The following is a 121,896-nucleotide window of genomic DNA, read 5'->3' as shown; positions in this document are numbered from 1 at the left end:
CTGGGGCAGGGTGGGAACTGGGTGGAGGGGAGGTATGGGGGGAAAAAAGAGGGGCCTCTGTAATAATCTCAATAATAAAGATTAATTTAAAAAAAATAACACAGACAAGGAAAGAACTTGCAAGGACACAGGGAGAAGGCAGCCACATGAAAACCAATGAGAGCTCTCAGAAGGAACCAAACTTGTTGTCAGTACTGCTTCAAGATTTTAGTTCTCAGATCTTGGACTTCTAGCCTCCAGAACTGTGAGAAGATACATTTCTGCTTTTTAAGATACCTAGTCTGTGGAACTTTGTGATGGTAGCCCTAGAAAATTAACATAATCAGTATCCTCAAGACACTTTACTCCACTGAAGGTGTAGACAAATAAATAGAATTTTCTAATACCTGCAACAGGGGTAGACAGACACAGGACTCCACAGGAGCACATAGAAAGGGCAGGGTACTCCTTTAGCTTATATTTTCCATGACATGTCTCACTGCCTTTTCTGATGGTAAAATGAAACATTCTGTATGAAACACTGAAATGTAGTAGGTGCCCACTATATAATAGTTTTTTTAGATACTTACTTCATGTCTATTGTGTATATATATATAATGATTGTCATCTCCTCCTACCCATGGAAGAAAAAAAAGCAGAAAGCCAGAGGAAAAGTTTGAAAAAGAAAAACTCCATTGGCCCATACCCATTGGCCACACACCAGGCTGTGGGGGAGGCCTGGCACTGGCAGTTTAAGTCATGTTGGAGAAAAGCCTTTCACAACTGAATGGCCACTAGTCCTGAAGCCCTGTGAAGCTGCGTGCATGGCCCAGGATGCTTCTGATGACAACTGGGAAGTGTTCTGATCAGTTCATTGTGCTCAAGTTAAAATAAATTTTCTCAGCATTAGTTTAAGCTATGATTGAGAACAAAGATTAATAAATAGGATTTCTTATTATCCTATATAATAAAAGCCTAATATGCAAATCGACCAAACAGCAGAACTACCAGTAGAACAACCGGTTGCTATGATGCACACTGACCACCAGGGGGCAGATGCTCAATGCAGGAGCTGTCCCTAGCCCACAGGCCCCAGGCCAGCCAAGGCAGGTGACATCAGGGGGCCCCCTGATCACCCTGCTGGTGGCCCCACAGAGGGAGGCAAACAGCAGCAGTGGGGGGTTGGGGGTGGGGCCGGCTAGCGGGTGGTGCCAGGCTGGCCAAGGCAGGTGCCAGAAGGGGTCCCCCAATCACCCCGACAGTTGACCCACAGATCGACCCTGATCACCAACCAGGCCTAGAGACCCTACCCATGCACAAATTTTGTGCATTGGGCCTCTAATCCTATATAAGAAAAGGCTAATATGCAAATTGTCCCCTCGACCAGGAGTTCAAACGGGAGTTTGACCAGGGGGTGTGGCCACTGGCCAACTACCTGTGGCCCCTCCCTCAGCCAGCCCAGCCTGATGGCCCCCTTTAGGGTGGGCCAGCCAGACCCCACCCGTGCACAAATTCGTGCACCAGGCCTCTAGTTTTTATATCATAATCTATGAAAATATAATGTTAAGTAAATACTAATGGCTATTAAAGGATTTTATATATAATCAACATTTCTACATGGTGAAAAGTTTATTGAAAAGAGTTTGTGCTGAGGGAATTTAACTTGGGACACCTTCCTGGAAATGGTATTTCTAAGAGCAACAAGTAAACCTGAGTGCATACCATTCATCAAGGAGTGGTTTCTATTTCTGATTTATTATTTTAATTAAGCACTGTTTCTTAATGTCACTCATGACTCAGGGCAGATAAATAGGGTTTAGGTCAGTGGTCTGCAAACTGTGGCTCGCGAGCCAGGTGTGGCTCTTTGGCCCCTTGAGTGTGGCTCTTCCTAAGCCTTAGGAGTACCCTAATTAAGTTAATAACAATGTTCCTACCTGTATAGTTTAAGTTTAAAAAATTTGGCTCTCAAAAGAAATTTTAGTCATTGTACTGTTGATACTTGGCTCTGTTGACTAATGAGTTTGCCGACCACTGGTTTAGGTTTTAGCAAACAAAATATTACACCATCCTCTGATTCCTTGCAGAAAGACAAGCCCAGGATCATACCCAAAAATACATAAAATAAATGCTAGCCAGTGTTCACAAACATAATGCTAGGAATAAAAATATCCTTGCATATTCTACATATTTTTTGGACTCATTGCACCAATCTCTGTGTGCAAATAAAGAATAGCAAACATAGAAACACTAAACAGCATTTTGGGCCTCTAAAAACAATCTCAAGAGAATCCATAAATGTTCCTCCACTATGCTTGACCCCAGCACAACCTTGCTGTACCTGTACCAGCTTCTCTCACCCTTTTGTTCCATCAATGACCCCTCTAGGGTGGTTCAGAATGGTCGTTTACCTACAAGGCCCGTACTTCCTATTAAATAAGGATGAATTCCCTAGTTTCCACATTTCAAGAGGCAATGACTAGTTAGTGGTGATCTCACCTCAGTGCTTTCAGGCAGTGACTGAGGTCCTGGGGACTTTTCACTCTGAGTGCTCTTCCTCTGGCTGGAGTTCATCACTCCTGCCCCAGCCCTGGCTTCCATCTCTAGGAAATATTTCACATGGTCATCCCCACATGCTGCTTTGATTCCTGCATGGATCGTCCCACAATATACAGCATCAAATACAGCCTCAGGTTTGCTGGTGGGACAGATAAAACCCATGTTCTCAATTCATCCCCCGAGTCTGGAAATTATACTTTAGTTATCAAATCCTCTTTCCCAACTACAGTTTTAAGTGTGTGTGTGTGTGTGTGTGTGTGTGTGTGTGTGTGGTTTTATGTGATAGTACCTCTACAGCCAGAGTTTAGGTGCTTGGTGTTCTGTATGTGAGAGCTACATACAGTACAATGGTTATATCTTACCCAATAGTCTAAAGAGTATACACTTATTTAAATCTTCTATATTATGAAACCTAATTAGCACTCCCAAAATTTGGTGATACAAACTAAGGAAATGGTCATTGGTTTACTAATACCTTGGGAGTTCTTGATTGAAAAAACAAACAAACAAACAAAAACCAGAATTTGACTTTAGTTACTATTAAAAGAAAATAGTATTTATAAAAAAGATATAGGATAGTTCAAAGAATTAACCTTAAAGTAAAAAGACCAAGCTTGGGTAAAAGGCATGATGCAAGAGACCAGAGAACATAGGTCTTAGAGGAGAAGTCTAGGTAGCAGGTATAACCTCGGCTCATATGCATAGCCACTCCCTTTGTCTGAATCTCCTCTTGTTTCCATGAGTATTTCCCAGTGCCCTTTGTTTTATCATTTTCTCTGGACTCCAGGTACTAAACAAGAGGATCGAATTGGCTGATCCTAGTTCACATGCCATAGCTGCCAGGAATCAGAGAGAGAGGGTTTAACTGCCTGTTTTGTTTTGTTGTTGTTGTTTTTCGGGGAGGGGGGTGGGGAAGATAGAGAATACTTTCAATATAAGGAGGTTTAGATGATTGGTAGCCAAATAATAAAACCTCAACAAAGACCCTTCTTTCAAATTCATAAAGTTATGCTAATTTTAGTATTACTTAAAAAAAAAAAACTTTAGCTGGCCTGACATGACCCCATTCACAACTTGCATCACTATGCCAAAACAATTGTTTTTCACTATGTATATCAAAGTCATCTTCCCTTACCAATCATTGTATTCATGATGCAATGGAAAATCAAATATTATTTCTTATAATATCTTCCCAGGGGACCTATTACAGCTGTGGTTATGTTTCCATTTATTGAGTAATCATTACATTCCAGGCACAGGGCTAGGTTATTTATATTCAGCATCTTATTTAGTCCTCATAAGGACCTTGCAAACTCTGTATCATTCACTTCATCTTCTGTGTAAAGAAAATGAGACTCAGAAAGGAACACACTGGTCTCAAAGTCATTAAGCTGTTTACCTGCAGAGCCAGGACTAGAATCTAGAATGTCCTTCCTACCTTTCTTCTTTTCTTTCTTCTACATCAAAGTCCTTGTACACATTTTCACCACTTATGTGGCTAACCAGCAGGGTAAAAGCCCATGAATATTACCTTCATTAAAAAAGTTAGGTATTTTCCCCTCAAATTATGTATTTTGTCACCAGCATCATGGATTCTCTGTGACATAGACTGGTTGGCTTTATACAACAATAATTTTTAAAAACCTATGATTTTATGATTTATAATGAGTATTTGGTCTTAGTTCCCATTTCTGTCACAGCTCTCCTAAAACCCTCGAAATTTCCTAAGTGTTGAGAGCAAAAAAGATGCCTTTTGTTATGTTGAGGTAACCTTTGGAACACACCTAAGGAAGGCAGCTGGCTGTCTGGAAAGCCATGTGATTAGAAGGTTGGAACTTTCAGTCCTACTTCTCCCCACCACCTCCAGGGGGAAGATGGGCTGGAGATTGAGCCAGTTGCCAAATGCCCAGTGACTTAATCAATCATGCCTGTGTAATAAGGCTTCCATACAAACCCAAAGGAGGCAGTTCAGAGGGCTTCCAGGTTGATGAACACATGGGGAGAGCATGAAAGCGCTGAGCTCTTTCCCCATGCTTTGCCCTACACAACTCTTCCATCTGAATATTTATCTGTAGTTTCTATTGTGCCTTTTAAAAATAAACTGGTTAATCCAATAAGTAACTGTTTCTCTGAGTTCTGTGAGCTACTCTAGCAAATTAAGCTAACTCAAAGAGGGGTTGTGGGAACCTCCAACTTATAGCCAGCCTGCCAAGTTCAGAAGTACAGGCAGTAACCTGGGTTGGGAGTGGGTGGACAGTGTGGTAGGACTGCTAACCTGTGGAGTCTGTTGCTATTGCTGGGTAGGTTGTGTCTGAAATGAGTTAATTCTTGCACACCCTGCTGCTGTCCATGAATTGCTTGTTGGTGGTGTGGGATCCCTTCCCTCCATCCACACATGGAAATTAGTTCCCAGAACACCCATTTAAAATCATTTTAGACTTCTACTCAAAAATGAAAACTGATTTCCAAAGCTATAAATCTTTGATTGCATCACTAAGAAACAGAATAGAACCTAAAGTGCTCTAAAAAAGAGAGAGAAGGGGGAACAGGAGATTGTCAGTGTGATTTTACAGTTGGTATTCTTCACAGGGAGCCAGAGCAGAGTTGAAAAGCATCTGTCATCAAATGTTGCAAAGGCCACTGCCCTAGTTAAACTGTTGTGAACTGGGGCACTTGAGTCTGAGTAATTCAGGACTTTTATTTTCAGCACATGTCCCCAATCATTCCTGTAGAAATGAAGGCCACCTCTTGACTCCAAATATGCCATTTACCCTTAGCTCATACCCTGTAACTTTTATCCAACCAGTAAAGATAGAAAACTAGAAAAATGTTACATTCTCAGATAATAGAAGTAGAAAGCATTTGAGCAAAAGGGAAAGTGAAAAAGTTTGCTAGGGTCTACAAAACCAAAAAGAAATATTTCTAGTTGTATGCCCTAAATGTGCTTCCTTTCACTTTATCATTTGCTCTGTAACATACCCTACTGACCATAAATGTTATCATTTATTTAAAAAGAAAAATACTTCCATTTCATACAAACCCAAATAATGCATACACACTGGGAATGGGGGAAGGTGGCCTACATTTGGGGAGATCTTTCTATCCAAATTCTTACTAGATCTGAATACGCATAGCTTATTTCAACAAGAGTTCAGAAAGATAACCAGGAGTGATGCAAGTATCACTTTAGTCCCCTCAGTAATTCTATATTCTTCTATGGCCTTTTACTGTATAATTTTTCTCTGACAGGTAAAGCTCTTTGGCTTTGTCTAGTATTGGCCAACGTCAAGGGGAAAGGATAAATCTGAGTAGAAAAAATAGTAGACATACTGACAGCCATGACGATGTAATGGGATTTTTTTGTTCCCTAATAGTCAGTGTTATGCTGTGGTTATGGACTCAGAAATCAAGCTTCTTAGATTCAAATCCTGGTTATTGGCTGAATAATTCTGCGTCTCATCTATAAAATGAAGGTGCAGATAAGAGCACTTCAAAGAGTTCTTGTGAGGTTTAAGTGAGTTGACAATATAAAGCAACTAGATCAATGCATAGTGAGTCCTCAGTAAATATTAAAAATTAGGAAAATTTAATACACGAAATTTCTCATTATGTCTTCCAAAATATTTTCATATAGTTACCTAGTATTAAGCCATAGATGAACAATAATTGATTTTAACTGCCTATTATAATAGTTTTAGATTGTTTCTAATTTTTCAATTCATATTATCTTATTTTTTTCAGATTAACCTTAAAATTACTTTTCCAATGTCTGAGAAAAAATACTCCTAAATTTTTAATTGGAATTATATTAAACCTATACATTTATTTGGGGGAATATTCTTTTACGAAGTCTATTTTTATCATCCTGGCATATACTATAGCTAGTTACATGTTGTAGTATTAAAAAGTGACCTAATATTTTATAATTCTTTTCATAGAGATCATTTATATTTATTTTTACATTAATTCTTAGATAGTTCATAATTCTGCCATTAGTAGCTTTTAAATAGAATTTATTCTTATTACTCTTAGGAAATATTTGGTATTTTGTTTTTTGTGGGGTTTTTTTGTTTGTTTGTTTTTTAAATATATTTTATTGATTTTTTACAGAGAGGAAGGGAGAGAGATAGAGAGTTAGAAACATCGATGAGAGAGAAACATCGACCAGCTGCCCCCTGCACATCTCCCACTGGGGATGTGCCCACAACCCAGGCACATGCCCCTGACCGGAATCGAACCTGGGACCTTTCAGTCCGCTCTATCCACTGAGCCAAACCAGTTTTGGCTGGTATTTTGTTTAGTGGCTTTTTATACAAATGCTATAATTTTTAAAGTAAAAAAAGTCAAAACTTTTTTGCATAGAAAGTCTCAATATATGTCCTGAATTTAGAGCAAATTTTACCTATAACTTTTTTTTAGTAAAACCACTTTCTAAAAGGTAAAAGTTTTAAGTCCATAACATAAATATATCTCTAAGAAATATGGTGATAACATGAAGAATCACTACAATAAACAAAATTCTTGCTTCATCTTCCTTAAACAATGAGTCAGTAAGACAATCTCAGTCAAATAGAAAGCAAGAACTTAAAAAAAAACCTCACTATTTCATTAACGGATCCATTAATAGATTATAAACTACAGAAGTCTAACATTTACTACTGTTTTGCCTTCTTTTCTACTCATCCCTACTTTAGCATTCTTTTCATAGTTCTGTAATTGCCTTGTTTAACTATTATTTACTTTGTTTACTATCTATTTCCCCTCCCCCACTGATTTACTATCTACCCCCTTATTGGTTTCAGATATGCTATGTTTGAGAATATTATATATATGTTAAGAGCTTAGGAGAGAGTTTTAGATGGGAGATGGGAATTTGGGAGCCATTAGATTTTAAAGCTATGCAATGAAATGAGTGTATCTGGCAAGTGACTATAGATCAAGAAGAGATTTGATGTTGAGAAGAAGAAATGCCAGCCAAAGAGACTGAGAAGAAACCACCAGTAAGGTAGGGAAAAAAACAAAAAATAAAACAAGAATGTGTAATGCTCCAGAAGTCTTTGGAGAAGTAAGTACAGCACAGGGCTGAAGGAAATCAGTAGTAATCAAATACCTGTTAGTTCAAATAAAATGATGACTAAGAATTGACCATTGGGTTTAGACCATTGTGGAGGTTGTTGCTGGTTTGACAAAGGTGGTCTTAGTGAATAGAGTGATGAAATCTGGACTGGAATAGAAGAAAAGGAATGGATAGTAATAAAGTGAAGGTAGAGATAATAGACAACTCTTTCAATATTTTTTGCAACAGAGAAATGGGCTATAACTGGAGAATGATGTTAAATCAAAGGATTTTTATTTTAAGATAGGAGATATTGAACCATGTTTATATGCTGAATTGAGTTTTGATAGGTCAAAAGGAAAGTGAAGGCTATGCAAGTGGCAGGGCTAGCTATGGAGAGAAGAGATGGATGAGAAGGAATGCAAAGTGTGTGTGTGTGAGACAGAGAGAGAGAGAGAGAGAGAGAAAGAGAGAGAGAGAGAGAGAGATGCATGCAGATTGGTAGATCTGGTGATGGGACTATGAAGCATTTTTTTCTGGATTTTTCTAGCTTTCAATGAAATAAAAAGAAGTTTCATCAACTAACAGCAAGAAATGAGAAACTTTAGAGATTCGAGGAGTGAAAAAATTGTGTAACATAATCATCTCAGGAAGTGTGAAAGAAATTTTAGTAGGATGATGTAGTATGAGTCAAAAGGTAGTACCAAAGCCCTGGCTGGGTAGCTCAGCTGGCTAGAGTGTCATCCCAATATGCCAAGGTTGTGGGTTCAATCCCTGGTCAGAGCACATACAAGAAGCAACCAATGAATACATAAGTAAGTGGAACAACAAATCGATCTTTCTCTCTCTCTTTCTTGTCCTCTCTCTCTCTAAAATCAGTTAATAAAAAATTTTAAAAAATAACAAAAGACATACTGAGGAGCCATTTAAGATACAGTGATATAATTAAAGTGAAACAAATGGAATTTCCTCTAGGGAGCAAACTGAGGATATACGCAGGAGGAAAATTAGAGCAATGAATCATGGCATCTACAGCAAGTAAGAAGGAAGTGAGGGTTTGAAAATATGGTGAGTTAATGCATTGTCCAGATGAGACCAAAGAACAGTTGCTAAAGTAACAGAATTGAAAGACGAGATATTTGAATCTCAGGTAAAAGACACCCTACATAACCCAACCTTACAATTCTCCAAAGGGGCTGGACAATGTTACTCTAACCATAGGCACACAACTTGAGCCCTGATGAAATAATCTCAGAAGGCTAACTATCCAATCATCATGTGATTTTATTTACTTAAAATTTCTCAGAAATGCATCTATTGGGAAAAGCAGGGTCCATCAGTACAACAACTTTATCCCTTTTATTTTAAAGTATGTTTAAATGTTTTAATGCATCAAGCTGAGATGCAGAACATCATTCAAACCAAGCATGCTATTAGGGCAGCATCCGTAAGTGCCTTTTTGTTTTTCTGCTTATTAGTCTCTCAATAGCAATAAAACATATTACCAAATTTGAAAGCTAATACATTTCCAGAATAATCTGAACCGCAAATAAACAGAATCTTGTAATGCGATCTCAAATACTCTTCAGAAAACTGTTAAGAGGGCAAAAAGTCCATAAAGTAAGGCACACGGGTAGGCAACGAGAAGCTGTTGTCCTTCCATGTCCAAGGCGGAAATGAAGATTTTGGAAGCTGAGAGACTACACCAGACAATGATGACCAGTGCCAACACAGTACCGATCGTGCCCCTGTAGCAAAGACAAAAGAGACGGTTACCTTACATCAGGAGAAAGAGGTTACTGAATCAGAGCTGCCTTTGAAATGTCTTTGGTGCAGTATTTATAACTACTTTCTCATTTGTAAAATGAGGGTGAGGAACCATATGAACTTAAAGGCCTTGGCCAGCAGGGCGGGACTGGGCGAGACAGGCGGGGCATGCCCTGGAGCCAACCTCCCCTGCCACCACAGCTCGAAGGGCTGGGTGAGCAGCAGGGTCCCTCTGGCAGTGGGGTCACTCGGACTGGCCTGTGGGGATCAGGCTGAAACTGGTTCTCCAACATCCCCCGAGGGGTCCCAGAGTGCGAGAGAGCACTCTGCAAAGTTGCTGTCGAACAGGGTGTGGAATGCAAATGCAAGTGTGTAGTAAACCAGATTCAGGACCGCCAGTGCCCTAAGAACAACATAACCCACAGCCGAAGGTGGAATTGCACAGCCCCACGAGGAATCGGGCTCCCTCCTCTCTGGTTTCAAGGTGCGTTGCCCGAGAACCACCGCTGCCAAATCACCACAACTTGGTGGCTCCTGCATTGAGCATCTGCCCCCTGGTGATCAGTGCACATCATAGGTACCAGCCGGTCAGACAGTCGGGCAGTCACTTAGCTTTTTATATATCTAGATTATCCTATATAATAAAAGGCTAATATGCAAATGACTGAATGGCGGAACGACCGGTCGCTATGACGCGCACTGACCATCATGGGACAGATGCTCAATGCAGGAGCTGCCCCCTGGTGGTCAGTATGCTCCCACGGGGGAGCGCTGCTCAGCCACAAGCCAGGCTCACAGCTGGTGAGCACAGCGGTGGTGGCAGAGCCTCTCCTGCCTCCACAGCAGTGTTAAGGATGCCCAAATGATGGCTTAGGCCCGTCCCCCGAGAGCTCCTGGACTGTGAGAGGGCGCAGGCCGGGCTGAGGGACCCTCCCCCCCCAACCCAGAGTGCATGATTTTCGTGCACTGGGCCTCTAGTATCTAAATAAAAAGATTAAATGCTTTTCTAAAATGTCTATCTTTGGTATTGGTACGTTCTTTATGTAATATCCTATCCAATGTAGGGTTAATAACCTAAAATGTGGATCCTCCAAGAAAAAAATACAAATTATGTCTCATTACAATGTGGAATCATGAGCGCTGATGGCAAATGTTTATTTCTACTTGGGCTTAGAGCATAACAAGTGACAAAGGACGATGTAATTACTTGGTTTCCCCAATCAAAGTGGTTGTGACATGCAGCTGTCCCAGGAGAGTGCCTGACAGAAACTTAGCTACTGCAGTCTTACTAATGGTTTTGAATTGCAAATACTAACTGCTCAGCAAGTAATAAAGAAAAAAAATTCTTGACTGAGCACATATGCCATAAAACTCTCTAGCATTAATATCCTCATCAGGGTTTCTGGGAATTCTGCACCACACGGAGCCCAGCTGAGAGAGAACAGTTGCCTCCCACCTAGAAGACAGAGTGCCTGGGAGCTGAGGTAATTTGTCAGTGGTTCACCAGGCACTTACTCTTCCACAATCAAACAAGTGAATTTTTTAAAGGTCTTCCATTACCCATGACAATAGCTCATATTGAAGAATGTGACAACTCACAAAGTGCCAGTTTTAAAGATTACTTGGTGTAATCTATTTTTTAAATCACTGATGTAGAAACAGCACCTTTGCCAAAACTGACCTACTTCCCTGAATCTGCCTGTAACTTTTTAAAAAATATATTTTTATTGATTTCAGAAAGGAAAGGAGAGGGAAAGATACAAACATCAATAATGAGAGAGAATCATTGGTCAGCTGCCTCCTGCATGCCCCGCACTGGGGATCAAGCCTGCAACTGGAGCACGTGCCCTGACCAGGAATGGAACCATGACCTCCTGGTTCATGGGTCAACACTCAACATCTGAGCCACCATGGCTGGGCGTGCCTGTAGCTTTTAATAGTCATCAAGTCCCCAACTCCACTACCAAAATGAATGGGAAGAGGTCAGTGTTGCACTGCTGTGGCACGCCTTAGCAGTGACTGTGCATGCGGGGTCTATCAGTGAACGAGGACACTTACTGCAGTGAAAAGAAGACAGCGCCGCCGGACAGGATGACCATGGGGAGCAGGCAGTATCCCAGCACACTTGCCACGCAGCCATAGGACACCCCGGAAGAGCTCATCAAGTTTAGTAAGGCATAGATCCCTAGGCAGCCGATGGCACTCATGCCATATATGTAACCAAACTGAACTTTTCCTGCCTGAAACAGGGAGAAGAAAACAGTTTGAAGACACAGAAAGCATCAAGAGAAAAAGCAGGGTGTCAACAAATCAGAGCATTTTAGAATCAATCAGCTCAGCGCTGTCCCATATCTTTGTAGTGCTTACAATTATCAGGAGACTGGGAGTTCTGGGTAAAACACTGACTATATTATGAATTCAGGTCCTGAAAACAAACACCCCTGACTATACTTGGGATGGCGTAAGCATGCTACAGAGAAGGTGAAATATTTTTAGTGGTTTTTTTAATCACAGATTGCCTACTAGAGCATAAGTAAGAATATATTTTCTCCCCATATTTGTTAAATAATTAAATAAATGAATCAATTAATGAAAAAAATTCCAATTTAGTCTTGGTTATTTACAAGGGATATTAGTAATATAAGCAAAAACCCATAGGATTTGCTATGTTAGGGCCTATTCCAAGCATTTCAATAACTTATTTAATCTACACAACCATCCTATGAGATAGGTAGCATTATTTTATCAATTTTACACAGGAAATTGACGGGCGGAAAGTTTAAGTAACTCCCCAAAATAAAATAATGCTAATTGGTTGAAGTTGGCTTTGATCCCAGGTAATCTGGCTCTAAAATTCAGGTCCTTAACTACAGGAGCTTTAATAATGGAATTTATTTAACCTTTTATTACCCAGCATATACCAAACTTACCACAGAAAATTTTGTTTTCATAATGCCTAGTGCCAGTTTAACTGAACATACTTTATGAAAAGTTGATTTGTATAAACTACCTGGTAATGAATCATAAAAGAGGTACTGTTAAGGGAATTCAATGGTGTTCAGGATATACCACTGAGCTTCTGAGGACTTATAAAAATAGCCGCCACTCACAAAGCACTAGGGTCTAGGAGCTGAAATATCTTCATTAAACTCATCTGGGGTAAGTACAATCTACTATTAATTGAACAGAGGATATTTTAATGTTGGCTACCTGAGGATGCCAATGCTCCAGTCGAGAATGATTTTAGTTTTTACATTTACATTAAACTGACTAGAAATTCTAGATAAAGGTTGGATCAATTGACTTTGGTTCTCATGGGAATTATTAAAAAACAACAAAGGTCTGGTAAGTTGATTCAGAAGTTTTTCAGCTTTTTTTTTTTTCTTCTCCATAGCTGTTATTTGTGAAGTCCTTATGGCTTAGAGAACAAAGAAATATTTATTAATGAAGGATATTGGAGAATGTTATAACCATTTTAATGATCAAAATTTTACAGCTATTTTCAACTCTTCTTCTTCTGTAGTTATGGAGGCTGGTAAGTTCTTTCACAAAAATGTCCCTGGGCTACACTGGCAGAATTCTCTCTTGCATTAGCCAGAGTAAGTTCTCATTGAGTATCTTTTGTATTCTTTTGGAATTCTTTTGTATTATTTTGTGAAATAATGTTATGGATGCTAATGGACATGCTAAAAAACACACACATCAGTTATGCACTGCACCACAGGGTGGGTTTGCTCAACTTGGAAAATAGTGACACTTTCAAATCACTTTTAAGTAGTAGAGAAACATTTTATTTAATATTTTAACTGAATGTGATAATTCTGAGGTAATGATAGCTGTAATGGTGGAAAGAAACTTCTCTACACCCAAAGGACACAGTCTGAATTTCCTGGCCCCAAGAAGTTTTGTGATTAGAGTGGGGAAAATAAATGATGAATGAAACTAATTTGGTAGCAAAATTGTCCCTTTCCATATCAGTTATTGACATTTCTTTTCATCTTGCTCTCTCGTTATTTTATTCAATTTAAAGTACAATTCCACTTGGCAGGGGCCACCGCCATTTTTTAATTTGTTTTGAATTGTAACAAGGGCTTGTAGTTGAAATGGAAAATAAATGTTCCTTTTTTTCTTTTTATTTCTTTCTGTTTTTTTAATTACCTGCAGAGAACAGATCCCAGATCCTTTGTTACCAGAGAGCAGAGAAAAAAACAGGGTTAGGAGTGGACTAAAGGGGTAAAAGGTGTTAATTGTATGTTGATCGATAGTAACCAACCTTTAGGGGGAGATCACTTTGTAGTGTATACAGATGCCAAATTATAATGTCATACTCATGAAGTATTTATAATTTAAAAAAAGAAAAGAAAAAGAGTTCCATTTCTTTTTAACCTCAAAATTTTCAGGATCCTTCCTGCACTACCATCTTCATACTAAATCTGTATTTGAAATACTTATTCATGTGATTATCCTATATAATAAAAGGGTAATATGCAAATAGACTGAATGGCAGAACGACTGGTTGCTATGACACACACTGAGCAGGCAGGCAGGCAGGCAGGTGAGCAGTTAGGGGCAATCAGGCAGGCAGGTGAGCAGTTAAGGGCAATCAGTCAGGCAGGCAGAGCGGTTAGGGGTGACCAGGCAGGCAGACAGGCAAGCAGTTAGGGGCAATCAGGCAGGCAGAGTGATTAGGGGCCAGAAGTTAGGAGTGAGCAGGCAGGCGAGCAATTAGGAGCCAGGAGTCCTGGATTGTGAGAGGGATGTCCAACTGCCGGTTTAGGCCCAATTCCAGGTATATCCCCTGAAGGGTCTGGGATTGCAAGAATGCACAGGCCAGGCAAATTTTGTGCACCAGGCCTCTACTACTGTTATATTGACCATGCATATTCTTTTTTCAGATCACACTCTTAGATCTATCCAAAAAAAAAAAAAAGACCCATAGCTTTAAATCACTCATGTTTATTGTGTTGGGGGTGAAAATAGTTTTGAGAGAAATAACAAGTAAAACTAAATTTGTGTTGTTTTTGAAGCTGTTCTTTTTAGTTTGCCTCGTTCAGCATGAAGAAAGTCCACTAAAAGGTATTGTGCCTTATATCAACATAAATCAGAAAAATGATGAGTATGTGACCGTGAATCTTATACCTCCAGGGATAATGAATAGATTTGGATATTGGTTCTGGATTTACTTTTGCTTTTTCTGGTACATATATATATAGCAGCCCATAAAATCATCTTTTACATCTTTATTGATTTTATTTTAAGAGAGAGAGAGGGAGAGAGAGAGAGAGAAATACCAATTTGTTGTTCCACTTATTTATGCACTCATTGGTTGTGTCTTGTATGTGCCCTGACCAGGGATCAAACCCACAACCTTGGCATATCAGGACAATGCCATTCTAACCAACTGAGCTACCAGGCAAAGGCTCATCCTTTACATTTTAATTGGATATATCCAGAGTCAGGTTAACTTAGCTTCAAATGAATTCTGAGTTAAATCTGATTTCACTAATATCCACTTTGTTTGTATTGTCCTTATTGCTCTACATGTGTCAGAATCAATTCCTAAGTAACCACATTCTAATGTTAAAATTGAAATGATAATGTTTTCCTAAAATGTTTCAGAAAATATCCATTTTCAAATATTCCCCAAAATTTCAGAACTGAACGGAACTTAAGTACCACTTTTAATAAATCTTGTTTTGTCCTCAAAATGAAGAAATAAAGTTCAAGAAACAGGAAACAAAAGATTCAAGATCACACCTAGAGGAAAAGTTCGGGTAGATTCAATTTTCTTACTTCCAATTGATTTCTTTGTCTATATAGCTTTGTACTATTTAAGACAAAAGAGAGGATACTCAAATAACTCCAAATAACATTGTACACCCTAAAAAGATCTTAATGGAATTAATAATTTCCTTTAGAGGATGGTCCTGGTAGCATTTCTACAGAAAAACAACAACACACAGCTGTATATTACTTGAAAAAGAAAGATGAGTTAATATATTAAATTGATTGTTTCTGACTACTTGATTAATTGACACGGTCTTACTTAGCAGCATTTAATCTAGGATTATCAAATTACTGTGACAGAGACAGAAGGGAGGTTAGAGACTAAATTAAAACTCCAGTTGATATAGTATTTGATTTATAGAGTATTTGTATTTGCTGTAGTTCAAAGGAAGAAATAGATGCTATCACTAAATACTATTGTACTAGATAAATAAACTATGATTATTAATCACATTATTATGCAGAAACTAGACTTCAATCAGTGTTTTGATACTGGTATTAAGTAGTTAATAAATAAAAAGTAAAAATTTATTTAATTGCAAATAACACTTTACAGCTACTTTTAAAAATTGTAACTACAGTGCAGAAAAACAATTATGGGAAGTAGCTGTAAGAAAGGAAAGTGAACAAGGCCTAGAATTTTTAATTTCCTGTATTATTTCTCCTGCAAAGTTTATCACTTTATGCTTTAATAAAGCCATATTTTTTTCAGGCTAACTTGACCATATTTTTCATCCTGTGTTGTGTTTTTTATTAATACCCATCTGAGCATATGATTATTGATTTGAGAGAAAGAGAGAAAGGGAAACACCGATGTGAGGGAAACATCGATCGGTTATCTCCTGCACATACCCTGACCCGGAGGACTCTCCAACCAACTGAGCCACCCACCTGGGGCCATCCTCTGTTTTTAATGTATTATCATTTTCTTTTTGGTATAAAATAATAAACCTTTTCTAAGTTTTTCTTTCTTTTTAAAAATGAAACATGTTTTCCAAATGATGGGCTAGAATGCTATCTAAACTTAACTTAGGTGGAAATATGTGACTTAAAAATTTTTTTGGCCTATTTTGATATTATTACTCCCAGATATAAAGAATGAAAGAGGCACATACACAAGGGAAATGGTGAAAGTCAGGGGGGAAAATGTCATCATAAAAAGCATAAAGCAGCCCTAGTCGGTTTGGCTCAGTGGATAGAGCATCAGCCTCCAGACTGAAGGGTCCTGGGTGTGATTCCAGTCAAGGGCACATGCCTGGGTTGCAGTCTTGATCCCTAGTAGGAGCCGTGCAGGAGGCAGCCAATCAATGATTCTCTCTCATCATTGATGTTTCTATATCTCTCTCTCCCTCTCCCTTCCTCTCTGAAATAAAAATATTGATTTCAGAGAGGAAGACCCATCTCAGGCTTCATAGGATACTAGAAATACCATAGAGATTCAACCCAACCAAGATAATGATGAACAAAGAGAAAGGACTTGTCCGGTGTCACAGTACAAATTTCACAAAAAAGCAAGAAATAAAATTTAAGCCTTATATTTCCCAAGTTCACGTGCTCCTTCAACTATTCCAGATTGACTTTTTTTTTCTTAATAACAATAAAGACCTAAATGATTAGCTGCTTTATAAAAAAATTTGATTTGGTGATTTTTATCTTTAAAATTTTATTTTAAATTTCTATTTTTTTTTTTTATCGGTTGTAATGCATGATAGCAGTTTCTATTTTGTCACTATATTTCTATGAAACATGTTTCTATCTCACCCCCAAAAAATGTAGCCACAAATTAAACAGACAATTTTCACTGTGTAAAGTGACATATTGCCTTTTGTGTTTCCAAAGCACTCTGCAAAAACCACATTGGAAAGGACACACGTTTCAATCTGATGCTGCTGTCCTTTACCAGAAGCAGGGTGGCTCCCAGCGCCACACAGAACAGGATGGGCCCAGCCAGGTCGGTTTCATTCATAATGCTGCCATCTGCTGGCTTCAGTGGGTTTAACACTGTCAAGGTTTTTTGCCATATGTGATCAAAATTAATTCCAAGTTCTGCAAAAGAAAAAGGGGGGGGGGGGGGGAGATAATATAAATATATAAAAGTATTTATATTAGAAATATAAACCTCAGAATATAGAACATCAAATATTAGAAAAATAAACATCAGTAATATTCTTTTATTAAAGTTACTATATTTGATTCACTTGCTTAGAATTTTAATCTGATTGTTATAACTTCTTAATCTAAAACTCCAAGTAAAAATTTAAACTATAAATAAATAAAATTATATTTTTATTTGCAAACAATGAGCTAAGAGAATTATTTTAGACAATTTTCTTCCATAAGAAAAAGTATCCCTGACTTATGTAGCCAATATGAGCTTAAAATCTAGATGAAAATTGAGAAATGAACATTCTACAGTAAAAACTAAAATGTAATGGTAGACCCAAAGTCCCATCCTATTGCCCATTTAGACATATCCTTTCCTTGCAATTTCCATTGCTAACACTTTGGAAATATCAAACGTAGTATAATTTTTCCCTAGAAGAACTATCTAAACTAGAGATATTTGTCCTAGAGGTCTGGGACTTCCTTTGAGAGGAGAATGCTGCCTGCCTGAAATGCCACAGAGAAGAAAGGGGATGGCCTTTTTGGCAAGTAAACGGAATCATGATGTGCACGCATATTTTCACATGCTAAATGCTCTGTGCAGTTGAGTCTGTGTAGAGATTAAATTCTTTCTTAAAATGTGTTTTTATTGACTTCAGAGCGGAAGGGAGAAGGAGAGAGAGATAGAAACATCAGTGATGAGAGAGAATCATTGATCGGCTACCTCCTGCACACCCCCTACTGGGGATGGAGCCCACAACCTGGGCATGTGCCCTTGACAGGAATCGAACCTGGGACTCTTCAGTCTGCAGGCTGACGTTCTATCCACTGAGCCAAACCAGCTAGGGCGAGATTAAATTCTTGAGACAAGTTAACTGTTCCCTTTTATGAGTGGTGGAATAAAATATCCTGCCATTTGCAAATAACATGGATAGAACTTGAGGGCATTATGTGAGGTGAAACAAGTCAAGAAAGACAAATACTGCATGATATCAATTATATGTTGAATCTAAAATTTATTTTAAAAAATAGTCAAACTTATAGAAACAGAGTAGAAAAGTAGTTGACAGAGGCTGTGGGACAAATAGGAAGTGGTTGGTATAAGGGTACAACCCATCCCACAAAAATAAACAAACAACCACAGAATCCATGCTTTTTATCAAGTCAATGGCATTCAATATGATAATGGTTGTATTTTTTTAATTGAGCCCAATTCTCCCATGTGAAGGATCATCTCCCTAAATCATTTGTATGTGGCATTCAACTTCCCTTCCTAAATTTAGTAACTCTCTTTGACCAAAGAAACAGAGTATACAGAGTATACATAGTTCAACTTTTGCAGTGGCTCATACCACCTGAACACCTTGCAAAGCTGACATTTCTATACAGAGAAGGCCAGATAGACTTTAATAATGGCCATGACCCAAAAGGGCCTTGCTTTAACAGGGACCTCGACATTTTTCATACTGTCAGGCAGCAGTTGGTATGAACTAGGATGGAAAGCATATCTCTCACTCATTTCACATTCAAATTGATGACTACTATCCCGAGCTTGAAAATAAAAAAATCTGGTTGGTTAAATTAATTGTGGGCAAATAATCTACATTATAACATTCATGTTGCATTCTTTTTATTTTCACAGTGTATTTATTATTTCTTAATGAACATACACTTTGGAGAATATAAGCAGTTGTCCAGGCTTAAAATGAGGTTAGAATAGCGATTTTCAGCCAGTGTGCCACAATTATTTTTAAAATATGCAATACCTGATTATTTTGTCAGAGCACTGACCTCTTTTCCCTTAAATTGTCAAATAAAAAATTTCAAAGGCCAACACAACAATAGCTGTCTGGTGTGAATGAATTAAAATCATGCCTATTTTTTTGTCATACCTGCAGAATATTATATTATATTATATTACATTATATTATATTATATTATATTATATATAGTTTTGTTGTGCCACAGAATTTTAGTAATTAGTGTCCCATGAGATAAAAAAAGGGGTTGAAAACTGCTGGGTCAGAATGTCTAATGTAATTTTTAAAAGAGAATATTTTTAAAAATTGAGAAATACAGGTGAATTAATTTCACCTAAAATTTATGTTGCTTTCAAACTTCATTTTCAATTTAGACATTTATGCTAACAATGTTTTCAGTACTTGCCACAATAAAGTGGCCTTTAATTAAAAACATCTTTTTTTCTGAAAATGCGTAATAATTATTCCCAAAGAAAACCAAAGCCTTATGAGACATAATTACTGATTTCAATCATTTATTTAATGGAATAATTAACTTCTATATATATTTCAACATTGAGTCATAAAACAGTAAATGAACCTAAGACAAACTAAATATTTTCATAAGAAAAAAGATTTTATGTATTTTCTACCAAAATACATTGCCATAATACAGGGTGTGACAAAAGTAGATTTACAGTTGTGAGTACATTAAACACAGAGTTTATTGTTATTTATTAATTATTTTATTATTTTCCATACAAACAACTGTAAATCTACTTTTGCCCCACCTTATATTTTGTTTTCAAATGTATTACAAAGTATGAAAATGAGATTATAAGTATTATTAATTGTAGATAATCTAATATTACACCTTATACAAAATAAGGTAGAAAAATTGCTGTGAAATTTTAATACAAAATTATTGTTTTACTGTCATCTAGTGGTAGTAAAGTATAAGATATATAAGTGCTATAAAAATGAACTAATATATTGATTTTTTATGCAAATTGTGTCATTGGCCTTTGAAACACAAACATTAGGCTATTTTACAAATACCAAATGTCACAGTAATTTTTCTTGTCTGATAGACTTAAATTGACTACTAGCCTTCAAGGTGTATTTGTTAACATATTGATTGTATATTACCAAATAGCCAAAGTTGTAATTCTTACACAAAACCAAACAAGCCTTTTAGACAACAAAGCATTTAAGGCATAAACAAGCACAGTTTCAAATAACATGTTTTTGTGCAGGGGATGTTTTATTATAGATTCATAATTTTATAGGTTGTCTTAATGTACACTCTAAAAAAGCTGGCAAATGTCATTCATCACCTTATCACAGAAATTGTGCCTAAGGCCTTTTCATATCTTTTATAGATGAAGCTTGAGACTTTCACAAAGTCACTCAACATGAAGAACATATTAGAGCAATGCTTAGAAATTCCCTAGATTCAAAATGCAAAATTATAATAAGTGCTCTTTCTTATAATATACTATACATTTGATGGGGATAATCACAAAGAGAAAAAATAATCAAGAAATTTTATCCAATCTGTGTGAAGGGGGAAGGGAAGCAGTTTCATTAAGTGGGGAGGGTGGTTACTCTGATATAACCACTTTTCGAAATGATGTCTTCACTGTTGTGCAGACATTGCCAAGGAGTTCAAATTTAAGAAACAGTGAAGGCACCTGTGGTAACTGCAGCAGTAGCACATACCTCCTTCTGATTCCCCGCACACAAACATGCGGCAGGCTTCCACTGGGTTAAGTGTCTTGAAGAGGCAGATTTGTTTACACGCGGACCAGTCACACACAAAACACTGTATGCATCATGCTGACAGCACACGTTACGTGCTCATTATTGCTATTATTCTCGAGCTGTACACACATTAACAGCACGTCCTTAACTTATCTTCTAGCAAAGGAGGCTCTTCATCAAAAGTGTCAACGTAAGGAGACTGTGAATAATAATCTGGGTTGGATGCTGGCTGAAAATATTGTCCAGTGTAACCTGATGACATGAGCATCTCCGGTGGGACAAAGGCAAGCTGAGGCTGCTCACTGGCTTGCTGTCTAGAGAAAGGAAAACACTGATATTTATGCATCTAAGAAAAGGATATCATGACAAATCAAGGAAATGAAGGAAACTACAATTTCTCTTTCATGAATTATCCCAAGTTTTATGAATATTTAAGCATGAAAAAAATAACTTGCTTACAGTTGAACTTTAATCAAAAAAAGTGAAGTCACTGGTCTTGAAAAGACTTCTAGAAGACTGATCCATACCAACTAATATTTATTGATTATGTACAACATGCTGTCACTTTTTCTCACATTTTCCCATGTAATTAGACTTAGTAAGGTAAAATCTGTCACTTTAGTCCCATTTTACAGAAAGAGAAGTAGAGGTTCCTGGACACTGAATGACTTGCCCAGAATCACAGAACGCAGCAGGTGTCCGACTCTGAACTGAAGCTAACTGAGCACTCTGCCTCTTTCACTGATATTCATGGCAATCACCAAACATGGATGTTTTTATAAATGTGTGGAAGCAGCAAGTGTAAATCACAATTTTAACAGTATAGCCAATTCATAGGAAAAAAATAAATGTATAAACTGACTGCTGTCCATAAAGAAATAGACGTTCTAGCTCTGGCCATTCCCAGACAATTATTGCCAATCAAATGACCTGTGAGCACCTAACTAAAAGTATTCAGTAGCGTCCCTCTTTTGAAGTATGCAATTTAGTTTGTCCAAAGATGTTTCTTGTCAAACATGATACTTCCTTGACCATGCTTTTGCTTGTTTTTTTTATTTCATCATTTGTGTCAAGAAGCTGGAAAACAACAATCTTAGTAAATAATTTATTGTGAAAGTTAGAAAAAGGAAGAAAGAGTGAGTGACATTATTTGGTCATTTTTAATTGTGTTTTTCCTGAAGGAAGGGGAAGAAATATAAATTGTCCTTATTAACATGTGTTAAGTTTATCTGATCATAATATCATAGGCTAAACTAAGCTAAAAATACAGCCCAGGATTCTAAACTTTGTAGCTCTCTGGGATCTCTTTATGTTAAAATACTTACAAAATGGCTTTTTATACTTTCCTTCCAACATTCATCTTAATATGAAGTCTAAGAATAACATATTCATTCTCCCTTATATGAGTAAGCCTGAAAGAGAAGAAACCTCTTTGAAAAATAAAGCTATAAAATAGAAAAATATATACATTTAATCATTCACTAACTCACCACAAGCTCATTAAGGGCAGAGACCTGGTATAATACTTCTTGAATCACCCACAGCAGCAATTTTCAACTGGCTGCTGTGCTGCAAGAATTTTTTAAAAATGCAATACCTGACTATGTAGTCAGGGGCACTAACCTTTTTTCCCCTTATATTGTCAAATTTAAAAAATGACAACAGCCAACACAATAGCCATCTGGTGTGAATGAGTCAAAATTATACCTTTTTTTCTCTCAGAATGGCAAAACATATATGTTTGTGTGCTGCAGAATTTTAGCAATTAGTTTATGTGTGACAGAGATAAAAAGGATTGAAAATCGCTGTTCCAAACCATATGCTGATTACTGTTATTGTTCCTGTAATCATGTGGCATATTTCTAATCTTTCTTAAAAAAAAAAAAAAGAAAATATTTGTATTGATTTCAGAGAGGGAGGGAGAGAGAGAGAGAGAGAGAGAGAGAGAGAGAGAATGAGAATCATTGAATTGAATCATTGACTGGCTGCCCCCTGCATGCCTCCTCCATGTGCCCTGACTGGGAACCGAATCATGACCTCCTGGTTCATAGGTCAATGCGCAATCACTGAGCCACGCTGACTAGGCTCTAATCTTTCTTTTTAAACAAAGTAGGCCCACTATCAAAAGTGCTGGTAGAAATGGACTATATATAAGAAACTGAATGGCTTTTGGTTGATAAAGCTTTCCCTAGATATGTATTTTTTTTTTAAATGTAACCAGTTCTAGAAGAATAAAAGGGGCAAATAGAGATGATTGACTGGACTAGTGTCTAAAGTCTATTTCATTGACATATTGTCCTGGCCTCACCAAAACTCATGCCCAGGTGCTAATAACCAGGCTTAAGGAAACATAACTTCCACAATTACTCCGGGCAAAGCAATCTCTATGAATGAGGGGATTCAGTATTGACACACCCCCACCCCTGCCAAGAGCAGAACACAGTTTTATAGGAAAAAAAAAATTGTCCAGCACCAGCCAAGTCCTCTCCTTTTCTTTTTCCTCTCTCTATTCCTCTCTGCTACTTCATCCAACAAAACATGTTCAACAGGAGCTTAGCCTCTATTGGCCTTGTTATAATGGAGGGTTAATATTAAAATCCCTCCATTTAGAGCGTCGGCCTGCGGACTGAAAGGTCCCAGGTTCGATTCCGGTCAAGGGCATGTACCTGGGTTGCGGGCACATCCCCGGTAGGAGATGTGCAGGAGGCAGCTGATCGATGTTTCTCTCTCATCGATGTTTCTGACTCTCTATCTCTCTCCCTTCCTCTCTGTAAAAAAATCAATAAAATATATATATTTTTTAAAATCCCTCCACCGTTATTTAAAAAATAAAATTTTTAAATTTTTCCTATAAAAGGAACCTCAAAATTCTTTATCTTTAAAAATTACCATGATCATTTTCTAAATTAAAGTTTCTCTTTTTATCTTATAACTTTGACTATAGCAATTAATACCATATCTCTATGAAGAAAACCTAAGCAATACCAAAATAATCCCATTATTAATCCACACTCCAACCCAGAAAAACCCTGCAAATACCCAATTCTCCTGTTTTAGGCCTTTCACTGACAAATGACTCTGAACCATAATTTTAACCATACATCTTGAATCAACACTTAATCGCATGTCTTCTAGTGTTATCCTTTTTTACTAGGTGTTTCCAATTTTGAATGACTATGCCAGTGACATTCTCTTATATTTTCAGTGATGTCTTTCAAGCCTACAGTATCCTTCCATAAAAAAAAAATCACAAATGGACTGGACACTACTAATTGCTCTGTGAAGCCTATGAATTAGTAGCCTATTAAAGGCAATTGCATGGGTCAGATTGATATACCCACCACTTCAAGCAACTGTGAAGTGATTGCAAAATTCTCCCTTAGAACTGGCAACATTCTCGGTCAGATTTCCCTTCTTTTGCTTCCTAACTCTGTAGAGTTACTTTTCTGCCTGTACTAGAATCCAAGGGTAGATTTGTCCTGAGCCAAGTAGAGTAGTTAGCCAATTCAGCCACTGAAGTCAGACTGCCTGGGTTCAAATCCCAATTTTATAATCTACTGGAGGTCGGGACGAAAACGGCTCTCCGACATTCCCCCGAGGGGGCCCAGATTGCAAGAGGGCTCAGGCCAGGCCGAGGGACCCCACTGGTGCACAATTGGGGCTGGGGATGGATGCGCGGTTGGCCAGCTGGGAGGGACTGTGAGAGGGCTCCAGGATGTGTCCAGCACATCTCGCTCAGTCCCAGTCGGCCAAACCCCAGTAGCAAGCTAACCTATCGGTTGGAGCGTCTGCCCCCTGGTGGTCAGTGCATGTCATAGTGACTGGTCGACTGGTCGACTGTCTGACCCCTGGTGGTCAGGACATCATAGCATCCTTAACATAGCATTAGCATATTACGCTTTGATTGGTTAAACAGCCGACAAGATGACCGGACACGTACCATGTTAGGCTTTTATTATATAGGATGCAAATTACCTCACATTCTGTGCTCAGTCTCTCATCTGTAAAATGAGGATAAGATAACTCAAAGTTGTGGTGAATTAAATTAGCAAAAATAAGTAAAGCACTTAGAATAGTGTTGGGCACACAAAACGTGATCAATAAGTATTAGCTAAGTATTTGTCTGCTCTTTTTCTCCTGATACTTACACTAAAGAATTCTAAACATCTTTCACACACCCTGGCAGCACATCTGTATCTGTAATAGTTGCCTTTCCAGTTAGGCACTTTCTCAAAGAAAACAATGCGATTAGAAGGCTAAGAGTTTAATCTCTTCTGTGATGATCGCCTTTAGCTTTTTCCCATGTTGGTTTCCCTGTAATATCTAAAGTGACTTGGACAACATCCCAGCCATTCCGTGTTTTCCTTCCAGAAGAACCTCCACTCTACTCATGTCAGGATTTCTGTGTCTGAGCCATAAAGCAATGACCACACACCTGATATACATAAAAACCCTGGGTACACTCACCAATTCGTCAATATTCTCCCTTTCATTCCCCATACCATAATGTTCCCACGAACCTCCAGAGGCTTGTCTTCACTTCCGTAATACTGTGTTAGGATAAGGCACAGTCTCTTGCTGGGGGAAGTTTTTGACCTCTTTCTGAATCAACAAGACTTAACATTCATCTTCTGATGCAGGTATAGAAGGTCATCATTAGAAGACTCAGTTATGTCCTAACTGGTTTGGCTCAGTGGATAGAGCATTGGCCTGTGGACTAAAAGGTCCCAGGTTCGATTCCAGTCAAGGGCATGTACCTTGGTTGCGGGCACATCCCCAGTAGGAGGTGTGCAGGAGGCAGCTGATCGATGTTTCTAACTCTCTATCCCTCTCCCTTCCTCTCTGTAAAAATTCAATAAAATATATATTTTTTTAAAAAAAGATGACTCAGTTATGATTTCTGTGGTTGCAGACTTGTTTATTGCACTCAGTTCCCTGCACCCCATCACGAAATCACTAACTACATATTGGAGAGGCTTCGTTTTCTAAAACTATAGGTTTGGACTTCCATCATGAAGCTTTTCACTGAGCTGCTTTCCTTTGTCAGTCCGTTTCTGGGGAGATACAGGTGGTGCGCTCACTTCCAGTGTCATATGGAGAGTCAGAGTGAAATCAGATGGTAAAAAATGTACCATCAAATAAGTCCCATTCATTGTCAGTCTATCTCCACACTTAGAATCACATTCAGTGTATGTGTATTTCACCTGAGGCGACAAAGTTTTCAGAATTTGCAATACCATCAACAGCGTAAGACAACAATATGACATATTTACACTGTTGGCTAAAAGAATGTAGTCAGAACCTCCAGAAACATTTTATCTATGTAAGACTCCCATTGAGCCAGTCAAATCAGGCATTCTGCATGTCCTTGGTAAAAACATATCATATAGGATCAGTTCAAGGGTAGAGTGGTTTAGGAAAGTATAGCTAGGACAGTTAGCCTATGTAACATCCCCAAATCCTGGCTAGTGCAGCGAGCGCACAGTAACCATGTGCCACTGACATGCCGTTAGCTATGTTTAAACACCAGAGAATGATCAGAACTGGGGGTTCCAATGGAATGATGACTCAGCACTGGTCTGTTAATGTCCTACCAAATATACTGTCCACTTTCAAAGGGAGTTTTCTAATTGTCACCTTTCTGCAGAAATATCTATTTCTTTCTCTTAATAATTTGAACAGTTTTCCCATTTCAAAAACTGGATATAGTGGGAAAATATAGCCTAGCAGTGATTGGAAATGATGCCTACCCAAAGGACTGGACAGAAATTTTAAAATGAGAACGCTCCTTCTTGTTCATTCTAAAATAAGAGAACTTGTTTTGAAATACAAATATCTTCATTGTTTTAGTAAGTACACTCAACCAGCTTTCCAATTAACATGCCATGGAGCTGAACAAGCCTTTTAAAGGAAGCTCCCATTTACTGGGGACAGAGACATAGTGATAGATTAATTGATTATAATATTGTAACTACCCTCTGGATTCCTATATCTTTTGCCGGGATAATCAACATATTATTTTGACTTGGGGAGTATTTTAATTGAACTATTCACTGAATGAATAAAAGGTCAAATCTCTGGAGTTTGTTTGATGTACACTAGTAATTCGCTGGCCCGAGTCCATGTTTTATGTACTCATAAAACTACCACAGCTAGAATGGCCTTTTCTAATTCCTGAGACATGCAGTGTGGGTTAGAATTTAAATGTTACCACCTCCAAATAAGGACTGGATTTAAATGCTAATAAGCAGGCAAGGCCATCAACCTGACATAATATAATCAAGAGTTTTCCTCATTTGGTTATATTAACTTCCATCTTTTGGTCATCTTGACTTCTGGGCAACATTGATATGTAAAATCAAATGGAGAAAGAAACTGGGCTTGGTGAGTGTGGGAGAAAACTGTGATCATGAGTCTCTGCTTAAAGGGGAAAGCTTTATCACCCTCTTATTAGACATTTCAGGATAGTTTAGCCTGAAAATATAGATTGTAGGTGCTCCCCAGGTGCTTAGCCCAAATGGAGCAGAGAAGGGAGAAAAGAAATAGAAATTCAAGGTGACTGGTTCCTTTTAATAAAACAAGAGGACAGAGCTGAAAATTTTTAGATAGCTCTCAGTGTGGATTATATATTTTGAGTTACTATCCTGTAATACCTCAATGCTCAAACTGCTCTGCCTGAAACACCTTTTTATTTTTATTTTTCTTGACCTTCCAAGGTATAAATCCAAGGAATAATATGAAGTTATTTTTCTGTTGTTGGATTCTATGGTGATTGAGCCAATCCTACATAACCTTGTCCTTTTCACTCATTTTTTTTTTTAACCCTCACCTGAGGATATGTTTTCATTGGTTTTTAGAGAGAGGAAGGGAGGGATGAAGGGAGGGAAAGAAAGAGAGAGAGAGCCCTAACCGGTTTGGCTCAGTGGATAGAGCGTCGTCCTGCAGACTGAAAGATCCCAGGTTCGAATCTGGTCAAGGGCGTGTACCTTGGTTGCGGGCACATCCCCAGTGGGAGGTGTGCAGGAGGCAGCTGATCGATGTTTCTGAATCTCTATCCCTCTCCCTTCCTCTCTGTAAAAATTCAATAAAAATATATTTAAAAAAAAAGAAAGAAAGAGAGAGAGAGTAATAGAGAAAGAGAGAGGGAGGGAGAGAGAGAGAAATATTGATGTGAGAGAGAAACATTGATCAGTTGTTTCTGGTGCACACCCTGACCAGGAACAGAACCTGCAACCTTTTAGTGTACAGGAGATGCTCCAACCAACTAAGTAACCTGACCAGGGCTTCACTCATTCTATCTAATAAAAGACAAAAAGGGTAATTAACCGTACCTCCACTACGCTTCCCATTGCCTACTCAGGGTGATATGCAAATTAACTGCCAACCATGATGGTGGCTGGCAGCCATGCAGCTGAAGCGAGCAGGAGGCTTGCTTGCTTCAGTGATGGAGGAAGCCAAGGTACCCCACCTACCGCGGCCCGGCTCTGAGCCCGAAAGCAACAATGTTTCAATTATAGAAGCTAAACAAATCCCAGATACCTGCTTTCAGCCCACCGCGGCCTCAGAGCTGGGAGCGCCAGTGACGGCAACAATGTTTCAATTATAGAAGGTAAATAAATCCCAGAAAAAAAAAGAAAAAAAGGAGAGGCTGGGAGCTTCAGTCCCGGCCAGCCTGAAAACGGCCCTCAGCCCCTAACCCAGACTGGCCAGGCACCCCAGTGGGGGCCCCCACCCTAAAGGGGTGTGGCCAGCCTGAAAACAGCCATCATCCCCTCACCCAGGCTGGCCAGGCACCCAAGCGGGACCCCCACCCTGATCCGGGACACCCTTCAAGGCAAATCAGCCGGCCCCCACCCGTGCACCAGGCCTCTATCCTATATAGTAAAAGGGTAATATGCAAACTGACCCTACGAGTAGAAGGACTGGGAATGACTGCTCACCATGACACACACTGACCACCAGGGGGCAGACGTTCAATGCAGGAGCTGCCCTCTGGTGGTCAGTGCACTCCCACATGGGGGAGCTCTGCTCAGCCACGAGCCAGGCTGATGGCTGCCAGTACAGCAGTGGTGGTGGGAGCCTCTCCTGCCTCCTCAGCAGCGCTAAGGACGTCCGACTGCAGCATAGGTCTGCTCCCCGCTGGCAAGTGGACATCCGCAGAGGGCTGCCGGGCTGCGAGAGGGATGTCTGACTGCCATCTTAGGCACAATCCCCTGGGGAGCAGGCCTAATCCAGCAGGTGGTCATCTTCCGATGGGTCCCAGACTGCGAGAGGGCACAGGCCAGGCTGAGGGACCACCCCGCCGAGTGCACAAATTTTTGTGCACCAGGCCTCTAGTCTCTATATATAAAAGCCTAAGCGACTGAACGACTGGTAGACTGGTCGCTATGACACGCACTGACCACCAGGGGGCAGATGCTTAATGCAGGAGCTGCCCCCTGGTGGTCAGTGCACTCCCACAGCAGGAGTGCTGCTTAGCTGACAGACAGGTGCCAGATGCAAGCCTCTCCTGATCGGGACTGACTGGGCAGGAACCCACAGCAGGTGCAGCGGGGCCAGGCTGAGATGAGCAGGAGCGGCAGGCAGGAGTGGCAGGTGGCGTTGGACTGCCAGTTTCAGCCCAATTCCCACAGGCCATGCCGAGTGCATGAATCCGTGCACCGGGCCTCTAATAATTACGTAAGTAAATAACATTTATATAGTGGTTTTACTTAAACGTCTACTTTCCTACACATTATCACAAATATTCTTCATGATAATTTCATGAAGTGGGTATTATTAATGTCCTCATTTCTCAGTTAAGACACCAGTCAGGGAAGTCAAGTCTTTCCCAAGGTCACAAAGAACAAATGCAAGAGCCAGAACTTGAACCAAATTCTTCTCACTCTAAATCCTCATTTTGGGCACTGGTAAAGGATAAATACTAAGTTTTTAATCATTTTTATTTATTTCAACTCACACTGAGGTAAGAGATTATGAATTTCTCTTTTATCTTTGGGCACTATAAACCCACACAGCAGGCACCCAATAAATATTAATTAAATTGAATAAAATATGTTTTTCAAGCAGTGCCACAGAAAAGACAGTCCCTATATTCAGGCTCCCTATTAAGTTCTATTTTGAAAAGAGAGTCAAGCCATTCAGCTATAAATGGGTGTGAGGTGATCAAGGGGATTCTTGGAGAACTGAATTCATTTCTCTGCCCTTTCCTCACATTTCTTCTTGGGCATTTTACAAAAACATGCTTTTGCTTCCTCTGAGGAAACTTCCCTACCTGCCATAATATTATTACTTCTAAAATGATGACATATTTTTTTCAAAATAAGGTACTTACTCTCCGGATCCATAAAGATTTCCATAGGCACTGGAGTCATTACAACTCTGCTCCTGATTCTCAATGGTATAATTAGATTGGTAAAAATCAGAGTCAAATTGTCCCAAGTTTGACATCCTGAAAAATAAGAATATTTTTTACTGCAAATTTTACAAGTCAATAAAACATCTTTTGGGATATTATAAAGACTGACATGTGATGACAAATGGGTTCTTACCAGAGAACACTATATTCTTTGCATGGGGTAGATTGAGTATTGGGGGAAGGATACGGAAATGTGTTCTAAAAAGTCATTTACAAAACATGTATCTGCAATGAACTTTTCTGAAGTTTTCATTCACCAGGACTATGACTTTGCCTAAATTGACGTTAATTGATCTGAAGAAGCTAACATTTCCCCCCAAATACCTTATTCTCAGCAGTTTAAGAGAAAAAGCCTAAGACTTGGTACACATCTAAAGGTTTTCTTTTAAACAATGTCAGTTCCTTATTTCCATTATTACTTATAAGTAATAATTTACATTTAAAAGTTTTACATTTAGGCATATATATATATAATTGTTGCAAAGTCGAAAAGCAAATGGCTGATAATAATATTTGCTTTTTCAATAATAATAATATTTATTTTTTCCTGTGCTAACAGCCTCTCCGCTCCCTTCTGGCTGAGTCAGAGGGGAAAGGCTCAATTCTGCTAAGAAAACAGTCTGTCTTCCTATAAACTCTCTACATAGTTTCTACTCACTTTGGAGAGAGGAGGGAGTACATGATCTTGATTTAGATCTAACAAATAGGCATATCAGAGGGAAGAAGAAAGATTTGAGAGGAGGGAAAGGTAGGGGAAGAAAGTAAGAGCAAAGTAATGGTGGCTCTTTAGATGAAAATTAGAGAATGGAGTAGAGAATCTTTTCAATTGGACAGATGCAGTTAATCAATTCAACATTTTAATCTTTGCTTTTCTTTGAAAAACTTTTCATTTCAAAATAGTAAATTTTAAAATCACTAGGAGTAATCTATATAGTTATAGTAATTTGTGGAATAATACTTGCAATACATTTCAAATGCATCTCATAAACAGCCTTAGCTCTAAGAGCCTCATTAATCAGAAATACTCAAGCACAATTGTCAAATATATAAAATTTTCTCACTTCAGTACAAGTACAGAAAGCTCTGTAAAATTAGATGCAGTGATTCATATACCTGATTTAATAAATCAAGATTTTTTTCATTAATATTATGCATAAAAGTAGCTATAAATTATGTAAGCTAAAATCAGGACTCCAAGGATGTTAAATATTTTAACAACTTATAATTTAAAGAATTTAAAATTTAATAGCATAACTTTCTCAGTCCATTAAAATGCTATTATAAAGCATAGAGAGTAATTTCACTAGAGAATACACGCAAGTTTTCATAACATGCAAAGCTTTATGTAATATCACTATTGCCAATAAAGTCCTTACATAATCCAGCTTTATATTTTGTTTAAATGCCAAGGTTTTTTAGAAGGATCAGACACATACCTTTATATTATTTTGTCAAAAAATTCTCCAACAAATGTTGCTCTGCTAGAGAAATTTATAACAAACCAGTTTGTGAAAAGATGACCGGCTGGCTATATATATGTTTCTAAATTTGACTCTGACACTGAACAGATGCTTGCCAAAAGCCAAAGCCAAACACAGTATCTTATTACAGTTGTTACAGTTTACAAACACAGTGAAAGGCGAAGAAACACAATTTGATGACGTGAAATGGTAGATTCCGTTTCCTTGTCGGCACATCCCACAAGGAAACGGCACTCTGACTTAGGATCATTTATTTGAGGTAAACAATGGAAGGTAAGAGGAAAACCCTTGAGCTTTACTGCCTATAAGAATAAACCTAGACAAGATTTCCTAATAATATGCAGTACAAATCAATATATGGGTAAAAAAAAAAGTGAAGGAATTGAGTAGTACAAATTATTTGTTACAGAATAGCCATTGGGATGTAGAGTATAGCATAGGGAATATAATTAATAATAAGTAAGGTGTCTGATGGGTGTGAGATTTATCAGGATGATCACTTAGTAAGTTATGTAATATCTAATCACTGGGGTGTACATCTGAAACTAACATAATTATATATGTCAACTGTAATTGAAAATAAAAAAATGATAAAATATATATACACTAGAGGCCTGGAGCATGAAAATTCGTGCACTGGAGGGGGGGTCCCTCAGCCCACCTGCGCCCTCTGGCAACCTGGGAGCCCTCAGGGGATGTCCATCTGCCAGCTTAGGCCTGCTCCCTGGGGGAACGGGCCTAAGCTGGCAGTCAGACGTCCCTCTGGCAGCCCAGGAACCCTCAGGGGATATCTGACTGAGGGCTTAGGCTCGGGGGGAGCGGGCCTAAGCCACAGTCAGACAGCCTTAGTGCTGACATGGAGGCAGGAGAGGCTCCCGCCACTGCTGCTGTGCTCACAGCCATTAGCCAGCTTGTGGCTGAGTGGAACTCCCCCTGTGGGAGCGCACTGACCACCAGGGGGCAGCTCCTGCATTGAGCGCCTGCCCCCTGGTGGTCAGTGCACGTCATAGCGACCAGTTGTTCTGCCCTTGGGGTCAATTTGCATATTACCCTTTTATTATATAGGATAATCTTAACATGATGAACTTAGCAACTACCTAAAAATATATGTTGTCAATTTTATCCAAATCTGAACTATTCAATTTATATAAACAACATTTAGGAAAGCTAAATGCAGTGGGGATAAAGAAAATAATCTCCATTTGTAATTTCTTAGATCTCTTTGGTGACCTGTAAAGTATTGAAGAGATTGTGAGTTGATCAACAGCTACATCTGAAACAATTTGTCCTTTGTCTGACAACAATATATATATGTATTAAAAGGATGAGTGGTTAGATGGATGAATGAATGAATGAACACTATTTTTAATTTTGCATACCCAGGACCCCATATTTCTACTGGCCTGTATCAATCTAAGAATCATATAAGATTATTACTTTCATTATTGCAATCTTTTGAAATGAAACTAGAGGCTCAGAGTGACTAAGTGACTTGTGCAAAGTCACACACCTAGTATGTGACAGAACCCAGTTTGGAATAATAATGATCTCATTCAGCCCAGTTTCCTTTCATTATGCAGACTGTTTCTTTCAAAAGACTACCTATGGCTGTCCAAAACACTGGTGTTAAGAATGAACCTGTTTGGCCCTAGCTGGTTTTGCTCAGTGGATAGAGCATCGGCCTGTAGACTGAAAGGTCCCGGGTTCAATTCTGGGCAAGGGCACATGCTCAGGTTGCGGGCTTGATCCCCAGTGTGGGGCATGCAGGAGGCAGCCGATCAATGATTCTCTTTCTTCATCTTTGATGTTTCCATCTCCCTCTCCCTCTCCCTTCCTCTTTGAAATCAATAAAAAATATACTTTAAAAAAAGAATATACCTGTTTGGAAACACAAATAATTATTCACAAACTCCAATACATATTTTCAGCTGAACAAAGCTGCCAATGAACCAAGAGAAAAATGTCATCATTTTCTACCTCTGCCAACAGAGAAATGGCTTTTTACCACTGTTTAGATAGTAATTCTTTATTCTGGCAATCTGTATTGCAATTTAATGTACATTGATTCTTAAATTTCTACTTATATTAAGACAGAAAAAATGCAATACATTCTGTGTTCTAATAATTTAAAAAAATCCATTTTTGCCTGTATTCTCTACATAATCCTTTGTTAATACTATGTAAGATTTGTTCCCAATCATCTGACCTTTAAAGACTACGCTGCTTCTATTTCACGAACCTGAAACTGCAGCCCTGAATGTTACACAGTTACATGAAAAATGGGCATAAAATTCTGTTTTAAGGCATGAATTTTAAAGAGCTTACTGTGTTCTATGGCAAGAAAAAAATAAAATTACGCAATCATAATTATCTTTGACTTCTAATTTGCTAGCTTTCACGTTTGTCTTCGAAAAAAATGGAATATAACAAATTATGATTTCAAGTTTTTAGCTTCGTCATTACTGAATGTTAGTAAAAACACAATTTTCCTTAAAGTTACGAAAGTCTATATGAGCAGTAGTTGAGTTGTACATTGTTAGTAACCATATTGTTATAATTATTAAATGTAATAAATTCAATTTATATACATTTCGAAGACTCATCTCACTAATTTCTATAGAAAATATTTCCAAGAAGTTATATAAATTCCTCCACAATTTATCTAACCACATGTATCTTTAGTTCCCTCATTTATAAACAAGAATAAACTTTATACCTAACTCCTAGGGACTAGTTATTTTATCTTTATCTCATCAACTGAATTTTACATTTCCATATGTTTCATTATATATCCAGATTATTAATCAATATATATCTTATGCCTGTGTATATATGTGTATAAAATATGAGAATTAGACAGGATTTTGCAACAGGAGCAATTAACCTAGTGGGGGCAAGTAGTAAATGCTCAAAATAGTGTTATCTATTTTGATTGTGCTTCTAGGTGAAAACAAAGTTGTATTAATAACAAGTGTGAGTCCTTATTCACCCATTATTTACACATAAATATTTTTTAGTGAACTCTACTTTGATATTACATAAATCTATATGAAAAATTATCTTACCAAAAGTGGGGGGGGGGAGGACTTTTTCCAAATGCTGTGTCCTGTAAACAGATTGTGATGAGACATAAAATACTTCTTCAGCATTCATCTCTTACTTTTTAATTAAAAAATAATAATAGACAGGCTAAGAATGGACTTTATTGCCAAGATACTACTTATTATTTTGACCAAACTCCCATAGATACCAGTTAATATAGATGAAATTATATATTGGCTTTATTACTTTTAGCAATGAAAGGTGAAATTCTTCCCAATGCTCTGCCATAATTATACCTTTGCAATTATGCCATTATTAAGTTTTTTCCCAAGGCATGCCAAGTTTAACTTGAATATTTTATTATATTCAGTGCATAAAAGTAGTTACAGCAGTTTGGAAAACAATGACCAGCTGTCAATATAGAAATTCTATTTAATAAGACAGTATTCCCATCTTCTTTTGGCACTATAATCTCACTAACTACTTAAAGCTTTGAGTTTTAACTTAATGGGACATTTATTCAAACATTGCCTTGATATAGAGGAGCCCTTTTAAGGGTAACTCTCTACTCTGTAGTATTTACATTTTCATTTACAAACATGAGCTAGGGAAAGTAGTGGACAGAGTAACAAAATAATTTTTTAAAATATATTTTTATTGATGAGAGAGAGAGAGAGAGAGAGACAGACAGACAGACAGACAGACATCAATGATGAGAATCATTGATTAGCTGCCTCCTGAACTGCCCCTTCTGGGGATCAGCTGCCTCCTGAACAACTCCTACTGGGGATCAGGCATGTGCCCTGACCAGGAATTGAACTGTGACCTCCTGGTTCATAGGTAGACAGAAACACTGAGCCACATCAGCTGGGCAATTTCATTTTCTTTTTAAAACAAATTATTGGGTATTTAGTTTAAAATGGCACTAGGCTAGAAATTTGCCTGACAGTTACTAGAAAAACACTTATGGGGGTTTATAAGAAGATAAATCAATCCACAATCTGAAAAACTAATCCTTGGAATTAACCTACTGCCAGAATCTGGGCAAATTTCTATGGTAAAACTAATGAGTCTATAGTGAGAAAATGATTTTTGACCATCATATTCTTTCCTTTATGCAGAATAGCTCGCTTAAATGAAAAGAAGTAGTGAGATTTAAGACCTCTGGAGAGTTAAGTTTTACACTAAATAGAAAACAGCTGTCCCTCTCCTGTAAGGATGCTGCTCTTATAAGTATCAGTGGAATAGCCACCTGCTCCTGTGTTCTCACATATTTAGAGAAAGTCAATCCTAATGGAAAGGATGGTGAAAGAAGATATGGGGAAGGAGCTGGCTGAAGGTTCTTTTCTTGCTAATGATGGCTCTGAGCATCCTGAGAACTGTCGCTCCCCCCCAATGCTGCCCTTCCTAAAGTCAGAGACAAGAGGCACCCAGGGACAATGTATATTGAGGAAATAGAGCTCTTCATGCGCCACACTACTTCACTCACTGACCTGATGGGAAAGATGTGCAGCATGACACAGTGGAGCATGGAAACTAATAGAAGAACTACTATTAGCACTTATTCTTATGTAATAAGAACAAAAACATTACGCCTTGCTAATATAGTTTACACATTTATACTGTACTCTCCCTGTTGGTCAGGCTTTATCTGCAGTGTTTGAGGTCCTCCAGGCAGAGTGGGAGCCCACAACTTGGAGAGGTTGAGTGGTGCCCATCTTCATACCTTCCCTTTTGTGTGTGTCTTTTTAAAAATACATTTTTATTGATTTCAGAGAGGAAGGGAGGAGATAGAAACATCAATGATGAGAGAGAATCATTGATCAGCTGCCTCCTGCACGCCCCCTACCGGAGGTCAAGCCCTCAACCCAGGCATGTGCCCTTCGACGGGAATGGAGCCTGGGACCTTTCAGTTCACAGGCCAGAGCTCTATCCACTGAATCAAACCAACTAGGGCAGGGATGGGCAACCCCTGGCACGCGTGCCAAACATGGCACCCCAGTAACTTTTGCTGGCACGCGAAACCCTCTCTTATAATCTTCCATTTACAATTGTGAATCTTTGTTCTCAGTGATGAATTTTGTTAAGTCTCATAATAGGATTAGCCTGATGGATAAAAGTAGTAGCTCGTGCATATCTCTGAAGGTCACGAAATATAAACCTGATGTAAAACCTCTGTCATCAGTGATGCAGCAGCAAAAGTCCCACTGATAATATCAAACGGAGTCATAAAGTTTTCTGTCGGACTATCAGTGTACATGTATACATTAAACAATAAATGTATTTTTCATCATATACTGTGTTTTTGTCGCTCGAATGAATTTTATTATTTCTTCAAGGTTCTTCACATATGTACACCTTAAGAGATATCAAGTAGGCGTAACATGTTCTCAAAAAATTAGGGTTGGCACGCGGAAGAATTTTGAGTCAGAGATTTTGCTGGTTTTGGCACGCACTCACAAAAAGGTTGCCCACCCCTGAACTAGGACATCCCTTGTCTTTTGCAGGACCACCAGGTAACATGAGTGCCCTTTAAATGGAGTTATTGGATCTCCTTAACTTAAATTCCCCTCACAATATGCACACATACCTTCTAAATCAAATTCAGAGTCAGAAGACAGATGAAACTAGGACAATGGATTAGAAAAGAAACACATGAGCAGGAAGTTGACACTAAAAGCGGGTAGAGTTTGCCCTGGCCGGTGTGGCTCATGGTTGAGCGGGACCCGGGAACCAGGAGGTCACTGGGGTGATTCCGGGTCCAGGCACATGCTTGGGCTGTGGGCTCCATCCCCAGTAGGAGCCATGCAGGAAGCAACACACTGATGTTTCTCTCTCTCCAGTGTTTCTATCAATCCCTCTCCCTCCCGCTCTCTCTAAAACACCAATAATCATTAAAAAGTATTTTTAAAAGTCAGCTTTTGGAAGTTCATTCTCTAACAAAGGTGCCAGTAGCGACTACTAGTGGATCGAGTACTGTACAGTCACGACTTGGAGCAGTTCCAGGAACCGACGAGAAACAACACAGCGGCCCACGGGACGTCCCACAGCTTCCGTCTCCGACCCGGGCACCGAACCCCAGGTCTCGCAGAAAATCCCACGGGCGCTGGTGGGAGACGGACGCTGGAGTCGGCATGCAGGCCTCATTCCCTCTTACACTTCCCCTCCGCCTTCCGTAGCCCAGCTCTGCCCTCTGCCAGGCAAACTTGTGTTGAAGCGGAAACTGAAAGACGATGGAGACATCAGGGCTTGCAGAGGGTAACTTTCCCCACCTTCACTTCCGGCCCAAACTTTCCTAGGAGACATTGCAGTCATTTTACCGCCGGTGTCCTTTCAGAAGCGCTAAGATATTAGCGATGTCACTGATAACATAGACTTCCATATTTTAAAACAATTACAATATTTTGCTACGGGAGTAGAAAGCTAAATCCGAACGCTACACTAAGAGCATAGTGAGAACTGATCTGGAGAGCTTCCCCTCACCGAACGTCCTGGCGCCCCGGCGCCCTCGCGCAGACGCACGCTAGCGTCGTGACGTCGTCCGACGTGCAGACGTCGGCGCGCGGCGCTCCGTCTACGGAGTTCCGGCGGATCCCCCAGTTGGGCGGTGCTGTCCAGGCAACTGGTCCCCTTGGTTTCCGAAAGTCTGGTTGGGTCCTGTTCGCCGCCCCTAACGCGGCGTCTTGGAGGCAACCGAGCGGCTGGCGATGCTCCCATCGCGCCTCGGGACCTTCTCCTGACGCCTGCGTCGCCCGGGGGCATGCGGATCCTGGCGGGTCGGAGCTGGTGGCGCGGACGCGCGCTCGCGGCGTGGGCCACCGGGGCTCCGGGTCCGGCGCTGCCTTGGGCTCCGGGCGCGCGGACCGGCGGGGCCCCTGGCGACTCCTGGGCTCTGGACAGGCTCTGCAGCTCTGCCGCGCGCAAGGTGACCGCCGCCTCGGTTCTGGCAGCTCCGTGTGAGAAACCGGGAGGGAGCTTCCCGAGGGTTTGGAGGCGGGAAGGGCTTCCTAGGACTCACGGCCTGTCCACGCGGGTGGCGACCACGCGAAGGAGGCGGAGCTGGCCGCGCGCGCTGCTGCGGTGGCTCAGCTCCCCGCCTCTCCCTGGTGACCTTGGACCAGCCACTTCCCGTGTTGCCTCCTTGGTGATGCCGGTAGCTCAGTTTATGGGAGGCTGTGAGCTAGACGCCTCGCATCTCTTACTTTCCTCCTAAAATCCTGCGGAGGAAGCTCAGGCAGCGGTTCTCAACCTGTGGGTCGCGCGCGACCCCTTTGGCGGTCGAACGACCCTTTCACAGGGGTCGCCTAAGACCATCCTGCATGTCAGATGTTTACATTACGATTCATAACAGTAGCAACATGACAGTTATGAAGTAGCAACGAAAATAATTTTATGGTTGGGTCACAACACGAGGAACTGTATTTAAAGGGCCAGAAGGTTGAGAACCACTGTGCTACGGTGAGCTCAGTTTCCTTGACATGAATACCAATTTGTTCAGCAGTTTGTAATGAGTCCTGGTAAAAATTTAAGATGTGTGAACTAAAAGTCGGGAGTTGTATTTTAAAATATTTTTGAATTTTAAGATAATAAATAGGAGTTCTTTTTGCTGATGTGACCTTTCTCCCTCTTCAGGGAAGTTGCTGAGTAACAAAATTTTATCAAAATTAAACTTTTGAAGATTCTATTAGGAGCACAGATTTTTAAATAGACCTAACTGGTAATTAAATGTGTGATGCAGGCAAAGGATTTCATTTTTATCCCCCCTCCCCCCCCAGCTTTTCTATAACTTTTTTTTTTTTTTTGGCCTCAAAGAAGTTTGTTAGACTCTGTGTTCTTAGGCAGTTCATAAGTTCTAGATGTCTTGTGTTCCCCACCTATGAAAATAAATTCAGTTTCTCCTCGACCCTCTAAGTCAGTGGTTCTCAACCTTGGCTGCACATTAGAATCACCTGGGAATCTTTTAAAAATCCTGATTTCTGGGCCTCATCCTCCGGAAATTCTGTTTCTTTGTTACTAATGTTGGCCCCACCCCATAACAAAGAAACAGAAATCAGGATTTTAAAAAGATTCCCAGGTGATTCTAATGTGCAGCCAAGGTTCAGAATCACTGCTCTAAGTGGTGGAAATACTATTAAGAACTTTTATTTAGTTGCGTAGTCACCTTTGACAGTAAAACATGTTTAATAAGTCATTATAATTCATTGCTTATGAGTTTAACCATATGTGACTTTATTGTTAGGGGAATAAAAAATATAAATAATATAGATGCAATAAATGAAAATTTTCAAAGAAGAATATTAAAAGAATATTCTTTGAATCACTATACTTGTTTCATATTGTATGAAATTTACACTCATAAATCTAATTTCTCTCCCTCCTTTCCAGGAAAAAGTTGACATGTCTAGATTCCCTGTTGAAAATATTAGAAATTTCAGTATCATTGCACATGTGGATCATGGCAAAAGTACTTTAGCTGACAGGCTGCTGGAATTAACAGGTATTTTCATTTCATATTATATAGTTAATTGATGGCAATGAATAATTGATCGTTGCTTTTACCATGCTTTTTAAATTTTGTTTTAATTTTATATATTGTATTGTTTATTTTTAAGAGTCCATATAAAATTATGAATTTCTATTTATAGGGACAATTGATAAAACAAAGAATAATAAGCAAGTTCTTGATAAATTGCAAGTGGAACGAGAAAGAGGAATCACTGTTAAAGCACAGACAGCATCTCTTTTCTATAATTGTGAAGGAAAACAGTATCTTTTAAATCTCATCGACACACCAGTAAGTTTAATATTAATTTGGTCTCCATTGTTAGTAAGTCTTGTATTGATAATGCAAACAAATCCTTGTTTACTTTTTAAATTGAACATTAAACACCTTTGTTTTTTGTTTTCTCATTGTTCGGAGGTTAGTATAAATTGTTTCACAAGCGTGGGATAAACCCAAGTAACGTTTTGTTTACTGTGGAGTCATTAGATTTGCCATAATGCCCCTCCCCCTAAAAAATTGTAGCTAACATTTAGAGGTATCAATATCTTTTGTTTTTCAGGGCCATGTTGATTTTAGTTATGAAGTATCCAGGTCACTGTCTGCTTGCCAGGGTGTTTTACTGGTGGTTGATGCAAATGAGGTAGGTACCTTTAATTTTATATCATGTGACATACTATTTGGTTGTTTCAAGATATTTTCCTTAAAATGGGTTTTGGAAATACAATTTTTGTGTTTGAAAAAAATAAGATTTATTGTTTTACTTAACCAAAATCATATGTTTTGGTCCTGTAAACTTGAAGTTTATTACATTAAAGTATTTTTTGAAATTCATTTGCTTATCTTTTAAAATTTTTAAGCCGATCAGAGAAATTGTCTAATTGTATTTTTTGTTGAAATAAGTCAGTTACATCCTACAAAAAAAAAACCCTCAATTTTTAACAGCTCTTAATCTGAGTGTTCCATATCAGTTTTTAGCAGACGTTGAAAATAAATCTTTATTTTTGAGGTCATTTTGGGTGATTTTAAGGTAATAATATGAGAAGTGTTAAGTTTAAAGAAACATACTAATAACATTACCAACTTCTTTTGTGTTATAAACATACCATATGAACATAGTAACTAAATGACCGTATAAGAATTACGATATGCTATATAAAATAAGCTTTTGCTATACTCAGTTTTTCACAAACTTTTCATTCAAAATCCAGAGGAAAGTCAATCTCTACCTTATATACAAACTACTGGACTGTATAAACTGTATCATGCAGCTGCCCCATAGAATAAAAGCCTAATATGCTAAGCGTCCGGTCATCCAGTCAACCAATCAAAGCATGATATGCTAATGATATACTAAGGCTGCTCAGCCGCTCACACTGATGTGCACTGACCACCAGGGGGCAGACAGTCAACCTGTCTACCAGTCACTGTGATGTGCACAGACCACCAGGGGGCAGATGCTCTGACCGGTAGGTCAGCTTGCTGCTGGGGTCCGGCCGATCGGGACTGAGCGAGAAGTGCCGGACACGCCCTGGAGCCTTTCCACGGTCCCTACCCGGCTGGCCAACATCCTGCATCCCTCCCTGGCCCCCATTGTGCACCGGTGGGGTCCCTTGGCCTGGCCTGCATGCTCTTGCAATCCAGGACCCCTCGGGGGATGTCGGAGAGCAGGTTTTGGCCCGGACCCCATTGGTGCACGAGGCCTCTAGCACCTATAGTAGGCTTTGATGACTTGAGGGTCTATGTTTCACCTTTGTGTCTCCAAGCCTAACATAGTCCCCTTTAATAAATGCTTCCTGAAGTGAAAGGAATTTCACAGAGAATATCCAGATGCATGGAAGTATAGGTACCATATCTTGTCTTATACCTCTGCTTTTGGTGAAGATGTGGAATGGTCTTGAATTATAAGTTTGTGATAGATGCTAGAAATCCTGTGTCTTGATTTTTCCAGGGTATTCAAGCCCAAACTGTAGCAAACTTCTTTCTTGCCTTTGAAGCACAACTATCGGTAATTCCAGTTATAAACAAGGTAATTACAATGACACAAAAATGTTATTTATTTCTTTACTTTGTAAACCATGCTTATTAAAGTTGTATTGCCTGTGCCTATATTATTTTAATACTTTTGAAAGAAAAATCATAGTGGGGTCAGTTATGCTTTTAAGTATCTCATAATGCTATTTAGTATGAAATACACTTTATTTGTATTAAATTAAGACATAATGAATTCTTTTTTTTTTTTTTTAAGATAGATTTGAAGAATGCTGATCCTGAAAGGGTTGTAAAACAAATTGAAAAGGTGTTTGATATTCCAAGTGATGAATGCATTAAGGTAAAATATCTTTATTTCAAGACTTGGTTATAATTTTGAAAATCTGAGATAATTGGTCTAAATGAAATTTTAGAGTTTTTGATAGCCCATCATTATATCATGTTTTTGTAGTTTTACTAAGTTCTTTTTACTAATATTTCATTTGATCCTTACCAAAAATTCTTATTACATGGTTAGGACAGATGGGAATTCTTGTGATACAGAAGAAAGAACTGGCTCAAAGATTTTAATCACTTTCTTAAGATTATAGATCTAGTTACCTAATATATGCCCATTTTGCCTCTATGGAAATATTTTCTTTGAAGAGCATGTTCAAACTAATTTTAAGGCATTTGTATGTTTTCTTGAAATTGAGAAATAACTTCTTTCTCTATATAAAAGAGCTAGCTATGGTAATAATTGTATGATAGATATTATTTATGTCCAAGTTAATACTATATTTTAAATTTGAATTTTTATTTTTATTTTTTTAATATACTTTTATTGATTTCAGAGAGGAAGGGAGAGGGAGAGAGAGATAGAAACATAGATGATGGCCGAAACCGGTTTGGCTCGGTGGATAGAGCGTCGGCCTGTGGACTGAAAGGTCCCGGGTTCGATTCCGGTCAAGGGCATGTACCTTGGTTGCGGGCATATCCCCAGTGGGAGATGTGCAGGAGGCAGCTGGTCGACGTTTCTCTCTCATCGATGTTTCTAACTCTCTATCTCTCTCCCTTCCTCTCTGTAAAAAATCAATAAAATATATTTTTAAAAAAAAGAAACATAGATGATGAGAGAGATCATTGATCAGCTGCCTCCTGCACGCCCCCTACTGGGGATCAAGCCCTTGACTGGAATCAAACCCAGGACCCTTCAGTCCGCAGGCCAACACTCTGTCCACTGAGCCAAACTGGCTAGGGCTAAATTTGAATATTTAAATGTACTTTTCTAATGCTGTTTTGGGTGTTGAATAGCCACAGCCAAACTTCAGTGTTACATACTTTTGTAGTAAGTATGTCAGTGCAACACTATAACATTTAGCTTCCACTTTTACTGAGTGGTAATGTGAATTTATGAGGGTTTGCATTCTGAGACTTCCAGGCAGTGTTAACTACATAGTGAGATTTGTGGTCATAAATTCACAAGAAACTAGCTAGACCATTTACTTTATTTTTCTCCAGTTATGTTAAGGTAGTCTGTTTATAAGCATAGAAAAAGCATATAGTTGGATGCATTCAAAGTGGGGGTTTTACCATCTACTTGTGATAGAGAATAAAAGGTGGTTGAACAGTGATTGTAAGTAATAGAGCTTGGAGTCTCAGCTGGGAAATGAGGGAGTGGAGGATTAATGGATAATTTTTAAAAGTAGTCCATTCAATGGATTAGAGGTTGTGATTTTGAAGGATTATTTAAACGTACTAGAACCTAGAGAAGTGGTTCTCTTTAGGGTTTAGTTTTGCCCCCAGGAAGCATTTGGCAATGTCTGAAGGCGTTTTTTGTTGGGGGAAGTGGCGTTGCTGCTGACATCATGTTGATAGATGAGATTTCATGGATACTGTTAAACATCCTACGATGCACAGTATATGCTCCCAAACAGATTTAGCCCAAAATGTCTTCATTGCTGAGTTGCTAAACTGATGTACAGGAAATTTGGAAGATAGGAGGTGATAGTCAGGAAATGGGTTTTGAAATCAAGATTTCAGAGACAGTCCAATTACTGATAATGGTAAAGGTCATTCATGCACATGTATTTTGAGTCTTTTGCTTTTTCAGTGTGAGAACAATAGTAATAATATGCTTTATAAGTTACCTGCATGCCATCCACATATAGTGTTTATTCTATCCACACAATAACCTTGAAACTTAGGCAAAATATGAATGATTATTCATCAGATGAAGAACTTGAAGCTCAAAGAAGTATGTATGGGTCAAAGTCCACTGCTCTTTCAACATCATAATCAGAATACTCTTGTAATTTAATCCAAGAGTCATAAAAACACCTAACTGTACTGAGAGGACATTTGTCAGTATCCTATCTAATAATAGACAAACATGGTACAGTGGGGCCTTGACTTACGAGTGTCCCGACTAACGAGTTTTTTGAAATACGAGCCGTCTCGGCCGATTTTTTGCTTTGAGTTTCGAGCTAAAATTCAGGTTACAAGCCAGCTTCAGATACCCCACCGCTAGTTGGCCCAACGAACGTCACAGTGAACACCACAACATCAGCCCAGCATCACGTGTCTCACTCGTTCACTTTTGATTTGACATACGGGTAATTTGAGTTACGAGTTCCATCACAGAACGAATTAAACTCATAAGTCAAGGCCCCACTGTAATTGACTGTACCTTTGCTACACCTCCCATTGGTTAATCAGCGAGATATGTAAATTAACCCAACCAAGATGGCAGCTGGCAGCCATGCAGCTGAAGTGAGCAGGAGGCTTGTTTGCTCCAGTGCTGGAGGAAGCCAAGGTTCCCCGCCTGCCGCGACCTGGCTCTGAGCTCCGAAAGCAACAAAGTTTCAATTATAGAAGCTAAACAAACCCCAGATACCTGCTTTCAGCAGGCCCTGGCCTCAGAGCTGGAGCGAGCAGGACTCTGGCTCTCAGCTCCAGTGACGGCAACAAAGTTTCAATTATAGAAGGTAAATAAATCCCAGAATAAAAAGAAAAAAAGAAGAGGCTGGGAGCTTCAGTCACCGGCCAGCCTGAAAACGGCCCTCAGCCCCTCACCCAGACTGGCCAGGCACCCCAGTGGGGACCCCCACCCTAAAGGGGGTGTGGCCAGCCTGACAACAGCCATCAGCCCCTCATCCCCAGGCTGGCCAGGCACCCCAGTGGGACCCCCCACCCCAAAGGGGGTGTGAGCAGCTGCAGACAGCCGTCAGCCCCTCATCCAGGCTGGCCAGGCACCCCAGCGGGACCCCCACCCTGATCCGGGACACGCTTCAGGGCAAACCAGCCGGCCCCTACCCGTGCACCAGGCCTCTATCCTATATAGTAAAAGGGTAATATGCAAACTGACCCTAACAACAGAAAGACTGGGAATGACTGGTCACAATGACACACACTGACCATAAGGGGGCAGATGCTCAATGCAGGAGCTGCCCTCTGGGGGTCAGTGTGCTCCCACATGGGGCAGCTCTGCTCAGCCACAAGACAGGCTGATGGCTGCCAGTACAGCGGTGGTGGTGGGAGCCTCTCCCGCCTCCTCAGTAGCGCTAAGGATATCCGACTGCAGCTTAGGCCTGCTCCCCACTGGCACGTGGACATCCTCCAAGGGCTGCCCGAGGGATGTCTGATTGCCAGCTTAGGCCCAATCCCCTGGGGAGCAGGCCTAAGCCAGTAGGTGGTCATCCCCGGAGGGGTCCCAGTCTGTGAGAGGGCACAGGCTGGGCTGAGGGACCCCCCCCCCCCCCCCCCCCCGCCAGTGCACAAATTTTTGTGCACCGAGTCTCTAGTACTATATATTTGTGCTTCCTTCTACGATGATCTTCAAACAAATTGATAAGTGTTAGAATTCCTTCTTTATTGTGATCATAAAGTTCTGTCTCCAGGATAGAAAAAAGGTAGAGTATAAATTTTAAATGTTTGTGTTTTTACACATATATTTTTAGATTTCTGCTAAACTGGGAACAAATGTTGAAAGTGTTCTTCAGGCAGTCATCGAAAGAATACCCCCGTAAGTCTTTTGCTATTTCTGTACTGTTTTTCTTTAATAGCACAAAAACCATCTGTTTGATCTGTTATTTTAGCTTAGTATATGTGGTAAATATACTCCTGTGGTGAAAGAAAATAAATATTTAAATTTATTTTTAGTAACATATAGAAGGAAAATACAGTATAAAAAAAAAAGAAAAAAGGATGACAGGGATCTGTTCTTAACAATCATTGTAAGAAGGAGACTTGAATATATTAACAATTGTTCTTTGCTTTAATACTGAACAAATATATGTCATCAGTTTTATAAGTAATTTAAAACAGTCATTTATATAAAACTTGAGGTTAAATTAAAACTACTAGGTGTACCGCTTAATAATGTGGATCTTTTTCAATAGATGGAGTTACACATATGTTGATATATACATATGTGATTTGATATGTATGCTATTTTGTTGTATTGACAACAAGCTTCACAACTTCATATGTCAAATATGCTGAAGGTGTTAACATCATAGATATTTTTACACTTAAAAATGTTGAATTTCGTGCCAAAATAAAGAGCATTTGCAGGAAGTTATAATTCATTACTTTATTTTGAAGAAAAGTGCTGCTGAATACTTCGGGAAGCTTATGGTGAACATGCTCCATTTCAAGATACTGGTTTAAATGCTTTAAAAGTGATGATTTCGGTGTGGAAGACAAAGAACGTCCAGGTCAACTGAAAAAGGTTGAAGACCAACAATTACAAGCATTATTGGATGAAGATGCATGTCAAACTCATAAACAGCTTGCAGAAAGATTAAACGTTTTTCAGCAAACAATTTCCGATCATTTACAAGCAATGGGAAAGATTTTAAAGGAAGGAAAATGGGTATCATATCAACAGAACGAAAGACAAATGGAAAACCAAAAAGTCATCAGTAAAATGTTGCTTCAACGGCACAAAAGAACATCTTTTTTGCATTAAATTGTGACTGGTGATGAGAACCCCAAACGCACAAAATCATGGGTTGATGGTCAACCATCAACATCGATGCAAGGCCAAATTGCTTCGGAAAGAAGACAATGCTCTGCGTTTGGTGGGATCAGGAAGGTGTGGTGTTTTATGAGCTTCTAAAACCAGGTGAAACTTAATACTGATCGATATTGACAACAAATAATCAATTTGAACCACTCTTTGATCATGAAATGACCAGGATGTTCCAGAAGACACAGCAAAGTAATTCTGCTTTATGATGACGCACCATCACACACTTCAAAACCAGTTAAAGACACGTTAAAAGATCTTGCCTAGGAAGTATTAACCCACCTGCTGTATTAACTAGACCTTGCTCCTTCAGATTACCACTTGTTCCGAACGATGGCACACGCACTTTGAGCAGCACTTCAAAACATATGAAGAAGTGAAAAACTGGGTCTCTGAATGGTTTGCCTCAAAACAAGAAAAGTTCTGCCCTCGTTGGTTTGGCTCACTGGATAGAGCGTCGGCCTGGGGACTGAAGAGTCCCGGTTTCGATTCCAGTCAAGGGCATGTACCTTGGTTGCGGGCACATCCCCAGTAGGGGCTGTGCAGGAGGCAGCTGATCGATGTTTCTCTCTCATCGATGTTTCTAACTCTATCCCTCTCCCTTCCTCTCTATAAAAAATCAATAAACTATATTTAAAAAACAAACAACCAACCAAGCAAAGTTCTATTGGGACGGTATCCACAAATTACCTGAAAGATGGGGAAATGTGTAGCTAGCCTTGGACATTATTTTGAATAAAGCACTTTTGATGTTTCTCTTGAAATTATCATGTTTTCTTTGATTACAAAATCTGCATTATTAACCGGTACACCTGGTAATATAAAAATAGACATTACACCTTATTTTATAGAAAGATCTTTTTATGTTGGCTGTCAGTCATCAACCTTTCTTCAGTACTAGAATAAAGTAAGCATAGTATTTGAGTTAAAAATAGGCACTTTATTATTAAGATTTTAATTTACTATGTCTGTATTTACTTTTTACTTATTTTTAATAGTCCTAAAGTGCATCGCAACAGTCCCCTGAGAGCTTTGGTATTTGACTCCACCTTTGACCAGTATAGGGGTGTGATAGCCAATGTAGCATTATTTGATGGAGTGGTTTCAAAAGGAGATAAAATTGTATCTGCACATACTCAAAAGACATATGACGTTAATGAAGTAGGAGTTCTGAATCCTAATGAGCAGCCAACTCATAAACTGTAAGTAATACACATTAGTAAATAAGTACAATACACTTATATGTCTATCTCATTCTTTCTCAACTTGATATACTTAGATTGATCCCAATTTGAAGACTCGGAAAAAAAACCAAAACCTGGTTATCTAAAGCACCTATCTAGTGAATGATCTTTTGAAAGGAATTTCATGTGTGAAGGATAATAATCTGATATATTTTTATTCCTTTTGACTAGTCATAACTAATTTTGTGACTCAGTGCAGATAAGGATTCTATATTGATGCATTCGTTGAGACAGCGAAAGACATAGTTCCTTCACCCATATCTATATTCATATCAGGCATCTTTTTGTTGTTGTTGTTAATTCTTAGCTGAGGATATTTTTCCCATTGCTTTTCAGAAAGAGTAGAAGGGAGGGAGGGAGAGAGAGAGAGAGAGAGAGAGAGAGAGAGAGAAATGAGAGAGGGAGAGAGAGAGAGAAACAAACATTGATGTGAGAGAGACACATTAATTGGTTGCCTGCTGCACACACCCTGACCAGGGGCAGGGAGCAAACCCCAATCCCAGGTATGTACCCTTGACTGAGAATCAAAACCGAGACCCTGGCTGATGCTCTAATCACTGAAACACACCAGCCAGGGCTTTTGACATTTTATTTTTCATAATTAAATTTTTCAACATAAAAGTAATGAAGAAAATGTCATAATTCTTTTCTTGAGTGTGGAATTCATGATAGAACTTTGATTAACTAGAATTCTTGCATGTGGGGTTAGCAAGGTAGTTGCACTGGAAAGACTGAGTTCACTTTTAAATATTTAATTCTATCAGTACTCTAGGTCACCTAGTTGGAGCTTTCTATGGTCTTTGTTTCCTTATTTGTATAAAAATTAAGATATTGAACCAGGTGACTATATGGATCTCACTTGATAGTTTAAAGTTGTTTGTCTAAAACTAGCACATTTTGTTCATTACATTTTTATTTGAGAGTCATAAAGTAGTTTATCTTAATTTTACTCAAGTATTTCTAAAGTCTCTCTATATTCTACCATATATATCATATACTGATCATTAATTCGGGGTTATGTAGATTTGCTTTTTAAAAACAAAACAAAAAAAGCAAAAAAAATTAAGCTAAAACTCTGAAATCTTTGGATTTGCTCTTTTTTTACAAGAGGAACATCAAATAGATGTCAGATTTGTTGCGAGTTCACTTTTTTCTGCTTGTTTTTTCTTTTTCTTCTTTAAAGCGTATTTGTAAAACAATACACTAATAGTGTTTTAATACTACAAGAAGTCTTTTATGTTCTGCAACTATCAGTTTCACGGTGTTTACATTATATTTAGCTAGTTTTTTTGTTTTTTTTTTAATATATTTTATTAATTTTTTACAGAGAGGAAGGGAGAGGGATAGAGAGTTAGAAACATCAATGAGAGAGAAACATCGACCAGCTGCCTCCCGCACACCCCCCACTGGGGATGTGCCCGCAACCAAGGTACATGCCCTTGACCGGAATCGAACCTGGGACCCTTCAGTCCACAGGCTGACGCTCTATCCACTGAGCCAAACCGGTCCCGGCTTTAGCTAGTGTTTAATATGCAAGCAAAGGTAGGCAGAGTCATGAAAAAGGCCCTGAGCTTATTGTTGGTAATGGGGTTTACTGTAAGGCATGGAGTATTCTTCTGCTGATAATCCTTAGAGTTCAGAATTGATATGTAGCACTTAGTTTCCATTTCATGAGGTTTTGTTTGGAAAGTGATCATTTCCTGGGAAGGTAGAGCTTATTTGAGTATGCACTTGAAACATTAAAGGAGTAAATATTTCCATATAATAATTTTATTTAGATATGCAGGACAGGTGGGCTATCTGATTGCTGGGATGAAAGATGTCACTGAAGCACAAATAGGAGATACATTATATTTACATAAGCAACCAGTGGAGCCCTTGCCTGGGTTTAAATCAGCGAAACCAATGGTATTTGCAGGTGAGGAGATCACAAAGTCAAAGGATGAGGGTCAACTTATTCTGTCAATTGAAATAAAATTTACTAGAAATGCTCATTTTAAATAACAGCTAATTCCAGCATATTCTTTTTGGTTTGTGTGTGTGTGCTATTTACATATTAGCTAATTTCATATGTATAGTAAAACTTTATGTAGGAGATAATTTCCTAAATTTTTTTAGGACTTCTTAAGAAACAAGTTCTCTGATATATGAAAGAGCATAGTAATATGAATTTCCTACTTACTTCCTTAGCAAATCAGGTCATTATATTTGAAATCTTTTTCTGATGAGTTTATTACTGGGTACCTTCCCTTTAGCTGGCCTTTCTTTAATATTGTACTAGTGTAGATATGGCAGAGAATAGTGTCACCTCACATATATATAACTTTGCTACCTTTTATGACTGTGTGGAATTACAGATATTTGAAATAGGAAGACCTGATTGAAGATCATCAAGTTGCATCCAGCCCTTTTTTTTCTCCCTTAAGTATCTCTCATTGCGAATGATGAACGTTTTTGATCCCCATGGTCAGGCAAAGTCAATCATTTGGCTTTTGAAGGACTTGAAAGTTGAGGACTTGAGTTGTCAGATGAAAGAGAATCTGATAAATCAGTAACTTTGTAGTTTTTGTTAGTGAATTGAAAAAAGCAAAATTTATCTTTGATTTTAATGGATAATCTGCCATAGAGAATTCAGAATTCAGTGTACTTTTCATTTCTCCTCCTGTTTTTTATCTGTTAATGGAGTCTCATTTGTGGTTGTGGAATGACTTCCACTTTTGTTTCTTGAAATAAGCACAATGTGTTTTCCTAGGTTGGTTCTTTTTTGTTTTCCTGACATTTTTGTAAAATCATAAAAACATCACTTTAAGTATGAATCCAGTTATAAATTCATTAAGGCTATGAAACTTGCAAGATACTTTAAAGTCAGTGTAACTTAACATTTATAGTTTTTTTTAGCAAACAAATATTTTGGTGAGTGAAATATAAGTAAGTTATTTAAAAGCTAAGTGACTAATTGTGATCTTGGAAGCATTGGATATTTATTCCTTTGGCAGCTTTTCACATGTGATAATTAGAAATTCTTATGTCCTCAGGAATGTACCCTGTGGATCAGTCTGAATATAATAACCTGAAGAGTGCTATAGAAAAATTGACCTTAAATGATTCCAGTGTGACAGTTCATCGGGATAGTAGCCTTGCCCTAGGTGCTGGCTGGAGGTAAGATTCAACTACATTGTACCGTTCCATGTTTATTGAAAGGTAAAGTTTAAATGGTTTCTTGCTTTGGAACATTTCTGAAAATAAACTCATATTAGTGTAAAGTGAAATGAAACAATATTTGCCTATTTTACGCTGTGGATTCATCTTCTATAGGTAAGTTTTATAGCAATCTATACTAATAAAAGGGTAACATCTTATTAGACCGGACGTCCTTCCAGACAAAGCCACGGTGGCAGGGGCTGAGGCAGAGGCAGTTAGGGGCGACCTGGTCGGCAGGGGAGGGCGGTTGGGGCAATCAGGCTGGCAGGCAGAGGTGGTTAGGGGTGATCAGACAGGCAGGCAGAGTGGTTAGGGGTGATCAGGCAGGCAGGCAGGTGAGCGGTTAGGAATCAGCAGTCCCAGATTGCGAGAGGGATGTCCGACTGCCGGTTTAGGCCCGATCCCTGCGGGCCTAAACCGGCAGTCAGACATCCTCCAAGGTGTCCCGGATTGGAGAAGGTACAGGTCTGAGGGACCTCCCCCCCCCCCCCATGCACGCATTTCATGCACTGGGCCTCTAGTTTTAAATAGAATACCAATGGAAAGCTGGAATCTTACTTAATGAAATTATACTAACATGTAATTATGATGTGAATCGCTTGAATGAGTCTTATGATACCACCCCTTCCCCACAAAGTAACAATATATTCATCAAAGAAAATAGAGCCTATGAGACATAAACATTTTGGAGTTTGGTTTTTTTCTTCCTAGATTGGGGTTTCTTGGACTTTTGCATATGGAAGTTTTCAACCAGCGACTAGAGCAAGAATATAATGCTTCTGTTATTTTGACAACTCCTACTGTTCCATATAAAGCTGTTCTTTCATCAGCAAAATTGATAAAGGTACTATTGTGAATCGGATAAAAGGGACAACTAAATGTGTGTATATGCATATGCGTGTATGCAGAATGCAAGAGACACTTTGTACACCATTAGCAGACTAGCTATTAAAACTAAATATTTCTTAATTAATAGTAATAAAAATTAAATTATCTTATGGTTAATGATGGAGAACCTACGTGAGAAATAACTTATGCAAAATAACCACATTATCAATACTGATCTGTTACTGAATTGGGAATGAAAATATTGTTCTAAATCCAGTGCAAGATGATGAATATATTTTTGGTCATAAGTAATTAATCTTATTACAAATGAAGCATTCATTTTTACCTGGTGTAGGAAATTTTAGATTTTAAGTTAATGATAGGGATAATACTGTATTCTATCTAAGGGGCAATCTGTTTATTTTAAAGAAATACTAACTTTGACAACTTTAAGTATTTTCCAACAAAATTAACTTAGGAAACTGATTATAATGCCTTAGAAGGGGTAGAACAAAATGTATTCTTACATCATACTTTTTAAAATTGTACATAAAATGTGTTTAATAAATGTGAATCACCAGAATATATTGCTTAATAATATTAAATGATTACAATTGGAGGACTTGTTAATCTAAAACACATTAAGATAATATTCTACTCTTTAGGGATTCCATTGTTTTTATTCCAACAAATTCAATAGCAAAATAAATTCTAGCATACTTTAAAACATGGTTATTGTTTATTCAGATTTCATTTTAATTATTGGTGATATTTCTTTATTTTAGGAATACAGAGAAAAGGAAATTACAATAATCAATCCTGCACAGTTCCCTGATAAATCAAAAGTAACAGAATATTTGGAGCCAGTTGTTTTGGGCACCATTATAACACCAGATGAATTTACTGGAAAAATAATGATGCTTTGCCAGGTATAAATGTAATACAGTTTAATATAAAAGTAAATTTTTGTCCTCTCTAGCAGTTTTGAAAGATTTCTCTCTGTGGAGCACATTGAATTTTTTAATTAATTTTCATACATATATAGAGATAATCAATATTTATCTAGATATATGTGGATATAGGTACATATGTACTTTAAAATTCATTTTGAGCCCTGGTTCAGTAGCTCAGCTGGTTGAAGCGTCATCCCATACACCAAAAGATTTTGCGTTTGATTCTGGGTCAGGGCACATACCAGGTTGCTAGTTTGATTCCCAGTTGGGGTGCCTCCAGGAGGCAATTGATAGTTGTTTTTCTCTCTCTCTTGCTGTCTCTTCCTCTCTCTTTCTTCTCTCTGAAAATCAGTTAAAAAAACATATCCTCAGGTGAGGATTTAAAAACATTTTTATTTTAAATGAGCCCAAAGAAAAGAAGTTTGATGCTTATTTGTCCTGAGTAGATGAAAGTATAATTTCTTTTAGACTTGTTGAGTATTTGATTTTGATTATAGTTTGAAATGTAATAGTAATAGTTGACAGACCTTTAATTGGACGGTGTTTTCCATTTTGCTTTAGTCCTCGCCACATTGTAATAAATGATTTATACCAAAAACTGGATATAATCATGGTCCTCAAAAAATACCTATTTGAAATACTCTGACATGTATTAGAAAGAACTCTAAAATGATAACTAGTGGACTGAAATTTTAATTGTTATCACAAACTATATTATAACTTTGGTCAGTCACTTAATTTCCCTCGTCTAGGTTTCTTTATTTATAAAATAAGAAATTAGAACTTCATTTGTAGTTACATTTGACTTATTGTTAAATTAAGTACTGTATGATTAAAAAAGATAAAATTGTTAATACAAAGACTAAAAGCTTTGGTGTATATTATAATTGAAATACCAAATGATTCTCTATATTATAAATATTGCTTGCAAGTTTTTACTAGGCATTAAAGAAATATTCCTTCATTTTGTCCACTCATCAGCATTAAGGAAATATTTTCATTGGTAATTGTCATCTGTCTGTATTTCAAATCATCATTCAAATAGGCAATCATTAAACACATTTTTTTCTGCCCTTTTAGGCTCGAAGAGCAGTTCAGAAGAATATGGTGTATATTGATCAAAACAGAGTTATGCTTAAATATCTCTTACCTTTGAATGAAATTGTGGTGGATTTTTATGATTCTTTGAAATCCTTGTCTTCTGGATATGCTAGGTAAAAATTTAATGGGCAATTCAGTACTTAAACAGTTGTGTGTGTTTTAATATTTACCAGCAAGAGTATCTTATTACTCTTCATATTTTACCTACCACTTAACATGGTATCTTTCATACAGTGAATGCTTAATGATGTTTGTTGAAGAAAGAAAGGATTTTAGCAACACTTTAGGCAATAATCTGGTTTTAGAGAGTATTAATATCAATCACCCTGCAACCGTCATGGTTTAGAAACCAAACATTTGCAGCTGTAGGTACCAGCTTGTTTTAAAATTATGACAATAGAAATATATATGTTCTTGTCCATTTGGAAAGACATGTAGGCATAATTGAGATGTTTTTTCATTAGACTGCCGTTTTGTAAGTTAAACCTGTGTTTTGATTAGCATGTAAGCTTTGACCATATTATTAATATTAATATTTGACACTAAGTGCTTATATGTGCTAGACTCTGTTGTAACACTTTTTAGATACAGTTTAAGTGCTTTACATGAATTAACTCATTTCATCCTCATAAAAGCCCTGTGAAGGTTCAAACTGAAATCCGTAAGTCTCATTTATTAATGGCTCTTTGTCAATGCCATAGCTTTTATTTAAGGGGAAATAGAAAACTACACAGAAAATCTTATGAATCTGAGAAGGATCCATTAATATATACTGTTTACAGCCAGCCAGTTGCTGGGAGGGAACATTGGAAAGAAGGTGACAGTTGCCTTCAGTGATCCATTTTCCTAGCCTGGCTTACTCGTTTCTTTTCCTTCCCCCTTTAGAGCATGCTCCCCTGCCTTTGACCCTCATCTCACAAAGTCAAAAGATGATGAAGTCTGGCCCTGTCTGGGTAGCTCAGTTGATTGGAATATCATCTGGATACTCCAAGGTTGTGGGTTCCATCCCTGGTCAGGGCACTGTAAAAAAAAAAAAAAAAAAAAAAAAAGATGAGATTTGTTCCTTACTGTGATCATTTAGATTCATTAGTCTGGAACGTATAGGTAACATTTTGATGGAAAGTTAAATCTTTGGGGGGAGGTATGGTAGAAAAAAAGATGTTTAGAAAAGAAAAAAAATGTAATCTATTACTTGAACATTTTTCCTTGTTAGTTTTGATTACGAAGATGCAGGCTACCAGACTGCAGAACTTGTAAAAATGGATATTCTACTGAATGGAAATATTGTAGAGGAGCTGGTAACTATTGTACACAAGTAAGTAGAATAGAAACTAATCATGAAATGTGAAAGTAACCACTGTTGACATATTTTTATTTAGTTATTGGTTGCTCTATTTGACAGCTACATTTTGAAAATTTACAAGTAATTAATTAAATTTCCCTGTACTAGTTTTTGTTTCCATTCTTTTTCCATGCTTCTCTTTTCAAATTGTTAAAATATAAAAGGAGACTAGAGTTATGATAATCCAAAAGATTAGTGTCCTGGGGAGAAATGTTTCCATTACCATGTAAGATGAAGTAAAAGAAATTTTTTTTGAGTTTTATGATAGGTGTAGAATTGAGAATAAAAAGTTTTTCTCTTTCTAAGAAATTTATAACAATGAAAAATGAAATACCCTAGATGTTCAAGAAGTAGCGGATTGATTAAAATAAATTATGGAACACTCATATAATCTGTCTTAAGTCATTATTAAGACCATACTGTAAATTACTATTTAGTGACATGAAAACGCCTTTTAAGTAAAATGGTAGAACAAACTAATCTGAACTGTAAAAATCAAATCTGTAGAAAAATGACTAGAAGGGCATATGTTTAACATAAACATTCTAATATGTTTAACAGTGGTTTTGTATGGGTGAAGGGAAGGGCATTAAGAATGGTTTTTATTCTCTCATGTATGTTTTTTATATTTTCTGTAATCATGTTATTTTTGCAATAATCAGAGAGTAAGTGATAATTTGTGTTTATGATAAATGATTTCCATTTGAACCTCTTTAAGGAATCACCTTTACATTGATTGATTATGCATATGAACTAGAACATTACTTAAACATTCTTTTTTTTTTTTCACTTAAACATTCTTACTTAGTATAAGTAAATAATTTTCTCTGATTCAGAGACAAGGCACAAACTGTTGGCAAAGCCATATGTGAACGTCTGAAGGATTCTCTTCCTAGGCAGCTGTTTGAAATAGCAATCCAAGCTGCTATTGGAAGTAAAATCATTGCAAGAGAAACGTGAGTTGAATTCATTTTTGTTACTGGTGGGTTTTAGAAATGATTTACCCAGAAAATGAAATGTTGAAAAATTTAACTTTACATTGGCCCAAGCCAGTGATTTCAACCGGTGTGCTGCAAGACCTTTTAAAACATGCAAGCCTTGCTGGCATGGCTCAGTGGTTGAGCGTCGACCTATGAATCAGGAGGTCAAGGTTCCATTCCCTGTCAGGGCACATTCCTGGGTTGCAGGCTTCATCCCCAATGTGGGGCATGTAGGAGGCAGCTGATCAATGATTCTCTCTAATCATTAATATTTATCTCTCTCTCTCCCTCTCCCTCTCTGAAATCAATAAAAACATATTAAAACAAAACATGTAATACATGACTATTTAGTCAGGGGCACTGACCTCTTTTCCCTTAAGATTGTCAAATAAAAAATGGATAACAGCCAACACAACAATAGCCATCTGGTGTAAGTGAATCAAAAGTAAACCTTTTGTGTGTGTGTGAAATCGGCAAAAAATACATTTTTTGGTGTGCTGCAGAATCTTAGTTATTGGTTTATGTGTGCCATGAGATGAAAAAGGTTGAAAATCACTGGCCTAAGCTTTATTAGTACTTATAGAAACATTAATGTCTTAATTCCACTAATTTAAGTGATTGTTACTTTTAATTACATAACACTTTGGGGTGATATTATTCACATGTATTAATAAAATATATATGGGTTGGAGGAATTGCTTAATTTTTACTTATTTTGCTGAGTGATTATTGAGTTTCCTGGGTAAAGTTTTTATGGTTTTATCCCTTCAAGTAGGTTATAAACTAGTAAGAACTGAAACTAAAAAGGTTTTGGAGATATTCTTCCAAAAGACAAAACTAAGTTATGATTTTTACTAGAAGCATTCCTCAGAGCTAATCAGGTTGTAAATCAGAGAGGTGAGAGAGGAATGCTAATCTCACGTTAAGCTTTTGCATTCTGTAATACAGACTTCACATGTGATACCGGAGACATGGAAGATAGGCTAATTTGTATAGGAAATTGGTCTTTTTCATTGTACATGATGTATAAATCAGAGCACTGAAGAAGCTGCTCTGCTAGTAACAGAAAGTACAGAAAATATCTTGCAGTGATTCCCTATTTTTTCCCCCCTTGATTGAATAATTCTGGAAAATAAGAATTATCTCCTTACATGGAAATCCCTATTCAATTCTTGTTTAACACAAACCTAATGTATTAGTGGTGGTGAAATACAACCATGATTTTTATATAGTCTTGGTAACAAATTTTAATTCAATATTTGCAATGAATTTAGTTTTCTAACACCATTTTTCTTTAGAGTTGGTTATTTTGTGTTTCGTGAATACCTAGAAGTTAGATAGAAAGGTGTTGACAACCTGGGAACATCCTAAAAAGTGCAATTTAGATAGTTAGCAAGCATAAGGATGCTGAGGTAGACAATAAAGAAAATACAGATTTTTATGTTTTATGAAATACATAAAAATGGAACTATTTTCCAATTTCTTTCTCTCCAAAATTCTCAGCAACATTACAGAAATGATTAGTTTATAACTGCTTGGATGGATATATTAAAATTTAGTTTATCCTAATGTGGTAAACAAATATATTGTTCTTTATATTCCTAGTCACTGTTGACTCACATTAGGTGAGATTAGTAATGAAATAATAACCATTTGTAATTAATTTTTTTGAAAGTAGAAGTGGTAGTGTTTTTAGGTTGAGCCAGAAATGACCTTATATAATTCTTATAATTAAGGTCATCCCATGCTTGAATTTGGCTTCATCAATGCTACCCACAGTCTTGACCTTTTTTATTCTTAATAAAATATATAGTGGTACTTACGTTGAATTCATTTTCTATTTTATCTTAAATATATGAAACGAAAACAAGAGTATTTGAGCTATCTAATTATTACTTATGGCAGTTTTACCTAGGTCTGACCTGATCATTTAAATCTTTGATAAAGAGGAGACTTTGAGAATAAAGTACTTTTAAATAGTGTAATGAAGTTATGTACTTATACAGCATTTTCTCTTTTACAGTGTGAAAGCCTATAGGAAAAATGTTTTGGCAAAATGTGTACGTACCTACCTGTATTCTGCTTTGTAATAATAGTTCTGCTTTATGAGTTTAAAATTAAGGGGGTATACATATATTGGTTTCCATTGTTGGTTTTTAAAATACCCTTTTATTTCATCTCCAAGTTGTTTTTTTAAATTGGTAAATTTCAGCTTTACTATGATTGCATATTCATTTTGATTGTGTTCTTAAATATTTTTTATCTTATAAAAATTTCCTTATGTAGAACATTATCTAAGAAAGTATTTTATAACATGTTTGTTGGTCTAATTTTATAAGGAAAGATTTTGAAGACAATGTCTAAATAGTGGGAAGAGTATGGGATTGAAATCCACCTCTCCATTGTTTTGCCAAGTTTGCTGCCTCATCTATTTAAAAAAGTATTCTTAGCTCAGTTATTATGAGAATCAAATGATAAATACTATTTCTAAACCCTTTGCATAGGGATTGGTACATTTATGCCTATGTAAATTTCTATATTAGGCTACAGCTATATATAGTAATCTAAAATTTCAAGCCTTGAATCACTAAGGAGATTGATAGTTCTTCCTTGACATGGGTAATGTAGTACTGGGTGTCCTTGGGGATCTTCATCTCCATCCAAAAATAAATGAAGCCTTAATCATTCCTAAAGGCAGTAAAATTGGGGTCTGCTAGGAAGAGGACTAGAGAGGTATCTTTACAGATGTCTTCCTCATGGACTCATGGATAATAATTGTAAGGTTGTTGTAAGGATGTTGTATTGTTGTATTGATGTAATTGTATGATTATTTTTCTGTGGAGTGATCTGGACTTCCAATTTTTAAAATATTTTTCAGTATGGTGGTGACATTACCCGGAAAATGAAGCTTTTAAAGAGACAAGCAGAAGGAAAGAAAAAACTGAGGAAGGTTGGCAACATAGAAGTTCCTAAAGATGCTTTTATAAAAGTTCTGAAGACACAAACTGATAAATAATTGGTGCGAAAATATAAGGAATTTTTTTTAATTAAAAGTTGTGTATCCTTTAGTTTTTCTTGTAAGTTTGTAATATGTTGACAACAGAATGAAAATTATAAAATTTGCTTGTTACTTTCAGGGTTTTCAGATATAACCATTTGGCTTTTCTTTGAAGGGTACTGGTAAGTGGATAAGAGCTTGGACTCTGAAGGCATATCGTCTGGTTTCAAATTTCTGTTCCACCACTTACTAGCAAGGTAAATTACTTACCTCTCTTAGTCTGTTTACTCTTTAGTCAGATCAGGTTAAACTATACTTACCGCTAAAGGTTGTTAAATGAGATAATATGGGGGAAATACTCAGGAGAGTGCATGGCACATAGTAAGTGCTCAATGAATCTTACCTATTTTGTTTTCATGCATACTTTTTCTGACACTAAGAAGGCCCCATACTTAAAAATCGATCTAATTCAAGACCATGGTAGAAATATTTTCAAAATCACCAAAAGTATCAATTTGTTGTTAGCTGGATAAATTCAGGTGATGTATATGAGTCAATTATTAAGTAAAGTCACATAACATACTAACTAGATGTGCTCTAGTTTTTGATAAAATTTTTGACACTGGATAGTTTATGTACAGGGTGAGGCAAAAGAAGATTTAGTTTTTATGGAAAATAATACCATAATTATAAGTAACTAGAGGCCCGATGCATGAAATTCATGCAAGAGTAGGCCTTCCTTCCCCTGGCTGCCGGCACCCGCTTCCCTCGCAGCCCTGGCTTTGTCCAGAAGGTCGTCCAAAGGATGTCTGGTCTAATTAGCATATTATGCTTTTATTATAGAAAACAAGAATAAACTGTTTCACGTAATCACAACTGTAAACCTATTTTTGCCCCACACTGTATGCATCTAAGTTAAAATAAGGGTAGGGCTGTCTTATTTTTGATCATTGAAATGCAGTTGTGCAAAGTCATAGGGGTTTGGTATTAGCAGCAGCTGTTATTAATGGCAGTTTAATAATTATTGTCTAGATTTCATAATTGAGACTGAGCTTTATTGCTTAGTAGTAACTTACTTGAGGTCACACAGGCGGTAAATGGCCATCTTACTTCAAAGCATGTCTCTTGACTACCATGTTTACTCAGTCAATGAACAAACCAGAGGGCAGATTATATTACTGTAGGTAAAATAGTCGGACCCTTTAACAATGCTAGGGTTAGAGGCACTGATCACCTGCAGTCAAAAATCCATGCTTAATTTAAATTGGCTCTCTGTATATGCAGGTTCCAGTGCGTTTAACTGGGAGGGTCAGTTGAACTGTACAGGCTAATTGAAAAAAACCTGCTTATAAGTGGACCTACCCAGTTCAAACCCAGGTTAAGAGTCACATGTAATTTAGCTATTGATTTTTGTCCTCTTCCTTGACTGGATTGGATGAGGTAAATATCTTTGAGGGATAAGTCTATCAATTTATACCATGGTTATTACATCATAATTTTGAGGTAGTGGGGATTTACTTAAAATTGTATATAAGGGTTAAAATAACTTGTGATTTAGTCTTAAATTAGCTCAGATATCTCGCCTCTCCTTTCTAGCTCTAATAAAATAGGTGAAATATGAGACACATGACAACAATATTTTGGAAATGGCACAATATTTGAAACTAGAAAAGCATTTAAATACAGTTTAAACAAAAGTGTTATGTTCTATTATTAGGAAAAAGTTACATGTTGTTATTGGGCACATATTCTGCACCATATATCTATTTGGTATTTGTGCTTTATTAGTATGTTTTCAATTTGGATACATTCTTTTCCTTTAACCTCTGACTCTTTAAAAAAATAGTTTTCCTGATAGCAATAAAGGTACAAAAAAGTACTTTTCAAAATTTTTAGCATTAAGTTTCAGTTCTCTCCTTTGGCCATGCTCTCAAATAGATGATTTTCATGATTTAAAGTTGTATACCTTCTAAGTATATCCCCCAGAGGACCTTATATTTTCAAGAAATTTGCAAACCTTGAAATATTATAAACTATGAGTATTGGAATGCCCATCATTTATTGAGTTTAATATGTGATAGCTACTGTGTTGAGCTCTATAAGCATTCGCTCATTCAATTTATGCAACAATCAAGGTACAGACACTACTACCATCCCATTTTTTAGGGGAAAAAATTCAGACTTTGTATTTTCTGACATCAGTCATTGACAGCGCTGGAGTTCCAATAGTCTTTTCTTTATCTAATCTACAATTCTTAGCTACTGTGCTTTTTTACCTCTTATGGAAATACCTTCAATAGGTTTCTTAGTTCTTTCCTTAACAGCAGCTTAGCCCCTGAGTTAAGGAGCTAGAGTGGCCAGAAAGCAGTTTGCTGAGGAACTTGAGTGCATGGACCTAACCTAGCCTCCTAATATCAGAGGCAGTAATGGGAAGATCTAGACTCTGTTTCCACTAACACATTTAAAGTACGGTAATAACTGTTGAACCATGCACCAAAACAGGTAGCTTTTTAACTAAGATACTACATGACCTTCTAAGGTAGTTAGGGTAGTTTGCAGTAACTAATACTTAACAGGTGTGACTAAAAGGTGATACTGATTGAGTAGTCGTTTACTAACCATTTATAACACTTAAGGCTATTATAGCTTCATTTAAATCCATTATAGAATTAAAGCAGTATATTTTATCCTAACAGTTTTATTTAACTTCTAATTTATTTGCTATTTAAGTTTTTTAGGAACTTAACTGTAAACGCATGTCAGTCACAAAGGTGATTAAGTGGTTACATAAGTAATGCTTCTACTGGATGGGCTTATAACATGCAAAATATTCAGAGGAAAAGGAGCAAGATTAAGAGACTGTAGGCCAGCGGATCTCAACCTGTGGGTCGAGACCCCTTTGGCGGTCGAACGACCCTTTCAAAGGGGTCGCCTAAGACCACCCTGCATATCAGATATTTACATTATGATTCATAACAGTAGCAACATTACAGTTATAAAGTAGCAACGAAAATAATTTTATGGTTGGGTCACAACATGAGGAACTGTATTTAAAGGGCCAGAAGGTTGAGAACCACTGCTATAGGCAGAGTTACTGTCTTTTAACTTAAATCTCCTAATTGCATGATGGTAACAAAAAGTTAAATAGGCAGGCTCAATAGCCACTACTAATTGTTGGAATCTTTCAGATGCATGTGTTTAATTTCACTTCTGGAAATAAAATTTAGATAACATTTGTTTATTATAAGCTTTATTGGAATTAAAGATAGAAAACAATATTTTTCTTTGATTAGCAGTTTAATGATACAAGTTTTTATGGCAATTTAAAATACTTTACAAGAATTACATATCATTATATTATCCTTTTAGACATATGTAAGGAATAAAGCTAATCATTTATGAAGTTTAACAATCAGAAAATTTTCTTTAAAATAGTTTCCTTAAGTGTGTCAGTGTAGGTATAAAGCTCATAATTGCTAAAATACTTACATTAAAAGCATGAACCCAAGTCATTAAATAAAAACAAGAGCACATTTGTAAAAAAGGTGCACAAAAATCATGCTCTTATACATACTTTCCAGAAGGACGTATATGTACTTTTAGGCACTGTCTTCTCTTTAGATTTTCTGTACCTACAATATATAGCAGGACTTTTGATGTCCAGATGCTACTGCAGGAAGATGACTAAGGCAACCACGTGCAGAAAGCTTGTGTAATGCACAGAAAAATGTAAGATAGCATTTCACAAGTAAAGGTTTGCAGTGATAGTTGTGTCTTCATGTGATTAAAAAATAAAATCTAACAATGCCACTGGAGTCATGTGAATGTACTTATGTACAAAATCTTCACCTTTAAAAAGACTTTTTAGGCTAGTGGGCGTGGCTCAGTGATTGAGTGTTGACCTACGAACCAGGAATTCACGGTTCGATTCCAGGCCAGAGCACATGCCTGGGTTTCGGACTTGATCCCCAGTGTGGAACCTGCAGGAGGCAGCCAATCAATAATTCTCTCTCATCATTGATGTTTTTATCTCTCTCTGTCCCTTCCTCTCTGAAATCAATAAAAATATTCTTTTAAAGACTTTTTAAATGTTTAAACCGTCATTTCATTTCTGTGCTGTTTTAGAGAGCGGCTATGTGGCTTCAAATAAATAGCTGATTATGACCCAACTACTTCTAACCCTAGTATAAAATGGACACATTCTAAATATGGAATGTTTAACATAGATATTGGACTTCAAAAGTGACAATCTTCAAAAATTCCCGTGTTTTATAATATTGCATAGCTGCAAATTCATGTTATAGAAGTTCTGTTCATTCAAGCAGAATTTTGCTCCAATCTCCTTCAGTTCCTTCTTTCATACTGTACAGTGGATCCACAAGTTTATTGTGCACATGCATTAAACCTTAAAGAAAAAAAGCACAGTTCTAATTTTTTAAATTTTGAACTATACATTAGAAAACAAAATATTTTATAAGTATGTAGGTTTCCATCTGATATAAAATACAAATAGAGACATTTCAAAATGTTTAGTTTTAACTACCTACTAAATACCAATTTATAATATTTATGAATCTAGAACTAGAATTTGTACAAGTTCTTTTGGAGTAACCAGGAGTAGGAGCAGTTCGTGTGTTCAGAGCTTCGGTATGACAAAATGAGATTTTTAATACTGACTTGGTTAATACATGTTAATTACATGTAAGTTTTGAGTTCAATCCTTGCTCATTTCCTTTACCAGACTCCAATGAAGGGCTCAGAACTGTGTTTCCAAAGGCAGCTTTAATTCCTCAGTAGAATACTGTATATCCATTAATCTGGCAAATTAATTTTTACTGTTTTGACATGTATATTTACAATAGGAGTTGATTATAAGCCACACCAAGGACGGTTAGCTAAAACAATACAGAAGAGAACCTATATTAAATACTAATTTCCAAGTAGGTTTAAATTTCATCTTAAATTGGTGTGCTTGTAAATTATTCTTCTTAAAGCTTCTTGGGAAATATCTCCCAGTTATTAATGTCTTAATACACACATACTGTATACCTTTGTCCCAATTAGTGAACTTAAGATTTTATATTTTGGAAGTTAAAGGAATGAATTAAATTTTTCAATTAAGAACAAAGGCTGGGCAAAGGGTCTCAATGCAGTTTTCTCAGGAAATGGTATTATTGGGTTGGGGAGACAGGGTACTACTTGGTTAGTAAGTAGCTGGACCTTGTTTGAAAAGATGCAAAAGCACTCTAAAGTGTAAACGGTGAGGATGACCTGCTTTTAAGAAATAAGCAAAGACAGGAACATGCAAAGAACACTGAGTGTTCGTGCAGTAGGAGAAAAACCAGAAGCGAAGAGTCTTAAAAGGAGAGAAGACAGAAAATTCATTAGTTCATCTCAAGATGACAGACTGCTAACTGCTCAACAGCCTACTTCAGTGTCTAATCAGCAGATTAAATTTAACAAGGTCCAGACCCATTTGTTCCCTTCCAAACCATTTCTTTGCAAGTCTCGATATATGGTGGTATATTTCAATGAGCTGCTAAAGCCAGACCACTACAATCTAGTTTTTCTCTTTCCTTTTTAAATTCAGCAGCAAGACCAGTTTGCACTACATATGCTCCTTGACTTATGATGACGTTATTCCTCATTAAACTCATAAGTTGAAAATATTTTAAATTGAAAATGCACTTAAACTACCCCAGAAGATGGGTTGTTTACCCTCATGATCACATGGCAGACTGGGCTGCCCTACATCACAAGAGTATTTTACTGAGTATAAGTAGCCCAGAACAAGATCAGACCTCAAGGTACGGTTTCTCCTGAATGCCTATCACTCTTCTTGCACCTTTAAGTCAAAGTGAAGGGCTGTCCGTACTTTCAAAATAGATCCCCAACTAGACTGCTGTGCTCGCCAGCTGTGAGCCTGGGTTCTGGCTGAGTGGCGCTCCCACTGTGGGAGCGCACTGACCACCAGGGGGCAGCTCCTGCATTGAGCATTGGCCCCCTGGTGGTCAGTGTGCATCATAGCGACCAGTCATTCTGGTCATTCCACTGTTATGGTCACTGGGCTTTTGAGGCCCGGTGCATGAAATTTGTGCAGGGGGGTTGGTTCCTCAGCCCAGCCTGCACCCTCTCTAATATAGGACCTCTCAGACATCCCTCTCGCAATCTGGGACCGCTGGCTCCTAACCGCTTGCCTGCCTGCCTGATCGCTCCTAACCACCTCTGCCTGCCGGCCTGATGTCCCTAAATATTCCCCTGCCAATCTGATTGACCCTAACCACCTCTGCCTACCGGGCTGATCACACCCTAACTGCTACCTTGCTGGCCTGATCGCCCCCTAACTGCTCCCTTGCCAGTCTGATAGCCCCTAACTGCCCTCTCCTTGCCGGCCTGATGGCCCCTAACTGCCCTCCCCTGCCAACCTGATCGTCCCTAACTGCCCTCCCCTGCCAACCTGATGCCGCTAACTGCCCTCTCCTGCTGGCCTGATCACCCTAACCGCCTCTGCCTCGGCCCCCCACCACCATGGCTTTGTCCAGAAGGACGTCCGGTCTAATTAGCATATTACCCTTTTATTAGTATAGATTAGCCACAGTTCATCTCCCCACTACTACCCTAGTTGAAGCCACTCTTCAAATCTAAATCAGTTACTTACAATTCCCTACTTTGACTCATTTACCCCATCCCATAATAGTTTCTGCACAGTAGGCAACCTAGCCTTTTTAAAACAGAAACTGGATTATCCCATTTCCCTATTTAAAATTCTCCAATTGCTCTGACCACTTGCAAAATAAATTAGATTTTATTCTGTTGTCTTTACCCATCTGACCTCATGTCCTCTCACTTTCCCACTTTTATGCTATAGACTCATCCCTAGGTTTGTTGCTGTTACCCTAGAAAAGCTAAACTTGGTTCTAGTGCAAGATTTGTATACTTGATTCAGACTGGAATGCTCTTCTCCTTAAGTGAAGTATGACTGTCTCCCTTTTGTTTATTAGGTCTTAGCCTAAAGGTCAACTTAAAATATTCATGCCACTTCACTTTCTTAAAGGCAGTTTTCATTCTTAGAAAATAGGATTTTCTACCATATTTCCAACTAGAAACTAGGTCCAGGACCATATATTCACTGCCTTAAGTCCTGGGCCTATAAAGGTCATTGCACATAGTGAAAAGTATAATAAACATTTATTTGTAAAAGTCTATGAAGGCCCTGGCTGGTGTGGCTCAGTTGGGCATCTTTCTGTGCACCAAAACATTGTGGATTCCATTCCCAGTCAGGGCACATGCCTAGGTTGTGGGCTCAATCTCCAGTAGAGGGCAAGTAGGAGGCAGCCAACAATTGATGTTATGATCTCACATGGATGTTTCTCCCTCTCCTTTCCTGTCTAAAAATCAAAATCAGTAAACTCTTTAAAAAAAATAATAAGAAATATGCTCAGGCCCTAGCTGGTTTAACTCGGTGGATAGAGCGTCAGCCTGCGGACTGAAGGGTCCCAGGTTCTATTTCGGTCAGGGGCATGTACCTTGGTTGTGGGCACATCCCTGGTGGGGGATGTACAGAAGGCAGCTAATCGATGTTTCTCTCTCATCGATGTTTCTAACTCTATCTCCCTTCCTCTCTGTAAAAAACCAATAAAATATATTCTTTTAAAAATATGCTCAGCTGGCATGGTTAAGTGGTTGAACATTGACCTATGAACCAGTTCAACGCCTGGGTTGTGGGCTTGATGCCGAGTATAGATCGTGCAGGAGGCAGCCGATCAATGATTCTCTCTCATCATTGATGCTTTCTCTCCTCCCTTCCTCTCTGAAATCAATAAAAATATATTTTAAAAAATAATAAAAAAGAAAAATTCTGAAGGTTTAGTGAGATGGTGATAATTAGCTTTTTTAAATGTAAAATCAAGATGGAACAAAAAAAGTTCATGATAATGTCTTAAAAACGAACGTTACCTCAAGCACATAAAACATTATTTTAAAAAGTAAAAATAAATTAAGCACTAAACTGTTTTCCTGTGATATACTTTTATCTTTCAAAAGGTATGTATTAAAATAAACTTAACTGATGATTCTTACTATTTAAATGTATTAATCTACATTTTCTTCAGGAGCTAAATAATCAAAACCCTTTAAGATTCCTGGTGATGGCAGAAGAAAGGGTAGTGATGTGAATGCGATTTGAAGAATTAGAGATAACTGTAGGATTCATACCCTCCAGTATATATTGAAGTGATACAATAAGTCAATGAGGATAAGGCAAATATAAATTACAGTTATTATATGTCTACGTTCATGAATAACAATTATTCTACCCTACTTCAAAACACCTATTGTAAGATGAGGTCTATATACAGCCCAGAAAAGTATCTCAATTCCACTTTCCTCCATATTGAGGAGGCATCCTGACAGAGCTGATATCCTGAACCTCTTCAGCTATGTACAGCTCCAAGGGGAAATAAGAGTGTCCTCAAAGAGGCAAGGCAGCAATTCTCTCATCAACAGTTGTACACTTCAACATGTTTCAGAAAAGCTTAGCATCTGGATAGTGAACTGAAAGAACTAAATACATACAATCATGTACTTCTGTTTTAAATTATCTTTCACATATGTCTATACCTTTTTGGAAGCAATATAATTTAGACCATGCCATAGCCAGAGCTCACTCTTCTTTAAGGCCCTGTAACAGTGGACTGAAGCCTAGACTGCAGACAAGTCTGATTTCAGTTACTCAGCTCACCCACATATGAGCTGTGTGACTTGGGTAAGTGATTTAACGAGTACCCACTTCACAGAATTGTGAGAGATAAATCAATTAAGTGTAATGTGATTAGAATAGCACCTGGTCATCTAGGTATGGCTGTTATGAAATACTTACTTCACTAAAATGTAAAAACTTTCTGATAACCAAATTGACAAAACCAGACAAGTAAAGGGGTTTATCTGGGGATTGCTGGTACTAGAAAAATGGCAATGTTAAATGAATCTCCATAAAACTGTCATTAAAATCTGTGGATAATTTATTATTAACTTTTTCAAATAATCTGACATTTGTGATGAAATCTGAAGGATTACATGGAAATATATGGTAAGACTCTATCCAAGAGCTCAGTCTTATTCACAACTCATCACAGATATTCTCTGCTTTTATTTGTCAAACTAGAGGCCCGGTACATGAACTTTGTGCACGGGTACGGTCCCTAGGCCTGGCCAGCAATCAGGGCCGACGGGGCCTTCCTTTCCCTGGCTGCCAGCCGCCAGCCGGGGCCTTCCGTTGTTCTGCGCTGCCACGTCAGCACACGTCATAGCGAGCGGTTGAACTCCCGGTTGGTCGAAATCCCAAGGGGATAATTTGCATATTAGCCTTTTATTATATAGGATTACTAAGAAGCTAACAATTTTTCAGTTTATTTGATATACTTATAGCTTGGTAAAAAACTAATAATTTACCTGATAAAAAAAATAAATGACTGGAAATAATCTAAGTGTTTCACACTAAGGAAATAATTAAGTAAATTATGATATGTCTACTTGACTATTATATAGCCACTAGAGGCCTGGTGCATGAAATTAGTGCAGGGTAGGGTCCCTAGGCCTGGCCTCCCTATCTCCTCCTTCCCTCGCTCCCTCAGCGCCCCGCCGCCGCTGCTGGTTGCCCAACATGTCCTGCACCGCCCCCTGGTGGTCAGCGCACATCATAGTGAGCGACCAAACTCCTGCTCTCCTGGTTGAACTCCCGAGCAGATAATTTGCGTATTAGTCTTTTATGTATATAGATTAGAAATACTTCTGAAGAATTTTTAGTAAAATAGGAAAACTTTCACAACACATAAGTGCAAATTACAAAACTATATCCACATGATCAAACTTTAGTTTTAAAAACTAGACTATATTAACTGTTTGCCAAACTTTTATTTGTGCCACCTTCCAGATTTTTGACATATTCAGACATTTACATGAACTATAAGTTATGAGTTTCCTTTAAATTGACTTAAAAACTTTTAAGTTAATTCATTATATTTCATGAATATGAAATGCTGAACTATTAGACTGTTATAATTATTTTATGTACTACCAAGAAAAAAAATGCTACTAGATAAACTGTGATATGATACCAATTTTAAATATATTCCAGTTATGGACAAGATAAAAGTGAAAAAAGTGTGTCTAGGAAACAGTAAAATATGGCAACTTCTTTAACCTTGATATCCATGAAATACTGGTTTGATTGGTGCAGTATAAATTTTTTAATACAGGTTAAACAAACACAGTTACTAGAGTAAAAATATAAAGTTTATATTCACATACTACATACTTTATGGATAATTCACCTACATGCATGACCAATTACATAATATTTTCGTATCAGCTATATAAATACAGCTGCTTTATAGAGAGTACCTATTTATCCCTAGCTGCTTTGGCTCAGTGGATAGAGCGTCGGCTTGTGGACTGAAGGGTCTCAGGTTCGATTCTCGTCCAGGGCACATGCCCCAGTTGTGGGCTTGATCCCCAATAGGGGGTATACAGGAGATAGTCGATCAATGATTCTCGCTTATCATTGATGTTTCTCTCTCTCCCTCTCCCTTCCTCTCTGAAATCAATTCTTTAAAAAAAAGAGTACCTATTTATAGAGCTTTTTTATGTGTGTGTATTTATATATGGAGTTGGAAAAGCAGGGAATGGCTTCTAATCTGAGTGTACTCAAAATTTCCCTGGAAAATCTCTATAATTATTACATCAAGCATATGTGTGTTTATAAATATAACCTGGTATGGTAAGGTTTAAGAAATCCTAAACTAGACTGCAGGAAGAAACAAGAGGAAAATACACATGCAGAAGTCTGAGCAATCAAGCTCCTGCTGACTTGTGGAGTTTATGCCATACTGTGTAATACTTAACCATTATAACTTTAATATGAAAGAGTAATTTGTTTGAAATTGTAAAAATTAAATGAGATAGTGGGGAACCCATCTTACTTGCTGATTAGATTCTAAACATAGCCTGGGGAGGGAGGTGAGACAGATAAATAAAAACCAGAAAGCACACATATTTCCTTTGTTTGATTTAATTTTGTATATTCAATATGAAAGTAACATTTTTATTAAATTTTGGATTTTAAGAAAAATCTTATTTATTGAAAATATAGATTGAAGAGATTCTCTTCATAGAAAAAAATAGTAAACTATCTGAAAGCTATTACATGACATGAGATATTCTTTGAATATCATTTCTATTCCTTGGAAGAACTGGCTACTGGGTCAGCACATGCCAGTTTTTAATAGGCCACAGTGTAACTCTACAATCATATTAAATTTCAGTAGTCATCTACAACAGAACATTCTCACATTCTGCTTTTAAAATGTAAATGCTCACCTTTAAAGTATTTCACAGTTTTAACTCTTAATTCTAAGGTAGCATCTTCATCACACACAAAAATAGTTCGGGGATGCTGCTGGAAAGCTGAAACAGTCCACATGTGATTAACTCCTTCCTCTATTGCTTTGTAGAGAGCAAATGCCTTGTGGGCGCCTGTTATGAGGATCATGACCTGAAAAATAATGAACATTACTGTTAATTCTTAAATATCCCACATGACTGAGAGGCTCTATTTTTCTTTTTAAACAAAGACTTTAGCACCAGTATTCTTCGGAGGTTAAAATAAAAATAAACAGCTCCATATTTCTTCATAGTACAAGGTACTTCTATTCTATAAAGTAACAGGCAAACACAAACTATATCTCCTGGTAAAATAACATCTTGTTATAAAATATTATTGAATATATCTTAATTCCTATGATTATTAACATTAAATACTGATGAGCATATAAGGCTGACGTGCAGAAAATCTGGGAGAAAACAAAAGGGCTGTTTTACAAAAGCAGAATTACAGGTCAATGAAGAATTGATATAACCAGGAATGATATACCAAATTGTTCTAGTCCAGATAAGCAATAAATATTACTTTGAAAAACTAATCTAGAGCAAGAAGCCTGAAGACTGTTTCACTGTACATGTGCTATCCAAAGGTGTCTTGAAAGAAAACCAGGTTTAAAGTCAGAGAAAGACAAGTACCATGTGATTTCACTCATATGTGGAATCTAATGAACTAAAAAGCAAGTTACACACAAACTCATAGATAAGAGAGGCTGACAGCTGTTGGGGGCCGGGGGATGCTGGGGAGGGAGTTGAGTAGGGAGGGTGGAGGGATAGAGCCAAACAAGAGAAAAATACTCATGAACATGAATAACAGTGTAGTGACTGCCAGGGGGGAAGGAGGGTAGGAAAGGTGGAAGAGGGTAGAGGGAGGATAAATGGGGATGGAAGGAGACTGGACTGGGGGTGGTGAACACACAATGCAGTGTATAGATGATGTGTTGTAGAATTGTGCACCTGAAACCTGTATAATTTTGTTAACCAGTGTCACCCCCATAAATTCAATAAAAAGGAGAAAGAATTTAGTTGAATTCCAAATATGGCAATGAGACTAACAGACGTTATTGAATGCTAGATAACAGTAAAAATGTGGACAGAATGCAACCAAAATATCACTAAATTGACATCATAATTCCTTCAGTATCTATTGGTATCAAAGAAAAAAACATTAAAGAACATTTAGTTCTTACTTCTCTAGCATCCATCACTGTCCCCACACCAACTGTTAGAGCCATAGTTGGCACCTTTGATAAATCTCCATCAAAATATTTAGCATTTGCCAATATGGTGTCCATTGCTAGGGTCTTTAATCTTGTCCTTGATACTAAACTGGATCCTGGCTCATTGAAAGCGATATGACCATCTGGACCAATTCCTTTCAAAAGAAATACACACAGACACACAGAGATAAGTAAATAAGGCTCTCAAAATTAAAAAGCCTTTAAGACCGAGAAACAGTTATAATCACACCTACCTTGTTTATTTGATAGCTGAATTTCTAATGCTGCATTAAAATATTTGTTCCTGTATTTGATTCAAAAACTTCAAATGTTTTTCATATGCTTAGCAATAAACTAGCATGATTCCAATAACAGTAAAATTAAGTATCCTATATAATAGAGGTAATATGCAAATTGACCCTCATGCCCTTGCGTCATCAAAAGATGGCTGCCCCCACATCATCACAACATGGCTGCCTCCATGTTGTCACAAGATGGGGGGGACCAGGCCTGCAGGGGAGGGCAGTTGGGGGCGACCAGGCCTGCAGGGGAGGGCAGATGGGGGCGACCAGGCCTGCAGGGGAGGGCAGTTGGGGGCGATCGGGCTGGCAGGGGAGCAGTTACGTGTCAATCAGGCCGGCAGGGGAGTAGTTAGGGGGTGATCAGGATGGCAGGCAGAAGTGGTTAGGGGCAATCAGGCAGGCAGGCAGGCGAGCAGTTAGGAGCCAGCAGTCCCGGATTGTGAGAGGGATGTCCGACTGCTGGGATCAGGCCTAAACCGGCAGTCGGACATCCCCCAAAGGGTCCCAGATTGAAGAGGGTGCAGGCTGGGCTGAGGGACACCCCCCCCCCCCGCACAAATTTTGTGCACAGGGCTTCTAGTCTATATATAAAAGCATACTATGCAAATTGACTGGACAGCGTAACGACCGGTTGGCTATGACACGCACTGACCATCGGGGCAGGTGCTCAACGCAGGAGCTGCCCTCAGCCCCCAGGCCCCAATTGCCCAATGGGGAACGGGGAACTGGGGGTGGGTGGTGGTGGATGCGGGCAGCGCCGGAGCCCCGATCACCCTGCTGAATCAGGTCTAAACCGGCAGTTGCACATCCCTCTCCCAATCCAGGACCGCTGGCTCCTAACTGCTCGCCTGCCTCCCTGATCACCCCCAACCCCTCTGCCTGCCTGATCGCCCCTAACAGCCTCTGCCTCGGCCTCCACAGCTTGGTCCAGAAGGATGTCCGGAATGACGTCTGGAAGGTTGTATGGCTATCCTGTCTAATTAGCATATTATGCTTTTATTATTATAGATAACAATATTTATAAAGCACTTCACATGCATAATCTCAACAACATATATTTAATAATTTTGTGAGACAGATTAGGCATACCTATTTCCCTCATCTCTCTACCTTTTTTTAAGCTCAAAAGGAAACTCAAAAGGAAATGCTGAAGGATAATATATGACCTGTTCAAAGTAACAATTTAGTAACTAATGAGAAGATTCAAATCTAAATGTTCTGATTCCTACCCAAGTGGTCTTTATACTCACACTTTAACTTGTTTGGTTCTAGTCTAGATGGGGCAATTAACTCCACCTTCTCCTCTCTGTAGTATAGTTTCCTCACTTATAAAAGTTCTAGACCAGACAAGATATTATCTAGGGCAGTTTTCCTCAAATTTTTTATTACTGTAACCTCTTGTAAGACACAATCCGAAGCTGCAATCTAGTACACAGATACACAATACACACATAAATATAACTAAAACAAAAACTGCATGAAACAATACCCTTCCTAGGAGCCATACAAGCTACTTTGGATAACATTCCATTTCTTTCACAAAACACAACAGGGAAATACTACATGCGACTGACTATACTGCTTTCATGACTTAATAGTGGGTGACAACCACAACTTGAAAATACTGTTTCAAGGAGATCTACTGCCAGCTCTAATTCTAGGATTGTCTCTAAAATTTAGGTACAAATATGACATTCCTTATTTAAAGAAAATTGGAAGTATATCTGTTTATAAAATCAAGAATATTTCTATGAAATAATAAATCAATTTTCATTTACATGTACTAGTCAGATTTCTGGCATCCTCAATCAAAAATTACACCCACCAGTTCTCTGAGCCAAAATATCCGTTAACATTTATAATCTGCACACTTAATGATAGATATGAGTGTTTTACTAACTCTTAACACACAATTCTGACAAAGTAAAATATGACAAAGAGTAACCTGGTTTTGAAGGAAGAAAAAAGAAATGAAAACCTTGGAAAGCACATGATACTACTACCAAAGCATGAAGTAGGAATTTTTAATGTGGAGAAATAAAGGCAGACCTACATGAGGTTAATATGTATGGACTGTTTTCACTAATAAGTACGTATCTGCTTGTAAACACAAGTTTTAAATTATAGATACACATGTCTCTCTAGATTGTAAAACTGTTCTGTTTCATCTCTTAAGTATACATCTGCCCAAATATTTATATTTCTCTAAATATGTATAAAGTGGAAAGGATGGAACCAAGAAAATAAGAAGTTCCAGGAAAAATAGGAAGTCCTCCAAGATCAACACTAGTGGTCTCACTGGCGGTTTGGGTCATACAAATGTGTACAGCAAAACTGAAATGATCAGCAATTGTTCATGATGGAAAGGGGTCAATACATTCCTTTACTGACCATGAATAACTATCAGAAATTGAACTTCCTAATATAAAATTGTATTTTTTTAAATGTTCACAGTGTTTTATAAAGCTTTATAAAACTTTCTTAAAAGTAATCATGAAATCTAAAAACCATGGCTAATTCTTATTCAGTTTTTAAATTGAAACTAAACTATCAAAACCTTTATGAAACATCTCTAAAACCTCCATCTGGATTGTACAGGGTGAAGCAAAAGTAGGTTTACAGTTATTTGTATGGAAAAATCATACAATAATTCACTAACACAAGAATAAACTGTTTCACATAGAACTGCAAACCTACTTTTGTCCCATCTTATATATCTTTCTTGTGCTCTTATAGTTCTATAAGGTAGATTGTAAACTTCATGAGAGTAAAAGCTTTATCTTCTTCATTACTGTATCCTTACCATTTAGAACAAGGCATACAGGAGGCTGAATAAATGAGTGGATGGTTGCTATTCTTTGATATGCTCAGTTTCTCCCTCCTTCTTCTACCCTGCTCTGCTCCCCTCACAACAGGGGCTAGAACAATCATAATACTTATATGTCTCTTACGCAGAATGATTATGGTCTAGGGATAAGTGGATGTCCCAACCTGAAACAATTGGACCTTCTCTCCAGAAAATCTGAAACTTGACCAGGGATACAGAAAGAAACAAGGCATGTAGAGCTGAGGCATTTGATGAAAGCACTGCAGGTGAGTGTTGATGAGTTCCTGCTTCGGAGATCTGAGGCTCCTGGTTCTTGTTCTTCCAAAGACTTGGATTTTTGGGTTGTTGTTTTTATAACTCTTCTATCCAGTCTAGAATCATTTTAATTAATTCACTTTTGGTCCTAGTAGATTATGTTTCTTGCAAACTAAAGTATCTAATCACGTAACCAAAGTGTTAAGGTTTTCTCCACTGTCTTCTTTTTTTCTTTTTAAAAACAAATCATCTTAAGATGATTTTAAAGTTCATAATGGCTTTGGAGTGTGTTTATAAAATTCCATGTTTGTGTATTTTATTGCTGGAGTGTGTCAGGGATGGCATGATATACCATATTTTTTTCTCTCAACACTTTTGTCATCAGATGAAAAATGAGAACTTCTGAGAGTACATTTCCTCCTTTTTCTTTTCTTCAGAGGAAGGGGAACGGGAACTCCTGCTGCATTCCCCAGGAGTGAGCAATGTGGGTTAAAATACTTAAACTCCCCATTTTGGCCTCAAGCCCAACCTGCAATCTCTAATCCAACTTTACCTTTAATAAAGCTGGTATTTTGATCCCATTTGGCTCAGTTCTTAGTGTTTTTATTAAACAAACCCTGGAACAAAAGAAGGGTTAGTGGTAAGATCCAGATACCAAGTCTCATCTTGAAAATCCAATGATAACAAACCTAGATCAACAAAATCAAATGCGATTCTTTCATGAGTACACATCCAATAATAGGGTATCCCAAACAGTAGAAAGTTCAAAGAAAATGCAATAAGCTAACTCTTCATTCCCTATACAGAGAGTAACCATGTCCTCTGGATGGTAAATATAGACTCACAGACTCTGGATCATCACATGATTACAAATGAAGATGTTAATGCAGCAGTTCTCAACCTGTGGGTCGAGACCCCTTTGACGGTCGAACGACCCTTTCACAGGGGTCGACTAAGACCATCCTGCATATCAGATATTTACATTAAGGTTCATAACAGTAGCAACATTACAGTTATGAAGTAGCAACGAAAATAATTTTATGGTTGGGTCACAACATGAGGAACTGTTTTTAAAGGGCCAGAAGGTTGAGAACCACTGTGTTAATGGAAGAGGCAGGAAAATCCTCTTAAATTTTTTTGTGGAGGGAGAATTACTACAGAAAACTTAAGATAAAAATCGGTTAAAAAAACAAAGCGAAGTTATTTTCAGTAGTAAAAGTCAGTGATAAATAATTATAATTTATGCACCATTTGTTTCAATGGTTCAGGTGGCTTATAGTGAGGAAATGCACCAAAAAAATTGAGCTAAAAGCAAATGAGAAGTGACTCAAAGCTATGGGGAAAGAAGAAAGTTGTACTAGAAATCTTTGATAAGGGAGATTCAGCCTTAAATATTATATTAAGCTATAGATGCTTTCTGGAAAGGGATCTTACCAGTTTTTCCCCCCAGTAAATTCCTGGCATTGAGTCCCTAAGGGATTTGCTACCTGGATCCTTTGCAAATTCAATGAATAGGAAAAAAAGTCCTCAATGAAAAAGAAAAAAAATTCTTCATGCATTAAATAATGAATTTCTAATAACGACATGCCTTTTTGTATAACAGTAGATGAGTGAAAATTTCTTGATATAACTAAGATAAACAGTTTAGGTATATTATATTACAGTAATTCTACTAGATTTGGTATGGATTTTAGGAAATCTAAAGAACACATGCGTAGTGCACTCCTTAAACGTTCTCAAGTGCCTATTGCCTTAGTCTCGATACTGGCAGGTACAAACAGTAATTATCTCAGAACTGAGACACACAGACAAACGTGGAGTGCAAATGTTTTCCAGGAATGTTGAGGTAATATTAGCAAATTTAATTTAACACACAGATAACCTTTTTAAAAAAATATATATTTGTATTGATTTCAGAGAGGAAGAGAGAGGGAGATAGAAACATCAATGATAAGAGAATCATTGATCAGCTGCCTCCTGCACGCCCCCTACTGGGGATCGAGCCTGCAGCCTGGGCATGTGCCCTTGACTGGAATCAAACCTGGAAACCTTCAGTCCCCAGGCCAATGCTCTATCCACTGAGCAAAATGGGCTAGGGCCACACAGATAACTTTTCTACTATGAAAAGCAAAATAGTCTAACTTGGGATTCTTGCTCAAATAAAAGCCATTCTATCTACACAAGAAAGTAACTGATATTGGTTCTGCTAGGCAGAGATAAAAATAGCAGGTTTGTCTCAGTGGATAAAATGTTGGCCTGCGAACCTAAGGGTCCCGGGTTCAATTCTGGTCAAGGGCATGTAACTCGGTTGCAGGCTCCTTCCCCAGCTCGGGCCCTGGTCAGGGCACATGTAAGAGGCAACCAATCTATGTGTTTCTCTCACATCCGATATTTCTCTCTGTCTTTCCCTCTCCCACTCTCTCTAAAAACCAATGGAAAAATAACCTCAGGTGAGGATTTTTAAAAATTCCATAAAAAGAGACAATTTTAATCTTTCTGGATACCTTTATAGGCAATTCAGTAAAAAGGCAGGGAATTTAGCAAATTATGGAACAATTATTTCAGCATCCCCAGTTCAGAGAGAGAAGACTGAACTAACACTTAATGGAATATCAACTATATACCAACCACTGTGCAAGGCATTTTATACATGTTTTAACAGTTAATTCTCACAAATTATGCAACTGTTAATATTAATACTGTTTTACAAATGACTTAGTTATTCTGAACTGCAATTAACTTATCAAGGTCATACAGATAAGTGCCCAAAACAGGATGCAAATTTATTTCTGACTATAAAACCCAATTTTCCCTAAAGACAACTAACCACCTCAACCACACTTGGCACCTCAACCATAAAGTAACCTCATACAGCTCCACTGAAAATCTAATTTGTGTACTTTTCAGCAGTCTTCTAATAAATTAATTATAAGATAAATCCAGAGTACTTAATTAATTTAGAACTTTAGTATGTTTAGTTGAATACTAAAGAATCTGCCAAAAAACTATTTTAGTTTCAGTGTAGTTAATGGTATTCTAATGTTACATACTATTTTAATGGTAATGAATTAGCTGTCTCATGCTCATATTGATGACAGAAAACTATGTTGTCATTACAAAGAAAGAAACTCTTCCACCTATTTTTAATGATAATTATGCACAAACATATACACACATATAAATTTCAAGAGGAATTTCATCAATTCAACATTTACTCACTTTGTAATTTATTAAGATAACTTGAGGCCTGGTGCATGATCCTGGTTGGGGGATTGGGCCGAAACCGGCAGTCTGACATCCCCCAAGGGGTCCTGGATTGCAAAAGGGCACAGGCCAGGCCAAGGGACCCCACGGGTGCACCAATCTGTGCATCGGGCCAGTTTCAGCCCAATCCCCACAGGCCAGGCCGAGGGACCCCACTGGTGCATGAATCTGTGCACTGGGCCTCTAGTATGCATATAAGATCTGTCGTTAATCTCTTCCCGCCCTTCCCCCCCCTTCCTTCCAAGATTCACCAGTCTGTTACATGTTTCCATGCCTGTGCATTGAGCGTCTACCCCCTCGTGGTCAGTATGCATCATGTGAACGGTCGAATGGCCGCTTAGGCTTTCATATATATAGATTATACTGCTTAATTCATATTAACTAAAGGCTGCTGATAAATAAAATCTTACATCATCCTTAACTGATTTCTTAGTGAGATAAAGTAATTTAAGTTACTAGTACAGAAATGCTAAAATGCACCTGTTCCACATGCAAACTTTTAGAGATTTAACCCTGTAATTTGATAAGAAAACTGGGTTGCAATGAAAGAAATAAGATAAGAATATCATTTAGAAAAAGAAGCACATTACTTGTTTCGTAAGATGTAGTATACTGTTAATTCTGAAGAGGTAATTAGAAGAATTTGGCAGGGATTGGGACCTATTTCTCAGGATGTAATTTAAACAATTTCAAATTGCAAACTTAAGATTATTTTTTGGTGAAAATAAAGTAAAATAGAAATCAGTAGCTGAATAAATGTGTATTATAGACAAAGTTGTTCTTTACACCTACACAATGGTAAGATTTATTTTTTTAATTCATAGCACCTAACTGAAATATTAACAAATGATTAATGACAAAATGCTTTACATACCTCCAACAAAAAGATCAATTCCTCCAGCTTCTTTTATTTTATCTTCAAATGCATCACATTCTGCTTGTAAATCTGCAGCATTCCCATCAAGGATATGAGCATTATTAGGATCTATATCAATATGCTTAAAAAAGTTATTCCACATGTAAGAATGGTAGCTTTCAGGATGCTGTCTGGGAAGTCCTAAATATAAAGTTAATAAATAAAAATGTAATCATTTTCAGAAATAAATCTAAAATCTACTTTTCTGATTAAGCTCTAAATTCGACTTAAAATACATAATCTTTCTATACCATATTCAATTTTAAAGCATTTTTATGTGGAAAATATGCTAGGCATTATTTTAACCACTGTACATACATTTGTTAAATCAATTAATTTGTATATCTATGGAAATATTATCACTCCCATTTTATAGATGAACAACAGAAGCACAGAAAAGTTAAATAACTTTCTTAAAGTCACATAGCTCACAGAAGGGCTGGAATTCAAACACAGAAGTCTACTTCATGTGCATTTAGCCATTATACTCCATTTCTCAAATATGTAAATTTTTAAAAATATATTTTTATTGATTTCAGAGAGGAAGGGAAAGGGGAGAGATAGAAACATTAATGATGAGATAGAATTACTGACTGGCTGCCTCCTGCTTGCCCACACTGGAGATCGAGCCTGCAACCTGGGCATGTGCTCTTGACTGGAATCAAACCTGCGACCCTTTAGTCCGCAGGCCGATACTCTATCCACTGATCCAAACCAGCCAGGGCTCAAATATGTAAAATTTTAACTAATGGAATTGATTTATGTGTTAATATCAACATAAAATAATTAACCATACAACTAAAATGTTGGTCCATGTTCCTCCTGTATTCTTTTTATATGCCTGCAAAGTACATTGAATCACAACAGTTCTTTGGCTATCACTTAGGCTACCATTAAAAGTGTTTTATTATATTTAAACTAGAGGCCCAGTGCTTAGGCCCGCTCCCCGGGAGTGGGCCTAAGCGGGCTGGTGAACATCCCCCAAGGAGTCCTTAGTGCTGCCACAGAGGCCTGAGAGGCTCCAGCCATCGCTGCTGCACTCACCAGCCATGAGCCAGGCTTCTGGCTGAGCGGTGCTCCCCATGGGAACACACTGACCACCAGGGGGCAGCTCCTGCATTATATGCATCACAGATCTTTCTAGTGAAGCAAGTTAACAATCAATAAATTATAGGAGAAGCAAGATGGCGGCGATATAGGCAGACGCGTCCCAGGTCTTGTCCCGGAGGAAACGGAGTAAGCAGCTGAAACTAATAACACCCACCCCGAATTGGCAAATTTACTCAGCTGGTGAGACGGTTTGCAGCCGGGAAGGGCAGACCTCCCCTGGAAAGGTTAAAAACCAGGGATCTGGGCAGGAAAGTTTGCCAGACCTGAGCCCAGAGGGTCGGAGGGAGACCGCATGGCAGACAGCCGCGTCTCTTGGGACAGACACAGACCCTGACCGGGGTAAGGAGTTCCGCGGGTTTGCTGGCGCCAGGAGATTTGAGATTTGGATTTTGTGATTGCGGAGAACTGAGACTAAAGGGGGCATCCTGAGGAACTGATCAGACCGTGCAGTGCCCATAAGAGAGGAGCGTTTCCCAGACCATGCAGTGCTGGTAAGAGAGGAGCGTTTCCCAGACCGGTAAGAGAGGAGCGTTTCCCAGACCGGTAAGAGAGGAGCGTTTCCGCGGCCGGCCGGCGTTTGTCTGTTTCTTTGTTTTCACTGAACCCTGCTCATAGGACAGTTCGGATACAGACACTCACCTGTGCTGAAGAGAGGGTGAAGGTGCAGACGAGGGGAATCTGGGGAGAGGCTGAGGAAAGAGGGGGAGCCGGAGGAGGTGGCAGCGAATTGAGTGCTGAGACCCCCCTGGGCCCAGGACTGGGGCAGCCATTCCTCCAGAGGGTGGAATTCCTCCCCCCAGCCCCCCAGGCAAGGAGCACAGCCACACCCAGATTCCACCCTGTATGAGATAAAGGATTAAAACAAGCTGATTCGTCCCTGGGAGTTACCAGGGTCTGGCCTATAGAGGGATTTTCAGTCCCACCAACAACACAGAGCAGGGTAAGGATTAAAAAAGGATAGAGAAGCTGTATAGCCTCAGAGGCCAACCCAAAAACACTGCCACCCAGAGGCTGAGCCACAAACTGACTCTTAGGGGAATACAAATTAAGGCAGACTGGATCACAAATACGGCCTGCTTTAAAATCAGGACTGTGATTTACAACACGGAGGAACAGTGTAATGCAGGCAAATTCAACACTCTCCTAAATACCTGGCAGGACTAAGGCGAACCAGGCTGAAGAGTAGAAGAACCGAAAGACCATCACTACTGCAAATTTTTTCTTTTTCTTTTTTTTTTTTTTAATTTTTTCACCTTTTTACTAAGAAACCAATTTTTTTTCTCTTTTTCTTCTTTTTCCATCACCTGATTTTACCCTTTCAATTACCACATTTTTATTTTTAACCAGTATTATTACTGCTACCATTTTACCATTTTTTAAAGTGCCATTTTATTTTCTCTTTATTTTCTTTTGGGATTAGTGTTCTCCATTCTATTTTCATCATTCCTTTAGCATTAATTTTCCCTATCTCAATTTCACCTCTTTGCTAAAACCCTCTTCCTTACTTTTCCCCTTTTGGTGTCCTGTTTCTCTTACCCTATTCCTGCTCCAGACTTTCCCAATTCCCTCTTTTTACCCCCTGTCTAATTCCACCCTACTTATATATCCTATTTCCAATCTACTGCTCTAAATCCTTATACACACCTATTCTTTATCCTTCTTCACTTTCCAATCATTTTTTTCTCTCTTATCTTTCTATTGTTTTCTTGATTGTTGAATATATTGGGCTTTTTTTTTTTTTTTTATTTGTTTGTTTGTTTTGTTTTGTGTTTTTTCTTCTTTTTTAGGACTGGTTGTGAGGTTGTTTTTCTTTTTCTTTTTCTTTTTCTTTTTTTTTTTTTCTTCTGGTTTTTCCCTTCCCTCCCCCACCCACCCCGGTTATTTTTGTGCTTCTGTTTTCCCTTACCCCTCTGGATATTATTGGTGGTTTGTAGTTTGCATTCATCTCCAGGGATCTGTTGCTGGAATTTGTTGAGATTAGTGGCAGTTCTATTGGAGTTGGCTCCTCATACCAATAGTCTCTTCCCCGCTTCTACTTCATTCTCTTTTTTCGCTCTCTTTTTTCCCCCCTCTTTTTTCCCAATTCTATTTTTGCACTCCTTTTTTGTTTGTTTTTTTCTTATTTTTCTTTTCTGTTCTCTCTTTTATCTTCTTCTCTTCTTTCTCCCTTATCCCCTAATTCTCTTAATTCGGGTGGTCACCTTTATTTGGGGTTATTAATATTGTGAATATACTTGTGTTCAGTGCCTGGTACGTTGTGCCTTCCTCTGTTGTATTTTGTGCCTTTAAATCAACGCAGCAGATCCAAGCAACAGCAGCCCCCTGATCACCGCAGCCTCCTGATCACCACAGCCTCCTGATCACCACACCCTCTGTCTGTGGAACAGCAGCTGTACGTGAAGCCTCCCCCCACCAGCCAGAAGAGCCAACACAGCTGTGAACAACACCCACCAGAGGAGCTGCTGCCAACTGGAAAGCAGCTGCTACCGCAACCGTCTGAGCAGCAACCACAACCCAAGGAGCCCCTGCCACCCAGGGAGCAGCCACTGAACATCTCAACATCTACATATGTCAGCGAGATCAAACATGGGTAGGCAAAGAAACCCCCAAAGGAAAGAAAAGGAGGACTCGCCAGAAAAGCAGCTAAGTGAGACAGAGATATGCAACATGACGGAAAAAGAATTCAGAATAAGGTTCCTAGAGTACATGCACCAGATGTTCAAGAAGCAAGAAGAAACAGATGAAAAACTCAACTACTTATGCAAGAAGCTAGAAGAAACAGATGAAAAAATCAACAACTTAAGTAAGTCCCAAGAAGAAATGAAGAGTGACATAGCTTCAATAAAAAACTCCATTGAAAGTATCAATAGTAGACTGGGAGAAGCGGAGGACCGAATTAGTGAATTAGAAGACAAGGAAGCAAAACACACTCAAACTGTACGGCAAATGGAGAAAAAAATTAAAAGACAGGAGGAGAGCCTAAGGGAGCTTTGGGACAACATGAAACGAAACAACATACGAATAATAGGGGTGCCAGAACAACAGAAAGATGAACATGGATTAGAAAACCTATTCAAAGAAATAATATCAGAAAACTTCCCTGAGGTGGGGAAGAAAAAAGTCACACAAGCCCAGAGAGTCCCAAACAAGGTGAACCCGAAAAGACCCACACCAAGACACATCATAATTACCATGGCAAATGTTCAGGATAAAGAGAGAATCTTACAGGCTGCAAGAGAGAGACGGAAAGTAACATACAAGGGATCTCCCATTAGATTATCAAATGATTTCTCAACAGAAACACATCAGGCCAGAAAAGAATGGACGGAAATCTACAAAGTGATGCAAAGCAAAGGACTGAATCCAAGAATACTCTATCCAGCAAGGCTATCATTCAAAATTGAAGGGGAAATAAGAAGCTTCACAGACAAAAAAGGGCTAAGGGAGTTTATCACCACCAAGCCAGCCATGCAAGAAATGCTAAAGGGACTGGTGTAAAAAGAAGAAATATCAAGCTCAGAAAGAAAACAGCCACACACACACACACAAAAAGAAATGGCTACAAACAAGTACCTTTCAATAATAACTTTAAATGTAAATGGACTAAATGCTCCAACCAAAAGACATCGAGTGGCTGAATGGATAAAAAAACATGACCCATACATCTGCTGTCTACAAGAGACCCACCTCATTAGAAGGGACTCACACAGACTGAAAGTGAAGGGATGGAAAAATATCTTTCACGCAAATGGAAAGGAAAAGAAAGCTGGGGTAGCAATACTTATATCTGACAAAATACATCTCAAAGTGAAGGCCATAACCAGAGATAAGGAAGGCCACTTCATAATACTAAAGGGATCAATACAACAAGAAGATATAACCCTGGTAAACATATATGCACCCAATGCAAGAGCACCCACATACATAAGAAAACTTCTGGAAGATATCAGGGGAGAGATCGACAACAATACAATCATAGTAGGGGACTTTAATACACCACTGACATCACTGGATAAATCCGCTAGACAAAAACTCAGCAAAGAAACAGCAATCCTAAATGACTCACTAGATCAGATGGACTTAATTGACATCTTCAGAACACTTCACCCCACAGCTGCGGAATATACATTCCTCTCAGGTGCTCATGGGACATATTCAAAAATAGACCACATATTGGGTCACAAGCAAAGTCTCCACAAATTCAAGAAGATTGAAATCATAAAAAGCTTCTTCGCAGACCACGATGGCATAATGTTAGAAATAAACTACAATAAAAACAACCCAAAATACTCAAACACTTGGAAGCTGAATAGCATGTTATTAAATATTGATTGGGTTACCGATGACATCAAAGAAGAAATTAAAAACATCCTGGACACTAATGACAATGAAAACACAACAATCCAAAACCTCTGGGACACAATGAAAGCAGTCCTGAGAGGAAAGTTTATAGCTCTACAGGCCTATCTCAAAAAACAAGAAAAAATGCTAGTCAATCATCTAACTCTACAACTCAAAGAATTAGAAAGAGAGCAACAAGAAAACCCCAGAGTGAGCAGAAGGAAGGAGATAATAAAGATTAGAGCAGAAATCAATGAAATAGAGACCAAAAAAACAATACAGAAAATCAATGAAACCAAGAGCTGGTTCTTTGAAAGGATAAACAAGATTGACAAACCCCTAGCCAGGCTCACCAAGAAGCAAAGAGAGAGGTCCCAAATAAACCAAATCAGAAATGATAGAGGCGAAATAACAACAGACCCCACAGAAATACAAATGATTGTTAAACAATACTACGGGCAACTCTACTCCAACAAACTAGACAACCTGGAGGAAATGGACAAATTCCTAGAAAAATACAACATTCCAAAACTCAATCAGGAAGAATCTAAAAACCTCAATAGGCCAATAACTATGGAAGAAATTGAAGCAGTCATCAGAAAGCTTCCAGCAAACAAAAGCCCAGGGCCAGACGGCTTCACAGGGGAGTTCTACCAAACATTCAAGGAAGAACTAAAACCTACCCTCCTCAGACTACTACAAAAAATTCAAGAGGAAGGAACGCTTCCAAGCTCATTCTATGAAGCCAGCATCACCCTAATACCAAAACCAGGTAAAGACATCACAATGAAAGAGAATTACAGGCCAATATCCCTCATGAACATAGATGCCAAAATCCTCAACAAAATCTTAGCAAATTGGATCCAGCAGTACATCAGAAGGATCATACACCATGACCAAGTAGGATTTATCCCAGAGATGCAAGGATGGTACAACATCCGTAAATCAATAAATGTGATACATCACATAAACAAATTGAAAGAAAAAAAACCACATGGTCATATCAATTGATGCAGAAAAAGCATTCGACAAAATCCAACACCCATTTTTGATAAAAACTCTCAGCAAGGTGGGAATAGAAGGATCATACCTCAACATAATAAAAGCCATATATGACAGGCCCACAGCCAACATCATACTCAATGGACAAAAACTAACACCATTTCCCCTAAGAACAGGAACAAGACAGGGATGCCCACTCTCACCACTCCTGTTCAACATAGTACTGGAAGTATTAGCCATTGCAATTAGGCAAGAAGAAGAAATAAAAGGCATCCAAATTGGAAAAGAGGAAGTAAAACTGTCCTTATTTGCAGATGACATGATATTATACATACAAAACCCTAGAGACTCCATCAAAAAGCTACTAGACTTAATACATGAATTTGGCAATGTAGCAGGATACAAAATTAACCCCAAGAAATCTGAGGCATTTCTATACACCAATAGTGAACTTTCAGAAAGGGAGATCAGAAAAACAATCCCATTTACCATCGCACCAAAAAAATTAAGATACCTAGGAATAAACTTAACTAAAGAGGTTAAAGACCTCTACTCAGAAAACTACAGGACGTTGAAAAAAGAGATAGAGGAAGACATAAACAGATGGAAGAACATACCATGTTCTTGGATTGGTAGAATCAACATCATTAAAATGTCCATACTACCCAAAGCAATCTATACATTCAACGCACTTCCCATTAAAATACCAATGGCCTTCTTCAAAGATCTAGAACGAACTCTCCAAAAATTCATCTGGAATAAAAAAAGACCCCGAATAGCTGCAACGATCCTGAGAAAGAACAAAGTAGGTGGGATCTCAATGCCAGATATCAAGCTGTATTACAAAGCCACTGTTCTCAAAACTGCCTGGTACTGGCACAAGAACAGACATATAGATCAGTGGAATAGAATAGAGAGTCCAGAAATTAGCCCGAACCAATATGCTCAATTAATTTTTGACAAAGGAGGCATGAACATACAATGGAGCCAAGATAGTCTCTTCAATAAATGGTGTTGGGAAAATTGGACAGACATATGCAAGAAAATGAAACTAGACCACCAACTTACACCATACACAAGAATAAACTCAAAATGGATAAAGGACTTAAATGTACGACAGGAAACCATAAAAATTCTAGAAGAATACAAAGGCAACAAAATCTCAGACATATGCCAAAACAATTTCTTCACTGATACAGCTCCTAGGGCAGTTGAAACTAAAGAGAAACTGAACAAATGGGACTACATCAAAATAAAAAGCTTCTGCACAGCAAAAGAAACCATCAACAAAACAACAAGAAAACCCACCTCGTGGGAAAACATATTTGCCAACGTCATATCTGATAAGGGCTTAATCTCCAAAATTTATAGGGAACTCATACAACTTAACAAAAAGAAGATAAACAATCCAATCAAAAAATGGGCAAAGGATCTAAATAGACACCTTTCAAAAGAGGACATTCAGAAAGCCAAGAGACATATGAAAACATGCTCAAAGTCACTAATCATCCGAGAGATGCAAATCAAAACAACAATGAGGTACCATCTCACACCTGTCAGAATGGCCATCATCAACAAATCAACAAACGACAAGTGCTGGAGAGGATGTGGAGAAAAAGGAACACTTGTGCACTGCTGGTGGGAATGCAGACTGGTGCAGCCACTATGGAAGGCAGTATGGAGGTTCCTCAAAAAATTGGAAATGGAACTCCCATTTGACCCTGTGATCCCACTTCTAGGAATATATCCCAAGAAACCAGAAACACCAATCAGAAAGGATATATGCACCCAGATGTTCATAGCAGCACAATTCACCATAGCTAAGATCTGGAAACAGCCTAAGTGCCCATCAGTAGATGAATGGATTAGAAAACTGTGGTACATCTACACGAAGGAATACTATGCTGCTGTTAAAAAGAAGGAACTCCTACCATTTGCAACATCATGGATGGAACTGGAGAGCATTATGCTAAGTGAAACAAGCCAGTCAATGAAGGAAAAATACCACATGATCTCACTCATTCATGGATAATAAAGACCATTACAAACTTTTGAACAATAATAGATACAGAGGCAGAGCTGCCTCAAACTGATTGTCAAACTGCAGTGGGAAGGCCAGAGAGAGTTGGGGGGCAGGAGGGAGGGGAGTAAGAGATCAACCGAAGGTCTTGTATGCATGCATATAAGCATAACTAATGGACATAAGACACTGGGGGGTAAGGGAGGGTAGGGGTTTGTCAAGGGCGGGGGGGCAAAAAGGACACTTATGTAATACCCTTTGTAATACTTTAAGCGAAAAATAAAAAAAAAAAAAGAAAAAGAAAAAAAAATAATAAAAATAAAAAAATAAATAAATTATAAAAGCATTACAGCTACAAATATAAATAGCCTTATACTTAGAAAATCTTTATTTTACTAACTTTTACATACATGTTACTTTATTCCTCAAAAGACTGGTTTTAACTTTGCTTTAAGGAAAAATACAAAAGAGAATGAGAAATATGAAGAGATTAGATCAAAGTTATAAGACTGGTACATTGCAAAGCCCAAGATGAATACAGATCTTCTGATTTCTAGTCCCATATTCCTTCTACTATATTGTGCTGTTATCGCAAAAATAGAGTTGTTGTTTTTTTTTAAAAAATATATTTTATTGATTTTTTACAGAGAGGAAGGGAGAGGGATAGAGAGTTAGAAACATTGATGAGAGAGAAACATCGATCAGCCGCCTCCTGCACATCTCCCACTGGGGATGTGCCCGCAACCAAGGTACATGCCCTTGACCGGAATCGAACCCGGGACCCTCCAGTCCGCAGGCCTACGCTCTATCCACTGAGCCAAATCGGCCAGGGCTAGAGTTTTTTTTTTTTAATAAACTCCCAACCTCATCACAAGGCTATACATTATATTCTAGAAATTATTCATACTATATTAAAAACAAAATTTCAAATAATATATTAAATATTCTCAAAATATAGTCATTTTATTTAATATATACTATATATGACATATACAAATAATACATTCAAATAATATAACTTACCTACATATTCATCCATGTTAAAGGTCTTCACATATTTAAAAGAAAGGAATCCATTCTTGTGATATTCTATTAGTTTTTTATAACATCCTAATGGTGTACTCCCTAAAATAGATAAAAAATAAACTTTCTTAAAGTCACATAGCTCACAGAAGGGCTGGAATTCTAACACAGAAGTCTACTTCATGTGCATTTAGCCATTATACTCCATTTCTCAAATATGTAAATTTTTAAAAATATATTTTTATTGATTTCAGAGAGGAAGGGAAAGGGGAGAGATAGAAACATTAATGATGAGATAGAATTACTGACTGGCTGCCTCCTGCTTGCCCACACTGGAGATCGAGCCTGCAACCTGGGCATGTGCTCTTGACCGGAATCAAACCTGGGACCCTTTAGTCCGCAGGCCGATACTCTATCCACTGATCCAAACCAGCTAGGGCTCAAATATGTAAAATTTTAATTTTCTATCTTTCATTGTTAAGGGAATTGTTATAGAAATCCCTCTAACATAACATAAAAATCTAATTTAAATATTTACAATAACTTTACCCTATATTTCTTATTTATCAGGCAAACAATTATTATTTTCAATGTGTATCCAATTAAAATATGTTGAATTAGTCTCTTTTCAAGGTACTTTGAAATTTTACTAAACTAGAATTTGCTGATAAAGTTGGAAATCTGTCAATGAAAACTATAGTTCTGAAAATTATTCTTGAGTTGTTAGGTATTTGGAATTAATGTTGTATGTTCCAAAATTAGAAACTTTTAGAGAGCACATTTGAATCTTTTAACTTAATTTACCTTTGGAGAAAAAAAGTTGAGAGGATTTGTAGCATAAATGATACATAAATGGATCAAGTATTGATCAAGTATTGCAATCAAAAGGAAAATGAAAGATAAATTTAAATATTGTCCCTACTTTCAAAATAGTCTGAAACTAGCCAGGATTGAGTAAGGAACCTTAGCCTTTAAGTTTTTAACTGGAGCTCCTGTTTCTCATTTGTTATCATGCGTTAGCTTCAGTATCTATCAACTAAATGTATAATGTAAAATGACTTTTAAGAAATGGGACCTTGGCTTTGGGCACTTCATCTGAATTCCTGATTTATTTTATAAATGTAATTCTTTCACATGTTTTATAAAATTAAGAGATAATCCTATAAGATATGGTACAATAAAGATAAATGAATTTAGCCACTTTAGGATGGCTTCCCTTTGTTTTCTGAATCTGCTCTAATTTGTCATCTCAACTACTAACCGGGAGATTAGATTGCCTGCATTCTTAGAGCAAGAATCTTGGTCCTCCCATCATCACAAAACAAAACACCTGCACACAACATTCCTACTGACGTGGCAGGCAGACGTATGATAGAACTCTCTGCAAAAATAATATACACACACACACACAAACACACACACACACTCTAGAATAGTAAAAAGACTGTCTCTCAGTTGAGATGACAATAACAGAAGTGCCTATAAATAATAACTATGATATAGACAGATTCAGAGAACAGAAGACTATTAGATTTTCTTAAAGTTAAGCATACATATTGTTTTAAAATGCAATTAATAATTTAAAATTTATGTGGTCAAATTTTACAATTCCTTCTCAAAGATTTATAGCCTACTAATATAAAACCTGACTAAAAAATGAATGAATATGTTTTTTCTTTTTCCTTCTAAAAGCATACATATTCTATCTTTCATTGTTAAGGGAATAGTTATAGAAATCCCTCCTTAATTTAAGGATATATAAATAAAAAGGTGAGAAGTTGTCACAATGGTGATAACAAAAAACATACATTTTCTGTTTTAATCAAAGTGGCTGAAAGATATGGTACAGGGTGTATTGATGAAATAAAATTCATTTTATTATTTGATTTACTCATTTACTAACATAACTTTTAGCAAGTGCTTACTATAATTCTGATAAAACAAAGATTAAGACTACTTCTATCCTAACCCGGCTGGTGTTGTCAATGGTTGAGCATCTACCCATGAACCAAGAAGTCACTGGTTTGATTCCAGGTCAGGGCATATGCCTGGAATGCAGGTTCAGTCCCAGTAGGGGCCATGCAGAAGGCAACCTATCGATGATATTTCTCTCATCGATGTTTCTATCTCTCTATCCCTCTCCCTTCCGCTCTCTCTAAAAAATAAAAAACATTTTTTTTAAAAAAAGACTATTTCTATCCTAGAAGAACTAAAAAGGGATAGACAAGTACAAAATAACCATAACACAAGGAAAAATATTATAAATAATCTATAAGAAACCCAGAGAACTATAGTAAAGCCAAGACTATAGTCTTGCTTGTTGGAGGAAAGATCAGAGAAAATGGCATTTCAACTGAGTTTTGAAAGAGTAGCATTCCAACAGTGGAAGATGGGTTAAGTTGTAATTGAGAATTAACGAAAAAGATGGGGGAGGAGTTTCAGAGATGACATTTGTATGCCTGCCATGTGCTAGATGCAATGCTAGTGTTTTCATACATTAACTCATGCAAATCTCACAACCTTGGGACGTTGGCATTATCTTTCCCATTATGAAGAGGAAAGAATTGGGTCAAAATGATTAAAGATTTTGCCAAATATCACCTGGCGGTGAAGCCAGAGATTCAAGAGACTCTGGTTCCAGAGTTTTCATTATATAACATGAGTGAAAATAAAGCCAGCACATTCAAGACTATTCTTTGAACTAAGAGCAGACTAATTTGCCGGTCACGATTCAGTGTAGGGGAATGGTGGAAATAAGTCAGGAAAGTAGGTCAGGCCCACAGCATGCAGGCCCTTAAATATCAAACTTGCTAAAAATCACTTCAATAAATACATATTGAGCAGAGATACTTCAGAAATTATGCTTCCTTGGAGGATAATTACAATACATCGTGTTACTTGCAATTACAGAAATGTATGTTCAAATTTCAAAAACACAGGGGCTGGGGCAGATGTATTAGTAGGCAGGTATACTACCCAAAATAAAGTGCAAGTTGTTTATCTAAATACACAAAAATATGTTTAGCACTCTTGGCACTTATGACTCTTAAGCCTTTTGGCCCTCACACTCAAATTACTGTTTATTTCTGTATCATAATTAAGACAGAGTGATTGAGTTAGCTAGCCTGAATGTAGCCCAGGTCTACAATATGAACACGGATACAAAAGCCATGGTTCAACCACTGGGGCTCACATATCAAAACTGCAATGGCGGAGGGGCCCAGCACTGGTGTGTACAATTTTAGAAAATCTCTCTCTGACATTCTCATCAAGATCTACTGCACTGGACCAAAAAACAAAAAGCAAAACAACAGACAAAAAAAAAATCAACTTGGTGAGCTAAAGGGTAACTTTCATAGAAATTATGCAAGTGGGAAATATATTATGTTTGTATCTTTTATGTAGTTGGCATGTATGGGGGGGATCAGGAAGAGAATATACTGTCTAAATAAAACACACTTATGGAACTTTATTTAGTATTTACAGTATACAAGGACTTGCGCAAGCATGCTTATTTGAGCCCCGAAACAGATGGTAAGTTGTTATTATCCTTATCTTTCTATAAGGTAAGGAAACCGAGGCTTAGGGATATAGAACAAATGCCTTGCAGTAACAAGAAAGTAGCAGCTCTGATTCCAAGTCCAATACTCACTCCTGTGGAAGTCTACAATATCAAATAGACTGTCACAAGATCAATGCCACTGCTTGGTTATTTTTAAAGAAAACCTTAACAGAGAACTAAATCCAATAAAATATGTAACGAATGGTTGTTTATCCTGCCATGAAAATATACCAATATGCAATTTTTATAATCTACACTAATAAAAGAAACATGCAAATTGACCATCCCTCCGCTATGCCCACCAGCCAATCAGAGTGAGCATGCAAATTAACCCAACAAAGATGGCGGTTAATTTGCATATGCAGGCACTGAGTGAAGACTGAAGACAGCATAGAAGGAAGCCAAGCACTGCAGAAGGGAGCAAAGTGGCTGAGAAGGGAGGGAGCCGAGGCAGTGGAGACGGGAGTGGAGCCAAGGCAGCGGACATGGGAGCAGAGCCGAGGCAGCGGAGAAGGGAGGGAGTGAGGAAGCGAAGAAGGGAGCAAAGCGCACCAAGGTGGGCTTCACTCCGTTCTCCACTGCTTCATTCCGGCCGCGGGAAGCCCTATTCTTGCAGGAATAGGCCTGAGGAAGCCCTATTCTTGCAGGAATCTTCCTACAACGGGCCTCTAGTATTCATATAATAGGAAGAAAATAAACACAGATTCAGTCAAACATATTTTAGTAAAGGAAACCCTTCAATCCCATAAACTTAAGTTTCTAAAATGGAAAAATGGTGTATTACCTGTTGGTAAACCCAGTGTAAAATATCTGTCCTTTCCAGGTTTGAACTGAATGATGCGATTACAGATGTATTTGGCTGCCCATTCACTAGCCAAGTCATAGTTATCAAGAATTACAAGCCTCATTATGGTGATGCACAGCTTCCAGGACAAGTTCAAACCTAGAAAATCCATTTAGAACACTTTAATTTACCGATACTTAAATAGAAGTGCAAACATACTGATGACTTCAAAAAAGACAGTTAAGAAAGACATGTATTATACAAATACAATCTGTACTTTCTTCTTTCTATCACCATTAATCCCCTCTCTGCCCTCTTCCACCTCCACCACCTTCACCCCCACCCAGCCCTATCTCCGACCCCCTAGAATCACCACACTGTTGTCCATATCCATGAGTTCTCTTTTTAGCTCACCCCCTCCCCCAAAACACCGACCCCTTCCCCCCAGAGCTGTCTGCTTACTCTCTATGAGTCTGTCTCTGTTTGCTTGGTAGTTGTTTGGTCAATGTTGCAGATATGAATAAAATTATATGGTATTTGCTTTCTTTGACTGGCTTATTTCACTTAGCATAATGTATAATGTTCTCCAGGTCCATCCATGCTGTGGTACATTTACTAGTACAATCTGTACTTTTAAAATAATAATAATAGCTGTTCTCTTTTGAACAGACCTTGGTTTCTGAGCAATGGGCTAGGTTCGTGGTCGGCAAAGTGCAGCTCTTTGGCCCCTTGAGTGTGGCTCTTCCTAAGCCTTAGGAGTACCCTAATTAAGTTAATAACAATGTACCTACCTATACAGTTTAAGTTTAAAAAATTTGGCTCTCAAAAGAAATTTCAATCGTTGTACTGTTGATATTTGGCTGCGTTAACTAATGAGTTTGCAGACCACTGGGCTAAGTATATACTAATCTTTACAACAATCTGCTAAAATAAATATAATGCCTAGTCTTAGATGAGGACAGACACACAATTTAAGGTCACACAATTACTAAGTAACAAAACCAGAATTCATATCAAGGCAAATTTACAATGAAGACACCATACCGCACTCACTGTCTCTACAAGGATATTGTATCAATCAACATACACCTAAAGGCAAACAAAGCAGTATAGTACTCGTTTCTTGACTGCAAGTTAATGGTAGTGATGATTACTTAGCAACTTTTGGATTATTTACTAAAAATCCAGAATTCTCCCTATAAATAATGTAAAAAAAAAAAACCTCCCTTTATTAAATAATGTTCTTATAGAAATGATACCTGCACTTTTGAAAAATTCAATCAATATAGAAAGGTACAAATAAGTTTTAAAAAATCAACCAAAATCTTACCACTCTTAAATAATTCTAATATTATTAGGTATACATTATTCTAGATATGTATGTAATGCACACATATAAATAGAATGTATACAAATAATTTTTAATAATGGGATCATACAAGACATACTATTTTTTGAGTAAAGATACTTTTATTTGAGATAATTTTTTCATTTTTTTTAAATTAAATATATTGGGATAATATTGCTTAATAAGATTATATAGGTTTTGACATACTATTTTTAATAAAAATTATAACACTAAATTTTTCCTGCATTCAACAAAAGAAAAAGAAAACAAAATGAACTAAAGAAACAGCTGATCTTTGGGGGAAATTTTTTCTTCACAAAAAGCAATTTCAGTTCCTAAAAGAATAAAGTTAAGAAAAAATATTACACAAATATCAAAAGAGCAGTGTCATTTAAAAGCTATATGATTCCATTTTAAACAGAAAAATACATTCTTCCACTTTCTTACATCCTGATTTCTGTAAGATGTATTATTTTTGTATTGTCAAGTTTTACAACATTTACACTATGACTACAGTTTCCAGATTTTAATTCGTAGTTGTATATTTCCACAATTCCAGATTTTAACTTAGTTTTATACTTAGAAACTACTTCAGCAGCAGTCCTGAAATCTGTACCCACACACTTTTACATACATAACAAGTCAAATTCTTTAATAGAAGTAGATTTCATTACAATAAATAGATGGAACCTAAAAGATGTCTTTAGGACCAAAACAATTTATAATTCTGGCATAACAACTACTATGACCACCAACATCTAGAATTCTGGCACAGTAAGAGGTAAATCGCATTTGCTTGTTAAAAATATAGATTCCCAGGCCCCTCTCACTAGACAGTATTTCAGAAATGGGGTCCCAGGGAATCCGCATTTCTACAAATATCACAGGTGATTCTTCCTATTAGGTTAAATTGGGGAAAAACACGCCATACAAGATGACTGCATTGGAAAGAGGCTCAAGCAAGTCTCTCAGATCAGGTCCAGGCAGGGCTGGTCTGTTTTTGGTGGCGGTGTTTTGGGGGGAGGAGGCGGGGTGGGGGGGGCTGGTCTGTTTTTGGTGGCGGTGTTTTGGGAGGAGGAGGAAGGGGGGCTGGTCTGTTTTTTAAGCTCTTTGGAGAGCTCAGAATTCACTCCCCAAAGTTCCCAATGAGTCACTCGCCCAGAGGACGGCAGCACGTTTCTGCAACATTTATGCAGATCAGAGAATGTCTCAGAGATCCAACTCCCGTGCCCTGGGCAGCACCCGGTAAACGGCCAGCACCACTTCGCCCCTCCGGGTGCGGCTCGGAGGATGGGCTGCCCACCCTCAGCCTTAGAGCCGACGGGGACGCCCACCGGACCGGCTCCACCGGGAGAGTCGGATCTGCGGGGGAATTACTCCAGGATCCACGCTCCGGGCTGGCTCCCTACACCGTCCCGCCCCGCCCCGACCTGAGAAGGTCTCCCCATCCCCACAGGGAGAGGAAGGGGGTGTGGGGCAGGGGGGGAAGGAGTGCGGGGCTAGGAGGGTGCGGGGCTGGGGGGGTGCGGCCTGGGGTGCGGGGCAGGAGTGCGGGGCAGGGGGAAAGGAGTGCGGGGCTGGGGGGGGCGGGGAAGTGCGGGGCGGGAGGGGTAAGGTGGAGGGGAGTGCGGGCTGGGGGGCGGGGCAGGGGATAGGAGTGCGGGGCTAGGGGGGTGCGGGCTGGGGTGCGGGGCAGGAGTGCGGGGCTGGGGGGGGTGCGGACTGGGGGGCGGGGCAGGGGATAGGAGTGCGGGGCTAGGGGGGTGCGGGCTGGGGTGCGGGGCAGGAGTGCGGGGCAGGGGGAAAGGAGTGCGGGGCTGGGGGGCGGGGAAGTGCGGGGCGGGAGGGGTAAGGTGGAGGGGAGTGCGGGCTGGGGGGCGGGGAAGAGCGGGGCGAGAGGGGTAAGGTGGAGGGGAGTGCGGGCAGGGGGTAGGAGTGCGGGGCTGGGGGGGGTGCGGGCTGGGGGGCGGGGGCAGGGGGAAGGAGTGCGGGCCGGGGCGCCGGATCCGAAGAGGGGCCCGCGCAGCAGACAGGGCTGCAGACCCCGACCCGGTGGCCGCTGGGCCGTCACTGCAGAAGCCGAGGCCAGAAGCCTGTGCGGGCGACTTCCGAGTGTTTAACACGAGTCAGGGGAGAGCCGCCGGGAGGGGCCCGGCGAGATGCGGTCACCCTCCCTCCCCCCACCCCCCACCCCCCCACTCCCCCGTCCCCCCTCCAGGCCCCCGGGACCCACTCCGCTGGGCTCACCTCCCCGGATCGGCACTAAGCCCCCCGGAGGGGCGGGACCAGCCAGGTGAGCCCACCCACTCCCCTTCCGGCCCACAGCCCGGACTCACCCGCCGACTCACCTGCTCTTCCGACACCGCCGCCGCCGGAACGGCCCGCCCCTCGCAGCCTCAGAGCGACCCTGCCCCGAGCCGGAGACCCGGATGCACAACCGGACGCCGGGGGCGGCGGGGGGCGCATGCGCGGGCCTGGGCGGGCGGGTGGAGAGCTCCCTGGAAGTCCCTGTCGGGCTGCAAAGCTCACACAAAAGCATGCTCTGGTCGTTGCTCATCACGGCCATGCGAATGCATCTCTACCGCAAGCAGTTGGTTGGCGTCTACTTGGCAGCACAATGACAGCCAAGCGCTTTTTCTCAGCCAGCTCATCAAAGTTAAGTTTGTTAAGGGCTGCAGAAGGCAACATGTTTACAATGGGAACCCTTGGAGCAGCCCAGGAAGAGTCAACCCAGACTTTCATGGGATATGGGCTTGTGCCGAATGAGTCTGAAAAGGGGGTAGCCCGGCCGTGCGGTCCAGTGGTTGAGCGCTGACTATGAACCAGGGGGTCAGGGTTGGATGCCCAGGCAGCTCATGCCTGGGTTGTGGGCTGGATCCCCTGTGGGGGGCCTGCAGGAGGCAGCTGATCGGGTTCTCTCTCATCATGGATGTTTCAGTCTAGCTCTCCCTCTCCCTTCCTCTCTGAAATCAATGTGTGTGTGTGTGTGTGTGTGTGTGTGTGTGTGTATATATATATTAAAAGGGGTTAAAGGAAACAGAATCACAGATCTTTGTTCAGGAAGGAGAAGGAAGGAAGCAGGGCTGAGGAAGTGAAAGCAGCGATCCCTCTAAAGGAGGGTTTGTGTGGCTTCCCTATGTCCCTTTAGTAACACTTTAGAATTCTGTTAGGAACGACACAGTCTGTCACCAGCATGGACTCAAGGTCCTGTTTCCTTGGACACTATAAAGTTAAGATAAATGTGAAATGTAGTGTCCCCAAACTCCCGATCTATAGCTCTGCACCTGGCTTGTACATCCAGCTTCTCTGCGTCAGATGACCCGCACTCCTTGCTTACACTCTTTAAGAGTACGATGCTCCATTCTCAATGATAAGACTTCAAAGGGCAAAGCTTCTTATAAACTGACATTAGAGGACAAGATTTCTTAGCACTACAGCATTGAGTTACCTTACAAAAGCAGTTTTGAACCTTCCCAGTTCGATAATGTGTCATCTTACAGAAATCTATTGGACATCTTCTGGGGTCAAAAAGATCTGCAAGTAATAAAAAGAGCTTTGCATGGAATATTGTTGGAACATAGTGGGATATTTAAGAAATGCATTTTTTTTTCTCATTGGGTTTATTTCGTCTTCATGAGTTTCTGACACCAGAAAAGTTCTGCCCCTGCTGTAAGTACTATTATTAATTCTGCTGTGACTACGCTATGTCATGTTCTGTCTGCCTTTTCTCTAAGTTGGTGTTTCTCACTTCTTGCAACCCAAATATCATTCTTCTTGTACCAAGATTAAAGCCAGTAGTTACTGCCATCAAGAGTAAAATATTTCATATTAAATGGAAATTTATTTTTGAGAAGGGCAAGGACATGTAAGCTGAGTCATTCATTTGTCCATTTAATAAATATCTACTGAGACCCTATTATTCACCAGACATCAACATGAGGTAAACAGACACACAACCCTTGCCCACAGAGAGCTAACAGTCTTGTGGGGATGAAGACATCACCCAGTAAATCCTAATATGGCAAAGTAGTCTCAATCATGAGATTCTACTTGAGCTATTCCTTTATGTTTGGGGATTAACCAGCATAGGAAGGACCTGTGTCATGTCCTCCAAATAAAGCACCAAGGGATGACATGACTAATAATAGAAAGGTCAATGAACAAAGGTTTTAGATGAAGGGTTTGGTAGAGAAGTTTTAACAAGCTAGCACTCAAGGATAGACCTACAGTGGCATAGGAGCAGTAGAGTAGAGGTGGCTATGTAGGTGACAGGAAAACATGCCTGATGAAAGCCTTAGTTTACTACAGGTCACAGAGAGAAACATCAGACAGCAGTCATACCCTGTGATCCTAAGTAGTTGACATAGAGCTGCAGTTGACTGACAGGAGAGCCTGAAATAGTGTTTCAGTCACATCTTATGCAAATGGAAGCCAATGGACAAAGGACGCTTTAGCAAATCCCAATGGGGATATATGCTTAAGACCATAAGCCACAAGAAGAGATAGTTATGCATTGCAGTGGATGTCAAAGAAGACAATGACCCCAGAACAGATGTCATTGTTAACATAGACACCAGTAGCCACCCCACCTTAGGTGCCATTCTGAGTTGAAGGTGGGGAGCGGGATACCCAGAAATGACAGAATTTAATGACTAAGAAAACTTTAAACCATTAAGTAAACACGAGTATGGGACTTGAGGGAAAGATTTCAGTAAAAGTTATGTCAAAGATTGCCCAGCCGGTGTTGCTCAGTGGTTGAGCATCGATCTATGAACCAGGAGGTCATGGTTTGATACCCAGTCAAGGCACATGCCTGGATTTCAGGCTCCTTCCCCAGGCAGGGATGTTCAGGAGACAGCCAATTAATGATTTTCTATCTCTCCCCGTTCCTTCCTTTCTGAAATCAATAAAAATATGTGGAAAAAAAGTTATGTCAAAGGTGTATATTATATAGGAAAACAAGAAATGGCACATTGGGATTTATAGCCCATGAAATTTCTGTATGCCAGGAAATGTTTTAGGAGGATATTTCCTGACCAGATTCATATGCTAAACAAAAATCACCCGGTGTGCCTATAAAGAACAAACTGAAGTTAGGTGAGGAGGAGATCAGGGTAAGCTGGATTTTGCCAACAATAGAATATAGAGAACCCGCTAAGCCCAGGAAATAGCTTGCCAAAGGTATGCAGGCAAAAATAAAAGTGATACAGGTGGAATTTTGAATTACTCTCATGTGACTAAGACTAGGATGTATTTCAAAAACTAGCAGAAGTTGAATTTGGCAAGAGAGATCAAGATGAAGTGAAGTAGATTGTAGGCTATGCATAGAAGTTAAACTTGATATTGTAGGCAATCGGCAACTCCTTATGCTATATGAATTCTGTAAGAGACTAGAAAGTAGGAGATAGAATGGGTAGTCTCATTTTGTATGTTCCCTGCCCCCACCCTGGTATCAGGCATGCACTAATGGCTGATAGTGTCGGTGTTTTTTTAATTTTTATTTTTATTTATGTATGTATGTATTTATTTATTTTAGTTTTGGTATTTTTAAAAAAATCAAGAATGGATGTTACTTATCAAACACTTTTCTTGCTCTGCATCATTCTAGAAAAAGGATGGTTTGATTTAGTTTTCCATTTCAGCCGGTTGGTGAATTAGTGGTTGATTTTCGAATGTAAAATACATCTTGTGTGGACAAAAAAGGGGCTAAACCTGACAAGCTCAGCGGAGGCATGCACAGCAGGCCTTACAAACTCAGAGACCTAAAGTAACCACATAGGATTTTGTTGTAGGCAGCAGGAATGACACCCTGCGGTAGACTGATGGGGTCATTCTGGACCTGGGTATAGCAACCTTGGTACTTGAGTTCAGGCTAGAAAAGAATTCAGAGCCAAGACTCAAACTATAAGGGAATATTTATTTATAAAATCACAGAGGTAGAAGAAGTAATTTGTAGAGGAAATGGGCTGAGGAAACAAGTTATAGAGGCAATGGAAGGGCCCTAGGAGGTTTGAGAATGATGGAATGATGAAAGTAATGGTAATGTGCCTGGGAGGTGGGGGGAGGTAAGAAGGGGGGATAAGATAGGTAGGGGAGACAGGAATGGGGGAAGGGAATGGGGAGGGAAGGGAACGGCTCTGGCCTGCTCCCAGGAGGGAGAGAGCACTGGGTCCTCTGTCCTAAGGGTTTTAAGGGGGGAGGTTTTAGGGGATGTCCCATGGGAAGATCTCAATAGAATATTTAGCAGCTTTCCTGGTCTGTCCTTTCAGGGTCTGGGTCTCCACTGATTGATTGGTCAGCATGAGAACAGGGGGTCATTAGTCAATGCAGCTGGTTCTGAGGGCAGCCTTGGTGTCCTTTGTCTGATTTTGCTGCTTTTCTGGGCCTGGAGCTGAAACACAATGGAGGCCGAATATTATCTCTAGGGAGGGAAGATCTGGGGGTCTAAACTGTATGACCAGTACTATGCTGGGGGGAAAGGTCATGGGGGGGGGGCAGAAGGGGGAGATCTCAGCCTACAACAGTCTTTTGCTAGTCACCCAGCGCTTTTGATGGAGGGAGGGGGGCTTATAATCTGATAGATGAAAAATAATCTGAAAAATAATCATATTAATTTTAAATCCTAGAATACATATGCTTATGTGAACAGAGGGTTAAGTTTTTCTGAGTTTCATTTCTTAGGCTGGTGCACCTGCACTCCCTTGGATCCCAAACAAAGTAATTGAGGAGGTGACTCAGCTGCAGACAATATACAATGTACCCAGCAAGCAAGCAGAACCGTTAAGCATGGTCGGGCTGTCCCCACCACGCGTCAAGACATCTTCTCATCACCTGAAGACCAAGAACAATAGCTGAATTCTGCACACCTCCGGGGGCTGCATCTAGCTGCATTCCATTCCCAGCCTCACCCTAGCCCATTTCCCTTTATAATCCTGTCCCCTGCATCTTGCTGTAAGACAGGATTTGAATGCTTGTAAGTACCCTGTCTTCTTGGTTGGCTGGCCTTCTCAAAAAACACCTTATATCATTCCATCCTGCCTTATTGGACACAGGGACAGGCAGCCCGAGCCCATTGGGGTTTCCAGGTAATACTTTCCCCCCTGATGACCCAGGCCCATTGTCCTTGTTCTGCTCATGTCTCTCTAACTGCCCACCACAGTCTGGAATGAAAACTTCCTAACTAAAAGGGAGTCATGGTGAGTAGTCATGTCCTAGGTCAGTGTCTTCCTGAAGAAAGGTCCATTTTACCTTAACTGACCCTGTCTGTTGTCTTTTTGCATCTAAGAGAACATGAAAAGCTTCTAAATAATCTATTGAGATTTATTTGCAATGTCAGAGTATCTCCTTTTTCAGATCCCTCAGGACACAATCACTGCATGGGAGTAGGAGACCACAGAACCCCTCATTGTTATCTTGTTCTTTCCCATACCATCTCTGTGACCTAAATGTTAATTGTTAACTGTCCTATACCCACCAATGTAAAAGAGGTATGTGTCTATATTCATTTTATTTTTATCCAATCTCAAAGATTTCCACACTCCCCTTTTTTCTTTCTCCCATCTCCCTAATCTATCACCAATGGATTTCATGTCACCCCCTTACCTTACCTCTTCCCCTTTGATTCTGATGTATAAAATAAAAGGTAACTATCATTTTCTGGAGCATTTTCTCAATACCTTGAGATTTTGCTTCCTGGCAACTGTTGTCCATTTGGCTCAAATAAACTCATAAAAATCCTTACAAGTTTGGATGTTTCTTACCTCCACACTTGAATTGCTGAGATAAACCTGATTTGGTATGTGGTAGGCAGTTAGACATGAGCAGAGCAAGGAAGATGGGCCAGTTACAGCAGGTCACAAAGAGCCTTGCAAAGGACAATTGTAGGGTAGGACCTTGCGCCCAGGGTGACCTTTCCTCCCCTAGCAGATTACTGGCCATGTGGTTTGGACTCCCTGACCTTTCCTCTCTGGAGTTAACATTTAGACCTCAGTTGTATTTCAGCTCCAGGCCCAGAAAAAAACAGCTGCATTGGATAATGAGCCCCTGCCCTGGTTCCATCCAATCATTCAATCAATTAGTGGAGACCTAACCCTGAAAGGACACACCAAGAAAGTTGCTGAATATTCTATTGAGATCTTCCCCCGGGACCTTCCCCTAAGATCTCCACACTTAAAGCCCTGAGGAAAGAGGTACCCAGCAAGCTCTCCCTCCTGGGCATATGCCTAAGCCTTTCCCTTCCCCCTCTCTATCTGCCTCCCCCCCCCCCCCCCTCCAGCACTTTACCATTATATTCCTCACTCACAAGCTCCAAGGGCCCTTCCTTTACCTCTATAACTTGTTTCCTAAGCCCATTTCTTCTAGGAATTGCTTCTTCTACCTCTGTGATTTTATTAATAATTGTTCTCTTATAGTTTGAGTCTTGGCTGAATTCTTTCCTAGCTGGAACGAAAGTACTGAGGTTGCTAAACCTGTTGTAGGTGGTGGGAATTGCACCAGGTGTCTGACTGGTGGGGTCAGACCAAACCTGGGTTCAGCAACCTTGGTACTTGGGTTCTGGCTAAGAAAATAATTCAGAGCAAAGACTCAAACTCACTAAAGAAAATTTATTTGAGCAAGCAAAGAGAAAGTACATTCCAGAAATTTCAAGTGGGTGGCTCAGAGCTGCCCTAGGGAGCGGGCTAGGATTCCCTTTAACCCTTGAAGGGGAGTTAACTGCTTTCTTCTTCAAACTGACCTATCAGGGCCTGTCCTGTCGGCTTCTGTTCTTGCAAACCAGTTAGATGGGCTTTCCTCCAGTCCTCCTCCTCCCTCCTTGTTCTCTACAGGTGGGGGTCTGCCACATGACTAACCACATGCCAGAGGAGAAAAGGTCAGGAGCATCCCACCCCTAGACCTGGGGCATTCTAGGGTGGAGCGAGGTCCTAGGGGCAAGGTTTTGAATTGAATACCTCCAGTATCTGTTCTACCAGGTCTTTCTCATTACCAGGTATCAGGTTATTCCACCCTGGCCACCTTCTGTACATGGCCCATCACCCTTCCACTGCTCCTGTCTGTCTACCTGCCTACAACAAGCCCAGGTCCAGGCTGACTCCACCAAACTAACACTTGGTGCCATTCCCTTCCTCCACCTACAACAGGTAAGGTTTTTCTTGCTCATGGTCATCGTCTTTCAGCCAGAAGCAATGAAATGTCTGCTTGTAAAGTTTTTGACAAATGCCATTTCCCCCTGGGTGTGGCTTTAGCACTATGTGAGAGTTCTGAGGTGGACAAAATAAAGACAAGCCTTTCAAAGGCTTCTCCAGAGGTTCTTTCTTTTATCTTAAATCAGCGGTTCTCAACCTGTGGGTCGCGACCCCTTTGGTGGTCGAATGACCCTTTCACAGGGGTTGACTAAGACCATCCTGCGTATCAGATATTTACATTATGATTCATAACAGTAGCAACATTACAGTTATGAAGTAGCAATGAAAATAATTTTATGGTTGGGTCGCAACATGAGGAACTGTATTTAAAGGGCCAGAAGGTTGAGAACCACTGTAAATAGAGAGGTTAAGTAATGGCTATTACCTGGGAAGGAGAGTTTGAAGGTGCTCCCAGCCTGGTTTTCTTTTCCATACCCCAGATGGGACTACTTTTGATCTGGGAGCAGAGAATAGACTAGGCCAAATTAAAACACAAAACTGACTAACTGACTATTCTTAATGATATTCAGTCAACTTTCTTCCCCCACCCCAGGGTTTTGAAATTCAATCAATAGAATTCTAAAAATGTTGATTTTGATAGTTTTGAGACAGGCTAGTAAGTAAGCCAGGACAAGTGGAATAGGGAAACTGGGGCAGATAGTTAAACAGTACAGAGGTTTTGAAATGGATGTTTATTTCTATAAATAATCATTAAAGTAAGTTCTAAATAATCTCCATGGGTATGGGGACCTTTTAGGTTTTGTCTACAGTTGTATCCTTAGCTCCAGGCATAGAACCTGGCACATGCTGGGTGTTCAGTGTTCAATTTGTTTCAATATAAAATGGAAGCTGCTATACTACACTTATACACTAGAGGGCATAGTTGAACCTGATTTAGGACAGGCTGTGTTGCTAGTACTGCTTTTTCTTATAAACTGGGTTTTGTTTGTACCAATTGTTCTTTATGGATAGCAGGTTACTCTGACTGACCTTCTAGACTAGAGTATAGCAGTAACAGACAGTAAAGACTATTAAATAAAACCATTAAACTGAAACTTCCTACAATATAAAACTTAGCATTCACTTTTATTTGTACTTTTCAAAGGATTTATAGAATTGAAAAAGTAAAACACAAAATAGAGTGATGTACAATTTTGGGATTTTTTTTCTTTAATTGAAAATTTCCCACAGGAACTGGCACTGTCTCAGGTCACTGCTGTGGGAATTGTGCTTTTACTTGGATAACATTTCTTAAATTTCTTTCTTCTCCGTTTTTGAGTGGTGAACTGTAGCAAATTAGTGTAAGAAAATTAGCCTTGATAAAGAAAATGTGTCTTCAGACTATAAAATAGCAAGAATAAGCAAGGGATGGAATTGGAGGAGGGAGCTCTGTTGACCATCCTAGACTCTTGATAGGTGATTCTACAAAGATCCAAGGCGTACACATTTCCTGACAATTGGATATTACAATTGTGTAGCTGTTACAGATCATTCTTATGTCCCTGTCTTCCAACTCTCTCCCATGGTCTCAGATTGCTCATTAAGAAATAATAACAAATAACCAAAATTTTTTATTTCTCTATAACTACCTCTGTATATAGTATGTTTCTTCCTGGGCAATGGTCACCATGATATATTTGTTGCTAAAACTGATAGGCAATTCCCTTCTAAATCTTCTCCTGAACTGGTCTCTGGGAAGCACTTAGTACCACTGATCTCTCTTCTACCTTAAACTATTGCTCTCTCCTGCTTTCTTTGCCACTTTTATGGACTTTCCTTTTTATTTTCTCAATGGGCGTCTCTTTCCAAGATTTCCTCTTTGGCTCTTCTCTAATAACTTTACAAATAGTCTCTGGACAAACTGTTTTACTGTGTGAATTTAGTTATATTGTCCCAAACTTACAATTTTAGTTTAGCTCACAATCATAAGCTGTAGACCCCAATAAAACTGAGCTCTGGGCTTTCCAACTAGAAGTTCAAATATAATTAAAATATATTTTTATTAATTTTAGAGAGGAAGAGAGAGAGAGAGAAAGAGAGAGAGAGAGACATCAATGATAAGAGGGCACGCCCCCCACTGGGGATTGAGCCCACAACCTGGGCATGTGCTCTTGACCAGAATCAAACCCGGGACCCCTCAGTCCAGAGGCCTACGCTCTGTCCACTGAGCCAAACTGGCTAGGGCTTAAATACGTATATTTTAAAAGATTTTATCATTGCTCTTGCCTGGTGGCTCAGTTGGTTGAAGTGTCCTTCATTACACCAAAAGATTGTGGGTTTGATTCCCAGTCAGGGCACATACGTAGGTTGTGGGTTCAATCCCCTGTATGGAAGGCAACCGATTGATATTTCTCTTTCTCTCTCTCTCTCTCAAATTAATAAACATATCCTCAGGTGAGGATTAAAAATCATATTTTATCATTCCCTACCCCAAACCTGTTCCTCTCACTTAGTTCAGTGAATGACATTACTATCCTGTCAATGGCCCAAGCTGGGTGTCTAAGCAGTTATTTTGACTTTTCCTTCTTTCCCAGCCTCCACATCTAATCAGAATTTGGTTAGTCTCTCCCAACAGCCAATCCCAATCTTTCTTCACTACTTTTGGATCTTATTTCCCATGATAGAGGCTAAAAGGGCCAGATTTCATTTTCTCAGCTTTCCTTGCATTTGAGACACGGGCAATTCTGGTTGATGGAGCCCAAGGGGAACGTATTTAAAGGGTTCTGGGAAAGATCTGCTCTGATTAAAAAGGAAGAGATGTCTGTGAAATGGGCTTTTTTCCTTTCCTTCCTTGTTGGGCATTGCTGCTTGCAGATATGATACTCAAGGCAGCTGCTGGGGACCATGAAAAAGAGAACAACTGCATGGGGAAGTCAGCACAGAGTTCTGGCAGGGATGCAGCAACTATGCCAAACTCCATTCTTCTTACGTAAGAAAATGACCCCAATTTATTCTCTTACTTACTGTTGAAATGACTCTCACATAAAGTGGTAAAGGTACTTGAAGGCCAATTGATTTTAGCGTCTCTTGAATATGCCCCCTTCTTTCAGTCCCCTTTTTAATACCCTTGGCTAGGCTTTTCTTGATTTCTTGCGTGGGTTATTTCAACAACAGCCTAACTGGTTTATCTGCTTCTCCTCCCACTTCAGTCCAATGTTCCCTCTGGTACTAGAGGAGTTTTAGTTTCAAACTTCAAGTTAGATCATGCCTCTTTCCATGCTACAAAATTGTCAGTGGTTCCTCTTACATAGTGCTTATTCTCAAGTGGTTAAACAGTCCCTATGCAGCAGCTACTCCTTCAGCTGCTAGATGGACTTTTCACATTTCCATGACTTTGGTCAGTAAGGAAACAATGAGCATAAATGGATTTAGATGGTTTATTGCTCATGGGACATCCGGCAGCATAAACTTCATCATTGCTCTCTCCTCATCTAATGGGGATGAGTCCTGGTGAGCATTGCACACGCCAGGTTTGTGTCACAGCTGAGGCTCACTGAGCTAAGGAAACCAATCCTATTGAAGAGGGGGCTGTGCGCTGCAAGCCAGGGGAGACCTTATCTTTAAGATCTTGGTCAGGAAACACATCTGCCCTTCAACCTGGATGGAAGCACTGTGCTTTCCAAGAATGTCTGCATATCTGAAAAGCTAATCTGAGACATGTAGAAATACAATGGAGAATTGCTCCTAATAGGAGCTGGGTTTGGAAATCAAACAGATCTGGAATTAAATTTATGTGTTAATGTTTTCTAGATCCACATCTCCAGTCCAGACTCTTTCCCCTAGCCTCCAATCTAATATATCCAGCTTTCTATGTGACAGTACACTTAAATGTCTAATGAGAATACCAAATTTACCACATCCAAATGTCTTCTTCTCGTTTCTCATAGCTTTCTGTGTCTTATATTGTACATTAATTGTGCGTTGTTTTCTAATTCCTGTTTGTGTGCCTAGCTTGCTGTTTGGCCTATAGGAACTGAGAAAAAAAGTGATTTGGCTGGTTAAAAGTTGCTTTAAATGCCTTATTTCATTTCACCCTCAGAACTAACCCACATAGGGAGTATGTTCATAAAATCATACAACAAAACAAAACAAAACAAAAAAACAAGGGTTAGAGGGATTCACAATACATTGCCATATCTTATCTGGTGATGATTTCTGTTTTTGTTGTTTAGATAAAAGTCTCACATTTTCTATCACGTACTGAAATGAAAGTATGTTTGAAACAGAAGCTATCCTCCTCTGTATATTAATTTGAGTTCTTAAGTCCCACTTGTGTTTGACCTTTGGAGGCATTTCAACACACTTAATATGTTGGTGAAATTGTGTTAGAAGTGAGGGTCACCTTTACTCTCCACATTCTCTGTTTCACGTAGTTAGCATACATTGGAAGATCAAACAGACAATGCCGACTTTTCTTAAATAGTCTGTTCTTAAAGAAGAGATCAACTCAACATAAACAGCAACTTTGTCTTCTCAAAAACCTCATAAAAATAATGATGTGCTATTTGAGGATTTAAAAATATATTTTGCTTCTAAATTGGTGTCTGAATGACATTAATTAAAATAGCTGTATAATCATGACTTAAATATTCATTAAGTCTTTGGTAATATCTTTCCTAGTAATTGTTTTGACAAAGCAATTTATAGAAAACATCACTATCTTATCAAATTATAATTATCATCTTACAAATACAGATAGTTTGGGAGCAATGACAGGTGACTGAAATGGGAAAGATAGTTGATAAAGAAGGAACAGTTTCTGGGCATCTGAGGAAGGTTGGAACAATTTAGTTTCCTATTGCTGCTGTAAAAAAAAATTACCACAAACTAAATAGTTTAAAACAACACAACTTCATTATTTTACATTTGGAGTCAGAAGTCTGAAACGGCTCAGATTGGGCCAAAATCAAGGTGTTGGCAGGGCTGCATTCCTTGCTGGAGGTTCTGAGGAGAATCCTTTTTCTTGCCTTTTTCAGATTCTAGAAAATTTCTGGATTCTTTAGCTCATGGCCCCTTCAATCTTCAAAACCGGCTTTCTCATGATGCCATCTCTCTAGTTCTGACTCTCCTGTTTTCCTCTTCTACATTCAAGGGACACTATGTTTACATTGAGCCCATCACAGTAATCCAGGATAATTTTCTTATATTAATTTCAACTCATTAGTAACTCTCATTCAGTCTGCAACTGTAACTCTTGTCATGTAATATGACGTTGCACAGTCCTGAGGGGTATGTTATGTTGCCTAACATAGTGGGTAAAGCAAAGATAGAGGCCTAAGATGGAATAGCTATGGATGTTTGCTTAGATGAGGAGTGCGGGGGCGAATGTGCACTATCCTTATGTAATAAAAGGGTAATATGCAAACTGACCCTAACAGCAGAACTACTAGGAATGACTGGTCACTATGACACACACTGACCACCAGGGGGCAGACGCTCAATGCAGGAACTGCCTCCTGGTGGTCAGTGCGCTCCCACAGGGGGAGCTCTGCTCAGCCACAGGCGAGGCTGACGGCTGCCAGTACAGCGGTGGTGGCGGGAGCCTCTCCTACCTCCTCAGTAGCGCTAAGGATGTCCAACTGCAGCTTAGGCCTGCTCCCCACTGGCAAGTGGACATCCCCTGAGGGCTGCCAACCTGTCAGAGGGATGTCTGACTGGCAGCTTGGGCCTGATTCCCCCAGGAAGCGGGCCTAAGCCAGCAGGTGGACATCCTCCAAGGGGTCCCAGACTGCAAGAAGGCATAGGCCAGGCTGAGGGATTCCCCCCCGCCCAAGTGCACAAATTTTTGTGCACTGGGCCTCTAGTAATTTAATATTGCTCATATCTTAGTTTGCTACTTAAGACATTCTGATCATTTTAGGAAGTTCTAATCATGCTGTTGTGTGGCTATTTGACCTAGGTTGAATCTATTGCTGCCAATTACCTTTTATAACAAGTGACTTGTACTTCTAATTTTTTAGCAAATGATTTTGCTATTATCATAATATGGCAAAGAGATTAGCCAAAGAACATATATGCATAGCCCCTGGACACAGACAATAGTGTGGTGAAGGCCAGAGGAGTGGAGAGTGGGGGTTTGTGTAGAGGTGGGCAAAGGAGGGAGAAGTGGGGGACATCTGTAATAGTGTCAACAATTAAAAATAATAATATGTGCCAACTGATTGAATATACTCTTTCTCATTCTTGATAACCCTTTATTGTTACCTCCTGGCAGGTAGAGGACAATTTTATTCATCATACTAATTTTAGCTCATATATATTCCTACCCACCACCAGGGAAGAGGGATTGTGTTTGGAACAGCAGGGGATACAATAATAAGTAAACAGTCATTTTCAACCTTCTTAAAATTTACAGAACTTTTTCTTCCAATGATACATTCCGTGGAAGTCTATAGCCCATTACTTGAAACAGAGGAGAGCTCTAATCTCATCCCCCATTTCTTATTCTTGGCAACTCTATTTTGAAAAACAACAACGAATTCATGTGTCCTTAGGAAATAGAGGATAAGACAAAAACATTTTTTTTTATTTAAAAAGTTTCCCCAGCTTTATTGACTTAAATTGATATGTAACATTGTACAAGTTTAAGGTATAGGCTATACTGATTTAATATATGTATATATAGCAAAATGATTGCCATATTAAAGCTAGTTAACATATTTATCACCTCACATTGTTACAATTTTTTTTGGGGGGTGAGAACTTTTTAAATTTATCTCTTAACAACTTTCAAATATACAACATAGTATTTAATTATAGTTGCCATACTGTACATTATATCATAAATGTTGACTATGAATCTAGGACATTAGAAAGATGCAGAGGAAGTACTTGAGAAGAAGAGTATTTCTCCCATGTGCTAAAGCCACAGTGATGTAGATAATTGCAGTCAAGGAGCCCATGGATGGGGCTGAATGCAGGCAAACGAGTGGGAGTGGGGCATAAATGGGAAACACTATAGACCTTAGTGGATCTTGAAAATCTTGAAAGGTGGTAGTATAATTAAAACCCTAGAAAGAAGTTGAAGCATGACCTTTCTAAGGACATTTAGAAATTGCCTAGTTTAGACAGAGTAGAAGGGTTCCCAACTCTTATTTACTATGAATGAACACAAGGACAATTTAAAAATTGGGATTTTTCACAGTGTGGTAAATTTTAAATCGCATAGCCCTAGCCAGTTTGCTCGGTGGGTAGAGCGTTGACCTGCGGACTGAAGGGTTCCAGGTTCGTTTCCAGCCAAGGGCATGTACTTGACCAAGGGCATGTACTTGGTTGCAGGCACATCCCCAGTGGGAGGTGTGCAGGAGGCAGCTGATCGATGTTCCTCTCTCATTGATGTTTCTAACTCTCTATCCCTCTCCCTTCCGCTTTGTGAAAAAATCAATAAAATATATTAAAAAAAATTTTAAATCACATATACTGTGCTTTGACTTTATGTTTGTTATATATTACTAGAGGCCTAGTGCATGAAATTCATGCACTTGGGATGGGGGGGAGTTGTCTCTCAGCCCGGCCTGTGCCCTCTCGCAGTCTGGGAGCCCTCGGGGGATATCCAACTGATGGCTTAGGCCTGATTCCCCCCCCTCGCCCCCCCAGTTGGACATCCTTTGTGCTGCCATGGTGGTGGGAGAGGCTTCCGCCACCACTGATGTGCTTGCCAGCCATGAGATGGCTTCAGGCTGAGTGGTGCTCCCCCTGTGCGAGTGCACTGACCACCAGGGGGCAGCTCCTGCATTGAGCATCTGCCCCCTGGTGGTCAGTGCATGTCATAGTGACTGGTTGTTCTGCCGTTGGGCCGAAACTGGCTCTCTCACATCCCCTGAGGGGTCCCGGATTATGAGAGGGTGCAGGCCAGGCCGAGGGACCCCACCAGTGCACGATTGAGGCTAGAGAGGGATGTGGGAGGTTGACCAGCCGGAGAAGGACTGCGGGAGGGCTCCAGGGTGTGTCTGGCCCATCTTGCTCAGCCCTGATAGGCTGGACACCAGCAACAAGCTAACCTACTGGATGGAGCGTCTGCCCCCTGGTGATTAGTGCATGTCATAGGGAGTGGTTGAGAGGCCTTAGCATGTCATTAGCATATTATGCTTTGATTGGTTGAACAGCTGACTGGATGACCAGACACTTAGCATTTTAAGCTTCTATTATATAGGATTGTTAATATTTCTCTTCTCATAAGCCTAATGTTCTTAGTACTTGATGGAGGACTGGAATGTGTATGATCATATATGCTACAGGACATAGTCCCAGGAATGTTGGAATGAGAAATACTACATGAAGTAGATTCTTTATACATTTATTGACTTAAGATTGAGATGTCCAATGATTATAAAAAGTACTTCAGTAGAATCATTGTTTGCAAACTGAACATCATATAAGACTTCAATGAAGAAAGATGGAACTCTACATCAATCATATACTAACTCCCATAGTTCCTTTACCAGCACCTGAAAACCATCATTCTCTTTGCTGTATCTATGATTTTGACACTATAAGTACCTAATGTAAATGGAATCATACCAAATTTATCTTTTTTTTGGTTGGCTTATTTGACTTAGCTTAATGTCTTCATGGTTCATCCATGTTGTAGCATATGTCAGAATTTCTTTTCAAGGCTCAATCAGATTCCATTTTATGCATATAATACATTTTGCTTATCCATTCACCTGTCAGTGGACACTTGGGTTGCTTACATGTTTTAGCTATTGTGAAAAATGCTGCTATGAACATGACTATACAACTATCTATTGAGACTCTGCTTTCAATTCTTTTGTTTAGAAACCCAGAGGTAGAATTGCTGGATTATATAATAATTATATTTTAAACATTTTTTTGAGACTGCCACACTGTTTTCCACAATGGCTATACCATTTTACATTCCTACCAATAGTGCACAAGGGTTATAATTTTTCCTTTCTCACCAACACTTGTCATTTTCTGGGTTTCTTTCTTTTATAGTAGCTATTCGAATGGATATGAAGTGGTGTCTCATTGTGTTATGTATGAGGTGCAATTGCATTATAATTTTGATTTGCATTTACCTAGTGTTTAGTGATAGTGAGCATATTTTTATGTGCTTATTGGCCTTTTGTATATCATTAGAGAAACATCTTTTGAAGTTCATTGTCCATTTTCGAAACATATTGTTGGTTTTTTTATGGTTGAGTTTTAGATCTCTATCTATTCTGGATATCAGTCCCTTATTGAATATCTGATTTACAAATACTTTCTCCTATTTTGTGGGATTCCTTTTTACTCTGTTGATGATAATGTCTTTTGATGTGTACAAAATTTAAATATGTTATGAAGTCCAGTTTGTCTATCTTTTTCTTTTGTTGCCCGTGCCTTTGGGGTTATTTCTGAGAAATCATTGCCAAATCTAATGCGATAAATCTTTGTCCGATATTTTCTTATAAGAGTTTTATATTTTGAGGTCTTATGCTTAGGTCCATTTTGAGTTAATTTTTTTATATGGTGTTAAGTAAGGGTTCAGCCTTATTATTTTGCATGTGGATATCCATTTTCCCCAGAACATTTGTTGAGAAGAATACCCTTTCCACATTAAATGGTCTTGGCCCCCTTGTTGAAAATCACTTGACTATATTTGAAAGGCTTTGTCTCTGGGCTCTTATCTGTTTCATTGGTCGCCATGTTTGTCTTTACAGCCAGCACCACATTGTTTTCATGACAGTAGCATTGTATTAAGTCAGTGGTTCTCAACTTTCCTAATGCCGGGACCCTTTAATACAGTTCCTGATGTTGTGGTGACCCCCAACCATAAAATTATTTTCGTTGCTATTCATAACTGTAATTTTGCTGCTGTTATGAATCGTAATGTAAATATCTGATATGCAGGATGTATTTTCATTGTTACAAATTTAATAATTAAAGCATAGTGATTAATCACAAAAACAATATGTAATTATGTATGTGTTTTCCGATGGTCTTAGGCGACCCCTGTGAAAGGGTCGTTCAACCCCCAAAGGGGTCGCGACCCACAGGTTGAGAACCGCTGTATTAAGTTTTGTAAACAGGAAGTGTGAGTCCTCTAGCTTTGTTCTATGTGTCTTACATATTTTGTGACACCCGGACCCACAGGAGCACTTAATGGATACTTTAAAACACTTGTAGATTTGATGATGGAATGACTACTATTATATAATGTGGAACATGCTGGGAGATTTGCTTCCATCTTGCCAAAACTAAATAATTTCCACAGAACTATTTCAACAAGAAAACATCATCCATATTTTCTCATAATGTACATTCCTTAATATAGTTACTGGAAGCTGCTATTCTGGTGAAGAATGAATTGATTTATTCTCACAATGTTTTGCTCTCTTTTATAGTCATTAAAATTCAGGTGATTGGTGTTACAGAAAGAAAATATCTTTCAGTTTAGTCACGGCTTCTGAGCATAAAGTTTTTCAAATGCTAGAGAATTGATCTGCCACAATTTCTTATCCTTAACAAAATAGCATGATCTCTTTATTACAGTCTTCACTTAACATGGTATGGATTAAAAGTCTAAGGAAATATGATAGGGGATATAAAGGTTATATTTAGTAATGCCACGATATAGAGAAAGACAAAGCAATTAGAATTCAGGGAAGTAAATATCAGAAATGATGTACATTATAATCATATTAGTGCAAGAAGTCTAGTTCTAGAGATGCTAGTTTTATTAAACCATAATTCTTCTTTTTGATTTTAAATTTCTGGGCATAAACTTATGATCTTTTCATTTTTACAATTGAAATTTAGAATTTCAGAATTTAAGACATCTGAATGTTTACTGCTTTAATTAAAGGCTTGATTGCTATAACAATGAGAACTTACAGTAGTTTAATGGTTTAAAGAAAATAAAGTTTATTTTTTCTTATGTTACAGCCTGAGGTGAGCATTCCAGGCTGGCATACATCTCTGTTCCAGGCACTCCTTTAGAAACCAGTGTCCTTCCACTTTGATTCTGGGTGATTCCCTAGGGCCAGTTGAGTGAAGCCAGGTTCAGGCATATCCTGATCCTGATTTGTGAAAAGAGAACTTGAATACAGGAGGGCTGAAGGTGGTGTCACTTCTGATGACATTCCATTGGTGAGAACTCAGTCACCAAGCCACACCTGTCCATAGGGCACTGGGAGATAAAATCCTTGTCAGGCAGTCATGTCATTTATCACTGTTGCTATGCATCAAAACAGAAATCCATTTTGGGTAACTAGCAGTGTTCTTCACAATCACCCAGACCAAAGCACCCAGTTTACTAATGAGAGGATGGAGAACAGAGAGACACTATCAGTTATCAGCTTTGTGGTCTTGTATTTACAGCCTCTATCACCCATCACCCATCTGACCTTGAATGCCTAACCTTTACCAGTGGCCATTGAGGTAACTTTGAATACATAATCCCCACTACTTACCATTCATCGAACCTGGAATAACTAACTTTTATCATTTATTACCTATCTGATTTTGGGCACATAATTTCTATCACTTACCATCTATGTGCCTTGGACTCATGAACTCTACCATATCACATCTTTGTAACATTCAATTTATAATGTTTATCACCTAATATCTTAATCTTGCTAAGCATATTTTTTTTCATATTTACCACATAGGATTGTATTAACCAAGATAATTAATATAAAGACGTTAGAACAATGGCTAGCACATAGGTAGGGCTTAATAAATGTAAGCTGCTGTTGCTACTTTCACCATCTTTGCTATTCATGCTATTCATATTTTGTTGCCTACTTAATAGGAATTATATAAACATGATCATTATTCCTTCACTGATCATGTGGAAAAATGTTTTATGGCCTCCAGTTTAGTAATATGGATTCTAGTTATTGCTGAGCATAGAATGCTCCTGAATAAAAGTTATAGTCAATATAATGTCACCTTAACAAGCATTTAATGTATATACTTCAAAAGTATGGGGTGGTATAGTACATATATAGTTGTATAGTTTATAAGAGTTTATGATCTCAGATTAAATGAAAGGGTAATATATTTGTATATTCTGGTTCTATTTGCCAATTATAAAATTCAATGGCTTGTTTATTGGGGATTGGTCCTATAGGGGAATTACAGCACCAAAAGTAGGATAATTTATTCTGAATATATTAAATCATCCGTTAATGTATTTTATCCACCCTTTGTTACGCTAACTTCCCAGGGAAACTAAGTGACCCTGATGATTATTAGTTCAATGAATAAGCCATTTGATCAGAAACAGGAATCCAATAACTAAAAATCCCAAGTAGCAGATTGACAGATTTTACAGAATGGAATTTTTATTAATTAGTAAATATATTTTTTATGTGCAAATGAACTGTCCCTTCCATGTTAACAGAATAACTTGGACAGTTGACGAGTTGAACTAAACAGAGTAAACAAGCTACTGTCAAAGTCAGAATTAGTTTTCCTGTGTCTTAACCACATCACAGCAATCATTTTAATTATTCAGCTTTAATTGATACCGTAGCTTCCTCTTTGCTTTTCTCTAAATTAGTTTATGTTTATATTACCAAGACTTCCACTCCAGAGTATTTTGGTACCTCAGTCACTCTAATGAGAGTTTGTACTTGTTGACCACATGCACAATGTGATTTTCTGGTAGACTGTGTGTTAATGTGTGTTTTTAAATGTATATTTTAAATCCTAGCAATGATCAAATAAATTTTCATAGAATACAGAAGATCCTACTTATTTGTAAATTATGCACTTGGATGCATGCACGCGCACACACACACACACACACACACACACACACAGATTGAATGGATATATATTCTGTTGAAAAGGGACCTGAAAAGGAAATGAAGTTTTATTGCTGTGATAGAAATAATGAGAAAGTAAGAACTCTTACAAAATGACTTCTTAGAAGACAGAAGCTTGGGCTAAATTAAGATCAGGCAGTCCAATTTAGTGGTGGCTTGGCTGTATGTCATAAGCAAGTCCACCATATGTTTTATACAGAAATGTGAAAATATGAATCATGAAATTATTTTAGTGAGTGCTCTAGGGAGAACTAATTTTTATAGCTCTATAAGTTTTAAAAATAGAGTTGTTTTATAACATCAATCAGAGTGTGAAAAGACACTAAATTTTTATATTTAGTTATGATTCACTGTGAAGGAAATTACATGTGTTATCATATTTAAGAATTTTGAGTCTTTATATATAGATTCAGCCTTTATAAACAACTGTATTACTGGAACAACATTAGACAGTAACTTTTCACTTTTCATTAGACATAGTTCGTGGATATGCAGGAGAAAACCTTTCAGTCTCTTTTGTTTTTATTTTAGTAAAGGTGTGTCTACTGGACACAAATATTCTACTATTCGTCAAAACACTGTCCTGACCAGCATCTCTATTTCAATTCTTCAGTTTGCAGATACTAACATGCTTGGCCACTAGGGGTCAGGATTTATCTATATTTTGAAAAAGCAGTAACTTACAGGCGAGGTGATGTAACCAGATAATTTGCTGTGCATGGCTTACAGTTTAAAGAAACACTGATGCAGGAAAAGTCTAAATTTAGACAGGGGTTCCTAGTGACGGAAATACCATCCTTGGAAAATGAAGTGATTCCACAGAGCCAATGATTTTTCTAGAAATTTATTCAGAGATAACGAAATAGTAATTATGTCCAAAATAGCCATGTATTTATTTTTGGAGACTTAACAAATGCTTTGCCAATTTGAGGCAGTTATGGGCTGGCTGCATTGCAAGGCCCAGAGAAAGATGGGTCTGCAGGGAAATGGCTGAGGCTCGCCCCGAACTCAGGAAGGAGCTCAAGGTTCCACTCTGCCTCTCTCACTCACCGCCTGGGGACTAATCCAGGCTCTTCCTCCCAGCTTTTCTTTTTGTAAAATGTAAGGGGAAGACTCCACGATTTCAGTAGTTCCTCTGGTCCTTTCTAAGATTGCTTGTCAGTATCTGTCAGATTTTAATGTTTTCAGATGATGAAATCATTTTTACTCTTCCATTGCGATGATAGACAAATAACAAGACAGCAACAACAGAAATACTATTTGTTGTTGTTGTTGTACCTAACATTTTATGACAGCAGAATGAAATGGCTATTAATAGAAGTCTTTCTTTTTAAAAAAATATATTTTTATTGACTTCAGAGAGGAAGGGAGAGGGAGAGAGAGATAGAAACATCAATGATGAGAGAGAATCATTGATTGGCTGCCGCCTGCACAACCCCTACTGGGAACTGAGCCTGCGATCCTGGCATGTGTCCTCGACCTGAATCAAACCCAGGACACTCCAGTCTACAGGCCAACACTCTATCCACTGAGCCAAACCGGCTAGGGTATAGAAATCTTTCTTTTGTAGTGATGTGAAGCACAATGGGGGAACTGACATCCAGAAAGTTTACAATAATTTAGGGAAGGTTAGCATGCCTTTGGTCACTTTTGCTTAGTGAATTCATATTTTATCAAAGCCAATTTAAAAAATATTTAATTTGTGCCGATTGATCCAAAAGATAGAGGAATCCTTATTCAGGAGTTGTTGGATTTTCCCCCCAACTTTTTGGCCAAAAATAATTCATTCTCAGATGAACCTTTTACCCTTCATTTTCAAGCTTGTTGCTGTTTCTGTCTTTAGCAACAGTATTTTAAATTTATTTTCTTACTTACTAAATTACTGGCTTATTATAAAAGGATATAACTAAGGAACAACCAGGTGGGAGAGATGTATAGGGCAAGGCATGATGAAAGGTCGTGGGTCTTCCATGTTCAGCACTGGTTTGAAGTCAGGTGTCCTCCTGATGTTGTGCCTCAGATCTGCTAATGATAAAAACAACAACAACAACAAAACACCACCCAAACTAGTGTTTGTAGTACAATCTACAAAGAATATCATCATAACAACCCTGTGAAATAAAGCAAGTAGCATTACCAACCCCTTTTTGGAGTTCAGGAAATCCCCATCCAGAAGAAGTCACTGATTTGTTCATTTTGTAAGCTAACCATGACCTGAACCCAGATCTTACAATCTCCAAATTTCATATTCCTTTTACTTTCTGAAGACCCAGGACCTCTTTTCTACTAAAGTTCAATTCAAAGACTTCTGTTCTGACCTGTTTTCTTGTGTTTGAGACTCTAGACTAGTAGACTGTTTTACTATGCTGTCTACTATGGGCTGAATTGTGCCCCACAAAATTTCTGTTGAAGCACTAACCCCCAGTTCCTCAGAATGTGACTGTATCTGGAGATAGGGCCTTTTAAAGAGACGAGTAAGTTAAAATGAGGTGATTAGGGTGGGGCCTAACCCAATCTGACTGGTGTCTTTATAGGAAGAGGAAATTTGGACACATGTAGAGATACTGGGGGTGTTTATGACCAGAGGAAAGGCCATGTGAGGACAAAGAGATAAAGTGACCATTTGCAAGCCAAGGAGAATGGCCTGAGAAGAAACCAAACCTGCCAACACCTTGATCTTGGACATTTAGCCGCCAGAACTATAAGAAAATTAAGTTTTGTCGTTTAAGCCACCGAATCTGTAGAATTTTATTCTGGGATCCCTAGATGACTAAGATACTGTCCGTCCACCCATCCTTCCATCCATCCATCCATCCATCCATCCATCCATCATCTGCTAATAATGACTTAGTATTTAACATGCTAATAATTGTGTTAATCTTTGGGATACAGGGATAAAAGATATAGTTCATGTCTTCAAGGCCCTCATAATCTAATGTTTTGTGTGCTTATAGTGATAATCTGGGAAGAGGGGGAGGCAAACAGCTAATATTATAAGATGGGCTGAGCTTTTATAGCTTATGCAAAGAGGATCATGGAGGTACAGAGAAGCAGACTTTGACTCAGCCTGATTTAAAATGGGGTAGAGGTAGACATAGGGAGCCCAGAGAAGGTAACTTGAACAATAGTGGGAGTTAGGCACCCCCTCAGACCACAAACAGTTTCATAGGATCTAGTCATGATCTTGAACTTCTTCTAGGTGAAGGCTAATTACCCGCTGAGCAATTTTGATGTCAAATATGTGCTTGATTTTTCAGAATTGTTAGCCTCTGGATTTTCTTCTCCTTACTTCTGTTAATAAACCTAATATAGCTTTGATACCTACTATTTGCCTTACTTACACTTTCCTTTCTGTCAAAGTCCCTTTGGAAGCATGCAATTAGTTTTTGCCGTATCATGTGGAAACTTGTAATTCTATATTCTATGCATATACTAATTTATCCGATCAAGTAGAAGTTAGCCAGCCTATTGCAGAGCTGTTCTAAGATCTAACAGTATCTGTATGGAATAACACAGAGGTGATGTACGTATGTTTAGTGGTGCAGAACCAGGGCCTAGGCTTCCTACCAAATAGCCCTTACTTATGGACATCACCATGAGTTTTCCAGCTTGCCTTTATCTAGCTGCCCTTTGAAATTAGAGAGAAAAATGAAGTCATATCCATATGGCTACACTGCTAAATACAGAGGATAGAGTCAACTGTGAAATAGGTTTACCATGTGCATAAACAAAGTAGGGTTGGAGAGGAGATGGAATCATGGAACTTGTGGTTCTATAGGTGGGTCTACTATCTGCGTACACTTTACCAAGTTATAACCCCTTCATGATTATTTGTGAAGTAAGAGATTAGAATAGATCAGTGGTTGGCAAACTCATTAGTCCACAGAGCCAAATATCAACAGTATAATGATTGAAATTTCTTTTGAGAGCCAAATTTTTTAAACTTAAACTATATAGGTAGGTACTTTGTTATTAACTTAATTAGGGTACTCCTCAGGCTTAGGAAGAGCCACACTCAAGGGGCCAAAGAGCCGCATGTGGCTCTAGAGCCGCAGTTTGCCGACCACTGGAGATGATCATTATGGACTATTGTGATTTCTTCACCATATTCTTTCCTCCCAAGTTTATTTTTGCATAAGTTCAAAAACTATCATCTTTTTTTTGTTAACAGTATTTATTCATTGCCTATTATATTTCCAAGAGCAATCTTTATTAAGTCCTGTATTTAAAAAAATTTGTATTCAGCCTTTAAGATACATGTTCTAAAGACACAATCATTGTAACAAACCCATTTTAAGTCTTTGATTTTGAGTCCTTTTTTTCATCATGCTCTTAGCCATGTACCCTTTATATAAATCTCTTGGTAGTTCTAATTTTAGTAAAGGATCTAATATCGACTAATTCTCCCCAGTTAGCAATTATAAACTCTAGATAGGATATAAAATCAAACAACTATCTTAAGACTTTGGAGAGAAGCCCGAAGCGAGCAAGGCTGGAAGTTATCTGACCCATAAAATAAAAGAAGCCCACTGGCTAAGTACAGTGCTGTTTTTGGCATGGTTGTTATTTTTTTCCTGTAGACAATCTCAGCCCGTGAGATTTCAGCAGGGGAGCTGAAACTCAGGCAGAAAGCCCAGTTTTAAAAGCTTAAGTGGTTAGGTTCAGAGATCAGGATTGCTA

At 38.7% G+C, this 121,896-nt stretch overlaps 3 protein-coding genes across 13 annotated transcripts; 1 reads left to right on the top strand and 2 right to left on the bottom strand.

Annotated features, from left to right (window-relative positions):
- Positions 1-8,862: 8,862 nt before the first annotated feature.
- On the bottom strand, positions 8,863-38,494 carry YIPF7 (Yip1 domain family member 7). 6 transcript variants are annotated; one of them, XM_070397275.1, is made up of 7 exons: positions 37,965-37,987; positions 34,716-34,756; positions 30,086-30,202; positions 20,907-21,065; positions 17,046-17,193; positions 11,417-11,598; positions 8,863-9,339 (listed from the first exon to the last, which is right to left on the bottom strand). In XM_070397275.1, the coding sequence occupies exons 3-7, from the start codon at positions 30,199-30,201 to the stop codon at positions 9,177-9,179; spliced, it is 768 nt and encodes a 255-aa protein (XP_070253376.1). In that variant the 5' UTR covers position 30,202; positions 34,716-34,756; positions 37,965-37,987; the 3' UTR covers positions 8,863-9,176. The 6 variants fall into 6 exon arrangements, with proteins under 6 accessions (XP_070253376.1, XP_070253369.1, XP_070253385.1 ...); XM_070397268.1 differs by lacking the exon at positions 34,716-34,756 and having other exon boundaries at positions 37,283-38,489; XM_070397284.1 differs by lacking the exon at positions 34,716-34,756 and having other exon boundaries at positions 37,965-38,489.
- GUF1 (GTP binding elongation factor GUF1) lies at positions 38,286-59,912 on the top strand. Of its 4 annotated transcripts, XM_070397190.1 has the most exons (17): positions 38,294-38,617; positions 40,078-40,189; positions 40,338-40,486; positions 40,755-40,835; positions 42,144-42,221; positions 42,441-42,524; positions 46,123-46,187; positions 48,194-48,397; positions 50,218-50,357; positions 51,475-51,598; positions 52,352-52,484; positions 53,254-53,397; positions 54,502-54,635; positions 55,736-55,837; positions 56,701-56,820; positions 58,868-58,904; positions 59,723-59,912. In XM_070397190.1, the coding sequence occupies exons 1-17, from the start codon at positions 38,453-38,455 to the stop codon at positions 59,858-59,860; spliced, it is 2,010 nt and encodes a 669-aa protein (XP_070253291.1). In that variant the 5' UTR covers positions 38,294-38,452; the 3' UTR covers positions 59,861-59,912. The 4 variants fall into 4 exon arrangements, 3 of the variants coding, with proteins under 3 accessions (XP_070253309.1, XP_070253301.1, XP_070253291.1); XR_011468735.1 differs by lacking the exons at positions 58,868-58,904; positions 59,723-59,912 and adding an exon at positions 55,408-55,514 and having other exon boundaries at positions 38,286-38,617; positions 56,701-56,789; XM_070397200.1 differs by lacking the exon at positions 58,868-58,904 and having other exon boundaries at positions 38,290-38,617.
- A 3,206-nt stretch (positions 59,913-63,118) lies between these two features.
- GNPDA2 (glucosamine-6-phosphate deaminase 2) lies at positions 63,119-97,675 on the bottom strand. 3 transcript variants are annotated; one of them, XM_070397225.1, is made up of 7 exons: positions 97,601-97,675; positions 93,905-94,063; positions 89,559-89,660; positions 80,021-80,203; positions 72,469-72,653; positions 71,219-71,393; positions 63,119-64,247 (listed from the first exon to the last, which is right to left on the bottom strand). In XM_070397225.1, exons 2-7 carry the CDS (start codon positions 94,026-94,028, stop codon positions 64,156-64,158), a joined length of 861 nt encoding a protein of 286 aa, XP_070253326.1. In that variant the 5' UTR covers positions 94,029-94,063; positions 97,601-97,675; the 3' UTR covers positions 63,119-64,155. The 3 variants fall into 3 exon arrangements, with proteins under 3 accessions (XP_070253326.1, XP_070253347.1, XP_070253336.1); XM_070397246.1 differs by having other exon boundaries at positions 97,589-97,663; XM_070397235.1 differs by lacking the exon at positions 97,601-97,675 and adding an exon at positions 97,500-97,549.
- Positions 97,676-121,896: the final 24,221 nt, after the last annotated feature.

Source organism: Myotis yumanensis, unplaced genomic scaffold (genome assembly GCF_028538775.1).
Source record: "Myotis yumanensis isolate MYYU_CA2020_CCGP unplaced genomic scaffold, mMyoYum1.0.hap1 SCAF_1, whole genome shotgun sequence".
Taxonomy (NCBI): Eukaryota; Metazoa; Chordata; class Mammalia; order Chiroptera; family Vespertilionidae; genus Myotis; species Myotis yumanensis.
Note: the sequence above shows the minus strand (reverse complement) of the source record. Positions and strands in the feature narration are given on the sequence as shown.

Excerpts from the sequence above, each read along its gene's own strand:
- YIPF7 (XM_070397268.1), bottom strand. The coding sequence starts at position 30,201 with ATGTCAAACTTGGGACAATTTGACTCTGATTTTTACCAATCTAATTAT. Across the intron at positions 21,066-30,085 it reads AATCTTTATGGATCCGGAGA|ACAGCAAGCCAGTGAGCAGC; the intron begins GTAAGTACCTTA and ends TCCTTTCTCTAG. Across the intron at positions 17,194-20,906 it reads GAAGAGCCTCCTTTGCTAGA|AGAACTTGGAATTAATTTTG; the intron begins AGATAAGTTAAG and ends TTTTTCTTTTGC.
- GUF1 (XM_070397190.1), top strand. The coding sequence starts at position 38,453 with ATGCGGATCCTGGCGGGTCGGAGCTGGTGGCGCGGACGCGCGCTCGCG. Across the intron at positions 40,190-40,337 it reads CAGGCTGCTGGAATTAACAG|GGACAATTGATAAAACAAAG; the intron begins GTATTTTCATTT and ends TTCTATTTATAG. Across the intron at positions 46,188-48,193 it reads GTCATCGAAAGAATACCCCC|TCCTAAAGTGCATCGCAACA; the intron begins GTAAGTCTTTTG and ends TATTTTTAATAG.
- GNPDA2 (XM_070397225.1), bottom strand. The coding sequence starts at position 94,028 with ATGAGGCTTGTAATTCTTGATAACTATGACTTGGCTAGTGAATGGGCA. Across the intron at positions 80,204-89,558 it reads TAACATGGATGAATATGTAG|GACTTCCCAGACAGCATCCT; the intron begins GTAAGTTATATT and ends CTTTATATTTAG. Across the intron at positions 71,394-72,468 it reads CAGTGATGGATGCTAGAGAA|GTCATGATCCTCATAACAGG; the intron begins GTAAGAACTAAA and ends ATTATTTTTCAG.